The following is a 131,784-nucleotide window of genomic DNA, read 5'->3' as shown; positions in this document are numbered from 1 at the left end:
AGAAAGAGAGGAAAGGTGTAGCATTTTTAGCAAGTGCACCAGTCTTGCAGGAAAGAGAGAATGTTGGCAGGAAGCCTAGCGTCCAGAGAACAGATAAATGGACAAAGGGAGCGGCAGAGGAGAGGAGGAAGCGATTGAGAAATGGAAGACTGACTGGAACACGCTTGCTGAACAAAATCAGGAGAAGGGGCGGGAGGGATGCAGGCAGGCTGGTTGCATGGTGCTAGGGTGAGACTTCACTGAAGGAAAGAGGCCTTGAGCCACGATAAGCACTCCCCAGTTAGGAAACTACGGGTTAGGAACTCTGCCACCTGCTAACCTGCAGGAGCTGATCCACTACTGCCCCCAGCACCCTTGTCATCCTTTCTGCCCTCTGAGATGTCAGTTTCCCACTTGGGAAGGACCAGAGACAAGACAAAAACAGGAAAGCATCTTTATTTTCAACACAACCTCTGGTCCCACTTCTACTCAACCTCTGCCCACTGTGGCCTCCAGGATCTCCCACCCCTGGGAAAATTAGAAGCAGTTTCTCCTTGCACAAGACTTAGGGCCCCTCTCATAAGTGGCCTTAACAGAGGGGGGAGCTGGAGCCCATAAGAATGCTTTGAAAATGATGAGGTTGAATGGAATCCTTCCATGCTCCATGACGAGGCACAAGTATTTCTGAACCATTGATGACTAAAGGGAGTCACAGAAGACTTAGGCAAACAGTACTTTGTTGTGGTTGTGGTAGGGGTGGAGGAAAAATTCATCTGAAAGGAAAGAAGGCTCTTTTATTTTGGGAAAACACTTTCAGGGCTTTTAGTTACTTGAGAATCAAGCCACTACCCACTCTGGAATGGGAATAAAGACAAATTGAGCTGGGCTGCACATTCTCTAAAAACATGTCTTCTTCAGGGGAGGCTGATCACAGGATGCTTTCTGGGAGAAGCCAAGGTGGGGGTGGCGGAGGGCTGGGATGGGAAAAAGAGGTGAGATCAAGGGTGTTCCCTGTGATATTTTCGCAAGGGAGCAGATCCCTGCAACGTGGGGAAAGAGGGCTATTGCAAAGGAGAAGAGTGGTCTCTCAGGAGAGCCTAAAGAGCTGGGAAGGTGACAGCATTAAAGGATCGTGTCCACCCGGCTTTATGCTTGTCTTGTTTGCATTATAATCCCCAGCTGTAATCCCCAAGCCTTCTATTTAAAATGATCACTCATCTCTGCTGGCATCCAGGAACTGAGAGAAAGACATGTGACCATCCTGGGATCCAGAAATGTAAACAAGAAGACAAGCAGCCCAGAAAAGCCTCTGGGCAAGAGGGGAGCTGAGAAGCCCAGGGCAGTGCTGATGCCTGAGGTGAAGGGCATACCTAGGATCGATATGTATGTGCTCAGTCGCGTCCGATTCTCTGCGACCCCATGGACTGCAGCCCTCCAGGCTCCTCTGTCCATGGGATTCTCCAGGCAAGGATACTGATGTGGGTTGCCATACCCTCCTCCAGAGGATCTTCCCAACCCAGGGATCAAACCCAGGTCTCCCACATTGCAGGCGGATTCTTTACCATCTGAGTCACCAGGGAAGCCCAAGAATACTACAGTGGGTAGCCTATCCCTTCTCCAGGGGAACTTCCCAACCCAGGAATCAAACTGGGGTCTCCTGCATTGCAGGTGTATTCTTTATCAGCTGAGCTACCAGGGAAGCCCCAGGATCAATATGGACAAGATGTAAAGATGCTTTCGGGAATCCCAAGAAGTCCTGGGATTGGGGACTGGTAAAAGGCTGGACCACTTTTCTGGCTGTTGGACTTTGGGATGCTAATTTTAATGACATTTTTAGTAGCCCAACATGCCAGAGAAGAAGCTAACAGTCACACAAGGTGTCATCATCACCATTTGTTCCTTCCTTCCTTGGACGTTTACGGCGTGACTGTTAAGTAGGAAGCATAGTTAGGTACCATGGGATGAGTAAGACCACAGAGATGGGTAAGACACATAGGTTCTACCTCTTAACAGCTTTTAGTGTTTTGGGACAACCAATCACATGTAAGCAACTGGAGTGGAAGATAGATCAACAGGAGACGTACAGAGGGCGGAAAGAAGCCTGCTTTAAACTGCCTGGATTCAGTGTCAGCAAAATCGCCTAGAAACCACTTGCAGTCATTGTGGAAGGAGTGTAAACTGGCACAACCCCTCTGGAAGGCAATTTGGCAATACATAACAAAAATCACTGAAGCACACACAGCCCTTAGTCATAGCAGTTACAATTCCAGAAATATACCCTAAAGAAATAGGTAAGAATGTGTGCAAAAGTTTGGCTACAAAGATGTGTCAATATCATATTGATTATAAAGAAAATTTTGGAACAACCCAAATCTTCAATAATATCAGGTTGGTTAAGTAAATTATGGAACAACATTCCAGTGGTATTCCTGTCAAAAATATTTAACCTGAATTGAATGGTGAGGAAATATCAGACAAGCAAGTTGAGGAACATTCCACAAAAGAGCCAGCTGGTGTCCCTTAAAACTGTGAAGGTCAAAGGAAGATAAAGAAAGACTGAAGGAGACTAAAAGACAGCTAAATGCGATGTGTAATTTTTGGATTGGATCACTGGGGACAGTTGATGACATTTGAATATGGCAGTGGATTTGATAATAGTGATCAGTGTTAACACTCCTGATTTTGATCGTTGTATTGAACATTATGATTATTATATACGAATGTACTTGTTTTTAGAAAATACGCCCTCAAGTATTGACGGAGTTTTAAAAAGTGAATTATCTTAGTTATGCAAACTGCAAACCAGGAGAGCCATCAGAAATCATTCAGAAATGAAACATGACTCAAATAACAGTTCAAGGCAAAAGTTCAAGATCTGTGATTAAACACAGAGGACTGATCACCAAGAGAATTATGTTGATGATAACTTTCAAAGGCATTTAGGGGAAGGAGATATCAGCTGGGGTAGGGGAATGGGTAATCAGAAATGGCTGCACATTGTGAGTTTTTAGCTAGATCTTCAACCAGGTTCATCTACATTTGCTAGGGGTCTGCCATGTGCCAGGCATAGTGCTTCAGGCTGAGCATGTAACAGTGAGCAAAATGGGCATGGACCTTTCCCTGGTGGAGCTTTTACCTTGGGAAGAAACCCAGCAAATAATTAGTAAACAAAGTAATTGTAATTTCCAATCAAAGTAAACAAGGGCCAAGATAGAGAATAACAGACTGGGCCATTAGGAAAGTCCTTTTGGTGAAGATGACAGCCAAGCCATGTCCTAAATGAGGGGGAGGGACTTCCCTGGCAGGCCAGTAGTTAAGAATCTGTGCTTCCTATGCAGGGGGCATGGGTTGGATCCCAGGTCGGGGAACTAACATCCCATATGCTGTATAGTGTGGCCCAAATTTTTTTTAAAAGGAGGAGGAGGTAGCCAGACATGTTGCTTGTTGTTCAATCACTAAGTCGTGTCTGACTCTTTGCGACCCCAAGGACTGCAGCACGCCAGGCTTCCCTGTCCTTCACCATCTCTCGGAGTCCACCCAAACCCATGTCGATCGAGTCGGTGATGCCATCCAACCATCTCACCCTCTGTCATCCCCTTGTCCTCCCGCCTTCTATCTTTCCCATCATCAGGATCTTTTCTAATGAGTCAGCTCTTCACATCAGGTGGCCAAAGTATTGAAGCTTCAGCTTCAACATCAGTCTTTCCAATAAATATTCAGAACTGATTCCTTTAGGATGGACTGGTTTGATCTTCTTGCAGACCAAGGGACTCTCAACAGTCTTCTCCAGCACCACAGTAAGAAAGCATCACTTGTTGGTGCTCAGCCGTCTTTATGATTCAACTCTCACATCCATACATGACTATCGGAAAAACCATAGTTTGACTCTACAGGCCTTTGTCAGCAAAGTGAGATCTCTGCTTTTTAATATGCTGTATAGGTTTGTCATATCTCTCCTTCCAAGGAACAAGCATCTTTTAATTTCATGGCTGCAGAGTTTATTTTCTTGGGCTCCAAAATCACTGCAGATGGTGATTGCAGCCAGACATGAGCGGAGAGAATTCCAGTCAAAGAGCACAGCAGGTGCCAAGGTGTGGACTGGGTGTTGGGGAAGCAGGAATAAACCAGTATGGCTGGAGCAGGAATGGGGTGGATGGGCCCAAAATGAGTGGTCTGGAAGAAGGCAGGGGCACAGACTGTGTAGGACCCTGTATGAGTTGGGGTTTTACCCTAATAAAAAACAGGAAGCCATTGAAGAGTTTTACGTAGGAGATGAAATGACCTGGTTGGTGTTTGCTGCTGAGGATGCATCGGAGGGAGGCAGTGAAAGCAGAGGGACAGGTTAGGAAGCTTCTGGACCCACCATGGGAGGCAGGGAGGAAAGGAGGCAGATGGGGTGATGGGATGGGCCTCATGTGTGGACTTTCGCAACATCTCCAAATAAAGTTCGTTGCAGAGAGGCTGAGAGAACTGAGAAAGATGGCATTCATCCTCTACCTTTCTCTCTTTCTTAAATTGTATTATTCTAGAATTACACCATATTCTCATTTATTTATGTATTTTCGGCTGCACTGGGTCTTCACTGCTGCTCATGGGCTGCTTCCAGTTGCAGTGCTTCGGCTGCCCGCTGCAGCGCCTTCCCTGGTTTCCAAGCATGGGTTCTAGAGTGTGGGCTCATAGCAGGAGCGTGCGGGCTTCGTTGCCCCGAGGCCTGTGGAATCTCCCCGGAGCAGGGATCGAACCTGTGTCCCCCTGCACTGGCAGGCAGATTCTTAACCCCTGCACCACCAGAGAAGTTCCACCCTCCACCTTTCAACTTGGTTCCCAACACCAGCTCTCCCAGTATGGAATGAATTATGACTAAATATTTATGCCTAAATCCTGCAGTCAGCCTGTGGATAGCACTTTGTATTACAGTTTTTGTAGAGGCATGTTTAAGCTTGGGTTCTCCTAGACGTTGAACCTAGGATTCAATGCAAGGAGCTTGTTTGGGAGGTACCAGAAGTGCAGGTGAGGCACGGGGAGATCAGACAGGAAAGCAGCTGGTAAAAATGTGTTAAGTAACCTCCATAGGTAACTGCAACTTAATCCCTCTGGAAACTCCAGGAAACATACCTCAGGTTATCTACCCAGGAGCAGGGGAGCTGTGGTATTTTGACACCAGCTCTTTCCATCTGGCCACTGCGAAAGCTGCCATGGTGGTGGTGGTTTAGCCGCTCAGTTGTGTCTGACTCTTGCAACCCCATGGACTGTAGTCTGCCAGGCTCCTCTGTCCATGGGATTTCCCAAACAAGAAGAGGGTTAATTCTCTTAAATTTGTCTTTCCGCAGGGGTGGGTGGTCCAGCTCTCCCAGTTCTGAAAGCCCTCAACACAGAGATGCAGCTAAGGGCAGTTAGGAATCTCTGGGGTCCAAAGAAGTAGCAGGGTCTGAGGGACACAGAGACTAGTGATACAGCTGCATGGACTTTGTGTTGTGCTTTCTTTCCCTTTTAAAACAGACCTCAGGACTTTCCTGGGGGTCCAGTGGTAAGAGCTCATCTTCCAATCCATGGGGTTTGGTTTCAGTCCCTAATCAGGGAGCTAACATCCCCCAGGCCTCCAGACAGAAAAAACAAAAGATAAGACAGAAAACCAAAATGTAAGACAGAAGCAATATTGTAACAAATTCAATAAAGACTTTTTAAATGGTCCACATTAAAAAAAAAAAACAACAACCTCACATCATGGAAGTGACCTAAGCCTTTTTGACCACCAAGAGGCCCTAAGAAGCTATGAAAATTCCAGGGGCAAAATGATGATGGCCTGGACTGAGGTGGACAGTGGACAAAGAAGACATCCATCCTTTGGGTGCTGGTTGGCTGCGGTGGCAGCGAGGAGGTAGTGAGGAATAGGTTTGCGGAGAGAAAGCAAGTATTTGGTCTTGTGTTTGTTGAGTTTGGGCTGAGTAAGAGATATCTGAGATGAGATGTTGGCAGGCTGGCTGGGAGACACCACTCTAAACAGGGGGTAGGTGGCCTAGAGTTAGGAGGAGGATTTTTAGGGCAGTGGACTATTCTATACTACTCCTCCAGGGAACAGTTGGGGGACAGGCAATAAAGATAGCAAAGGAAAGACTCAGGAAAGGCTCAGAAGGAAGGCAAGGTGTGCTGGGGGCAGGATGAGAAGTCTCAGACTCAGGAAGGTGAAATAATCTGCGGGGTTCTGAACGGAGGACAGGTTGACTTCATCTGCTACTCGCTGCCGTGGAGCAGACTGAGGTCAGGCAGTGGGAATTCAGGGATGAGGTTGTCCGGAGAGGCCTTTGCCAGGATACGTGGCTCAGCATTGAGGGTGCATCTTCCTCAGAACCCAGGAGACAGCTGAATCTTCGGCCCTCATCAATAGGAAAAAAGGGGAAAGACGAATGCTTTTAGCCATGGAAAGAGGAAGAACTCGGTAAAACCCAGAGTAATGTCTGCCATCTCTAATTGTAGCCCCGGTTACCAGAATATTAACTTGTGGTTCCAGGGAGGTATTTTCCTAATCATCATAAAAAAGTAGCATATATCTTTTCATTTGTCTTTCCCTCGTCTAGGTCCAAAAATTCTTCCCCCAAACTCAAAAAGGAGAATTTCAGTTATTTTCTATTCTTTTGGTAATGAAGACAAGTTCAGTTTGTCTTTTTCCTTTAGGGGAACAATCTATGTCCTTGTTGTGACAGCTAGAGAAAACTGAATGAAGAGATTTTTTTTTTTCCCCAGAATGAATGTGGAAAGAACGTTTTGGCCACTATGTCAGCCACTGCTTATTCATTAGTTCGCTGAACTTTTTCTGAGCATTTATGAGCCAGGTACTAGCGTAGGCACGGTGGCCACAGAGCTGAGTAAGATACGAGCCCTGCTCTCACGAAGTTCACAGTATGGGTAAGATCTAGACAAGACTGAATACGTGCGTGTGTTTTCAGTTGCTGAGTTGTGTCCGACCCTTTGGGGCCCCATGGACTGTAGCCCACCCAGCTCCTCTGTCCATGGGATTTCTCATGCAAGAATACTGGAGTGGGTTGCTACTTCCTACTCCAGGGGATCTTCCTGACCCAGGGATTGAACCTGTGTCTCCTGTGTCTCCTGCATTGTGGGTAAATTCTTTACCTGCTGAGCCATCAGGGAAGCCCCAGACAAGACTATCGGGAATCCCAGCATGATGTATCAAGAGTGAGAATGAGAAATGAGAATGAGAAAAGCTTTCTAGGTACCTTCGCGGTTTCTCTAACAACCCATGGGGGAGGTAGTCAGAGAAGGGTTGGCAGAACAGTACTCAAATATCAATTCCAACTAAGGTTATCTTTTCTTGGAATGAACGAATGGAGGACTCTGCTTATCCTCCCAGAGGATGTCTTTGGCTCTAGCCAGTGATTAGCTGAAGGACACTCACTTTCCAATTTCTGAACAGCATATTGAAAGGCTCTAGTGTGAAATTCCGTCTGGGCCTCTGGGCTGGAGATTCTAGGGTACTTCATTCTTTTCAGGACCAGGGAGATAAGCTTTAGACAAAGATCAGCAGACCAATGTGTCCAGTGAGGAGTTCTCCATTCTCATTGTTCCCCAGTCAATGAATCCTTGTGTGACTTGAGGCAAGCTGCTGAACCACAGGCAACTGCTTCAGCTTTCTATTTGGAAAAGAAGTGATAAGCAGTGAAAAGTCTCCAGAAGCCGAAAGACCTAGGAATTGGGCATCTATGTGGACCCTCTAGGGGTTCACAGGTGGCACTCGTGGTAAAGAACCCTCCTGCCAATGCAGGAGACATAAGAGTGGGGTTTGATCCCTGGGTCAGAAGATCCCCTGGAGGAGGGCATGGCAGCCCACTCCAGTATTCTTGTCTGGAGAATCCCATGGACAGAGGAGTCTGGCAGGCTACAGTCCATAGAGTTACAAAGAGTCGGACACGACTGAAGTGACTTAGCACGCACGCACGTTGGACCTGTAAGCAGATAGGGTAGGGGTTCCCTGGAGAAAGAGAACCAGGCATGACTTTCTTGATGTAAGAAAAGCCATTTTTGGCCTAAGCTATTTTTGTGATCTAAGGCTGGCCACAGTGCTGTCCTTGAACAGGTCTTAGTAATTTATGATCTAAAGGGAACAAAAGAATGCAGAAGAAAATGACTTTATCAGGCAATAGAAATAACTATAGCAAGGATACTTCAGTTATAAACACTTTCAGGTCTGTTTCAATGATAAAGATTGGCCTGAAGTGTTCAACCACCAGATCACTGGAACCTGAGCGATGAATGATATTGACCTTTTCTGACCCTCGTAACTCCAATCAACTAAAGCCTGGATTCCATCTACTACCCAAGCCCCTTCATGCATATCCACATACCCTTAGCTTGAAACTTCCCTAATTTTGCTATTTAAGGAGACAATGCTTTGGAAAATATCTCCTTACTTAGGACTTCCCCAGTGGTCCAGTGGCTAAGACTCTGCACTCCCAATGCAGGGGAACCAGGTTCGATCCCTGGTCAGGGAACTAGATAGATCCCACATGCTGTAACTAAGAGTTTGAATGTCTCAATGAATATGGAAGATACTGTGTGCCACAAGTAAGACATGGCACAGACAAAGAAATATTTTAAAAAAAATCTTACTTGTTGCGAGTAATAAATCCTTCCCTTTCCTGATCTTTGCCTAGGTTGTGTCGTTTGGTTCCACACCCACCAACCCAGTTTGGAAAATACCACTTGGGATCTACATTTTATCACACTTACTTGATTTTTATCTTGTTTGATGAACATGCTTCAAAGTACCATGCTCACCACTGAGCACTTGGCTTTACTAACCAGCAGAAAATATATGTTAAATTTGTCTTAATTCTCCCAATTTTGGCAAGAGAAGCCAAAATGGAAGCCCACACATCATCCCAAAGATTTTTCAGGACAACAAAACCTTGATGTGTCTGAACCACTTGGCTTATTGGTGGTGGTGGTTTAGTTGCTAAGACGTGTCTGACTCTTGCAATCCCATGGTCTGCAGCCTGCCAGACTCCTCTGTTGATGGGATTCTCCAGACAAGAAGACTGGAGTAGGTTGCCATTTCCTTCTTCAGCTTGGCTTACTAACAGAAAAACTGCATTAATGATTTTTTAAAGGACATTTATTATTTATTTGACTGCACCAAGTCTTAGTTGCAGCATGCAAACTCTTAGTTGAGTCAAGTAGGCTCTAGTTCCCTGACCCCAGATGGAACCCCCAGCCCCTGCACTGGGAGCACCAAGTCTCAGCCACTGAGAAGTCCCTGAAATTGCACTCATGATTAATTACATTCAAAAGCAGAGACATTAGTTTGCCAACAAAGGTCCGTCTAGTCAAGGCTATGGTTCTTCCAGTAGTCATGTATGGATGTGAGAGTTGTACTGTGAAGAAGGCTGAGCGCCAAATAATTGATGCTTTTGAAGTGTGGTGTTAGAGAAGGCTCTTGAGAGTTTCTTGGACTTCAAGGAGATCCAACCAGTCCATCCTAAAGGAGATCAGTCCTGGGTGTTCGTTGGAAGTACTGATGCTAAAGCTGAAACTCCAGTACTTTGGCCACCTCATGCGAAGAGTTGACTCATTGGAAAAGACTCTGATGCTGGGAGGAATTGGGGCCAGAAGGAGAAGGGGACGACAGAGGATGAGATGGCTGGATGGCATCACCGACTCAATGGACGTGAGTTTGAGTGAACTCCGGGAGTTGGTGATGGACAGGGAGGCCTGGCGTGCTGCAATTCATAGGGTCGTAAAGAGTTGGACACGACTGAGCAACTGAAATGAACTGAACTGAACTGAACTAGAAGCCAGAAGTCTCTACCTCCAGCCAAAATAGGAAAGGGAGCCTTTTACACTAACAGTAATCCACAGGTTCACAGTTCAGTCAGTTCAGTCGCTCAGTCATGTCCGACTCTTTGCAACCCTAAGAATTGCAGCACGCCAGGCCTCCCTGTCCATCACCAACTCCGGAAGTTCACGCAAACTCATGTCCACTGAGTCGATGATCCCATCTACAACCATCTCATCCTCTGTCGTCCCCTTCTCCTCCTGTCTTCAATCTTTGCCAGCATCGGGTTCTTTTCAAATGAGTCAGTTCTTAAATCAGTAGCAAATATGGAAATATCTATCTTCCCACCCTGGATTGGATCTTTTTAGGCTGGGGCGACAAACAGAGGCAAAGTATCGCTTTCCCAAGCATGAAGCTACTTAGGAGTTTTAACAGGACTTAATCCTCTGGGTGGGATCGAGGGACCCCACAACCGAGAAGTGTATCAGGCAGAGGGCCCCTAAACCGGCCAGAAGGTCGTAGCTCTTCCACGCCCGGTCCCCGGCGCGGGCCTGCTGCGGCCCGCCGAGGCCACGCCCCTGGCCACGCCCCCGAAGGCCCCGCCTCCTCTACGTCTCTGTCTTCCCCGCGGGTCCCCTGCACACCGAAGATGGCGGCCGCGGCGGGAAGGTTGCTCCGGGCTTCGGTGAGTGGCTGCCTGCGGGGCACAGGCGCGGAGACCCTGCGGTGGCTTCGAGAACGTGCTTCCCAAGTGGGGTGCCGCTTCCCTTGGCCTGGGAGCCTTTCACCCTGCTTGGAGGATGTCAGAGAGTAATGGACCAGGGGCCGCCTCCTCTAAGGCAGGCTCCCCGCGCCTGCGCAGAGCCGCCCTTCGCCCACCCCCGCCCCCACCCCCACCCCCGGCCTTGCGTTCCAGTTTCCAAAGCCCACTTCTTTCCCAGTGGTGGGACCCCCATCCACTCTCTGCCTAAGCACCTGGCTCTGGATGCAGGCGACCTGTCCCCTGGTCCCGGTTCTATAAATGACTCTATGACCTTGGGCTATTGCCTTCTTTTCCAAACCTCAGATAACTTCCTTACCTTAGCATGTAGACTGCCTACCCCAAGGGTTTCCGTGAGCATCCCCTTAAATGCTGGATGGACACCAACATGCCAAAGTAATCAAAGTCCTTGAGTGCCAAAGGCTCTTGGCTGCTCGCCCTCCCCTTTCTCGTGGTGGGGTTCCACCCAGGCTCTTTGTTCTCGAGTCATGCTGGACCCTGAAATTGAGCAAACGTTTCACTGTCAGACACCCAGAGGCTGAACTTTGCTGTTTGTTTCTCTGTGGGCCAGAACGGCCTTGTCTTTTCCAAGGGAAAACCTTGACATGGTAGAACATGCCCAGCGTAGCTGCTGGTAAAGAGCTTAATACACAGAGCCTGGCCAGTCTCCTGGGCTGAGTGCTCGGGGTTCCTTTTAAAAACATGGAATTTTCATATTCTTGTAATTTCCCTCTACCTTTCAGTCTTCTGTTTCCCATTAATAAATATGTGTTGAGTTGGCCAAAAAGTTCATTCAGGTTAAACCCAAATGGACTTTCTGGCCAACCCGGTAATTATATATGTATATGGTATATACATATACAGTCAACCACTGGATCTCCAGGGAATTCCCTATATTTTTTTTTAAATAAAAATTACATTTTGAAGTGTGCATCATGATGTAAGTAATGAAATAAGTACTGTAGTCAAACTAATTAACATCTCTTCACGTGGTTAGCCTTTGTGTGTGTGATGAGTGCATCTGTCTACTCTGTTACAATAATAATACTCTCTTATTTCCAACTTCAATACAGTATTATTAAGTATAGTCAACCTGCTTGTACATTAGATCTCTAGACTTACTCATCCTCCGTAACTGCAACGTTGTACCCTTGACCAGCATCTCCCTGTCTTCCCAGTCTTCTTTACAGTCTTAAAGGATAAGAAAGCAGAAGGGAGTTTCAAGAATGTGTAGACTCAATCCATGCTTTTGCAGTTTGGAGTTTTTGTTCATAGGAATAAGGCCAGCAGAGGCCACTACTGGCCTGATGCCCTTTCAGCAGGGTTTCAGCCGCCATTCTGGGAATACGTTCTGATATAAAGTGTTTTTCTTTTTAGCTCGTCCGACATGTGAGTGCCATTCCTTGGGGCATTTCTGCCTCTGCAGCCCTTAGGCCTGCTGCTTCTCGAAGAATGTGCTTGACAAATGCATTGTGGTCTGGTTCTGATCAAGCAAAATTCTCCTTTAGCACCAGTAAGTGTTGTTATGCTTTGGTTTGAACCAGATAATGGAAACATTTATCACCTCTGAACAGGAGCTCTGAACTATGGCCATATATTAGACTCATGCGGGGAGTTTTTACTGTCGTACCACTTTCTTAGTCCCACTCCAAACAAATTAAGTCAGTCTCGGGGGTGGGACCAGAACATCGTATGTTTTGTGCAGCCAAGGGTTGCGACTCACTTAGGCAGACTGTCACATTTCCTCGTTGACTCCAGAGGTTTTAATTCCCTGGGTCGGGGAACATGAAAGGAGCGTGGGGACAGTCAGAGGTCTCTGGGCCTGCTGTGTGTGAAGGGTGTGAGGGGACCGTGCAGCCACTCCGGAGGCTTTAGGATTCAGACCTGCATGGCCATGTTAGGCCAATCTGTTGGACTCCTCCATGATCTGAGTGGCACACAGCTGTTTCCTGAGATTTATACTCCATTCTAAAGTATGAGATTTGCTCGGCACAGCCTCAGATAATGAGTGGCATTTGAAGAGGCCTCCTTTAGGTTTGTCCCACCTTTTAAAAAGACTATTTAACTTGTATTGGTTGCGGGGGGTGGGAGTGGGGGATGTACTTTAGCAAAACCTTTGTTTGTTGGTGAAGTGTTCTAAAAAAATTTACAGTTTTCTCGGAGCTTTAAGGAATTTCTGGTGTCAGCTTGATGACACGAGTTTAACTTTCCTTGTCACTTGTCCCAAACCCCAGCTCCCAGTAGCTCCTCCTGTCTCTGAAGCCAGGCATCTTGACACCTGGCCTCTTTTGTCCTGCCTTCCCAGCCTGAAGCCTGGCTTCTGCAGTCCTGACACAGCTCTTGCATCCTTTCCTTTCTTTCTGTCCCCTCTGCCGTACCTTGCCCGCCTCACCGCTCAATAGATAGGTGCAGTCACCTCCTAACATCAGGCTCTCCCTGCTCCTCTCACTCTCCCCTGCCCGACTAATCTTGCTAAGAACAGCCAACGCATCACCCAGCTCCTGCACAGAAGCCTCCAGTGATTCCTTTATCTCTCCTTTTAAGAACAGACTCATCCGTCTGATATACAAGGGCCCTCTCAGCGTGGCCTTCCACCATCCTTGCTCTGTCCCCCATGCGTCTTCCTTCCATGCACACCTGTTCTCTACATCAAGAAAACTGCTACAGCCCATTCCCCACACCTGCCCTGCTCCTTCCTTTGTGCCATCCGCCCTGGTCTTGGCAAAAATCCAGACCGTGCTTAGAACCCACCTTCAGGCTCATTGGTCCTTAATTCTATGTTCATCCATCCCTACACTCTCCTGTCTTCTTTTATCGATTTATTTGCCTTTTGGCCGCACCTTACGGCACGTGGGATCTTAGTTTCCCGACTAGGGAGCACACTGGTGTCCCCTGAAGCAGGAACTGAGTCTTAACCGCTGGACTCCCAGGAAATTCCCTCCTGTCTCTTTAGTTTCCATAGCACTTTGAATTAGTGTACAGTCTAGACCTATGGAAAGAGAAACAGTTTTGTAAGATGTACAATTAAACTGAACCTTTTAATTAAACTGCTGATTACTGGGAGAGGTTTTAGTAAAATCGGATAAGTAGTTGGTTTAACGAATGAACTATATGCATGTTTTTGGGGTATTTTCCAGGTTCCTCATACCATGCCCCTGCCGTCACCCAGCACGCACCCTATTTTAAGGGTACAGCTGTTGTCAGCGGAGAGTTCAAAGAAATTAGCCTTGATGACTTTAAGGGGAAATATTTGGTGCTCTTCTTCTATCCTTTGGATTTGTAAGTGTATTTTCTGTGATGCTGTAACAACATTCTGCGAGCAAGCGAAGATCGCTGCCTTCCCACTGACACTGCCTATCTTTACTCTTGTCAAGGGGAGGGTTATTGCTGACTGTCACTGATGCTCTTGTTGATACAGCTTGCATCTGTAGTTAATTCACAAGAGATAAGTATAGGGGGTGGAGTGGCATTCCTTCTAATGGGTTTTAATATGGCTTTTTTTAAGGTGTAGGTATGTATGTATTGGCTGTAGTGGGACTTAGTTGCTGCACGTGGGCTTTCTTTAGTTGTGAGCGGGGGCTTCTCTCTTGCAGTGCTTGGGCTTCTCATTGGAGTGGTTTCTCGTGCGGCGGAGCAAGAGCTCTAGGGCGCATGGGCTTCAGTAGTTGCAGAATGTAGGCTGAGTAGTTGCGGCTCCTGGGTTCTAGAGCGCAGGCTCAATAGTTGCAGGATACGGGCTTAGCTGCTCTGTGGCATGTGGGATCTGGGATCAGGGATCGAACCTATGTCCCTTGTACTGCAAGGAGATTCTTACCCGCTGGACCACCAGAGAAGCCCTGTGGCTCTTGTTTAATGGCTCTGCAGCCCGGGAGCTGTATTACTAAACCCACGTGCCCTCGAGCCCACGTTCTACTCTGGAGTGGTGGTTCCTGTAAGCCTGTCAGGGAGGAAGTTTCCACTGGTCTGGGGGAAATGAGAAAAGTAAGGATAATAAAATGAATTTTCTCATGAAGCTACTTATTTAAATAAAAATGTGTCTTTATTCTTGGAGTATGTCTCTGCCACCCTTATATTTTGATATGATTCTTAAAATAGTTGGTTTTTTTTTTTTTTAAACTGGAGTATCATTGTGACCAGGAGTCCAGTGAGGACGATTAACCTTTTGCCTTTTTCTCCTTTAAGAAAAATAGAACTACTCTTTAGACAACTGTTGTTCAGATTTTAAAAGTCTTCTAAAAAAAATTCTCTGATGAGAATTCCTGCCCTTTTTTCCTAGCACCTTTGTGTGTCCTACAGAAATTATTGCTTTCAGTGACAAAGCCAATGAATTTCATGATGTGAACTGTGAAGTTGTTGCAGTGTCGGTGGACTCCCACTTCAGCCACTTGGCCTGGATAAACACGCCGAGGAAGGTACACACATACCCACACCGCCTCTGCACTTGTGAGCTTAAAAACTGCTGGATCCCATGAAAGACCAACCTAGAAGTTGTTAAAGCATGACTAGTCTGAAATGGGCTGTCAGTTCTAACCTACTGGCAGATTCTGTTAAGCTCTATCCATGTCTCCTGTAACACTGCATGTGTTTACTCCTTGCTACACTTGTGTTTCCCAACCAGTAACAGAGAACAAACTCAGCAGGACAGGGGGAACAGCTGGATTCCATTGTCTCCCCTCTTTACCTGGACCCTGTAGATCCCTGGACCCTGTAGATCCCCAGACCCTGTAGATCCCCATACCCTGTAGGCAGGTGGGACAGTGGTTAAGTTCTCTGATTTTACTCTTCCTCATGATCAGTATTCTTGCCTCAAAACTTGCTTGGGAGAATCAGTTTCTAGCTATGATGTTGGACTATCAAATATCAAATTAGTCAAAGTATTCTTTTTTTTATTATTATTCCATCTTTATGTTTCAGAAATGAATCTTCAACCAAAAGGATACTTTAAGAATTAGAAAAGTCTGTAGTATTCAGTGGGTTTAAATCCTGCCTCTGCCCCGTTCTAGCTGGGACCTGGAGCAAGTTACTCAACCTGTGTGTGCCTCAGTTTCATCATCTGTGAAATGGCGATGATGATAGCAGCTACTCCGGGTTGCCGGAGGAGGGAGTGAGGCAGTAGAGCATCTTCTCTTAGAAGCAGCACTCGGCCCGCTGTGGGTGCTCAGTTCCTGCTGTCTGGCTGGTGTTGGTCAGTCGTCCTGTTACCTGGCTGAGGAGGCTGTGGGAGCCACAGTGTAACCACCAGCCTTATTTGTATTTTTATCAGAATGGTGGTTTGGGCCATATGAACATCGCACTCTTGTCAGATTTGACCAAACAGATTTCCCGAGACTATGGTGTGCTGTTAGAAGGTCCCGGCCTTGCACTACGGTAAGATCCGTTTCGTATGAACTTAAAATTGTTTTTTGTGTTTAGCATTATCATACTTCATAGGGAATTTACAGAAGCCTGGGTAGGGAATTTTTAGAACCCCAGACCCTTAATTTGTCTTTTATTGTAATAAGCATCAGTGGATGCCTCCTGTGAGGGCTGGCAGTCTTTCAGAAATGACTGTGATATGTGTGCCCCCTGCATCTCCCTGGGCCTGTTTCTGAAGAAGGATATCATACCCTTTTAAAAAATATATATTTGTTTATTTTATTTGGCTGCACCAGGTCTTAGTGGCAGCACATGGGATCTAGTTCCTTGACCAGGGATTGAACCAGGGCCCCCTGCATTGGGGAATGCAGAGTCTTAGCCCCTGGACCACCACGGAAGTCTCCAGTACCACATCTTATGGTCACACTGCTTTACTCTTCCTGACCACGTGGGAACCACTCCTCGCAGTGAAGCCATCAGACTGCTTAGAGATGGGGCGGGGGGGCGGGGGGCAGAGGGAGCCGGCAAAGGGTAGGAGTCAGCTTCCTGGTATGGTTGGTATCTTGTACAAGCGCTGGAATGGACCAGAGTTTGAATTTAAGCCCAGCTGCTCAATAGCTGTGTATGACTTTGAGCAAGATATTTAACCTCTTTGAGTCCCTTTCTCCCCATAATTAAAATGAGAATGTACCTCCTGGGTTGGTTGTGAGGATTGAGTAAGGTGAGGCGGCTACAGAGTTTGCGCCACAGGTCCTTGTAGCTATTGTGAGCCCCGTCCCAGACCTTCCGCCTTCCTGGGTGGGACGAGAACCTGGGCATCATGATGGCTGCTGATGAAGGAGGGACAGGACAGAACTTGACCACCAGGACACAAGCGAGGATCCTACTTTGAAGGGCCTCACAGTTTTGTTGGGGGCTGGCTTGAACCTGCCCACCCTTGTACCTGATCTTCCGCCTGCTGGGGGTACACTGGAATTTTGGCTCTGGAACCACCTGGGAACTTGGGCCTTTTGACTCCAAGGAGATTACTGCCTTCCTTTAATAAATGGAAGCCTAGCTCTGACAGCGTTGGCAAGGGAAGGAGAAGAGTCCCGGTGTTTTCCTCCCAGAATCCCCTGTAGCGTCTCACAAACTTTGTAGTTACCTCCCTACTGGTTTCACTGTTAGGACTGACAAAGGGAGAGGGGTCGAGTCTGGCTTGTAAGATAAGCCCTTCTTTCTGGAGACTGTGCTGTGGGCCCATCTCCAGCCCAGCTCTCCGTTTCCGCATCTATGCGGACTCCAGCTTGGCTGCACCCAGAAGGAACACGCGCCAGGGCCCCTTAGCCTCAGAGCCTAGACCTCCTAAGTCCAGGCCCAGGGAGGGAGAACCTTTTTATCTTCTGATTTGTTTCTAACTTGCCCTTTTCCTGAGTGATCAATGTTTGGGATGCCACACCCTTTTAAAGATGGACTGTTAGGAACCTCTTGAGTGTTATGACCTCTGCATAAGTCAGAGTATCACCCTCACCTGTAGAGAAGATAAGCACAGACCCGAGGGTGGTGGGTTACCTCATTACATTGCTGCTAAGTGACGGTGATGGGCTTGGACAATCTGTGGATCAAAATAAGAACTGTAAGTGATTGAAACACCAAATATATTTAAATCCAAGATTCGAAGAATTCCAGGAATCCAGTTCATTATTTTGAAAACTTAATAATGGAAGAGTACTAACCACTCATTCTGTCTTTCCTATATAAACTGTACCTCAGGGTAGCCAAAAATAAACAAAAGTGATGGGATTGTTTTCCTTTAGATTTCTGCTTTGCCTAGACTTAAGGCCAGTAAATTTTCCCATGGGATTTTCTCCCCGATACTCAATTCACTCATACGTATTTACAGAATACAGATAAAATACGTCTCTGTCCCTTCTCAATCGCCTATGGTTTCTTGCCAAGATTTGATACAGCTGCCCAAAGAATGCTTACTGCATCACTAACGAGAAGTCTTTGCTCTGTGTAGTTCAGTGACCTTCAGATACTGTGAGACATCCCGGTCAAATCTGTGAATGTGAACACACTGCCTGTTTTCCGCGGTGGCCTAGTCCAGTCCTATCTTTGTTAAAGCATCTGTCATCAATAAGAGATGATAAGCTTTCTGTACAAGGAAAACCTGGTTTTTAAGCACATGATAGAGTTTAATAAATGCTCTATCAAGGAGAATTAAAGGCAGAGTAGAAGTAGAGGCTTTCTAGCTCTGGTAATGTTGATATTCTGATGAGGATGAATCTTTATGCAGCGGTCTCTTCATAATTGACCCCAATGGAGTCATCAAGCATCTGAGCATTAATGATCTCCCAGTGGGCCGAAGCGTGGAAGAGACCCTCCGCTTGGTGAAGGCATTCCAGTTTGTGGAAACCCATGGAGAAGTCTGCCCGGCCAACTGGACACCCGAGTCTCCTACAGTAGGTTTCTTTGCCCAAAGCAATGGGAGCCCAGCCAAGAGGGTCCCAGGTCCTCACTGCCTCAAGGGCTGCTGGCCTGGAATATCCACATTGGAGCAAGGGTGGAGGTGGTGTGCAAATGCGTGAAGCTGCTGCAGGTGGGGGTGGGACCAGGCCCCAGGAATGCTGTTCATGTCAGTTTCATCCATGTATTTTAAAGGAAACAGACCAATCTTTTAAAAGGTAAAGAACTGTAGGTTAAAAATTGGGGTCCTTTGGCTCCCTTTTGAGATCATGAAGTCACTTACAGTGAAATGTTTTTGTATTTTCAGATCAAGCCCCATCCAACTGCTTCCAGAGAATATTTTGAGAAGGTAAATCAGTAGACTGTCCCGTGCACACCTGCAGCTTCCCACACCAGAAAAGAACCACAGTGGGAACTCACTTGTAGCTTTTCAAAGATTAGTATTTATAGCAGGCAAAAAAAAACCAAACCCAATGATGCTTATATTCATAAATAGTATTACTCTAAATGTTTTGTTTTTGTAATGTTGGCCAAGGCTTTTAAAATGTTTTCAGTTACTAACATCATGAGTCCAAGGCAAGGTGTGGATGGATGGTTAGTTTCTACAGAGTGTGTATGTAGTTCAGCTGTTTCTTGGGTCATGTCTTCAATGGGAAAAGGAAACAGATCTTTTTCCTCAGCCTTACTTGAACCTTTGTGTATACCAGAGTAGTACGACAGGTATTGAAAACTTCTGATCAAGGGTCTTGAAATTTTCCTCTTGAATTTCTTTGTATTAAACTGAATTTTCTTTAAAGAACATAGTTTTAAGTTGTTAGTATCAGTGGCCTAATTTAACACTTGGCAATGAATGTATGGTTGAAGGAAATGTGAATCATGTTTTTTTTAAAAAAAACACAGTGGCAAAGTGACTTAACTGATCATGCATGTTCCCCATTCCTGAGATTTATAGTTTATATAGTTATTTTGCTTACTTTGTTAGCTGACTTAGTGTCTGCATACATTTCTAATATTGATTGGGTATAATTAGAAAGGATATTTATTGAATCCAGGGATTGCAGTATGAATCTGAATCATTCATGAATTTGAATTATTGTAATTATTTTCTTTCTTGAAGTGTTTCATGTAAAAAGTATAATAAAAAATAAACATTTTAAAATACTTGGATTTTTAACACCATTAATTCTTGCTTCAGCTTACTTATATTGTGGGGCTCTCTAGTTTTCCTTCTCTGATTATATCAACAGACATTTATTGAGCATTTAATTCACTGGCTATAAAGATGAATAAGATGCTGGCTCCACATCCAAGGAACTGGACAAAAGAAATATGGAAGCATTTATTCATTTCAATGGTTTCCCTAGTGGCTCAGATGGTAAAGAATCTGCCTATAATGTGGGAGACATAGGTTCAGTCCCTGGGTTGGAAAGATCCGCTAGAGAAGGGAATGACTACCCACTCCGGTATTCTTGCCTGGAGAATTCCATGGGCTGAGGAGCCTGGCAGGCTAGAGTCAAATCCTGGAGTGCCTACTATATGCTAGGTACTATTTTGGAGGCAGAATGAACAAAAAAGACATAACTCTTCCTTTTTGCACTTACATTGTAGAGGGAATAAACAATAACATTACATAAAATGTCTGGAAGGACAATAAAGTGGAACAAGGGACTAGAGCAGAGACGTGCAGGTATTTTAATAGGGTTTCAAGGAATCAATCTCTCCAGGTCTGTTTTCTCATGCAAAATGAGCACTGTAATTGTACCTACCTTAGGGTTTTGGTGTCAAACAAGATAAAACATGTAGGAGGTGAGGGAGTTGCAGGGATAAAAAGGTTCTAGGCAAAGCGAATGACAGGTGCAAAGGCCCTGAGGCAAGAGTGGACTTGGGGTAGGTGAAGAAGGACCATGTGACCGGACCTGTGAAGGAGGAGAATGGTAATGGGGAGCCCAGAGGGCTTTATGGGCAAGCTAAGGACTTCGGATTCTGTTCTGAGATGGGAAATGGCAGAAATGTTTTGAGAAGAGTTACATCATCTTGTTCTTAGAGGATCACTCTGGCTCCTTCGTTAAGACTAGACCCCATAACAGTGCAGAGAGGAAAGCAGGTCAGCTGGGCTGGATTTGTGACATACTTGGAGTGGAGCCAGCAGGATAATACAGATGTGCTAAATACTTCGGTGCGATAGATGCATTCCGGGGAACTCTGAGGAGGGGGATCCCTTACCTGGCTATGGGCATCAAGAAAGTCTTCCTGGAGGAGGAGATGAAGTCTTGGAGATAAGAAAAAGTGACCTGTGGGAGCTGAGAGGCCACATGGGCCTGAAGAAAACCATGAACTACTCTCATTCCAGGAGGGGAAGTCAAAGGGAGGGCAAAGGCCAACTGGCTACAAGTGGTCCAGACTGAGCACGTCCTATGGACCCAGCACTGCTAGGGCTTTCACATGTCTTATCTCATTGGACCGACAACAAAAACACAACAGATACAATTATTGTCATCATTTTACAGATGAGAAAGTAGACTTGAAGATACTGACTTGACCAGGGTCTCACAACCAAGTATATTCCATGGCACCAGGTCGCTAACCTAGGACTCCTGAGGAGCCCCCTGAACACCCTTAACATCCAGCCTTCCACAAACACACATAACCCTCACACACCCCAGTGCTGCGGAAGTGGATGGAGGCAGAAGGAAGGCACATTTTCCTCCACAAGTGTCTCTACCTGCACTCTTGCCTGGAAAATCCCATGGACGGAGGAGACCGGTAGGCTACCATCCATGGGGTCGCAAAGAGTCGGACACGACTGAGCGACTTCACTTCCTGTCACTTCACCTGTTCTCAAGTTCAACAGAAGAAACTGGATTTGCCCCAGAGCAAGGGGAAAGCCCTTGGGCAGAGACACTGCCTGGGAGGCAGGGCTAGGGAACCTAGAAGGGCCCCGGGGCTTGGTTTAATGCTCTCAAGTCGACTTCCGAAAATTCGAAAAAGAGGTACCACTGGGCCGCACAAATTATGTAGTCCTACCCTACATCCCGTGCAATCAAAGGGATTTCCGTGGGTAAAAAAAACCTGTGCTCGAGACGGTCAGACGCTGCAGGAGTGCAGGGTGAGGCTGTGGAAGGTGCCACGCGCCCCTGATCGGATCTTCGCCGTAGGTCCCGTGATATGGGGGTTACATAGGTGCCCCGTCTAGGCCTGGAGGCGGCCAGCCTACCTGAAAGTAAGGAACAAGGTTGGGAAGACCTGGCCTATGAGGAAGGTGGGCTCCAGGCGACAGCAGGGGTGCAGGAACCCAGGAGCGGGAACAGAGCGCACCGCGGTACTGAGGAGCCGAGGGCGCGCGGGCCTGGAAGCCGGGAGGCGGGACAGGGGACGCGCGCGCGCCCGGGGCGGAGCTCGCCGCCGGGCTCCTCCTCCCCGCCAGGCCCGGCCGCCGCGGCCTTTCCTGGCGGCTCTTAAGGTCCCAGGAAGAGGAGCCCGGAAGAGGAGGAAGAAGCGCCGGAGGCCGGGCGGCTCCCAGGGTGCAGCGGCGCCGCCGCCCACATGGAACCCAACGTGCGCTTCTGGATCACCGAACGCCAAGTACGGCCCGGGCCCGGCGCAGCTGGGGGCGGGGAGGGCGCGGGCCGCGCGGCCTGGAGTCGCCGCTGGCCGCCGTGACCTTGAGCAGGCCACGTGGTCGCAGCACCCGCCTTCCCCTCTCAGACCCCGGGGAGGGGAAGGGAACGCCAGGCTTGCAGGATGCCGACGGCCACGGCGGTTAGCGTGCGTCGCCTCTGCCGCAGACTTGGCTAGGGAGGGTAACACAGTGTCACCCTGCAGATCGCACGAACCAGGAGTCACTCCCCACCCCTCAGGGGTCTGCTTCTGCTGCCCAGGCTATTGCTGAGCACCAGGTTGGAGAAGCACAAAAACGGGTCCTCCCCAGGAGTCTATAGGCTCGGCCACCGGACTGTGAGATTACGGGCTGTGGGAAGCCCCGCCTCCAGGCAGTGGCCCGGAGGCGCTGTCCAATAGAAATAGGATGGAGCCACGTGGGTAATTCCAAATTTTCTAGTAGTCACATTAAAAATATATATATGACTTTTTACCTTGTAATTTTAATAACATATTGCATTTAGCCCAGTAGAAACAAAATATTAACATTTCAACATGTAATCGATATAAACAATTATGAATGCGATTTCTTACATCCTTTTCTCTAGAAGTCTTTTGTGTATGGTTTCCACATACAGCCCATCTCAAATTGGCCTGGCCACATGTGGTTAATTGGACAGCACGTTTCCAGAGTGTTCTCATTCATCCTTGACCTTGAGTAGAGCTTAGCTCTGTTCTCTTAGGTGGTAAAGTCAAGGACAAGGAACTCAAGTTGTCCTAGCAGGAAGTGAAAGTGAAGTCGCTCAGTCGTGTCCGACTCTTTGTGACCCCATGGACTGTAGCCAGGCTCCTCCCTCCATGCCATTTTCCTTCCCTAGGGGATCGAACCCAGGTCTCCTGCATTCCAAGCAGACACTTCAACCTCTGAGCCACCAGGGACTCCTAGCAGAGGCAGGTCTCAAAGAGGGAGTCACTGCAAAGTCTGCAGGCTTTGGGAAGCAAACCAAGCCTACTTTCTCCATATGTGAACCAAACTGCCTTTATTCAGCCTTCACTGGAGAGTTCAGTTCTTTATGACTAGAGTTAAGCCTTATAACCAGGCTTTCCAGGTAACTCTGGTAGAGAATCCACAGCAGTGCAGGAAACTTCGGTTCAATCTCTGGGTCGCAAAGATCCCCTGGAGGAGGAAATGGCAACCCACTCCAGTATTCTTGGCTGGAGAATCCCATGGACAGAGGAGCCTGGCAGGCTACAGTCCATAGGGTTGCAACGAGGTGGCATAGCACGCACGCAAGCCTTATAATCACCCGAGGGGTGTGAAGAAACAGATTCTAACACCTTTCTAGGCAGTGCTTCAAGGTGATATGTGGGGAGTGAACATTTGACTCTATTTGACTCTAAAGTCTGGGCTTTTAATCGTCAAGAGCAATTTGAAGTGAAGAGCACAGGCCACTGGGTCATTTCCTGGTTGGGCTTCCTTGAGTACATTCATGAGCCCTTGGAAGCTTCAGTGTCTTCACCTGTAAGATGGGGATGTTGTGAGGATTCTAGGAGATGCTGCAAAGAGAAGGCCCTGTGAGGTTCTGAAAATAATGTTAACTGTTATTATTACCTGTTTTCGTTTTTCTGCTGCCATTAACCTCTCTGGTGCTCCTGCCCCTTTTAAGTCTTTTATTCAAAGATTTCTTCAGTGGACAGAATTGCTGGATCCTACGAATTTGGTCCTTTCAATTGTAAGTATTTTCTTGTTTTCAAAATAGTGAATTTCAGGTTTTATTCTGAAATGTGAAGGTTGTATCTCCCTTTTCAAAGCAGTTGAGATAGCAGAATCCATGTATATTATCATGTTTTTACTCCTTGTGAATGAACTTGTGAGATTGGAAGTTTGCTACATAAAAACAGACATCCATTTAACAGGTAGTACCAAATCCTGGCTTCCTGGGTGAATGACTCAGTGGTAGACAATCTGCCTGCAATGTAGGAGACACAGGTTCAATTCCTGGGTTTGGAAGATCCCCTGGAGAAGGAAATGGCAACCCACTCCAGTATTCTTGCCTAGGAAATCCCATGGTCAGAGGAGCCTGGAGGGCTACAGTCCATGGGGCCACAAAAGAGTTGGACACAACTTATTGACTAAACAACAACCAACCTAACACTGGGCCTGGTGCTGGTGGTTTCAAAGGGAATCAAAACAAACCTCCCTGGTAATGGAGGAGAGACTAGCAAAGCTAGTCACAGACCTTGATCCAGGGCTCCAAAGGCAAGCTGTGGCAGGGAATTGGGGGAGGCTGTTAAAAGAAGGCTGGGAGGGAGGGAGGGTGGGCCAGGGAGAAGCTGTCAGGAAGACAGGACTGTAAGCAGAGGGGAGGGGGACAGGGGCCAGGTCACCCAGTTACTGGGTCTTTTAACTCAGGGGAACCAGACAGTTCTTATGTATCTTTCAGACAAGAGGGATTTTTACTTAGCCATGTGAGTAACCAGAGGGACCCAGACTATGATCATGTCAGGTGATGACTCAATTGTTTAAGTGAAAGATGAGAGTTTGAACCAGGTGTGGCTGAGGGATGAAGAGGAAGAGAAACCCTTCATGAGAGACCGGCAATGACACTTTCAGCCAGATCCACAGGGACACTCCCATCTTTGTGCTCAAATAAATGTTCCCTGTCATTTTGTTCATAATAGAGAAAAATAAGAAACAAGCTGAATGCACATCAGTAGGGAAATAGAGAAATATAAAATGGTATATTCATGCAGTGGAATACTGAGTGTGGGTTCAATCCCTGATCAAGAATTAAGATCCTGCAAGCCTCTTGGAGAAGTCAAAAAAAAACAAAAATTAAAATCAGGTGTTAGTAAGCATGTGATTCTTAAATCTGTGGATAAATCTGAAGTTGAGATCATTGCTTGATTTCTTTATATCTAATTGTAGGAAAAAATAGAAAAATCGAGGCAACTGTTGTTAACAAATGAAGATGTATCCAGAGGTGACCTGGAGGACAAAAGGGTATGTTTCTTGTTCCCAGGTATGCCTGGCTCAAGGCTGGGCTTGGCTGCATTCAGGTAATTCCAGCTGCATGGTCTGAACTCAGGTGGGATTTTGTCATCATAAACACTACTCAGTTGGGTTAGCTTTTAAAATATAGTTAGGACTCCTTCTTGTAAGCTAGATGAATGTGAGATATGACTGTTAGGAACTAGTATTAAGGGGAAAAAAGCATAGGTTCCTCCTGTGCAACAGAAATTGGCAGTTGGAGTATCTGCTATGGGTGTTCTCTGTAGCTGACTCCTGAGCCCCATGGCAAATTCCAGAATTCTGGCAGGCCTCTGAAGTCAGAATCTGCTCCCTGTTAGAAGCAGTGTTACGGGGTGGGGTTACAGCCCCTGCCCAAAGTCTTAAGCCCAGTGTTTGTTATCTACCTTGCAGCGAATGGGGCTTTCCAGAGCCCACAAACATAAATCCCTTGAGGCAGCCTGCGGAAAGCTCGCATGTTTAACTTGGTTTTTCTAAGAACTTGTTGGGGCCTCTGAACTCACACCTGGCTCTGTTATAGTGACTTGGCTAATGGCATGGTGTGCACGCAGCCTGCTCCGCTCTGAGCCGGGGGAGGCTGGCTGCGTTCAGGGACTCCCCCAAGGGGAGAGTTAGATGTTGGCCTCTCCAAGGTCACAGGCTTGGGGGGCTTTTTAATGTTTTGGTCATTTCTGTGTGGCTCTTATTTTTGCTTCTTGTTAGTTCATTCATTTGATTTACTTGTTTTGATCTGCTCTGCCCCTCGTGGTAGAAAACAATTCACCCTCCACTCTGAAAGGTGGAGCAAAGGTGGTACCAGAAATGAAACTGGAGAGGAGCTATTTTGGCTGCTGAGCCATCTTTAAAAGCTATTGCTTGGTCTTTCTCTTTTTAGATACAAGAAGCTTGGAAGAGAAGTCTTGTAAGTTTCAGCCCCATCCTAATTTTTAGCCTAAAATAACAAAACCAAACATCAGACTCACCTTTGTGTTTACCCTTCTGAAGTCCACAGTGCATCCTGACAATAGCAGACTAATCCCTGGTCCTTTTCGACCTGCAGGTGAGTTGATTCTAATTTTCATAAGTGGTTTGTAACTTTAGAAAACCTTGCCTCCCGCCAAGTCATGTGGTTGGTTCCCCTGGCAACCAGCCCCATCCTTCGGTGCTTTCCCAAAGTCACCATATTGACATTATCTCAGGTGTGGTTGAAAGGGGCTTGCTTTGAAGAATGAGAGGCACTTGGTCCAGTGGCTAAGACTCCATGCTATCAACACAGGGGGCCCAGGTTCAATCCTTCACCAGGGAACTAGATCCTGTGTGCCGCAGCTAAGACCTGGTACAGCCAAATAAATTTAAAAAAAAAAAAAAGAATAAGAGACACTCCTTTCACCTTTATCCCCCTTCTCACTTCGGAAATTTCAAGGGTTTTAGGATCTCTGTGCCAGGAATAGGGATGAAGACCAAATACATATGTCTTATTATAAGCCACAGTGTCACAGATGGATTGAATTCACCTGAAAGGGTGAACAAAGACTTGCAACAAGTGACCGCTTACCCTCAATGAGAGAAAGCCTGGTCAGGTCTTCCTCTGCTGTGCTGGTTTTAAGTTTTGCCTTAGGCTGCTGCTAAGTCACTTCAGTCGTGTACGACTCTGTGTGACCCCAGAGACGGCAGCCCACCAGGCTCCCTCGTCCCTGGGATTCTCCAGGCAAGAACACGAGTGGGTTGCCATTTCCTTCTCTAATGCATGAAAGTGAAAAGTGAAAGTGAAGTTGCTCAGTCGTGTCCAACTCTTAGCGACCCCATGGACTGCAGCCTACCAGGCTTCTCTGTCCGTGGGATTTTCCAGGCAAGAGTACTGGAGTGGGGTTGCCTTCTCCAAGGTAGTTATTATTTTTATTAGAAAGAGAAGTGCATAAAAAATATCCTTTGACTCCCGTGCCTGAGAAGAGGCTTCAGGGTGGGCGGTTTTCCACCCTCTCTGCCGTCACTGACCCTCTTGTCTTTTTCACCAGCTCTCCTGCCTTTCACGGCGCCCACGGTGAGTAAGCTGCCATTCACCACTAAGAAGCCAAGGGGTCAGGAGGACGTCCATCCATCTCCTAAGCTCTGGGACCCTGTCCCGTGACTGCCTGATAGATGCTTAGGACCTCTCACCTCTGACCCTTGTCCACACCCCACCCCTACTTATCCCCCCGGGCATCAGGGCCTGTTGAGGATACACAATGTCATAAGGTAACCCTTTCTTTGAATACCCACCATGTGCCAAGCGCTAAGGGGAAGGTTGATGAGTTAGGACATACTCTGTGGCACAGGCCCATGTCACTGGCTGTCACCTCCTCTCCCCAAGCTCCCCCCTCCCCAATCAGGCAGGCCATCCCCTGGGACCCGGAATCACCCCCAGTGAGGCTGTCCACCTTGGCTTTCGTGAGGCATGCTTACTAAGTGACAGCACTCGTTTGCTGCCTGCAAATTTAACTTAAAATAAATTAAAATGATGCTTCTCAGCCACCCTGCTCGATTGCACGTCTGGAGACAGGGACCACTGTGAGCCCCACCCCCAGCCACCGCCCCGAGCTCTCACTGCCCATGGGGGCCCGTCCAACACCACCTGGCCACTGGCCACTTGCCCCCAGCATCCACATCTGCTTCTTGCCCCACTCTTGGGGACTGTTCCACATCTCCCTGGGGAGATTCTGTGTACCGCAAGCCTTCCCTCCCCGCCCCCAAGACACTCTCAGCTCTGCTTTATTTTCTTTAATTGAAGTATACTTCATTTACAGTGTTTCAGGTTTACAGCAGAGTGATTCATTATATATGTATTCTTTTGCAGATTCTTTTCCATTGTAGGTTATTACAAGATCTTGGGTATAGTTCCCTGTACTACACAGTAGGTCCTTGTTTATTTCATATGTAGTAGTCTATATCTGCTTTGCTTTCTTTACAGCTATTTCTGTCGATGCTCCCAGTGAAAAATCTGAAGTCCATGATTTTACCTCAGGTAGCAATTCTTTCTGTTTCAGAATTATTGAATTTGTTGCACTTGAAACCAAAATGTGACGTGTTCGCCTCTGTCTTCCTGCAGGCTTCCTTCTACACCTACGGTACGGTCTTCAACATCGTCAATGGAAATGCAAGCTATGTGAGTATTACGAAGCCCAGAGGCCATGCAGTTTTACAGTCTTTCTTTTGGCGATTTTGTGTGTTTGTTGGAATTATCTTTCCTGGGTAAAACTGTGCTATTTGCTAAATATGAACCTTTGTTTTTCCCTAGGATCGTCATGCATATGAGGGCTTATTACTAGGAGCAGGAGTGATTGTGTCTTCAACTTTTTTGGGCGTATGTATTTTTAAAATGTGTCAAATCTTTTACTCCTCAGAATCAAAACTTTATGTTCTAACTGAATTTAGAAAGTACGATTAAGACATAAAGAAGAAAATCAAAGTTACCTGTAATCCTATAACCCCAAAATTATGTGATTTTTTTTCCCCCTAAGTTTCTAGGCATGGACTCAGTATTGTTATCTTTCTTAAAAAAATTAATTCAGGGGACTTCACTGGTGGTCCAGTGGTTAAGACTCTGAACTTCCACTGCAGGGGGTGTAGGTTTGATCCCTGGTCAGGGAACTAAAGTCCCATATGCAGCGCTATGCGACCAAAAAAAGAATAATGTCATGTTTGTAAACATGTTATACAAATTGTGTGTTGCTTTCAATGTCAGGATACTGTAATGAGTGAAAATGTAGACTTCAGAGTCTGGTGAGCCTGGGTTCACATCTTGGCTCAAATCCTTAACATCTTAGTGACTCTGGACACGTTCTGTAGCCTAAGTCTCCAAGTGTTCCTCTGATGATCAGGGAGAACTCTTCAGTGTCGCAGGAATTAAAACAAGAAATATGAGGAGACACTTGCAGGGTCTTGCCCTATAACAGGAACTAAGCTGACACTAGCTCTCTGCTGGTCCCGTGCAATAATGATTTGTCTCTCTCATTTTCTAGTTATTCCCTCGTTTGCTCCAAGTAAGGCTTTCAATGAATAGCATTCTGAGCAGAAACGTCATTCCCGTCATCATCCTCGGTAAGCAGGAGCCTGCCTCCATCTTCAGGGGTACCCCAGTCTCTGGGCCTCATGGGAGCTGGTGAGAAGCCACCATTTACAGCTTGCTGGTGCCCCCAGGTCCAGATGGGGATCTTTGTTTTGAGAAATGACGCTTTCTCTGTAGATACCCCTTAAGTTGTCAAAGGATGAACACAAACCTGGAAACACAAATTACATTTTATTTATTTATATTTATATAAATAAATATGTTTATATTTATAATATTAATTATACTCCAATTGATATTTTATTATTTTAAATTTTTTTTATTGGAATATAATTGCTTTACAATGTTGTTAGTTTCTGCTGTATAGCAAAGTGAATCAGCTATATGTATGTGTGTGTGTGTGTGTATACACATTTACGCTCTGTCTTGAACCTCCTTCCCACCGCCCCATCCCATCCCTCCAGGTCATCACAGAGCGCTGAGCTAAGCTCCTGTGCTGCGAAGCAGCTTCCCACTAGCTCTCGGTTTTACACATGGTAGTGTATGTACGGCAATCCCAGTCTCCCAGTTCGTCCCCCATCCCCACCCCTCTCTGATGTCCATTCTCTACGTCTCCATCTTTTTGTAAAGACTGTACAAGCCTTGTCCATATATTATGTCACTGAATCTTGACAACAACTTAGGGGCAGGTAATATTATCCCCATTTACAGATGAGACTGAGGCAAGGGGCGGTTAGGGAGATTTTCTAGGGTTACACAGGGAGGAAGTAGTAGTCTTGGGGATTTCAAACCAGTGGTCTGACTCCAAGGGAGGGACAGAGATATCAACCAACTGTTTTAAATTTGCCACCCTGCAAGTTCAGTAATTCACACTCAGCATTTGGGCTTGGAAATCAAAGCAGCTTGAAGAGTTGGCAGAATTAGGTCAGTGGTAAAATCTGGGAAATTATGTTATAGAAACTAGGTCAAGCCAGTTTCAGAAAAGAAGGCAGGCATATTTCAAGGGCCCCGGAGTTTTTCTGGGAATCCCGTCAAGGGTGTCGGGACCTGGGGCTGGGTTGTAGTCAGGATCCAAGACTGAGAGGCCAGCAGTTCTGACCCTGACTCTACAGCCCAGGAGAGAGCTGACCTCATATGTGTCAGGTGACCACCCATGGATCGGCAAAACACACCCATCAGAGAAAGAGGTGTGACCTCGAAAACATGTCCCTTCACCAGACCCTCACTCATCCCTCTGTTTCCTTCTTTACGCCCACAGCCCAGCTCAGTGGGATGAATGTGATCGCTTCCCGAAGTTTGGAGCCCATGCGCGGGATCGAGGTCATGGACAAGGAAGGCAATGTCATAGGTTATTCCAGAAAAGCTGGGACAAAGGTAGGGGATGCACGCCTTGGAGCTGTAAGCTGCTTGCCTTTGGGGCAAAGAATTTAATTGTCAGTCTGAGAGCTGGTAACAAATTCACATCTCCCTTCAGCCTTTTCTGATCTGTCTTTTCTCATGATGCTCAGAGAGAGTTTACATTTGCACTCTGATGTTTAAATGGTATCTGGGTTCTCCAGAAAAACAGAACCAATAGAATATCTGACCATCTATCAGTCATTTATATAAATACATTAAGTGTGTGCTGTGCTAAGTTGCTTCAGTCGTCTCTGACTCTTTTGGACCCCTATGGACTGTAGCCCACCAGACTCCTCTGTGGGATTCTCCAGGCAAGAATACTGGAGTCAGTTACCACGCCCTCCTCTTCCAGAGGATCTTCTGAAGCCAGGGATTGAACCCACGTCTCCTCTGTCTCCTGCCTTAGCGGGAGGGTTCTTTACCACTAGCGCCACCTTCTCCAGCGGATCTTCCCAACCCAGGAATCGAACTGGGATCTCCTGCATTGCAGTTGGATTCATTACCAGCTGAGCTACCAGAGAACCCAAATATATATCGAGATTTATTTTATTATTATTTCAATTTTTAGTATTTGGCTCTACTGGGTCTTAGTTGCGGTGTGCAGAAACTCTTAGTTGCAGCTTGTAGGATCTAGTTCCTTGACCAGGGATTGACCAAGACTGGGAGCACAGAGTCTTAGCCCTTGGACCACCAGGGACGTCCCGCCGCAGTCCAATTTTAGAACATTTTCATCCCCCTGAAAATGTTGTCGGGTGCCCATTTCAGTCAGTCCCCCTCCCACCCCCACCCCCAGGGAAACACTGATCTGCTTTAAGTCTTCATTGTTTTACCTTTTCTAGAAGTTCCATGCAAGTGAATCACAGTATTTTTGCGTCTAGCCTCTTTGACTTTTGAGGTTCATCCATCTTTTAATGCATTGATAGTGCGTTGCTTTTTATTGCCGAGTAGTCTTCCGCTGTATGGCTGTACCACGTGTTGCTTGTCTACTCCTCAGGCGATGGACATTTGGATTGTGTCCAGTTTTTGGCTGTTGCCCCTGATGCCACTCTGACCACTTGTGTACAACTCTGTGTGTGGATGTGTGTTGGCATTTTTCTTCAACTGAATTTTAACTGCAGGGCATGGTGAGAAGCACGAGAGCAAATGCTTAATCCACAAGTTGTTCTTCAGCACCTCCCACCTCTCGGGCGCTCTGCTGGGCTCTGGAGACCCACCCCCTCACCGGTCAGCATCGCTTCTCTCCAGGGGCAGGGAGGGAGCCTCAGGCCCTGCTAGCTACCCAGTTATCTAGCCCATCTTATTGAGAGGAGCTTCCTTGTTTGCAACACGGCCAATTTAGGGTGAAAGAAAGGTTTGATGATCTACTTAAAAAAGCTGATCTTCCTCTTAAGAATAAAGTGTCTGTGACCCTGCGTAAGCTTGAACATTCTTTCGTCACTTGCCTGTCACCGGAAGGGTTCTTTTCTTCAGCTAAAATTTCAGAAACTGCGTAACCAGCAATATCTGATTGTAATAGGGCACCTTTGATCAGATTTCAGGAGCCTAGTCCATGCTGTTTTCCTTTGACTAGCTGTGATGGGTACTCAGTTGCAGGCCATCTCACGTCTCACAGTGTCTCCTCATGACCGGTGTCTGGTTTGGAATGTCTTCCCTTCCACACAAGACAAATGGAGAGAGGCCGGCCTTGCCCTGCTGACACCGAAACACACCAGGCTCAGCCACCACTCTTTTCTTCTTGGAGTCGAGTGACTTTATCTTGTATTCCTGAAAGGTTATTTTTAAAAGCCACCCTCCTTGCAGCCCTCTGTCCTCGTCGGGGAAGGGCATTCCTGCAGGGGATCAGATGAGCTGAGCATTAGTGTCCTAGGCAGAAAACAGGCATGTGGGCCACAGCAGAGAAGCCTGGACAATGGGCTGTAGCCACAGGGTCACAGGAGGCCAGAAGTGCACAAAACAGATTTCAGGGGAGGGCAGAGTGGGCAGAGTGCCTGTCTATCTTGCACTGAGCATGTACCCAGGGGTTGGGTGCTGACGTTCCAATGCAAGTGTCATCTATAGTCAAAATTTCCCTTGAACATCTCCGATGTTGCCCTTGAATACACCTGATTTTGTGCATATAACTCGTACTGTCAGTGATATGTTTAAAGGTTCAATATAGAGAGTAACGTATATTATAGAAAAGATGGCAACACGGTATAGACTATACATACATGTTTATGCAAAATAAAATTTTATAACACACTGTTCATCACACAAGCAAAAGATGGGTGCATGCAGGCAGACTCATGCATGTTACATGTGGACATGATGCCATGCCAGTGCACTCGGAGCTGGGCTTCCCCTACTGGAAGGAGTGGGATTAACTGGGGGCGGTTCAGGAGAGGAAGGTTGGTGTGCAGAGTCCTGGACTGAAAGAAAAACGTGGAGATGTCCTCAGTGGCAAATCTATCTTTTCCAGCAAAGGGACTGCCACTTGGTTCTAAGTAAGGATTTATCTGTCAGCTGCTTCTGCTTGTACCTAATGTTTTATTTGGGGTGGCTGGTGAGAGGGATGGAGACCATTGTGGAGTCAGGGATAGGTTAATCTCATCTCCGGTCACTCCAGGCACCAACTCCAGGCATCTTCTGTACATGTGCAGGTCAAGCGCTGCTTCCAGCTCTTTGCACGTGCAGAGAGGGGAGAATGGTAGCTTGCCAGTCTCTGTCGTGAGTTGCAAGATCCCTGGAAATCATCCCACTCCATGTGCTAAGCTGCTTTCTTTTCATTTCCTCTAGGCTGTTAAAGATACAGCAACATCCAGAGTTGTGCTGTTTGGGACCTCTGCATTTATCCCTGAAGTCTTCGCATACTTTTTTAAAAGGTAAGAGGTATGCTTATATCCCTGGGAAGGAACAAACATGTTGACCATTAAAATCGTATAAAGTCTGTCAAATACTGAACCTGATGAGCGGGATGGGAAGAAGGTGCTTTAGGAATCTTCCTTCTAAACAGTCTTCATTACCATTAAGATGGCAAGATTGATTTAGGGCAGGTCTGGAAATCCTGATGTACACATTCCAACAAACCTGGACCCTCCCCCAGGCTCTGTCCTCAGTTACATCTACTCCATGGGCGTGTCCCTGCACCTGCTGAGGCTCGATTCCTCATTTCTGTTGATAGATGAGTTTGGAGGATTTGCGGGCCCTGGAGAAGGGCCTGGCAACTCAGCCCAGTATTCTTGCCTGGAGAATTCTAGGAACAGAAGCGCCTGGCAGGCTACAGTCCATGGGGTCACAGAGTCAGACATGACTGAGTGACTAACACTTTCGCTTTTTCACTTTTCTTTCCCAGCTCTCATGTGCTATGGATGTTGCTCAAGTCTCTTTCCCCTCTTCGTTCCAAGCATGTGCTAAATCAGCCTAAGTGGCCCAGAATCAGTTGACTGCCATTCCTTTATTTATTCATTTGGCCGTGCCAGTTTTTACTTGTGGCATGCAGGATCTTTTGGCTGTGGCTTGTGGATCTAATTCCTCAACCACGGATCAAACCCAGGCCCCCTGCATTAGCAGCACTGCATCTTAACCACTGGACAATCAGGGAAGTCCCTGCCATGGCCTGTTAGGAGGAAAGCCTGGGGTCAGCTAGTGTGAGAGGCCCCACTTGCAGGAAGTAGCTTAGGACAGGAGGAGAGGCGCTGGTTTAGATACCACGAACAGGGCAGGGGGGAGTGGCCAGCGGCAGCGGATCAGAACTCTTGTGCAGGACAGTCCTCTCTTCTCCTTTGTGGGTGTTTTCCCCCTCCTTTCCCTCTCTGCATGGGGCTTCTTCACGTTGACACATGACTGTGGCCACCTCCCAGCTCGTATCCTTTGGTGTCCTTTTTTTTTTTTTAAATTTTTGGCCATACTCCACAGCATGTGGGACCTTCATTACCCAACCAGGGATCAAACCCACACTCCCTGCATTGGAAGGCGGAGTACTGGAGTGGGTTGCCATGCCCTCCACCAGGGGATCTTCCCAACCCAAGGACTGAACCCGTCTCTCATGTCTAACCTGTATTGGCAGGCGGGTTCTTTAGCACTAGCGCCACCTGGGAGGCTCCTTAATCACTAGACCACTAGGGAAGTCCTCACAGTGTCTGGATGGGAGAGAAAAACACAGGAAACCTTGGGGGGTTGAGGGCAGGGATTGTCTTCCATGCAGTTCACAAACTCCTGGGAAAGGATTCTGTTGGTCCAGGAGGGGTCACCTGCCTGGTGCTGGCCCAGCCTGCTCTGTCTGGGCTGCTGAGCTCGGAAGCCTCTGCTTGGACCACACAAGGAGTGCATTTCAGGAAGCAGCAGTGTTCTGTCCAACTCTTACTTCCCGTGATTGATCCAGCTGGGTGGGTGTGGGGACTTCTGCTGGGTTGGGTCCCCCTGCTCCTCTCTGGCTGACCTCTGTGGGGGATTCTGGGAAAGCTGGGATCTCGAGGTTCATCCTCCAAGGCCTGCACAGTGGTACCACCTGCCTGATGGGGAGAGATGGTCTTCATTTCCAGGTGGGCCTTGGGGGTACCTGGAAGGGACCTCGTCCCACACCCGTGACAGTATCCAAGGCAGACTGGCTGCAGTGGCCCTTCTGACTCAACCCTTTCATTTTTGCCTCTGAAAAATCTCAAGCCTCAGAAGGCGAAGGCGACTTACCGGAGGGCACAGGGTCTGTCAGTGGCCAAGCCCCAGATGGACCCCAGGACCCCAGGTCTCTGACTTCCCAGGCTAGGCTTCTTGCATCTTCTTCCCACAGTCTCAGAGGTCAGGGTCAGAATGTCACAGTCCAGGGGAGGAGGGCGCAGGTCCTAGAATCTGACCTCTCACTTTTGAGAATTTGAAGATGTTAGACAAGGTCCTTACCCGGTTGGTGGCTGCATCCTCTTGTTGGTGTGAAGGAGATGATGATAACACAGACCTCATAGGGTCAGGGGATAGCAGGTGAGCAAATGCATATGAAGTGCTTGACCCGGGCCTGATGTGTAGAGAGCACTCCATCTGTGCAGCTGCTGGTATCACCTGTTGCGGGGTGATTAGGAACGGAGGCTGGGCCTGCGGCTGCTCACAAAACAATTTGCCTGCCATTTGAGCACAGGGCGGGCCTCTAAAAAAGCCCTGAAGGGACATCCCTCATGGTCCAGTGGGTGAGTCCAGGCTTCCCTGGGAGGTGGCCTGGGTTCAATCCCAGGATGGGGAACTGAGAGCCTGCATGCCGTGTGGTGAGACCAAAAAAATAAATAAAAATTTAAGTAAGCCATCTTTTAAATTTTTTTAATTAAATTAAAAAGCCCTGGTACCTTTTTCTTACAGGACCCAGTTTTTCCTGCAGAATCCATGGTCATTGTGGACCCTGAAGCTTTCTTGTACTGTCCTCGTCATGGGATTGATGGTGCCAGTTTCCTTTAGTGTCTTCCCACAGATTGGACGGGTAAGTGCCCCACTTCAACTTCCTCTAAAAAAAAAAATGTCTCTCTTCTCATTATCAGAGTGAGATAACTCATTCTCTGAAAATCAGGCCAAGTTTACAGAGGAATAAAACAAAATAACATCATTTACGCATAATCCCACCCTGCAGATGACTTGCACAGTTTTGGATTCTGTTTTTCTTAACTGTGTATCCGAAGTGTTTTCCTGGGACATTCAAAAAAAAAAACAACTTTGAGATAGTTTAAAGCTTCATGAGATACTATATGAGGCCCCATCCCATGGGACTTTCCGCAATGATGGAAACATTGTGTATGTGTTGTCAAGTATGTGTAGACCCTCATCACAGCTGGCTGTTGAGCACTGGAAACATGGCTAATATGACTGAGGGATTGAATTTTTAACCTAGTTTAATCTTAAATGCTCACGTGCAGCCAGTAACACCTGTGCGTGCTTAGTCATGTCCGACTCTTTGTAGCCCCATGGACTGTAGCCCACCAGGCTTCTCTGTCTATGGGATTTCCCAGACAAGAATACTGGAGTCGGTTGCCATTTCCTACTCCAGGGGAATCTTCCTGACCCAAGGATTGCACCCGAGTCTGTCTCCTGCATTGGCAGGTAGATTCTTTACCACTTGGAATCTTTACCACTAGTGCCACCTGGGAAGCCCCTGCTGCTCTATAGAGCAGGATATATTATAATCTGTGATGAGTCAGACTGCCTGGACTCAGATTCCCAGCTCATCCATGACCCTGGTCCATCTGCTTAAACTCTCTGAGGCTTAGTTTCTATTAAAGACAGATGGAGGTCATAATACCTCTGCAAAGGCTTGTTGCTGATAGCAAGGACATTACTGATGTAGTAGGTATCGATTTCTGGCATTTCTTGGCTGAAATGCTTGTTGCTGTCACCATCACCACCCCCGACCCCCAACCCCCACCAAGCAAGACTTGGCATTTGCCGGACATTTAAAATAACTTGTTGATCCAAGGTGGGCATCAGGTGGCTGAATGGTGGTCCTGTCCTGCCTGGGGTGGCTTACAGATAGAGTGTGGGACTAAGAGAGGTTCTGCCAGGGCCCTGCCCAGGGTACCTCCTCAGACATTGTGTGAGCTGCAGCATTTGTTTATATTTGAAATTTTCCATAAGAAAGTGTTTAAGGGACTTTCCCGATGGTCTAGTAGTTAGGACTCTGAACTTGCAATGCAAGGGGCCCAGGCTCAGCCCTTAATCAGGGAGCTAAGATCCTGCAAGCCTCACAGTGTGTGGGATTTTAGTTCCCTGACCAGGGATTGAACCCGGGCCCTCAGCAGTGACCGCAGTGGAGTCCTAACCACTGAACTGCCAGTGAATTCCAGGTTAATTTTTTTTTAGACATCTCTGAAAAGCTTGGACTGAAACAGATGCTTTCTGAACTTTTTTTTTTGCTACACTACATGGCTTGCAGGATCTTCGTTCCCCGACCGGGGATTGAACCCGGGGGCCCTTGGCAGTGAAAGCTCCAAATCCTAACGTCCTAACCACTAGAACACTGGGAACTCCTGAAAAAAATTCTTTTTTAACTTCTAAGGCAAAAAACCTGAATATGCATATTAAGAATTTAACTTTGTTTTTTTAGATACAGTGCAGTGAGCTTGAAAAGGAAATTCAGTCAGCAACCGAAGAAACAGAACTCTTCTATAACAGAGGGGTGTAGGTGTGTGTTTTAGCTGCATTTGGTTGGTTCCTGCGTGAAAACCTTCCTCTAAGGTTTCAGTTTTAAGAACCCTGCCAGAAGTGTCCTGGAAACCCCAGAGGTGTCTGTGCCGACAGGATGGCTTACGATGACACCTGCCGAGACTGGTCCTGCCTTGGGTTAAACAGGCTTGGATGGAAGAAGAGAAACGGGGGCTTTCCTGTCTGACCCACCACGTGCAGTTGCTAAAGGGATGTGTGCGTGATGTAAGATTCAGTTTTCTATTTGTTTGTCAGCCTGTGAAAGGATACTGTGAAATTACCAATAAACTTGTCTAGAGTTGAGTATTTGAAAACGAAGGAGAAAGGTCCATGTGCCCTAAAGCACAGGCATTAAACTGCTAGCCCACTTCCAGGCAAAATGGTGGGGAGTGGGTGAAGGCCTTCCACCCCCAAAGCAATGGTGTTTCCCTTCTCAGCTTACTCCTGTTTGGACAGCTGCTTAAAACCTTTGCCAGCTGCTACCCAGCTCCTCCTTTCTCCTCCCTGGCAGATGACTCATTCTCGCCCTCCACGGTGAAAGCCAGGGCTATCGGCCTCCTGGCACAAAGCCTGCTGACCTCCGTCCACCCACACCCAGCCTCCCCTCCTCCCTGCATGATCAGCGGTGTCCTAGGCTTGGGCCTGACCAACCCTGCCTGTTTCCTCGGGGCCTGGCTCTGCAGCCTTCACTGCCCCCTCTGGCTCCAGCCTCCCTCCTCTGCTTCTCCCCAGGAGCATTTCAACTGCATGAGTCACCTGGCTCATGAAAAAACAAACACCCCTCTGTGTAGCCAAAGTTTTTCAAAGAGTTTCTGCCCTCAGTCTTTCCACCCCACGTTCCACTGCGAAGGCTGCTGTCATCCGTGCCCCCAGTGCTGTTGACACGGCCACTGCTCGCTGGGCAGGCCTGTCATGGGGCTGGCTCTCCCCTGAGCAACAGGCCCACGTCCAGCTGTCCCCTGCACTTTGCCATCCGGACATACATGTGGAAGCATCTTTCCCTCCCAGTCTCAGGAAATGGCACTGCCGCTTACCGGCTTAGTCAGGACCACTGGCATCACCCCGGACTCCCCTGCTCCGCTCACCCCATTCAGTAGACTCAGCAGCCAATAGTGTTAAGCCGCTAGAACTCAGCCCGTCTGCCACCACCATGGCTCAGTCCAACAGCATCCCCTGCTGGTACTGCTCATCAATCCATTTCTAGCCTGGTCTGCTAAACCACAGCTGCTTAAAAGCCTTAAACGGCTTCCCAGTACACCAGGATCAAGTCTAAATTCCTTGCCATGGCAGGTAGAAGACTGCCACTCCCGCTCCTCACACTGGACTGACATCCATCAGTGTCTCTGAGCCTTCCCACACGCTGTTCCCTCTGTTCCAGGTTAACCTCTCCCTGGCCGTCAAGTCTGACTTGGACATCAATCACTTTCCTCCAGGGAGCCTTCCAGGATTCACAGGACTGAATTAGGTGCCCCTCCAGTGTGCTCAATGGCACTCCACTCCAATACTCTTGCCTGGAAAATCACATGGACGGAGGAGCCTGGTAGGCTGCAGTCCATGGGGTAGCTAAGAGTTGGACACAGCTGAGCGAATTCACTTTCACTTTTCACTTTCATGCATTGGAGAAGGAAATGGCAACCCACTCTAGTGTTCTTGCCTGGAGAATCCCAGGGAGGGGGGAGCCTGATGGGCTGCTGTCCACGGGGTCGCAGAGAGTCGGAAACGACCAAAGCGACTTAGCAGCAACTTAGCAGCGGCCAGTGTGCTCCCACAGCGCTCATGTCTCACCTAGCACTTGCCACACAGCCATGCCATGGCCTGTTTGCTGACCCTATGCCCCCACAGACGGTGCATCTTGAGAATAAGAACCATTGTCATGGGCACCAAGGAAGACCCAGGATATGATACACAGGGCACAGTGTAGAATAGGCACCCATGTTTGTGTACTGGGTGGAGGATGTTTCTAACACACCCTGCCCCAAGTCATCTCAGAACACACCTGTGGGGCTTCCCTGGGGGTCCAGTGGTTAAGAACCTGCCTTGCAATGCTAGGGACACCAGTCTGATCTCTGGTCTGGGAAGATCCCACAGGCCGTGAAGCAGCTAAGCCCGTGCTGTGCAACTACTGAGCCTGTGCTCTCGAGCCTGGAAGCTGAAACCACTGAAGCCTGTGAGCCCTACAAGCCCACGCTCCACAAGAAGTCCCCGCAGTGAGAAGCCCTCACGCTGCAGTGGAGAGTAGCCACCGCTCACTGCAACTAGAGAAAGCCTGCGTGCACTGATGAAGACTCACCACAGCCGAAAAAATACATCTTAAAAAAAAAATGCACCTGGGGCTTTCAGTTTTCCCTAGGCCACAATGAGTTATCTCCAAATTTGGTAAAAGGTGTTTCACCACAGCCTAAAAGGACAAAACCAGTCAAAATGATCTACCAGTCAGCTCCACATAGCCACAAGTTTCTCCTAAACAAAATGACAAATGTGCAAAGGCTCCAAGTGAAGATTCAGCCACTGATCGATGATACAGTAGTAATGGGAGGACATCTTTTCAAACCTGACACTTGGACCTTACAGTCAGCTCCAGGAAGGGGGCATAGAGGAGGACCAGGTAAGGACAGAAGGGCCAAGGCAGGGGTGGAAGGAGCCAGACTGCTTGAACATTCCTATAGGTCTTCGGATAATCCCCAGAGGATCCGCATTTGACAGAGAGGGTTTTTTCTTTCGTTTGGTTGGAGTGGGGAGAAAGGGCACAATTTATGCCTAAAAGTGCTGAATATCAAAATATTTCACTTTATTTCTGTATCATAAATTTGTCATTTCAACAACTTTGATCATGAGCGAATACAGTAATATATGAAAAAAAAATGAAGGTGAAAAAGACGTTATATTCATTTTCATAAAGTGCAGATTTAATTTTCAATTGTTTGCCCCAGTAAACATCATTTCACTTCAAATCCTCCCCTGACACCAACCAAGAAGGGGCTGTTTAAAAATTTTTTCCCTTAACAAATGTCTATCACCCAGGATACATGAAAGATCCAATAAAGACAAGTTTTTCTGCAAACATTTTTCTGGTTAAGATTTCTGAGGACAAGAGTACTGAGTGAAAAAAATAACCTGTCATAATTAATATGAATACATATAACAAGAACATAATTTCGACCCCCATGCTTATTTTGCAATTTTTAGGTCTCCAATTATGAAAAAGGTACCTAATTAAACGAGAATGGATACCTTCATATGTGGCCAAATTATTTTTACTGATGTTGTTTGAAGATATTCTCTAGTTTTGGCCTTTACAAGAAGTTAATTCTCACACTCCCTCGCCAATTATATAAGGTTGCTGTTTCAGTCAGACATTTATATTCAAAATGGGCTGCTTCTCTTATGCTACTACATAAGGACTGGCCTCTTTTTTCAAAAGAATATTGCTAGCAACTAGGTTAATTAAAGAGTACTCATGGCTTAAATTTGCCAAATGCTTACCTCTGCAACAGTATAAATATGGATTATTAAAGTTGTCTACTGAAGTATAAAATCTAGGCAAAACCCTTGTAATATAGGCAAAATAGTCAAAGGCTAAGAAAAAAAATTTTCTTTTACAAGAAAGTGCAACTGCAGGGTCTTTTGAATGATCTTCTAGACGGTTCTGCAGAGAACTTAGTAGTTTGGCTCAGAAAGTGGAGTTCTCATGAGGAATTAAAGTTCTTCCTAGAAGAATTCAAAGCAAACTTTCAGGCAGCTTTCTGAAAATAAATCGTTAGTTTGTGGCTACCCAATGAGATAAACTGGAACTTGCAATAATGAAGGCCTTCAGATTTGCTGCGATTTGAGGGAGAACTTGACAGAGCTGCTCTGCTCTTACCCCGGGATGACGGGCTTTTATAAAGTTACATAGATAGGTGGTTACAGCACTTTGTAAACATTGAGAGTAGGCATGAAATTAATCAGATAGGAAATCAGAAGTGTTTTCATGTGTGTTTCAGTGCTTTTTCAGGTCAAATTACAATGCTTTCAAATAAAACAATAAAAATATAACATTTTCTTGGTTATTTCCAGTATTTTACATAGTTAATGGATAATCATGGTGCTAGGGCTTTAGATCAGTCATCAGTGATACATTCTGTCCCACCGTCAGATTTTCAGCATTTGCTCTGCGGCTGCTAGATGGTAGAGGAAGTTTTCTGTGGCTGGTGGAAATCGTCTTTGCTTTAGTGCCTCATAGTTGAGCACTCGCTTTTCTCCATCATCCGAAACTTCTGAAAATGGAGCCAGGTTGGTGAAGATTTCTTTTGTTTTTAGGGAGATATCCTTTAACAGAATAGGAAAATATACAATACACTAGTGTCCAAAAATTTGAATAGCTCTCCAGAAATTTTCCTGCTATTTTTTAAGTTTATCAGACTAATTCTATCTGTAAATTATAAAAAATGCAACAAATTTAAAACAACAAAAAAATAAATGTCACGGCTAACTTTGCGCAGCAGCGGTGGCGGGCGTGGGGGGAATATTTTAACCTTTTTTTTTTCCTTAAGTGCACAACTCAGTGGCGTTTTAAGTACTTTCATCATGTGCAGCCATCACCACTACCCATTCCCAGAACTTTCTCATCATCCTAAACCAAAACTCTGTACACATTAAACAATAACCCCCCACCGGCCCCCCTAGACCCTGACAATCACCATTGTACTTTCTGCCTCTATGAACTTGCCTATTCTATTAATAGGTACTAGTGGAATCAAAACATCTGTCCTCTCGTGACTGGCGTCCTTCACTCAGCATAATGTTTTCAAGGCTCATGCATGCTGTAGCACACGTCAGCGCTTCATTCTAAGGCTGAATAACATGCCACCATATGTGCACACTACATGTTGTTTGCCTATCCGTCCGCTGATGAACATCTAGGCTGTTTTTACCTTTTGGCCATTGTGAATAATGCTACTATGGACACGGGTACATAAATATTTGAGTTCCTGTTTTCAATTTTTAATATAGAATTACCAAATCTATATTAATGCTGTGTTTGGCTCTTTGAGGAATCTGCTATTATTTTTAGAACAAATCTCTTCCCAGAGTCGCCTCCTGCCTGGGATGAGCAGCCCAGCACCCACCACAAAGGTTTTCCTTCCCCTTCACCGACTGACGTTCCCTTTGGGACGCTGAGTGAGGACTCAGCAGGGCTCGCATTAAAGTCATGTCTCTTTCCTGGTTTGTTGATATCATTAATTCATTCGGACATTTTTTGAATTCTGAATACATACCAGGCACTACGTCATACATTATACTGAACCATCTATGGATCATTTTTAGTCCATGAAAAACACTGTAATTCAAAACTCAAATTTACACATTTCACCAACACTGTTTTCACTCCATTGTTGACGGTGGAATAGGTGGGTAGTGACCCTCTGTCCAGTAGGACAGTCATAAGAATCTGGGTTCTCAGGACGAAACCCGCCCACCCTTCCCGGCCATGGCTGGATGGGCTACCAGCACTGAGAGAAAGGCGTTGCTGGCAAGTGCCCACCAAACCTGTGGCCCCGCCCGCCCCTCGGTGGCTACAGCTTTCACAACAACTGCCTGACGTGGGCAGCAGCCCCCTGTATCAGTCTCTCCCTGGAGCCTGGTGACCAACTGGCTCAACTTCATCGGGCCCATCCTGAAGACCTCCTCTGAGCAGCTGCCCATGGGCCTCTCCACTCACTTCACTACGTGGGCAGCAGATAACCTGCCGCTGCCAAGCGGGACTTTTCGGGACCCCGTCAGTGGGAAGATGAAGGCATTACCTGTATTACTTGGCTGTCTGACTTCTCTGGATCTTCTGCCGACTGGACAATTAACTGACCAATTTCTTTATGCAGCCTGCCCATTGTCATGGCCTCTGGTGAGATCAAGAAGAATATGTTATGTGAATGTTTAGACATTTACAAAATGAAAAATAATCATCTACATGGCAACCCAAATGACTGTACAGAGGGGATTCTGAAAAAACAATTGACAAGCCCCCACATCTCCATCCTGTTACTACATACAGATGAGATGGTTGGATGGCATCAATGACTCAATGGACATAAGTTTGAGTAGGCTCCGGGAGTTGGTGATGGACAGGGAGGCCCGCTGTGCTGCAGTCCATGGGGTCGCAAAGAGTCGGACATGACTGAGCGACTGAACTGAACTGACTACACACAAATACGACGACATAACAGAAGGCAAGGCACGATCATGATTTATATACTTCATGTCCAAAGTAAAAATACACCAACACCAGACCAAAATTCTGGTAAGAACTTTTTCTTTCTAGACAAAAACCTAATGAAAACTGACTACGTGTAGGTTGTGACTGTAAGCCAAGAGCCTGACTTTCCTGTCCACGTCTTCACAGTTGGGAATTCATGTTTATCTTTCTGGCAGGAATATTGTGAAAGCAGTGCTTCCTGTCAGTTCTGCAGAAGCATCTCAACAATCACGGTGTAAAGGCCTTTAGGAATGAGCCAAGGCAGCAACCTAAGTTACAGTAATTATGGGCTGACCAAAAAGTTCGTTCAGGTTTTTCTGTAACGAACTTTTTAGCCAACCCAGTATCTACATTGCTATTTTCTGCAGCAAGCAGGTTAACAAGAGATTTCTGTTTAACACTCGAGAGGGACAGACTCCACAGGGATGAGCCCATGTCACTGACTCAGAGCCGCAGGGCACAGCAGGGAGCGGCCATGCTTTCCGGTCCTAACGCTTCAGCAGTTTCACTGGCCCTGGCCACAGCTAGATTTCTACCACTCCAGCTTTACAAAAGGCAACATCTCCTAAAGACCTGATACTATATTTTGAATTTTTCACCATGAATACGTTTTATGCTTGCAATTTCCAAGTGAATTAAGAGAAAACAGGTTTTAGTTCTATTAATTGGAGGTTGCTAGATAAAGCCTCACATAATCAGAACCTAGCTAACAAATATCCCTCACTGGCTAGCATTCAGCTGCTCCCAATTTTAGGAGAAAGATAAAATGACAACACAAAAGCTGTTACCGGTAATTCTCATCTAAAGCCAAGACTGCACAATGTCCTGGGCTCAAAATGTATAAAACCCAAACCTTTTCTACTTTATGCAGCTGTAATTTAGGATGATTTACAGTTTCCAGAAGTGACCCTATGACACTAGAGCACCCTTTCTTGGTCTTTAGCCTCCAAGAATATTCATTCCCTGGCGTTTACTGAGACATTGTTCAAAAAGATTTTCCACATAGGAGTCATATTCAACCCTTGCGTAGTAAAAGATGGCTGCACACTCTTTGATACTTTGTCCTTCATGAGGTGGAATCTAAATTCTTTTCCCTTAATGACCTGCTTAAACAAATAGAATACAGAGGAAGTGACGGTATGTGACTTCCGAGACTAGGTTGCAGAAGACACTGTGGCCCCCTGTCTTGAATTACTGTTGGTGTGACCAGTAGTCACGTGCTGAGAACACTCAAGCTGTGCTAGGGAAAGGCCCCTGTGGTGAGGCCGCCTGTCCACAGCCGTGTGAGCAAGCTTGCAAAGGGATCCTCTTTGCCCCAGCTGAGCTGTCATTTGACCGCAGCCCTGGCAACATCTTGATTAAAACCTCATGAGAGACCCTGAGCCAGCACCTCCTAGCTAAGTCCCTCCTAAATTCTTGCCCACCAAAACTTTGAGATAATAAGTATTTGGTGTTTTAAATCACAATGTTTAGCAGTCATCTGTTATGCAGTGATAGATAACAAATACACTTTGTTTAAACACAAAAGTGGAGAAACAAGAGGAACAGACCATTGATCTTACTAATATATACATACCATACAGCATAAGCACTCACACGTATCCTTAACCGTTAGGTCTACTGGAATGAGTGCTGTGTTCTAGACACAGAAAAATCCATCCAGCACAACAGGTGAGTACTTAAGTATTTAAGCAATGAGAATCAGCCTAAAAAATACAACTGTTTTTGGCTTATATCCAGTGTCAACAATAGAGAACAGAGAACTAACCTTTTGCGAGCGGGGCAATGGTGATCTCACTGTCTGCCAGATTCACAAACACATCGTACAGGTCTGATCTATTGCTCACCTCCAAGTCCACAAATCCAGCGATGTAACCTGTGTTACAGGGAGGACCAGCATTACTGGAGAAGGAGGAAATCACACTGTGAACATACCAAAACGGGAGTGAGTCTAAGAGCTCATCAGCTGCTTTTCTTCTCTGCGTTACTTATCCAGGGCATTTAAGCTGTATCCGTGGTATTTCTTAAGGTGACATTATTGCCAACTGTCTGAAGAAACTCACACACCCCTCAGAATGTCCCCAAATTAGATTTTATGTCAGGGAAGAAGGCTGAAGTAAAGCATCAGCTTTTTAGTTGTCACTATTTGGGTCAAGAATGACAGAGGAGGGAATTCCCTGGTGGTCCAGTGGTTAGGACTCGGTGCTTTCACTGCTGGGTCCCGGGTTCAATCCTTGGTTGGAGAACTAAGATCCCACAGGTCTTTATCTGTGCGGCCAAATAAAAAATTAAGTCTTTAAAAGCGAGTGACAGAGAAAACAGCGTGTAGCAAGGATTCTCTTGACCACTGTCCCCTCCCAGGTCTCTGTTGCCAAGAAGTCACAGCCAAACACTCAGGTTCCTCAGGGATAGCATGGAAGAAACAGCATCATCGTCACCAACTTTAGATCAGATACAGTAAACACTAGAGGAATCAAAGCAACTCAAGAATCAGCAGACGGGACTTCCCAGGTGGTCCAGCGGTTAGGAATCCACCTGCCAATGCAAGGGACGTGGGTTTGACCCCTACTCCAGTAAGATTCCACATGCCGTGGGACAACTAAGCCCGTGGGCCGCAACAACTGAAGCCTGTGTGCCCCAGAGCCCATGAGCCGCAACGAGAGAAGCCACCACAATGAGAAGCCTGCGCACCGCGACTGGAGAGCAAACCCCGCTCGCTGCAACTAGAGAAAGCCTGGGTGCAGCAGCAGACCCAGTACAGACAAAAACAAATGAGCAAAAAGGAGTCAGCAGACTTTTGGAACTGGTGTTAAAGGTTCCCTGACTTCAGATTTCACAGATCAATACAATTAAAATAAACTGTTTTTTTGGACCAATTTTACTTTACCAAGTGAGAACATTTAAAAAACAACAGCAGTAACAAAAGCAAAAACCTACCACAGAGCACCCAGACAAAGATTCCCTCAGGTATAAGAAAACGTGATATATGATGACCAAAGTCATGTATCAAATATGGTTCATAAAACCATGATTTCTGATATATAAAATCATATATCAAATATTACAAAAAAATGATACTGCAGATTCCTGGAGAGAGAGGACACTATTCAGTAAGTGTTCCTGAGCCAAGTTGCTATCCAGATGGAAAAAACTGAAATAGTGAAACTCACATCCTACTTACAAAAATAGTAATTACAGGTAGATTAAAGGCTTAAATGAAGAAAAAACTTTATAAATTTTTACAAGAAAATATAGGAGAATATCTTTCTGCCATTGGGATAGAAATTTTCTTAAGCAAAATATAAAAGATAAAATCATAAGTCTAAAAACACCCCAACACATTAAGATTTCTATTCATCAAAAGATACCATGAGGGGAGACTTCCCTGGCAGTCCAGTGGCTAAGTCTATGCTTCTACTGCAGGGGGTATAGGTTCAATCCCTGCTCAGAGAACTAAGATCCCACAAGTCTTGAAACATGCCCCACTCCATAAAAAGGAAAATGAAAATGGTGGTAACTTTTAGGTGATTTTGTGTATTTTATCAATTTCTTTTAATTTTATAATTTTTATTAGAGTATAATTGATTTACAACGTTTTATTAGTTTCAGGTGTACAAATTTTTTTAATTAAAAAAACTTTTTAAGGGAAAAAACAACTGGCTGCATTTACCAAAGAAATACTAAATAATCAATACTAAATAATCATTCCCCTTGCTATGTTGTGCTTAGTCGCTCAGTTGCGTCCAACTCTTTGCAACTCCAATGAGTGCAGCCCACCAGGCTCCTTGGTCCATGGGAATTCTCCAGGCCAGAATACAGTGGGTTGCCATGCCTTCCTCCAGGGAATCTTCCCAACCCAGGGATTGAAGCCAGGTCTCCCACATTGCAGGCAGATTTTTACTATCTGATCTACCAGGAAAGGGCAACATTCTCCTTAGGAATGCTCTAAAATTAAAACAAAACAAAATCCTCCCCCAAACAAACAACAACCCTGGTTAAAGCTGAGCTTCTCCTCCCCTCCCCTGGGAGCCTGCTGCCTACCTGGGCACATCTGTAGGGCTTCCAGTTCATCGGCATCCAGGTGCACGTAGGAGTGAAGTATGGTCCAGTCCTGTCGATGCCATACCAGGGCAGGCAGAGTCCTGGGGAATCAAAGTGAGAACACAGATGGTTGTCAGCCCACCCCTGGGCCTCTGCCCATCCTGTTCCCTCTTCTGGGGGAGGAAACTGGCTTCCGGATGCAGAAGAACAAACGCTCACTGTGCCAACACCTCAAGGCTTCAAAGTAAAGTAACGCAGTGTTTTGCTGTTGTTTAGTTGCTCAGTTGTGTCCAACTCTTTGTGACCCCGTGGACTGTAGCCCACCGGGCTCCTCTGTCCATGGGATTTCCCAGGCGAGAAAACTGGAGTGTTGCCATTTCCTTCTCCAGGGGATCTTCCTGACCCAGGGATCGAACTCCCGAGTCTCCTATACTGGCAGGTGGATTCTTTACCACTGAACCACCAGGGAAGCCCAAGTGTTTTGTCTGATAAGCTACAAAAAACTGAAGGTATTAGTTTCAAAAGATCTCCATGGTGGAAAGAAAGTAAAAGTCAAGTCGCTCAGTCATGTCCGACTCTTTGCGACCCCATGGGCTGTAGCCTACCAGGCTCCTCCATCCATGGGATTCTCCAGGCAAGAACACTGGAGTGGGTTGCCATTTCCTTTTCCAGGGGATCTTCCCCACCCAGGGATCGAACCCAGGTCTCCTGCGTTGTAGGCAGATGCTTTATCATCTGAGCCGAAAGGAATGATGCTTTTAAAGTGTCCCCCTGTGGTCCAGTGATTAAGACTCTGCCTTCCACTGCAGGGGGTGCAGGTTCCATCCCTGCTTAGGGAGTATCCCACATGCCTCACAAGGCAGCCAAAACAACAGTAATAATAAAGTGCTCTTCCCAATGCCCCACTCTGCAGGCCGCCACAGAAGCGGTCTGGGGGTAAAATCCAAAGTGGGCCCTGCAAGCAAGAAATTTTTTTGAAGCCTCCCATTTCATATTTAAAATTCCAGCCAAACTTGCAAACTACTTTGTGTTTGTTTTTATATGAAAATAAGTTTTCTTAAAAAACTTTCAGTGAGACAGCTACTTCATTCAGGAAGAAGTATGCGTTGAATGCACCTGTGGTTTTGTGAACCCTCTGGTGGCCTACTAGACATCTCAGAAACTGAGGACACTCAGGTTTGCATAAATGTAGAGGAAGAGGGAAAATGGGTGGAAAAACACAGAATTTGGGAGTGAGGGCAGGATAACAATTCTGGCCCCATCACTGTGACCTAAGGCAATCACCATCCTAACAATCGTAGTCATTTCTAGAGTGCACACAATGTGCAAGGCACGTGCTGAGCATGTTACACAAATTATTTCCAATCCTGAAACCAAGCTTATGAGGTGGGTATTACCAGTTTCATTTCACAGATAAAGAAACTGAGGTGTAAAAACATTACATATCCTTTACGTGGTCACAAGGCTAAGAAGTTGTCTCCCAGGACTTTACCCCAGGTCTTTCTGCCCAGCAAGCCTTTTTTCTTCTCAGTATCTAACCACTTAGCCTCGATCTGCTTATCTATACACAGGGCAGTCACACTTCCTCCCAGGGTTCTTCTTGTGAGTAAGTCTAATGCATCCAAGTGGCTTACACAACGCCTCACATACAGTGAACAGCATAAATGCTAGCTCCTCTGCTCTTACAAAAGAATCTAAGAACGAATCTAAGTTAGATTTGGCAAAGAAAACAAAACAAATCTATATTTACTATATAAATAAGAGCCTGCGATAAAACGTAACGGAAGAACAACTTGCCAAAAACAGGGGTCAGGCAACTACAGCCCATGAGTGCGCTGCCCTTCTTCGCACGCAAGGTTTCACTGGAACACAGCCATGCTCATTCATCTACGCATGGGCTGTCCATGGCTGTTTTTATGCAACCTATGGCAGGTGAGCAATTGGGACAGAAAGCATATGGCTACAAGGCTGATATCTACTCTCTGGCAGGAGAATGTGTGCAAACTTCCTGCTCCAAAATATTCACATTTCAAAATTTAAAGAAGAATCTGTTCAAACTCAGTGACCTTGAATATGAAATCTAAACCCAAGTGGCATTTCACCCCTAAGCTAACACATCTTATTTATTCCAACGTGCAAAGCAACAGGGCCCACAGTGACACAGAGGACCCCAACGTGGCTGCCAACAAAGTTTACACTTGTTAATGATAAGAGATCATACCTGGTAAACTCCTGGACAGCTTCTATTTTGGGATGATAGACGACAATTCTTTTCTTTAGCATCAGTGCTGTGTGTAAGATAACAGTTTCCATTCCAAACTGAGATACAATGTCTTAAAACAAAAAAAAAATTGTGAGTGCATTAAACATTATATAAGGAAATCAAGTTTTTATCAGAAATAATTCTTATCACATGAACGCATAATTATTTTCAATACAGAGAATAAATTTCGGTAAATGTTATAAGTACAGAAGCACCTTAGTTGGTGGATGGTCATATCACTCCATACATCTGCTCCCCAGGATGGGTGCTACAGTAGCTACACCCACTCCCATGAGGGACTGGATGCTGGGTGCAGAGGTGAAGCCAGATTCACAAGAAAGGGGAATTATATGAAGGGAATCACCATCTTTGGGGTCGTGAAAGCTTAAGTTTAAGAAAGAAGGTTCACTGATCCCCCAAACCTACATACACATCACTGCACAAGTCCTTGTGAGAGACAGCTGGACAAACACCTAACACCTCAAGGATGCTTAGATACCACACGAAACAGTGGGATCAGGGATGAGAATGAAGACCAGCATCGCCCGCAGAATCCTCTTTCTTTCCTTGTTTAAGGACACAAACTCTTGGCTCAGCTCTAGGCTGGACTTTCCAGCAAGGAAAAAGAGGCAGGGAGTTAGACTGGGAACTGGGGCAGGGGCTTTAGCTCCCCCACAGGAAGAGGTCACTGCTAAGATCTAAGGAAAGGAAAATGATGGAAATCAGTGGAGACTTCGACCTGCGAACTTCAGCGTGCAGATGAAAGAACTCTCCATAGACAGTTGGAATCATATGGAAAGAAACACCACACAAGTCTGCATTCCTGACAGAGTTCTAACCACATAAGGAAATGGAGAACTACCTTCCCGCACAGGAAACAAATATCATGTAGATGAAAACATGTGGAAAGAGGAAATAACACTCTAATGTGAGACTGTCCTTGGCCTGGGGTTTTGTTATTGTTGGGATGGGTTTTTGTTTCTTTTTCGCATCTTTTTTTTTTTTTCTTTTTACCTTTGATGGAACCTGCAAGGTATGCCTTTCGGGTATCAAAGTCCTTGCTAAGGAAAGAGCCATTTTCTTCACTCTGGCATATACCCTTCGTGAGAACCGCGATGTAACTCTCCATCATCTTAACTGGACTCCCATGCTTCAGGTACATTCTGTGAGAAAGGACAAAAAAGCAAGCGTGCTTCTAGTTAGCATAGACCACCTGGGGTAACGCACTAAGGCCAGGCATGGGTACATTCTAAAGAACCTGAGCCAACTTGCTAACATACTTCTGAATGCCTGTATCTTTTCATGACATGGTTACTTCCATAAATTTACTTGGAAAACATATTAGAAAATTAAACCACCACTGGAGAAACCTTGAACAGTTCTGTGAAGTCAGCTCTCGTTATATCTGGGGAGGCCGGGTGAGGTCCACTTAGGCAAGAGAATGAACTAAGGACTTCCTGAGGCCCCGCTGTTCTCAAGAATACTGTATCCTTATCTGTTTTTATGTCTTACATTCACAGGTGGTGTCGTTGGGCCTAACAACTCTGTTTTATTGCTGGATTTCCTTTCATAAGAAAGGAGTTTATGCATTGTCCACAGAGAAAGCAACAATTAGTTGTAGAACATATATTTACTATTGGAGTTCTCAGAGGTAGCTATATTTAGATAATTAAGAAATCAAACTCCTCCAAATTTCTGGTGATAAATACACACTAGATACATTCATTAAATTAAAAAGGCCCAGAAAATGCTGACAGGAAGCCGGCTACATTTACAGCTCACATGTGATATCAGGCCCGTCCCCTGCAATCTCTTCCTGTGAGAAACTAAATGTGAACTCTTCTAGAGAAGCAGGCCTGGGTCTACTTGGGCATTTTAGTAGCTGAAGGGGTACAAAATTGGGATGAACATAAAATAACTGTTTAAGACAGCTTAATTGAAAACTATATTTATTGTAGATTAAGTGAAAAAAAGCATGGGATTTAACTATTTGTTAAATTTCATCAACTGTCAGTGTTTTAAAATTATTTTTGTGCACACACTGAGGGAAATGAGGCCAAGGATAATGAATATGGTGAACTGTCACGTAGAGAAAACAGTCAACCCCATGAACTCATCCAGTGCTTATAGATGAAGAAAACAGCTCCAGTAAGACATAAGGAAGGCAAGTTCAGGAGCTGCCCTGGGGTGGGGGGTCAGGAGGAAGAACTGGAGACTGGGAACTGCGGAAAGAGGGGACTTAGACTTCACTGTACACCCTTTGGTGTTATTTGCATTTCTTTTTATTATGTGCTTACATTACCACTACCAAAGCAGAGCAGAAAACCAAACGCCACCATTAAAATGATTACATATTTTAAAAATAAAATAACATTTCATTTAAAAAATTAATTGAAAATTATAAAAAGGGGTCATGGCAGCGGGCCCAGATCCCACAGAGGGAATGGACCCTGCCATGTGGGGATTCCCTGGCCACTGTGTGCAGCGTGCCATGAAGGGCACCTCGCACCAGAAATGGGAGAGGGCACCTTCCCGCCATCAAAAAGTGCTTTTCTAACTAACACAACATTGTAAATCAGCTATACCTTAGTAAAAATAAAAAAAGGAAAGTGAAAAAGTGTTTATCTCTGTGTGTGTAAAGAGGCACATGTGTTCATGGGGAGCCTGAGTGTGTGTGCAGAGAGCACGTGCGTGTGGACAGGTGCCAGGGCAAACACTTGAGGGTGTTAGCGGGGGGCGGGCAGAGGAAGTGGTTGGCATCAGCTTGAGTCCTCATTCCTGTTGTAACTGTGACAGGAGGAGAGAATTCAGAGTGTGACAATGTCACAGCACGGCACAAGCTGAGAAACCCTCTGGGCTTCCTCCAGGGCAGGAAGTACGGTCTAAAGCTACCTGGCCTTTAGAGGCCCAGAAGGGCCCAGAATATCTCCCAGCGAATTCAGCTGAGCAACCTAATCTCAACTCAATCAAATGAAATGGGAGTCCACCGTCTGTTCAAAAACACCTCTGCAGTGTCTTTAGTTTATGGCTTCCAGATAGTGACCCTAACAGTAACAATCTCCCTTTGTGTCAGTGCCTTATTTGCAGACAGCTGTGTCTATTCCACAGTGAGCCACACTCCTAGAACTTATCTCATGGAGAGCAAGAAGTTTTTATCACAGCTGACTGCAAAAACAGTAAAACTTCATTTTGTCAAAATATACCCTAACTGTAACATTTAGATCATGAGACGGTATTCTTACACTTTGTGTATGTGTGTGTATACATATATAAAAATGGCAAAAATGCAACCATTTATCAGGCTTATAGTGTGAAAAACAAAAACAACGCTTCTTATCCCGCCCCCCCATAAAAATCTACATACTGGATGTAAACCTGAGGTTAATACATAACACTGTCACTAGATAGAATTATAATTCTATCTAGTGACAATATTAGAAAAAAAAAAAAAAAGCAAAACCCGAAACCCTGCAAAAGTCTTGTTTAAAGAAAAAGATAATGTCTCTCATATATAAGAGAGATTTCATTAATTTCACTAGATACACTTATCAAGGCAAGAAAGCAAACTAGTATACTTAGATTAATTTTTGCAACACTTGTGAAACTGAAGGAGTCCACTTGAATCATGATTAACCAGTTCATCAGTTTCTCAGCTCCTTAGCATTCCAGATAAAAAATATTTTCCTGTCCTTAAGCATTATTCAAAATGCCTGTTAGCCTTCCCCAATGACTCCCACACACAGACTGACACAGATGAACCAGCTTACCACTTCCGTCCTAAGGGAAGTTCCAGCTTGGAAATGAGCAGAAGTAAAATGCCAAAAGTGGCAAGTGACTCAAAATACCCAGCACCTACAACAGTTGTGCAAACTGCCTTTTCTCCCCCCGTCTATTATTTTCCCTGATAACAGGAGCAGTACCATAGAAGTAAGACAGAATTCCTCTTTAGAAAACAGTATCCAAACAGAAGGCTGAAATACGCTTCCTCATGTAGAAATCTGCTACATGACTATTGAGTAAGATCCTCATTTTTGTATATTAGCATTTAATACAGTTTTCATACAGACCTACACAATATCCTAGTGAAGGCGGCATATTTCTCTGGATTAAAATCTTTGGCGGTCAGAACAATAGAAAAATGAGTCACCTGTCCAAAACAAACAAAAAAAAGTACACTCTTTAAAGACACTTTAATAGAATTAATCTTTATTACTACATCCTAACAAGCCTCTTGTATAAGACAAACCAGCATTAAAAAGAAAAGACCAAAATGTAACAAGCCCTCACTTGCCTCTTTATACTTTTATGTGTATATTATTTATAAATATATACACACATAAAAAATATTTTATGTGTATATATACATAAAAATTATATATACATATATTTAATTTCCTTTTAGTTAGAATTCTTTTCCTCAAAAACATAAAAATATTTCCAATGTCAGAAATGTGAGTTTTTATTTAAAACCCCCATTGGCGCAGAATTAGGAATGCTATATCAGACCTAACACTTAGTGACTATTTTTCATTAATGAAATAGAAGGATGGAAAACAACATATATATGTTTCAGTAAAAATCATACAGTTCTGCAAATATTCAAGTCTCTGTAGGGTGTTATATAGGCTAAAGGGCATTGTTATAACCTTCATTTATTTATATGCCTCGATTACTAGACACACAGATTTCTGATCATCATATACCTGTTATTCCCATTATTATCTTTTTACAATTCACATTTTCTAATTATTAATCTCTGTTTTGTCTTAAACCTCTTACAGTTTTTAAATTGTTGCCTTCCTGTTTACTTTAAATGTAATTCCTTACATTTAAACTGGTATCCTGAACATGCTTCACACCATCTGGTGACTGACTATAGAAATAGCCCCGAAATGCAAAAAGAAGTCATCACCCGGAAGCCGACCAGGGGCTCGGCCACTCCGTACCAATATTCTTTTCTCTGAGAAACCCTGCTGGTTGTGCAGGACTAGGAAAGTCCAAAATGACCACACACTTACTGGCTTTTAGCCTGTCACCTTGATGGTATCCATATCAAATAACACACACACAAAGTCTACTGAACACACAAATTTCCTTAGTTATCTTCTCTATTCTTAACATCCCCTTATCAAACATAAACCAATAAAAAAGTTTTCTTAACCAGGATAATTATATCCTTCAAAATAGTTTTTAATTACAGAAAATTACTTCTTCCCACTTTTAATCAGAGTCAAGGCTTTGAAAACTCTTCTACATTTCTACTCCATCCAGTGTAACTTGGGAAAAGCTTCTCTATACCAACCACAGGTCAATCAAACAATATATATATACCAATCAACGTAATGATTGAGAGTGAAATGTGAAAGAGAACATTCTCAATTAAAATCATATATTTAATATTTTCCCAAAACATATTACGAATGAGGAAGTCTAAAGCTAAGGGTTATTGGAATAATCTTACATCACTTAGAATATTTTTCCATTTTGTTGACCCTCCTACAGTCATACCTTTTTCAAAATGGAAGAATCTGGAACTTCAACCGTCGTGATATAAAACCATGTTCTTCTGTACTGACCAAAGACGAAGGGATGGAGCAGTTTGTTTTCATCTGTAAGGCAGCATTTTCTCAGCAGCAGATTCCTTAAAGTAGCTGTGGTGGAAGGGTAACACCACACCCACAGAACTTCTCCATTTGTGTCCTTTTCTACGGTGGAAAGATGGTCACTGTGAGAATGTCAAACAGCAGCAAGGAAGTGAATTGATTGGTTACTTATAAGCACTTCGTGGAATCAGTTTCAACACCCCATTTTACAAAGAAGCCCAAAGCATGTGAGATCCCCCACCCCCATCCCTCAGTTCTCATCTACCTCTCCTGGTCCCATTAGCTAGCTCTCCTGATTTCGAATTTTAGGCCACCTGAAGAAGAAGCTTTTCTAACAATTCATGAGTGAAAACGTAGCTTTAGAGGTTTGGTAGGGTCTTCCCTTGGAGAAGGCAATGGCAACCCACTCCAGCACTCTTGCCTGGAAAATCCCATGGACGGAGGAGCCTGGTAGGCTCCATGGGGTCGCTAAGAGTCGGACACGACTGAGCGACTTCACTTTCACTTTTCACTTTCATGCATTGGAGAAGGAAATGGCAACCCATTCCAGTGTTCTTGCCTGGAGAATCCCAGGGACGGGGGAGCCTGGTGGGCTGCCGTCTATGGGGTCGCACAGAGTTGGACACGACTGAAGTGACTTAGCAGCAGCAGCAGTAGCAGCAGCAGGGTCTTCCCTATCTCCTCCCATACAAATTCTCATAAACGTATAATCACCTTACCTTACAATCTAGTTGGAAGTATGTTTAATAAATACATAGAAAGGGTTTGTTGAAAACTGAAAATTAAGAAAATGGGGAAATCTCTGTTATATCATGCTATGTACTGATAGTATGAAGTCTATATTTAAAATTTTAATAATAATGGTTTACAGTCATACATGAAGTTTCACCAAAGTCAACACCTCAGCAACAAAATAGGAGCAATTTCTAATAAAAACAACTCCAGGCAAAAAACAGCCTAAAATTTAGAGAAACAGTAACTGAACATATATCAGTAAAAATCCAGTTTTTCATCAACAGACTTAAAAAAAACTTTTATTATGAAAATGTCAAGTATAAAAAAAAAGTAGAGAATGATAAAATGAACCTCCATCACTCAGCTTCAGCAATTATCAACACCTGGTCCTCCTCCGGTCATAAGGGGCAGGAGTTCCACTCAGCCCCATTATTTTAAGCCAATCCCTTTTAAATTCATGTAAACATGAAAATTTTTTTTTAATGAATTGAAAATGCAGCTAGTCATCTTTTTCTTTGCTGATACCAGATAAAGTCTTGGTTTAATTCAGTCTTAACTCAAAAGTACCTTCAAGGACTAAGAAGTCTTAACGACAATTGCTCAGTCATGAGTGACTCTTTGGGACCGCATGGACTATACAGTCCATGGAATTCTCCAGGCCAGAATACTGAAGTGGGGATCTTTCCAACCCAAGGATTGAACCCAGGTTTCCCGCATTGCGGGCTGATTCTTTGCCAGCTGAGCCACAAGGGAAGCTCAAGAACACTGGAGTGGAAGATGTCTTAGGTACTTAGGTTTTGTTTTGAAACAGTTTTAAAATCACATTAGAAATGAACACAGAATCTGTTCCCAGATAAATGCACTCCTTTGAGACAGTGAAAATAATCAGCAACATTTAGTCACATTTCCACCAGTTTTGCTAAATCCAAGCAACTTGCTTGAGCACTAGGGTTTAGGTATATGTGAAAATCTCTGGAGAATATTTTTGCAAAGGACAATGGCATGCAGAGAACGACAGATGTTCACCTAAACCAACCCCATGCTCACTGTCGCTGTAGGATGGACGTTGCTTCAAAAACCATTGCACAAGTCTCGGGCATGCATTTCCGGCAGCCCAAAGATCCTAACGCACTTCCTTATACATTGATTTCCTCAAAAGAAACTGGGATTCCACCCACTATGATGATATTACATGTTACATGCACGACTTCTCTCTTCGGATGCAGGCAGTCTCCCCTAGTATGAGGTGGGGCTCTGGGGCTAGACTGCAAGGGTTCCCCTCCTGGGTCCACCACTTCCTAGTGTGCCTTCTTGCACAAATGACACCCTGGGCCTCCATCTGCTCCGTGAAGTGGGCATCAAACATTAGCCAGACCCCCTGGAGCCGAGGTGAGAATCAAACGGGAAACAATCGATGCAGAACGCGCAACACCCCGGGCCTGCAGCAGGCCCCGCTCGATCACATGACCGGGGCTAGCCGGGGGCCGGGGTGGCGCCCGTCTCTGCATCGCTCAGAGGGACCCCGGCCCTGCAGCCTCACATACGTGCGGCCTGCAGGCTGCCCTCGGCCTCACCGGGGAATCGCCTGAGCAACTCGGTCAAGCTTTCATGTCCAATCTCGTCTGCAGCCCAGAGCACCCAGAAGGACTTCCCTCATAGAACTCTGGAGGTCTCCGGGGTCCCCCCGCCCTGCCTCCCAGCCCGGGCAGGCCCCAAACAAGGCCGCGGGCGCACGGGCCCAGGACTGCAAGCCCGGCCCCTGCGCCGAGGAGGTCGGGCCCACAGTCCCCAGCCCAGGCCCAACTTGGAGCGGGCCGCGCTCTCCCCACCGCTGGCGGTGCTGCAGGCCTCGGGAGCAGGGGTCGCCCTGGGCCCAGGCGGAGACGGAATTGGGTGCGGGCCTGCGGGGCAGGGTGCCTGTGTCCTCACCGATCAGCCCGACTCCGAGCATCAGCTGAGTGTCCGCAGCCTCGGTAGCAGCCATTTTCCGCCGCAGCAGCCGCCACCTCAGAGCGCAAATCCTAGCTCCCAGCCCGTAGACCCCGCCCCTCCTCCTAACCCGCCCACGCAGGAGCCCCACCCGCTCGCAGGCCCCACCCTCCAGGCCCCGCCCCTCGCCCTCATCCAGGCCCCGCCTCCTGCCCTGAAGACACCTCCTCCCAGACCCGCTCTCCCGGACTTCCTGCCTCTCAGCTTACTTTCGCCCCAGGCGACTCACCCTCGAGTCTTGTCTCCTGTCTCTAACCCAGATCTTCATCCTCTGCCTCCTCAGTTCAGTTCAGTTCGGTTCAGTCGCTCAGACCTGTCTGACTCTTTGCGACTCCATAGACTGCAGCACGCCAGGTCTCCCTGTCCATCACCGACTCCCGGAGTTTACTCAAACTCATGTCCATTGAGTTAATGATGCCATCCAACCATCTCATCCTCTGTCGTCCCCTTCTCCCGCCTCCAGTCTTTCCTAGCATCAGGGTCTTTTCAGATGAGTCAGTTCTTCGCATCAGGTGGCCAAAGTATTGGAGTTTCAGCTTCAGCATCAGTCCTTCCAATGAATATTCAGGATTGATTTCCTTTAGGATGGACTGGTTGGATCTCCTTGCAGTCCAAGGGACTCTCAAGAGTCTTCTCCAACACCACAGTTCAAAAACATCAATTCTTTGGCGCTCAGCTTTCTTTATAGTTCAACTCTCACATCCATACATGACTACTGGAAAAACCATAGCTTTGACTAAACAGACCTTTGTTGGCAAAGCAATGTCTCTGCTTTTTAATATGCTGTCTAGGTTGGTCATAACTTTTCTTCCAAGGAGCAAGCATCTTTTAATTTCATGGCTGCAGTCACCATCTGCAGTGATTTTGGAGCCCCCCAAAATAAAGTCTGTCACTGTTTCCCCATCTATTTCCCATGAAGTGATGGGACCGGATGCCATGATCTTAGCCTCTCAGGCTTTCCTCATTCTACCTCTGCCTGCCAGTCTGGCCCCAAAGAGGTGTCGGGTTGGAAGGAAGGTATCCCCATTCATTCATTGGCTTATTCATCCAGACATACCCCCCCCCCCAGAAAAAAAAATTATTGAGGATTTAAACTGGCTTTGGAAATGCAGGGTTGACCAAGACAGAGTATTCTAGTGGGGGACTAAAACAGCCCAGAGTGATAAGCCTCTTGCAGTAAAATAGTGCTGTTTGTTAAAGAGTTGAATGGACCTGTGGTGATCTGAAATGGGTGTTAAGGAAGGATTCCCTCAGGGATATTTGAACAAAGATCTGAACGATAGGAAGAAGCCAGACTATTTGGGTGGCTCCAGGATCCTTCCTTCTGGATTCTCTGTGTCTCCAAACCCAAATCACACAACTCATCAAGGAAGGATCCTGGGAGTCTAGTCTAAGCCTGTACACTGGCACTCAGTCGTGTCAGACTCTGTGCCTCTACAGGGACTGTAGCCCGCCCAGCTCCTTTGTCCATGGGGTTTCCCAGGCAAGAATACTGGAGTGGGCTGCTACCATTTCCTCCTCCAGGGGATCTTCCTGACCCAGGGATCCAACTTGAGTCTCTTGCATCTCATGCATTGAGATGCATTGGCAGGCAGAGTCTTTATCACTGGGCACCACCTGGGAAGCCCTTGGAGTCTATAGGCAAACAATTCACTCTTCATCTCATTTGATCTTTAAAAGAAATTTTTAATATGAAATATTTCATACGTAAATACCAATCTAAGAAAAACTTATGACTACCAAAGCTTAAGAAATCAAGTATTACAGGGACTTCCCTGGCGGTCCAATAGCAAAGACTCTGTGCTTCCATTGCAGGGGCCTAGGGTTCCATCCCAGGAAACTAAGATCCACATGCCGGTGAGGCCCAGTGGAAACAAATAAACAGAAATAAAGTATTACAAATGTCCCATCACTTCATGACAAATAGATGGGGGGAAAAGTGGAAACAATGACAGATTTTCTTTTCTTGGGCTTCAAAATCAAACGTGAAAATTAGCCAATCAAAACAATAGTACATAACAGAATGCTATGAAGCTATGAAGGAAAGTGAGATGGACATATTTGAACTAACTCATTATAATCCCATAAACTTTATCATTACAGTGCTGCTAGTTTCCCAGGAGGCTCAGTAGTAAAATATCTGCCTGGTAAAGTTCTAAGTTCTGTGTGTACTTACGTGTATATATAACGTGTATAGGATGGGAGGGATGCACATTTGAGTGCTGACAGTGGTTTCCTCAGAGGAGGAGCATGGGGGCTGTGGGGACAGTGTGAAGGAAGGTTTGGGGCTATAGACTGTGTAATGAAAATACAAATATAAATATTTAGAAATGTTGTTCAGTCACTAAGTCCTGTCCAGCTCTTTGCAATCCCATGGACTGCAGCATGCCAGGCTTCCCTTTGCTTCACTATCTCATGTCCATTTAATCAGTGATGCTATCTAAACATCTCATCCTCTGTCACCCCCTTCTCCTCTTGCCCTCAATCTTACCCAGCATCAGGGCCTTTTCCAATGAGTCAGCTCTTTGCATCAGGTAGCCAAAGTATTGGAGAAGGCAATGGCACCCCACTCCAGTACTCTTGCCTGGAGAATCCCAGGGACGGGGGAGCTTGGTGGGCTGCCGTCTATGGGGTCGCACAGAGTCAGACACGACTGAAGTGACTTAGCAGCAGCAGCCAAACTGGAGCTTCAACTTATTTCCTTTAGGATTGACTGGTTTGATCACCTTGGTGTTTATGGGACTCTCAAGAGCCCTCCAGCACCATAGTTAAAAAGCATCAATTCTTCAGTGCTCAGCCTTTTTTATGGTCCAACTGTTACATCCATACATGACTACTGGAAAAATCATCAGTTCAGTTCAGTTCAGTCTCTCAGTCGTGTCTGACTCCTTGTGACCCCGTGGACTGCAGCACGCCAGGCTTCCCTGTCCATCACCAGTTCCTGGAGTTGCACAAACTCATGTCCATCGAGTCAGTGATGCCATCCAACCATCTCAACCTCTGTTGTCCCCTTCTCCACCTTATGGAAAAACCATAGCTTTGACTATATGGACTTTGGTGGGCAAAGTGATGTCTCTGTTTTTACTACACTGTCTAGGTTTGTCATAGCTTTTCATCCAAGGAGCAAGTATCTTTTAATTTTGTGGCTACAGTCACCATCCACAGTTATTTTGGAGCCCAAGAAAATAAAATCTGCCCCTGTTTCCACTTTTTCCCCATCTATTTGCCATGAAGTAATGGGACTGAATGCTATGATCTTAGTTTTTTAAATGTTGAGTTTTAAGCCAGTGTTTTCACTCTCCTCTTTCACCCTCATAAAGAAGCTCTTTAATTCCTGTTCACTTTCTGCCATTAGAGTGATATCATCTGCTATCTGAGGTTGTTGATATTTCTCCCAAAAACCTTGATTCCAGCTTGTGATTTATCTAGCCCTATATTTTGCATGGTGTACTTTGCATATAAGTTAAATAAGCAGGGTGACAATATACAGCCTTGACGTACTCTTTTCCCAAATTTGAACCAGTCTGTTGCTTCATATCTGGTTCTAACTGTTGCTTCTTGACCTGCATACAGGTTTCTCAGGAGTCAGGGTAAGGTGTATAGTGCATAAGTATATATATTTACAAATATTTATAAATTTGTATATTTAGTACATAAAGGCTTTAAATATACTATCTGTAAGGTCCATATGTGGGTCAAGAAGCAACAGTTAGAACCCTGTGTGGAACAACTGATTGGTTCAAGATCGAGAAAGTAGTATGACAGGGTTGTCTGCTGTCACCCTGTATGTTTAATCTATATGCTGATCACATCATGAGAAATGCTAGACTGGATGAGTTACAAGCTGGAATCAAGATAGGTGAGAGAAACATCAACAGCCTCAGATATGTGGATGATACCACTCTAATGGCAGAAAGTAAAGAGGAACTAAAGAGCCTTTTAACGAGGGTGAAGAAGAAGAGTGAAAGAACCAGCTTAAGACTAAATATTAAAGCAACGAAGATCATGGCATTCAGCTCCATTCAGTTCAGTTCAGTTCAGTTCAGTTCAGTTGCTCAGTCGTGTCCGACTCTTTGCGACCCCATGAATCGCAGCACACCAGGCCTCCCTGTCCATCACCAACTCCTGGAGTTCACCCAAACTCACGTCCATCAAGTCGGTGATGCCATCCAGCCATCTCATCCTCTGTTGTCCCCTTCTCCTCCTGCCCCCAATCCCTACCAGCATCAGGGTCTTTTCCAATGAGTCAACTCTTCACGTGAGGTGGCCAAAGTACTGGAGTTTCAGCTTTAGCATCATTCCTTCCAAAGAACACCCAGGACTCATCTGTTTTAGAATGGACTCCATTTTTGCATGACAAATAGAAGGAAAAAGGTGGAAGTAGTGACAGATATCCTCTTCTTGGGCTCCAAAATCACTGCAGAAGGTGACTGCAACCATGAAATCAGAAGATGATTGCTTCTTGGCAGGAAAGCAATGACAAAACTAGACAGTGTGTTGAAAAGCAGAGACATTACTCTGCTGACAAAGATCCATATAGTCAAGGCTATTCCCAGTTGTCACGTATGATTATAAGAGCTGGACTGTAAAGAAGGCCGAACGCCAAAGAAATGATGCCTTCAACCTGTGGTGCTGGAGAAGACTCCTGAAAGTCCTTTGGACAGCAAGGACATCAAATCAGTCAATCTTAAGGGAGATCAACCCTGAATATTCACTGGAAGGACAGATGCTGAAGCTGAAGCTCCAGTATTTTGGTCATCTGATTTGAACAGATGACTCATTGGAAAAGTCCCTGATGCTGGAAAAGATTAAGGGCAAAAGGAGAAGACGGTGTCAGAGGAAGAGATGGCTGAACAGCATCACAGATGCAATATACATAAACTTGGGCAAATTCTGGGAGATGATGAGGGACAGGGAGGCCTGGCGTGCTGCAGTCCAAGGGGCTGCAGAGAGTCGGACAGGACTGGATGACTAAACAATAACAACAAAGGTCCATAACTAAAAATACAGGAAAAAATTCAAATATTAGTAATAGTGGTTTTCTTTAGGTAGATAAGACTTCAGCATTTTTTTCTCCTCTTATTGCTTTTATTTCACAATTTTAAAAATGCTATATTTCTTTTACACCCAAGAGTTCAAATTTTTACATCTCTGAAATTGGGACACATCCTATAATTATTACTGGAAGTGTTTTTCTTCTTAATGCTATATAAAATGATATGCTTAATCACTGATGGCGTTTCTAGACTTGGTGAAACATGGAAAATAGAAAAAAAATTAAGAAAATTTGTTAAATCTGTAGACCCCAGATATCCTGTCTTTTCCACTTCACCACTTTGCTGAATCTTAAAGACACATTTAGCCCAAAATACATAATAATTTTGTGTGGTATTTGGGCTAACCAGTATTACCACGCTAACTGGTATGGTATTTGGGAAACCAGTCTCCATTAAATTAACAAGAATGTAGAATCAGTAAGACTTGATTTCCTTTGCTCAGTGTGCTAGCATCTGCAAAACAGACTGTGACGTGGACTAAAGGCTGGGGAGATGGTAGAGCACAGTTCATATCTGTGACCATCTCACAACAGGTGGGAAAACAGAAGAGGGAACACATGACCAGATCTATTGCTTCTGGGACTTCAGACCTAGAAAGGCAAACTTGTGGAAAGAGGAAAAAGCCTCAGAGGTGGGGCAGGATGAGAGCACAGCCTTTCCTTGCCCTGTTCAGGTGGCTCTGCTGTAGGCACCTGAAGTACTTCCTCTAAGAGTGAGTTAAGGACAGCCCCCTGTGGCCAAGGCCCATCGGTGTCACCTTAGTCTCTGGCACATTCTGGAGGCATTCAGAAAATAAATGAGGATGAGATGATGACAGGTAGATACTGAACCAAAGGACTGGAAGGAGATGGTGGTATATACCGGGAGGGAAGGGGGACAGGCTAGGGAGAGCAGAGGTTGTCTCTGCAAAGTGTGATTGGAATTTTCTCCCTCCCCTTTTACTTCCTGGTGTGGTCAGACCTGCCAGACATGTTCTCCAGAGTCAAAGGGAAGAAGCAGAGGGTGGAGAGAGGAGAGGCACCCCAAATTTGGTGAAAAGACTGACTGCTGGGTGTGGCAAAACAAACTTGAGTTCTAATACTAGCTAGCTGTTAAATCAATCTTCTCTGGGCTTGTTTTCTTAGTGATCAAATGGGGCTAATCTTATTTTCCTCTGTGTTTGTCTTAATAAGGGTTGGACCAAGAAAAATCTTTATGCTAATGTTATAGATAAGAGTAGCCTTGTGGAGAGAATGAACTAAACGATGGTGGCCAGAGTCATGGCAAGACGGGCATTTAGGAAGTTTCTTTCCTTCTTTGTCCAAGTAGTAGTTAAAAGGAATGCAGCAGAAACTGACCAGTGGCAGCATTATGCTTCCAAAACAAATTGCAAGGAAAAGTATTGCAAGCAACAGTAGTAGCTGCTGGATTGGGTTCTCAGGGAAGGGGTCAGTTCAGTTCAGTTCAGTCGCTCAGTCGTGTCCGACTCTTTGCGACCCCATCAATCGCAGCACGCCAGGCCTCCCTGTCCATCACCATCTTCCAGAGTTCACTCAGACTCATGTCCATCGAGTCCGTGATGCCATCCAGCCATCTCATCCTCGGTCGTCCCCTTCTCCTCCTGCCCCCAATCCCTCCCAGCATCAGAGTTTTTTCCAATGAGTCAACTCTTCACATGAGGTGGCCAAAGTACTGGAGCTTCAGCTTTAGCATCATTCCTTCCAAAGAACACCCAGGGCTGATCTCCTTCAGAATGGACTGGTTGGATCTCCTTACAGTTCAAGGGACTCTCAAGAGTCTTTTCCAACACCACAGTTCAAAAGCATCAATTCTTCGGTGCTCAGCCTTCTTCACAGTCCAACTCTCACATCCATACATGACCACAGGAAAAACCATAGCCTTGACTAGATGGACCTTAGTCGGCAAAGTAATGTCTCTGCTTTTCAATATACTATCTAGGTTGGTCATAACTCTTCTTCCAAGGAGTAAGTGGCTTTTAATTTCATGGCTGCAGTCACCATCTGCAGTGATTTTGGACCCCCCCAAAATAAAGTCTGACACTGTTTCCACTGTTTCCCCATCTATTTCCCATGAAGTGATGGGACCAGATGCCATGATCTTCGTTTTCTGAATGTTGAGCTTTAAGCCAACTTTTTCACTCTCCTCTTTCACTTTCATCAAGAGGCTTTTTAGCTCCTTTTCACTTTCTGCCATAAGGGTGGTGTCATCTGCATAGCTGAGGTTATTGATATTTCTCCTGGCAATCTTGATTCCAGCTTGTGTTTCTTCCAGTCCAGCGTTTCTCATGATGTACTCTGCATAGAAGTTAAATAAGCAGGGTGACAATATACAGCCTTGAAGTACTCCTTTTCCTACTTGGAACCAGTCTGTTGTTCCATGTCCAGTTCTAACTGTTGCTTCCTCACCTGCATACAGATTTCTCAAGAGGCAGGTTAGGTGGTCTGGTATTCGCATCTCTTTCAGAATTTTCCACAGTTTATTGTGATCCACACAGTCAAAGGCTTTGGCATAGTCAATAAAGCAGAAATAGATGTGTTTCTGGAACTCTCTTGCTTTTTCCATGATCCAGTGGATGTTGGCAATTTGATCTCTGGTTCCTCTGCCTTTTCTAAATCCAGCTTGAACATCAGGGAGTTTACGGTTCACGTATTGCTGAAGTCTGGCTTGGAGAATTTTGAGCATTACTTTACTAGCATGTAAGATGAGTGCAATTGTGCAGTAGTTTGAGCATTCTTTGGCATCGCCTTTCTTTGGAATTGGAATTGGCAAGCCACTTCAGTATTCTTGCCTTGAGAACCCCATGAACAGTATGAAAAGGCAAAATGATAGGATACCGAAAGAGGAACTCCCCAGGTCATTAGGTGCCCAGTATGCTACTGGAGATCAGTGGAGAAATAACTCCAGAAAGAATGAAGGGATGGAGCCAAAGCAAAAACAATACCCAGTGGTGGATGTGACTGGTGATAGAAGCAAGATCCGATGCTGTAAAGAGCAATATTGCATAGGAACCTGGAATGTCAGGTCCATGAATCAAGGCAAATTGGAAGTGGTCAAACAAGAGATGGCAAGGGTGAACGTCAACATTCTAGGAATCAGCGAACTAAAATGGACTGGAATGGGTGAATTTAATTCAGATGACCATTACATCTACTACTGTCGGCAGGAATCCCTCAGAAGAAATGGAGTCATGGTCAACAAAAGAGTCCAAAATGCAGTACTTGGATGCAATCTCAAAAACAACAGAATGATCTCTGTTCGTCTCCAAGGCAAACCATTCAATACCACAGTTATCCAAGTCTATGCCCCAAACAGTAACGCTGAAGAAACTGAAGTTGAACAGTTTTATGAAGACCTACAAGATCATTTAGAACTAACACGCAAAAAAGATGTCCTTTTCATTATAGGGGACTGGAAAGCAAAAGTAGGAAGTCAAGAAACACCTGGAGTAGCAGGCAAATTTGGCCTTGGAATGCGGAATGAAGCAGGGCAAAGACGAACAGAGTTTTGCCAAGAAAATGCACTGGTCATAGCAAACACCCTCTTCCAACGACACCTGAGAAGACTCTACACATGGACATCACCAGATGGTTGACACCGAAATCAGACTGACTATATTCTTTGCAGCCAAAGATGGACAAGCTCTATACAGTCAACAAAAACAAGACCAGGAGCGGACTGTGGCTCAGATCATGAACTCTTTATTGCCAAATTCAGGGAAGGGGTAGAGAGATTCAATCAGTTACCATGAAAGTTGGAGATAAATTTCTTCTCCCAGAATATGGAGGCACCAAAGTATTTCTAGTCGACAAAGACTGTTTTTCATTTCGAGGTGGTGACGTTCTTTAAAAGTGCATGCTAAGTCACATCTGACTCTCTGTGACCCTTTGGACCGCGGTCTACAAGGCTCCCCTGTCCATGGTGTTCTCCAGGCAAGAATACTGGACTGGGTTGCCATGTCCTCCTCCAGGGGATCTTCCCAACCCAGGGACTGAACCCGTGTCTCTTGTGCCTCCTGCATTGGCAGACGGGTTCTTTATCACTAGTGCCACCTGGGAAGCCTGTAGACTGAAATAAATCACTATTGAATTGGCATCTGCCCATTCCACTGAAATATTTCATCATGTAAATAATTTCCACATCTCTCCTTTATAATAAACTGATGATGGCACCCCGATGTGGAGAGCATCTCCAAGACCACCCCAGGTTCAGTGATGTGTGGGGGCTCACAGGATGCAGCACATAGCTGTCCTCATGGCTGTAACTTATTATAGCTGGAAGATACAAGCCAGACAGCCAAGGGGAAAGGCACGGGGTGATAGTTGGAGGAGACCAGGTCCAGGCTTCCAAGAATCATCTCCTAGTGGAGTCACGTACGATGCACTTGGTTTCTCCAATGACACATAGTGAGAGCACATGTGAAATGCTGTGCCTAGGGGAAGCTCATTAGAGACACGCAATTTTTATTGAGGGCTGGTCACAGAGGCACTTCCTGCTCAACGCATACCAAAATTCCAGCCTCTCACAAGGAAACAGGTGTTCAACATGAGCCCCACTTCGTGTATGAATAGTTCAGGTGCAGACAGTCATTCTTATCAATTCTGGGAATGGTAGGAGCAACCCGCAAATCCGACTTCCCAGACACCAGCCCCGGACCTAAGCTTCTCAGCAGGCTTCTCTAAGGATGGCAGTCTCTGGCCTGCTACGTCTGGTTTGCGCAGCCTGCTTATCCCTTGCTCCTTAGGAAAAGAGTAAGAAATCACTGGCATCGATATGGGTTTGGAAAATGCCCAAACTGTCTGAGCATGTGGATAAGGGACCCAGTGTTTTCCACAAATGTTCCAATGCCCGGGTCCCTGTATGCCAAGTGTGGCACTTCTTTTCATCTGTTTCAAGAATTGGATTTAAGCAGCAATTAGGCACCATGTCCGGAGAAAGCAATGGCAACCCACTGCAGTACTCTTGCCTGGAAAATCCCATGGACGGAGGAGCCTGGTAGGCTGCAGTCCATGGGGTCACGAAGAGGTGAACACGACTGAGTGACTTCACTTTCACTTTTCACTTTCACGCATTGGAAAAAGAAATGGCAACCCACTCCAGTGTTCTTGCCTGGAGAATCCCAGGGACTGGGGAGCCATCTATGTGGTCACACAGAGTCTGACACGACTGAAGCGACTTAGCAGCAGCAGGCACCATGTCAGCCAAGAACTTCTTTGGTGGGGTGGCAGCTCTTTTAAGGGATTCCAGGCCTGCCTGGGGACTGGAAAGTCACCTCTGGAAGGGGGTTCCGTCAACTACCCTGACACTATCTTGATGATTAACTTGCTTCCAGCCTATTCGAGGCTTCCAGAACATCACCAAGAGGAGGTCATTCTTGTACTTGCCGAGGTTTCAGGTTGCTTATATTGGAAACTGACTAGAACCTAGGCTCCAAGAAGTCCAGCTTTGGAGCTGTGTCACATTAAAAGAAACAGTTCAGTAAGGAAAATGCAGTTAAAATGAAGTCTGATCTTTATTTGCATTTTTCAAAGAACATTAAAGACCACAGATTTGTTACCTACAGTGATACATCTTAAAATGTATTTCTGCTCATATTTTTAAAACATTTTATTTTATAATTTTTAATTTAAAAATGTTTTTGGTGCTGAAACCTGAGATAAATGTTTTGTTTTAGAACAGTTATCGATTTCCAGAAAAGTTGCACTAATAATACTGATATTAATATATGCGTGCATGGCAGTGTGCATGCTCAGTCTTGCCCGACTCTTTGGGGCCTCATGGACTGTAGCCCACCAGGCTCCTCTGTCCATGGGATTCTCCAAGCAAGAGTGCTGGAGTGGGTTGCCTTGCCCTCCTCCAGGGGATCTTCTCGACCCAGAGATTGAATCCAGGTCTCCGGCATTACAGGTGGCTTCTTTACCGCCGAGCCACCGGGGAAGCCTCAGATGACTGTATATTCCTCACCTGATTTCTCCTATTATTAACATCTTATATAACAATAGTAGATTTGTCATACCTAAAAAATGAACTAAAAAGGAACCAATGTTGATATGTTAGTAACTGAAGTCCATATTTAATCCAGATTTCCATAATTTTTACCTAATTCTTTTTGTTTCAGGTTTCTAGTAAGGAAAACCTATTTAGTCAACATATGTCCTTAGGGTTCTCTTGGCTCTACTTTCCTTGTTTTTGATCACCTTAACAGTTTTGAGGAGGAAACTGCCCTTTGGTTAGGGGTTGTCTGATGTTTTTCTCATGATAAGGCTGGGTTTTGCATTTAGGAGGACCACAGAGGTCAAGTGCCCGTCTCATCACAAGAAACCTTGCTCACCTGGCTGAGGCTGTGTTTGTTGTAAAGCCACCCTCCTCCCCCTTATCTGTACTGTTCTCCCTGGATAGAAGTCACTATGCACCACCCACACCTCAAGAGTGGAGGGTTATGCTCCACTCTCTTGAGGGTAAAAATATGTATATAAATTATGTAGAATTCTCCTTAGGAAACCTCTCTATTCACTTGCATCTATTTATTTATTCAATCATCTATTTGTGTTGGTAATGACTTGTATTTTGGGAAACTATCTCTCATTCATCTGGCACGGGTTCTCCTATCTCTTTCTACTATTCCTTACAAATAACTTTTCCCATTATTTTCATTTTTCTCTTCTTTCCTTTTCACTCCCATTATCCTGTTTTCCCACCCCCTTTCCCACGCCCTCTGTCTCTTATCTCATCCCTTTCCTTGAATCTCCTACCCTATTCCTCCAGTTGTCCTCCCAATTGATCGATTGGTTACTCCGCCTATCTAATACAGTATCTAGAAAATAAAGTATAAATAAAATAAAATATCTAGAAAACAGGGGGAAGGGAAGCAGGGAATGCTCATTAGTCAACATCAGAATAGTTTAGCAGTCGAGGGGGCAGAAAGAGGCTGTGACTATTTCAAGCACTGATAATTTTACCCATCTTGTATGCATATATGTGGAAATGGTTTCTAGACAGCTTGTGTCGGGGGTGGTACTGAGAACCATACATGTAGTATCTTACTCAACCTCACAACAACCTCATCATGCGTATTTCAGAGCTGATAAATCTGAGACTCAGAGAGAGTACCTGCTCAATGTCAAGTTAAAAGGCAAAGTGGGGGTTTTAAGTCACAATTGACTCCAAATCTGGTGTACTCATAGGAAGAACTGAGATGTATTTATAATCCTGGCTCCCTAGAAAATGAAACATACCTCTACTTCTAAAAACACCAATGTGGAGTACAGAAACATGTTCACAGTCTCAGAGAGTCTCAGCTCTCACGAGGCCTTGGCTCTGTCTGAATTTGTAGGTACACCTTAATTACAGTCTTGCCCTTTTCCTCCATGGAGCTGGTACCTCGGTTTTCACCTCCTGCAAAGCAGACTCCAGAGTGTTTTAGTCTTTTTTCCTCTGTGAGTTACTGTGGAGAAAACCGTTAAGGTCTCTGGATTCATTTTCTCTTGCTGTGTCACAGGTAACCACAAACAGCGGCTTAAAGCAACACCCACTGCTTAGCTCCCGGTTCTGTAGATTTGTGTGACAGCTCTCCGTTCAGGGACTTGATGGCCAGGCTACCTTCCTTTCTGGAGGCTTCGGGGAAGAATCGGCTTCCAAGCTCATCCAAGTTGTTGACAGAATTCAGTTCCTCGCAGACTAAGGCCTCTGTTCACAGGGTGACTTTTGCCTGGGAGATGCTTTCAGCTTCTAGACCGCCCTCCACTCCCTGCCACAGTCGTTCTTCATGTAGCTCCGTCCAGATACTCTCATGCTTTGAATCTCTTCCCTCCTCTGCCTCTGACTTGGGACCCAGATTTAAAGGGCTCATGTGATTGGTTAGGCCCACCCAAATAATGAACCCGCCTTCCCCACCCACCCACCCCTTTTTCTTTGACCACACCATGTAGCAGGCAGGATATTTCCCCAACTAGGGATCAAGTCTGGGCCCTCTGCAGTGGAAGCACGGAGTCCTATCCACTGGGCCACCAGGGAAGCCCCAGCCTCCCCTTCTTAAAGTCAGTTATGACACATAATATAACCTAAAGAAAAAAGTGAAAATGTTAGTCGTTCAGTCTGACTCTTTACGAACCCATGGACTGTAGCCCACCTGGCTCCTTCGTCCATAGGATTTTCCCGGCAAGAATACTGGAGTGGGTAGCCATTCCCTTCTCCAGGGGATCTCTCCAACCCAGGGATCAAACCTGGGTCTCTTGTATTGCAGGCAGAGTCTTCACCATCTGAGTCACTAGGGAAGCACAGCAGTAATACCCCATCACATTTCCAGTCTTAGGTATTAAACAGGCTGTAAACCACATCTTACAAGTCTGTCTACCACAGACTCCATTCCTTCATTTATTTACACATCTCATAGTTATGGAATGCCTGCCCTGTGCCAGGCATAGTTCTAGGAGTTGGAGATACAATGGTGAACAAGACAAACTTGACCTCTTAAAGCTTACTATGTAGCATAGTAAGACAGATAGTAACCAAGGAAACAAACAAACAAAAAAAACTCCGTTAGCGCTGAATGCTCTGCGGAGAATTAAAATGGGCTGGTCTTTAGGAAAGGGCTCTCTGTGGAGGGACTGTTTTAGCTGCTCCGTGAGAAGATAATATAATGAAAAGGTCCATGTGAAGATAATCTAACATCCACAAACCCAAGATGAAAGTCTACACATTCCAGGGTTCCTTCTAATCATGTTTAACACGCTTCACAGAGAAGCCTTGTTTTAAACCACACCCAAAACCACTATGCACAGTGTCTTACTCATTCTGCTTCCTTGGCTGTGGTTGGTTTGTGCAGCTTTGAGCATAATCTCCCAAGTTCCCCAGCAGTAGCTGGGTTCCATGGCATGCCAACCTTGGCCTGTGTGAGCATGTATTCCTTGTCCCATAAACAAGCCCCTGTTTCTCCCTTCAGCTTTCTTCTACAGGCAAGCAGTATCTTTTCAAAAAATTCTTGTTAAATTAATTAATTGTTTTACTTTGGCTGTGCTGGGTCTTTGCTGCTCTAAGGGCCTTTCTCTAGTCACAGAAAGTGGGGGCTAATCTTTGTTTCTGAGTGTGGGCTTCTCATTGTGGTGGCTTCTCTTGCTGTGGAGCACGGGCTCTAGGGCACACAGGCTCTGGTGCACAGGCTCAACAGTTGTGGAGCACGGACTTAGTTGCTCCTCAGCCTGTGAGATCTTCCTGGACCAGGGATCAAACTCGTGTCTCCTGCGTTGACTGGCAGGCGAGTTCTTTACCACTGAGCCACCAGGGAAGCCCCAAGGCAAGCGGAATGTTAATTGAAGACTCCTGAGTGTAAGATGCATGTTTCCCAATCAGTAATAATATATCACCAGGACATGTTTCTGCTAAAAAATATACTCGACTGAGTCTGCATTTCAAGTTCCTGCTTTAAATTTGCAGAACCCAAACTTTCAGTGAGGTGAGAACTGCCTGGCATATAAGCACAGTGCACTCCACGTGTGCCCTGGGCACACCACTGTTTAAAGGCTTCCCAACCCCAGCTGGACATTTTCAAGGTGAGAAACACCAGGCTGTGAGGTTTTGGACCTAGTTTATTTTCATAAAGCATCGGTGCCACTGATGTGCTCTGAAATACACACCAAACACTTTCTGGTCACTTTCTGGTGACCATGAGCCAGGCACCATCCAGATACAAAGATGAACGGTCCCAGTCACTACCTTCAAGGGACTTCCAGGGTGACACAGGAGAAATGTGCAGATGGGCAATTATAATATAGAAGGCTTGCTTTGACCAACTGTCATTTATGCAAATGACTTTGACTTACTGAGTGTTTACTCTACGTGAGGTACTGCTACCGGTGCTACAGAGACAGCAGTTGGACAAAACAGACATAAATCCCTCCCCTCATCAAGCTTATATTCTAGGAAATTCCCTGATGGTCCAGTGGTTAAGACTCCTTGTTCTCACTGCTGAAGGCCTGGAATTGATCCCTTATCAGGGAACTAAAAGTCCCACAGGCCACATGGCACAGTCAAACAAGCAAATAAACAAAAAACTTACCTTTTAGAGGGGCAGAGAGTAAAGAAATAAACTCACAAAATATATCAGGGGTCAAATGGTAATAAATAAATATTATGGAGGAAATGAAAGGCTAGGAGGGTGGTAAGAAGTATAGAAAGAAGGGAGGCTATTATTACTTTAAAGAGGTGAGATAAGACATTGCTGAAAAGGTGACATTGGCATAATGTGAGGGGGACGAGGGAAGAGAAAGGGCTGTGTTGGGTCTTGCAGGTCATTATAAAGACTGACTTTCACAGAGTGATCTGGGGGCCACAAGAGGGTCTTGATTAGGGGACTGACACGATCACCTTACTTTTGTTTTGAAAAGGATCCCCCTCCTTGCTATGTGCAGAAAAACAGGTGAAAAGAGAAAGACAATCTAGCTGGTTATTGTACACTCTAGCTGAGAAGTAATGGTGACTCAGACCATCATTGGATAGCCGTGGAAGTGGTGTATGTGGGATTTGTTGATGGGCTGATTGGACATGGGGATATGACAGAGAAAAGCGGAGTCAAGGATGTCTTTAATATTTTTGTGGCTTAGGCAGCCAGAAAAACAGGGTTGTAATTATTCTCTGGGGGATGGTGAGAAGAAGAGCAGGATGGAGCCAGAGAGATTTGGCATCTGGTTTGGGGCAGGCTGGGTGTACGTTGCGTGTCAGACATTTAATGGATGTGTCAAATAGACATCTGCGTGTGAGCTGGGCTTTCAGGAAAAGAGGTCAAGTGCTGGTGATACAGTTTTGTAACTTGACAGCACAGATGTGATTTGTAAAACTATGAGCTAGTATTTTGGATGTCTTTGCTGTCAGCGTCTTTGCTGCAAGCATTTTCGCTGCAAATTGGCCATAAGACAATTTTGCCATGAAGGATATACTAACCGGTTGACAGTTTTGGGTTTGACAGTTTGGTTTCAATAAGTTGAAAAGTATTAGCATTTCTTCTAGTCAGTGACATTATGGATGTCTTTATTGAGCTACCAGGTGATGTCTCTCCTTTACTTTTTGTTCTTTTAGCTTTTTCCCTCCCATTGTTTTATCTTTTACAGCAAAATTGCCTCTGGCCAATCAGTTATGAGGTAAAAATATTTGGGGCAAAAATGCTTGCGGCAAAGATGCTTACAGCAAAAGCATCTAGAACCATGAGCTAGAACCAAAAGATGAGGGCAGTTAGAGGAGGAACAAGGTCCAGGAACTGACCTCCGGAACTTTTCAACCTTACAAGTCAGAGGGACGAGGAACAGACGGAGAGGTGAGAAGAAAATCAGGAAAGGAGGATCCTGGAAGTCAAGTGGAGAAAGTGTTTCAGGGAAGATACAGCGATCATCTCTGTGTATGAGAGGAGATGGAATCCAACACATTGGTAGGTAAGGGCTGACCCTAGATAGGAGCATCAGTGAATGGTAATAGGAGGGAAGGCAGAGAGTCTGAGCATAGATGAAAGTGGGCAGCAGATGGCACAGTGCCAGACTTCTCTAATTTCTCCTCTGTTTTCTCTCAGCCATCAGTGGAAAGTAGAGAAAGGAGGCCTGGAGGTTAGAGAGAGGGAAACGTACGAACTGGTCACCTAGGAGAGTGAGAGCAAGGCCGAGAGAAGTGCAGTAGGATGGGTGAGCAGCAGCATGGCGCTTGTTGAAGCTTGTGGTTGTGAATTTGAAGTGAGACTTCTCGATGTGGCTGTGCTTTCGTCTCCAGTCATATGAGGCTGCAGGCAGGAGTAGGTGGAGGGTTGGATTGGCCAGGGTTTGGGGTAAAATAGAGAACTGAGCAGACAATAACTAAATGATGGAGTCCATGTTGGGCCTGGAGGGACTTCCATGGTGGTCCAGGGGCTAAAACTCCATGCTCAATGCAGGGGGCCTGGGTTTGATCCCTGGTCAGGGCACTGGATCCCACATGCTGCAACTACGGATCCTGCATGCTGCACTGAAGATTGCGGACTCAACGTGCTGTAGCTGTAGCTGAGACCAGGTGCAGCCAAAATAAATACATAAAAAAGAAGGAAAAAGTTGCGTCTGGAGGAAACAGAGAACATCGGGGATGAGAGCAGAGAAAAGAGGTACACTGGATGAGTGGACTGCAAATAAATCCCAGTCAAGCAGCAGGGTTGTTCCAGTTGGGATCTGATAGAATTAACCACAGAAGGGGGTTGTCAGAAAGTAAGATGCTTGAAATCCAGATTTGGGAACTGAGATAGTTAGTATGACAAGATTTGGATAGAGGTCAGCATACTATGGCCTTGCAGGTTAAATCTGGGCCTGTAGCCTGTTTTTATGTAACCTTGAGATAAGAATGGTTTTTCACATTAAAAAAAAAAGAATATTATCCTTTTAGCAAGAACAGTTGCTCCAAGAATTGAAGGTATTTCATGGCCCACAAAACCTAAAATAATTACCACTTGGCCCTTTATAGAAAGAGTGCTGACTCTTGGTCCAGACTGTAGGGTATCAATGGCTGTGTGAGTGGCTGAGGTCAAGTAGAGGACATAATGGTGAAGGCCAGGTGGCCAGGATATCTGCCAGGATCAATTACTTGGGTACAGAGCCCACCAATCATTATAATGGTGGTGTTGGAGAGAGTGACAGGGAACCAGAACTAACAGCCAAGGAATGAGGGGGTATGACCTGGGATTGGTAGATGACTGAAGAGAAAGGGCCACAGCATGGAGGAATCAAACATGGCCTAGACTGATGATGTGAGCATCAGAAGTGAGAATTTAAGGGAAGAGAAAGAGAGAGGAAGAGATAGAGAAAGCATGCTCTGGGATGGAAGGAGTTAGTGGGTTAAAACTAGCTGGTCACGGATCCACCTCCCCGTGCCAGTGGTTTGACGGAGAAACTCTAAAATTCATTATGTTCATCAGTACAAATACCTTCATTATAGCATTCCTGTAAACAATGAATGTGAAAGTGTAAACTGTGAAACAGGATACTTGTTTTAAAGCTGTGGAGTATTATGTTGCAAATATGTATAATGTAGTACTTCAGTTGTACCCTTAACAACCGTAGTCTTTTTTTTTTTTAAGAACCTTATTTATTCCACTCAAGTCAGAAAAATCCTACAAAACACTGTATTAGAGAAAGTATCCAGTCATATACAGTATAAGCGTAGCTTGATTAGGGGGAAAAAAACCTTCATCAGCCTGATTACATCCTTTTGCCACTTCCTGAGTGGCTTTTAGCATTATTCAGGTTGCCTGTTTTCCACTAAGTGAGCATTAATCAACAGCAAGTAATTATGCTTTTATCCAGGCCCAGAATAGATCCCATCTTGTCCCTCTTTGTGTACTAGTCTATTTCCACCAGTGAATCATCATCTCTGTGAAAGGAGGCATCATGCTTATTTTTATCCCCAGCATCTTACATTATGGCAGTTAGCTGGTACTGAATACCTGTTAGTTGAGTTTAACAGGTAAATTTATCCTGGAAATTGACATTATACCTTTACTCATTCAAAAATATGGTAACAGACTCTAAATACTTTTCATGCACCTAAATGGTCCTTTGGTATTGGTGCTGCTGCTACTTAGTTGCTTGTCATATAAGACTCTGTGTGACCCTATGGACTGCAGTCCACCAGGCCCCTCTGGCCATGGGATTCTCCAGGCAAGAGTACTGGAGTGGGTTGCCGTGCCCGCCTTCAGGGAATCTTCTAGACCCAGGGATTGAACCGGGTTCTCCAGCATTGCAGGCAGATTCTTTACCACTGAGCCACCAGGGGAGCCCCATTTGGTGCTGATATATTACCAAATGCTTCAAATGCAGTCTTCCCTTGGTATCTACAGGGGATTGGTTCCAGTTCCCACCACATATTAAAATGTGCAATACTCAAGTCTTATGGCATAGTATTTGCAGGCAACCCTATCACATCCTCCTATATAATTTAAATAATCTCTAGATTACGTATAACTCTCAATGCAGTGTGAGTGCTAAGTTGCTTCAGTCGTGTCTGACTCTTTGCAACTCTGTGGACTGCAGCCCATCAGGCTCCTCTGTCCATGGGATTCTCCAGGCAAGAAAACTGGAGTGGATTGCCATGCCCTCCTCCAGGGGACCTTCCCAACCCAGGGATTGAACCCATGTCTCCTATGTCTACCTGCATTGGCAGGCAGGTTCTTTACCACCTGGGAAAAAGCCCTAATGTGGTGTTGCTGCTGCTAAGTTGCTTCAGTCGTGTCTGACTCTGTGCAACCCCATAGACAGCAGCCCACCAGGCTCCCCCATCTCTGGGATTCTCCAGGCAAGAACACTGGAGTGGGTTGCCATTTCCTTCTCCAATGCATGAAGTGAAACGTGAAAGTGAAGTTGCTCAGTCGTGTCCAACTCTTAGCAACCCCATGGACTGCAGCCTACCAGGCTCCTGCATCCGTGGGATTTTTCCAGGCAAGAGTACTGGAGTGGGGTGTCATTGTCTTCTCTATAATGCGGTGTAAACCTATGTAAATAGTTGCCAGTAACAAATTCAAATTAGGTTTTTTGAAATTTCTGGAACTTTTTCCCCAAATATTTTCTTTCTTTCTATCTGTTGCTCTCTCTTTTAAGGCTTTTTTTTTTTTTGGCTGTGGGATCTTAGTTCCCCAGCCAGCGATTTAACCTGGACTCTTAGCAGTGAAAGTGCAGAGTCCTACCCATTGGGCCTTCAGGGAATTCCCTTCTGAATATTTCTGATGCACGTCTAGTTGAATCTGGGGATGCAGAACTCCACAGGTGTGGGTGCAGAGGGTTGACTGTACTTTTAAAATAACTTCAAAGAGAAAAGGATGAAGATGTAGAAACATTGGATTTCATTTTACCTCCCAGTTTTCTAGTATTTTTGTTTCAGGTCTACCAAATAATGAGCAATAATCAATAATGATTTTGCCATTTTCTTTGAGATATGACAATGGAAAGTTAAGAATGTTGGAAAGCTTTTCTGATACTTAGGTCAGGTTTCTTTTTATTTTATTCTGTTATGTACCTCTCTGGTCTACTGAAAAAGTTTTCTATCTACAGCATTTAAAAGCTATATTTGCTCTTATATTTAGCTATTTTGACTTAAGCATTTTATACACAAATAAGCCTCTTGATCTTGTCCTATAAAACAGTTCCCATGGCTTTTTAATACCTACTGCTCAACTCTGCTCTTATTTTTTGAGGTGTAAGCTCAAGGTGATCTAATCATTTGGAAGAAGAACTCTCTGAAATGAATTTTAAAGTAAATTTTTTTTTTTTAGAATTTGTGATTTATTTTCTATGTCTGCATTTCCCAAATATTCTTTCTAGTGATAAACAGAAAAACCTCTTTGCTGAGGCAGAAGGAATGAGGGGGAAATGCTTTTTGTGTGTATATACTGTAGTTTTCTCATTCGTTAATGTGGTACTCTCATTAATTTACACATCCCATCTATTATTGTGGTGGTGAGTTTAGTCACTAATTCTGTGTCCGACTCTTGTGACCCCATGGCCTGCAGCCTGCCAGGTTCCTCTGTCCATGGGATTTCTCAGGCAAGAATATTGGAATGATTTGCTATTTCCTTCTCCAGGTGGTCTTCTCCACCCAGGAATTAAACCCACATCTCCTGCATTACAGGTGGTCTCCTCTATTGTAGGCAGATTCTTTACCACTCATTATTACAGAATGTGTAATAAATTTGCAACAATTTATTCCACTGCTGCTTTCTGAATTTTTCTTCTGAACTGATTTTAATTTTTTTGGTCAAGCTGCAGGGCATGCAGGATCTTCTGTTTCCTTGACCAGGGATGGAACCCATGCCCCGGCAGTGGAAGTGCATAGTCTTAACTGTTGGACCACTGCCAGGCAAGTCCCAGAACTCATTTTGAATAATTAGATTGTTTAAATGGCATTCAAGTTCTAGGTATAATGTTTGAACATTAAAGTTGTTCATCAAAAATAGAAGACCTGTAGCAAAGGGCCTGTTATAGAATTTTTTCATTAACACTTTTCTTAGGTTTGTGTGCAGTATATGCTCAAAATAAAGGCGACGACAGATCCATGTATTTTCAAATATTCTGAGGGTCTGGTCTGCCGCACGTCTTTTCTCCCCACGCTAGACTGCTGTCTCCAGTATATCTCCAACCTTCAGGTCTTGGCTCAAAACGAGCTTTTTCTGAGGGCCCAGGCACTCTCTGTGTCACCAACTTTAGGATTTTATCTAGATGTGAAAAAAACCTGCTTGGTTGTTTTGTTACTTATTGCACCTCTCCTCCCCAGGCTAGTCCGTCATGTGACAGGTCTCTACTAGAGGTGAAAATCCTTGGCCTAATGATATGTTCTCAATGCATTTGTGTTAAGCGAATAAACTCGGTATTTTAACTCAGCCAAGCCAGTATCCTTGTCTGGAGAATTCCAGGGAGGGAAGCCTGACGGGCTACAGTCCATGGGGTCGCAGAGAGTCGGACAGGACTGAGCGACTAATTTTCACTTTCAAGTCAGATCATTCTCTTCCCTAAGCGAATGAAACTCCACTACTTCGGCCATCTGATGCCAAGAACTGACTCATTGGAAAAGACCCTGATGCTGGGAAAGACTGAAGGCGGGAGAAGGGGACGACAGACGAGATGGTTGGACGGCATCACCGGCTCGATGGAGATGAGTTTGAGCAAGCTCCGGGGAGTTGGTGATGGACAGGGAGACCTGGCGTGCTGCAGTCCATGGGCTCGCAAACGGTCGGACACGACTCAGCTGACTGAACGGAACCGAACTAAGGCGAATGAGACCGATTTTAACTTTGTAGGACTCCGCACAAATCTAATTAGAGGAAGACTGCGCTTTCTCGCCAGACAGTAGTTCTGACCCAAACTGCATCTTTTTCACCCCTATTCTCACTCGAGGAGCTAGGGGCCTGAGAACCCCCTCCCCAACGTCCGTCTCGCAGAATCCAGAGGTGGAACCCGAGCGCCCGTCCGCCGAGCACAGCCGCCACGTCAGCCGGCGCGCGTGACGCCAACGCGCTTGCGCGCGGGGGGGCGGGGCGCGCCCGGAGGCCCGCCCCCTACATCCGGGCCTAAGCGGCGGCGGCGGCGCCGCCGCGCAGGGCGGGTCACGTGGCTCTTTCCTTTCCGTCTCTGGCCGGCTGGGCGCGGGCGACTGCTGGCGAGGCGCGTGGAGCCTCGGGCTGGTTCCCCTTCGTCTCCTCTCCTGGCCCGGGACCGCGAGGATTCGCTGACGCCGGGTGAACTGAGCCTGCCGCCAAGATGCCGGCCTATTTCCAGAGGCCGGAAAATGCCCTCAAGCGCGCCAACGGTGAGGAGGGGATCGGAGCGCGCCGGACTGGGGCGGCCCGAGGCCTCGGAGGTCGAGGGGGCCCAGGCCTGGTGCGCGGTGTGCGGCCGCCCGACTGTGGCTGCACGGGAGGCCCCTGCGGCCTGCCCGCCGCCGACCCTACCTAGGGTTGGGTATGGTGTCCCTTCTCGCCCCAACCGACATGGGAGGTAGAGCCGGGAGGGTGGGAGGCACGGAGCCGGGAACCGTCTCTCTGCGGGGCTCGCTTTCCTCCCGCCGCCTCCCGGTGAGTCTCGGAGGCAGGGTGGCGGCGTCGTGGCTCCGGAGACAGGCCGACCCGGGCCAGAGCTCCTCTCTCTCCCCGTCTCTGCTGGGCACCCCCTCACTCCAGACCACGGGGCCTTGTGCGATTCGGCCCCGCGCCCCCGGCCGCCATCTGGGAGTGCCGGGGAGGAGGAAACATGGCTCCCTCCCGGGGACAATGCACGCGAGAACCTCGGCTCCACCTCCCGCCGGGCCGGGAGGCCTGGCAGGCCCACCTCCGGGCTCTCCTGCGGACGCCTCCGCGCCCCCGAATCCAGCGCAGCTCTTTGCTGGCTCAGGGTCCACTTCCCCTTCCGACCCCTCTTCTCCGCTTCGGGGACTCTGACCCCTTTAACTCGTTCCCTATTTTTTTTTTTTTTCTTTTGGCATTGATTATTGGCAGCTGCGAAGCCTACTCCGAGTCACAAGGAAGTTGGGGCAGAGTTAATACTATAAGAGGGACTTGAAGTTTCTCTCAAATAATAGGAAAGTGAGGCCTAGGGAGACTGGTTTGCCCAAGGTCACTCTGGGAGTGAGTTGTTGAACTAGAAGCCTAACACCAAGGTCTCTGAACTTCAAGATCCATCGTGATTCCCCCCCCTCCCCCCAACTATTGCGCTGCTGCTTGCGATTATTTCCATATGTGTGCCTGAGTCGGCGGCACAGTTGGGAAAACGTGTGTGTCCTGATTTGTTCAAGAGGCATTTATTACGTTGTCATTACAGGGGGTGCAAATGTATTCTCTGGTCTTTCAATAGATTCTTATTTAGGGTTTATAAGTGTTAAGAGTGTCCATTGCTCTTTAATTTTCACGCTTCCTCAAGCCAAACGAGTTTTGGGTCTTACCCCTGTTGTGGATCGATGTACCGTGTCTGTTAACCCTTTTATACTTATGAAGCTTATTTTGTTAGTTCATTTGAAAATCCTCTTAGGAAAAGGTCAGTTTCAGTCAGTGCGTACAATTGGTACTACTGATAATCTGTCAGGGCCAGAGAGCTGTTTGTCGTATGCTTGTTACTTTTACTGTAAGTTAACAATTTCGGGGATAAGTAACCGTCTGCGGAATAGGATAATGCCACATTCTGTGGAATAGAGTAACTGTTCTAAAAAACAATGGAAACTACAACTTTGATCTAATCACTCACTCTGATCCTCCATGTTAATAGTTTGAACAGGCAGGAAGTTTACACATGCTGATTAATTTATAGGAAAGAAAATAAGATTGAGATGGAAATTTAACCCTACAAAATAGCAAATTTAGGGAAAGCATTATTTCTCAAATGTTTTGAAACTTAAGAGAATTATATATTGTGGTATACAAATGGCTTGGGTGAAATTATTACTGTAGATCTGTTTTATAGCCCTTTGAATGCTTTACCAACACATTTTTTCCCATGTTAATTGGCTGAAGCCCTGTAATCTTCATGGCCTAAATACTACATATTGATGTGTTCAAGCCTTGTATCCTTCACTCCTCCCCTTTGAATCTATATGAACTTAGTATTTCAGTAACTTGTATGTTAACATCTTTAATCTTTTCTCACAATTTCTAAGTTGAAATAGATTTGATTCATGAAGAGCAATGTATGAAAATGTCAGAAATTCAGGTAGGCAAGATGAGAAAGACATGGGGATGGGGACTTGAATTTGTTAGTGTAGTTTTTGTAAAAGGCCTTTTAAAAAGCTGTTGGATGAGTGCTGGTATGGTAGAGATGCCTTCCCTTTCAGGTAGTATAATTTCTGTCCCTTTCATCTTAGATCCTGGCTTAGTATCAATGAGCAGAATGTGGATGGCATATGACACTGTTGACAAAATTTTATAAATAGGGTAATCAGAGCACATTTTATTTTTAATGGAAATAATCTCATAACATTTGTAATATCAAATCAAATCACATTTAGATCTCATCCATTCGAGTATCCTAATAAGATGTGAATAAATTTAGGTGTAGAATGATTTATCAGAGCAATAGTTTTGGAAGCAGTTGGAAAACAAGCATTCTGGAAAATGAGACCGAGTCCCAGCAGTTACCGGCAAGAAATTTGCATACCCCAGAGTCATTCAGAAAAAGCCCCTTTTCCAGTTCATATTGATGATAGTGCCAGTTCAGTTGCTTCTGACTGTATAACGGCCTTTTAACTTACAGTCTACAACCATTGTCTTAAAAATAAAGTTGTTATTAAACCCACAAATTATGTAACATTATAGCTTATCTACTTGGTCTGTTACACAAATAAACTAGTAAAATTGAAGGGCTGACCTAAACTTTACTATATAGGTAGATACATAGATCACTCACTGTGTCTTTAAGAATGTCTACCTTTCTAGGAATAGTTTGTAATTCCAGATTTTATTTTTAAGACGATATCAATCTGGAAATGAACGTTTCTTTAAAGATTGCAGTACAGCTTTTAGTGTGTGGTAGTTTTCTATCGCATAGCCTCAAAAACTTGTTTTTTCCCCCTAATTAGATGATTGTTTTGGAATTCGAAAGTATTGAATTTGGAATCTTGACTAGCTGTTGAGGAAATGAAAAGTACTTTCAGTTTTATCACTAAACAAGGCTTACTATTTTTTTAAGTGACATTGTTACCACAGTCATTTAAAAATAAGAGATTGGGAATTATTTTTTGATAGTTTGTTATTTTGTCACCACATCATACTGGGGCCAGCTCTTAAATTTAACTCTTGGTGCCTATTTTGCAACATATTGACAGTGCTTATATACAGTAGTTTGGGATTTAAATCCTCAATGTAAAAGTGGGAATTGGATAAGTCATTTTGGTGGGCTGCTGTGATATCCTTAATGTAAAGGATAAACGTAAAAACATTTACTCCCCAATTTTTGGCTAATAGAAGCTGTTTCTGTTAAATAGTTTTGAAAAAAATACTAAAATATTGTTGAATTTTAAAATAACGATGTGTGCGTGCTCCAGGAGGATGATGAGTAGGTCGTTCCTTTGAAACAGAAAACAGCAAAGCATCTAGTTGTATTCAGTGTTACATCTTTGATTGGGAGGGCGTAATAAAATTGACCCGAGTGAAGATGGCCTTGCTCCCATATTGGCAGATTTGATATTGAGATTATTGAAGTATTGAAGAGGGGTTTATATTAATTTGCTTGTGAGGAGTATGGTTGGTATAATATGGGATGATGTAGGATATTGTGTTAAGATACTAACTTCAGTGTGTTTTGTGATTTCTCCTGTATAAGGTTTTAAAAATATACTAGAGTAGAAATATTGTTTATAGTTTTCCTGGAGGAAGGAATATTCAGAGGCAGCATTCCTGAAAGATATGATTGAAAGAAGAAATAACAGTTACTAAATCCATAGATCTAGTAAATCCGTCAGATAAGAGGCATTTTGGTCTGTTTTTGCCCTAGAATAGTTATATCTTAGATAATGTTATACATTGTTAGGTTAATGCCTAAAATAATTATTTGTCAAGGATTTTTTTAAGAAAAATGAACATTGATTTTAAAAAACAGATGTGTTTTAACTTTTTTATAGTGTAAACCAGTGTTCTGCCAAATTATTTGTCAAATTTTCAGTGGAGAAATTTGTGTGTGTGAAATTTGGCACTTAACTGAGTTTTAAGTTGAACATAACCAGAAAAGAACTACGTGTAGTCTGTTAAGTGTATTAAGAAAGTTTAAAAAAAAAGAAAAAAAAATAGGACAAATTTTAACTTTGGTCAGAAATGTAATGGAGGAGCTTTTGCTTTTTATTTTCAAAACAAGCAGTATACCCAAAATCTGAGGTTGGAACAGGTTTTGAAATATTGCTACATACAGAATGCCATCAGATTTGGGCAGTGAATTTTAAAGAGTATACATTGGTTTGCGCTACATTCAAATATTTTTTTCTCAATTAAAAAATAAACTTCTAATTTTAGAAGTTTGAGATTCACAGAATTATTGTAAAGATAGTACAGAGGGTCACACCACACACAGATTCTCCTGTTAATAGATAGCTTAGATCTGTGTGGTATGTTTGTTACAACTAGGGAATCAATGCTGATACATTATTATTAAGGAAAGTCCATACATTGTTCATATTTTCTCAGCGTTCTGTAATGTCCCCTGTGTATTTCAGGATCCCACCCAGGATACATTACGTTTAGTTGTCTCCTTAGGCTTCTCTTGGTTGTGGCAGTTTGTTAGGTTTGTTGATGGCCTTGACAGTTTGAGGAGTATTGGTTGTCAGGTATTTTGTCTCTTAGCTGGGATTTGTCTCAGTTTGTTTCTTGTGTTTAGATTGGGATAAATAAGTGGGGAGATACTTCGTGCTCATGGATTGGAAGACTAAATGCTGTTGTCAGTTCTTCCAAACTTGTTATGTAGGTTCAATGAGATCCCAGTGAGCTATTTTGTAGGTATCGACAAGCAGTTCTGAAGTTTGTATGGAAAGGCAAAAGGTGTTACATAGCCAGCTAGTACTGAAGAACAAAGTTGGAGTACTCACACTACCTGACTTCAAGATTTTCTGTCAGGCTACAGTAATCAAGACAGTGAGATATTGGCAAAAGCCTAGGCAGGTCAGTAGAGAAATGATCAAAAGACAGTCCCCAAATAGACCCACACAGTCAGTTGATCTAAAAGGAACATAGTCAATCTAATTTGTTTTTTCTACCTCAAATCTTAATACAAACTAGCAAAAATTGCATCAGCCAGATCATTGTGACTGAAGTTACACTTGCTTTTTCTGCCTCTTCAAGGGGGAGATTGTTACCCTCATGACTTGAATTTCTGGAACTTCATAAAGTAACTTAGACATAATTGGTGCAGAGGAATTGAGTGAAATCTAGTTTTACCTATAGGTCATATTTGAGATAGTATCAGTTTTCCATTTTTTTACCTTGGCATAGTGTTAGAAATCAAAAATAAATTGTGACCTCAAAAGAGATGGTAATAGGTTGGGAAATTAAAAACAGCCAAGTTAAAAAGCAAGATTTAGGTTTTTATATGGCATTCATAACTAATTTTCTTCTGAATTACTTTTCCAGAATTTCTTGAAGTTGGCAAAAAGCAACCTGCTTTGGACGTTCTTTATGATGTTATGAAAAGTAAGAAACATAGAACATGGCAAAAGATACACGAACCGATTATGTTGAAATACTTGGAACTTTGTGTGGATCTTCGCAAGAGCCATTTGGCTAAAGAAGGCTTATATCAGTATAAGAACATTTGTCAACAGGTATGAACAGCTGGGTTTTTATATTTTAGTAAGTGCTTTTAGTCATTTTGGGAGGCATTTACCTTTCAAATTTACTGCTTTATACCATAAAGTTTGCTTTTAAAATATTTTTTGATAAAATATTTTTTGGTTTGTTGGGAGACTTTTATTTATTTATTTATTGGCTAGGTGAACATCAAATCTCTAGAGGATGTTGTTAGGGCATATTTGAAATTGGCAGAGGAGAAAACGGAAGCTGCTAAAGAAGAGTCCCAGCAGATGGTCTTAGACATAGAAGATCTGGATAATATTCAAACTCCTGAGAGGTATGTGGGCTGAATTGCTAAATATATCTTTCTCATTGTTTTTCTTCACATGTGTCTCCATTGTCCCCATTTGAAGTAAATGTTTATTAGAAAGAATGCTTGTCTTTGGGATTCTAAATGTACGGTAACTTCAAGTCATGTACTAGTCAGAGTTCATAAAAGTGAAAAATTAAACCATCCGATAGGGTGTATACTAATTTAAATGGCTTTAATACAGATTGAGAATTCAAATACTTGGACTAAGTGATAGCTTTACAGTATGTTCAAAGTTGTAGGTAGGATTTGAACTGTTTTATAATGATCATTGTTGGTTTTGGTTTTATAATCATATGGCAAAGTAGGAAACCATGTCTAAAATTGTTTTCAACATTTTTAAATATTTTTGCAGTGTTCTCCTAAGTGCTGTAAGTGGTGAAGACACTCAGGATCGTACTGACAGATTACTTTTAACTCCATGGGTTAAATTCCTGTGGGAATCATACAGACAGTGCTTGGACCTTCTTCGAAACAATTCTAGAGTAGAGCGTCTCTACCATGATATTGCCCAACAAGGTAAAACAAGAACTGATTTGAAAAGTTGACTTAAGGATAGGTTTTGCAAAAGATTTAACTGTTAAAGTTAACCTCCTTTTCTCTGTACTACTTATTTTACATAGTTTTAATTCTTTCTTTGATGATTGGCATTCATTTAAATATTGAATAAGAAATTTGTTTCATTAGTCAAGGTAATTCTGTGTTTTCCATTGATGTCTGAAGCACCCTTTAAAGTCATTTTGGAATTTTCTAAGTGACTGAAAAGATAAACTTTCTATTGCTTTCTGGCAAACTTGATTCTATCAGTACTTTTGACTCTATAGCATACTCTTCAGCAAGCTGCTTAACCATATACTGGGTTTCTAAGGTCTTTCTGAGTTCCAGAGTGTTACTGAATATAGAACTAAACCTTACTGAAGATTCAGGATCATCATAAAAAGTATCCAGTAGTTAACAGTCCGGGCACTTTTAATCTGAAGAACTGTACTGTTTGTTTTCCTAATCTTGTCTTTTTGCCTTACTGTTCAGCTTATCTTCCCGTCAGTGCAACCTTTTAACTATATATGACATGAGTGGCTCTTGGCTTTTTCTTACTTTTAGCCTTAGGCACAAGCTTGTCACCATTCTTTAATATGGTATTTATTTTTGTTTATTCGAGTTGTAAGTGATTATGTGACTAAGAGTAGCTTACTAGGAGCATTAGAATCTGTTTCATTTTGCCCACATGGCTAGCATTTAACACAAGTCAACTCTCAACTGTTTTGATAACAGTTCAGATAAATATTAACTTGTAGTTAAACTGCATCCTTTTGTTTCAGGTCTATTGAAATAGAAATACTCTTTTAAGGGATTGACAAAGGACACTCAAAGAAGTTATTTTAGTATTGCATGTATGATAGTAGAGAATTATGTGTTTTAATGATAGAGCAAGTAGTTCATTTATACATCTGTGCACAATTGAAATTAGGTTACCATAGACCCCCAATTTGTATTACTCAGTTTGTTAGTGCAGAAGCTTTGTTTTCTAGTAAATTAGGTAAGAGAGTTAATTATATTTCAGACCAGAATTTTTTTTGCTCTTTTAGGGTTTGAAGTGATAAGTGTTTGAAAGGTGAGTCTCTCTTAGACCTAAACTTAAATAGCTTCCTTAGCTCTCAGAACCATTTCAGTCATAGACCAGGACTGATGACTATGTCTAAAAGGTGCTCAGGGCACATGAAGTGAGTTATAACTGATCATTTCTCAAAACTGATGCTGAGTTTGGTAAATCTTGTTAAGATAACTAACCTTAATACATGAAATAGAACCTGTTTAAATACTAAGTTTATGGTGGAAAGTACCTAATATATTTTACAATTACGCTTATAGCTTTCAAGTTCTGCCTCCAATACACCCGGAAGGCCGAATTCCGTAAGTTGTGTGACAACTTGAGAATGCACTTGTCTCAGATTCAGCGCCACCATAACCAAAGTACAGCAATCAACCTTAATAATCCAGAGAGCCAGTCTATGCATTTGGAAACCAGGCTTGTTCAGTTGGACAGTGCTATCAGCATGGAATTGTGGCAGGTATTTTGTGAACTATTTTGGCTTTTCTTTGTAGTAATAATAACCCATATTACCTTTTTTTCTCTTAATGAGTATCTGCGTCTTGGTATCTCTTGGTTAATTTCAATAGCTCGGTAACAGATTTGAGGTTGTCTGATGGAGAAGGAAGAGTTTGGGACAAGAAGTCTCAGTTATTTTGGTTCTTGATGCCTGCTGTCACTTCCAAGCCAAATCATCTGATCTCTTTTTCAGACCTCAGTGCTCAAATTGTGGCTCAGTGCATGGAGAGTATACATTTACAAAATTTTGTAAATAATTTCATGGTAGCTTTGTCTCTTGTTTACCTGGATTTAAAAAAATCGGTTTGTCTTTCCATCTTATTTTAATAATAATTTATTGTACTTTATAAAAGTATTGATGGCAACAGTTTAGAAATTACAGACTTGTCCTTTACTGCAGAGAGTTGGAGAAATGCAGCACTAGACTGTCCCCCTAGATTTCTCAGTGCTGTGTAGACTTAATAAGCTTGCACAGTGAATATCCTACATCAGAGATCTCGGTAGTGGGCATTTTGTTGTCAACATGGACTTTTTTACTCTAAGGATTCTGTAGACATTTTCTCATGAGTTATTTTTATATATTTGATTCTTATTGAAATTGCAGAGGCAGAAACTAAAAATTGGTAGTTTTCAGCCAATGAAAATGTGATCTGCTCTCCCATATTTTCCTTTTCTGCAGGTACACCCTTAAGATACCTGAACTAAAGGAAAAAGTTTAATAGAAGACAAGTAAACATGCCTAGTATGGAAAAAATGGATAAGTGAAAGGAAGAAAATATTTATCCATTATCTTAACATTCAGAAATAGCCTTTATATTGTGTTTTATGTCCTTCCAGATTCTTTAAAATTATATTCCCCCAAGTGGTGTGATACTCTTTAAAGGCTTGAGCAGTCTAAGAAATTGTGTTAGTTTTCTGAAATATATCAGATAGTTAAATTATGAATAAAAAGAACCACACATGAAGGTATTTTATTTGCTATTTTTATTCTTAAGTGTAATATATTTTAAGTTTCATAGATTTTTTTTGTTTGTTTTTTTAGAATGTAATGACTGTAATTTATACCACTAATTTTAGGAAGCATTCAAAGCTGTGGAAGATATCCATGGGCTATTTTCCTTATCTAAAAAACCGCCCAAGCCTCAGTTGATGGCAAATTACTATAACAAAGTCTCAACTGTATTTTGGAAATCTGGAAATGCTCTTTTTCATGCGTCTACGCTCCATCGTCTTTACCATTTATCTAGAGAAATGAGAAAGAATCTTACACAAGAAGAGATGCAAAGGTAAGAATCTTACTGTTGGGTAGTATTGAGATATAGAAGAGCTGTCTTGTAAATGGTGTGATAATGCTAGATCAGGGCTTCTCAGCTGCGCTGCTGACATTTGGGGGTGGTTATTTTTTTGTCAGGGGGACTGCGCTTAGGATCTTTGGCAGCATCCCTGGTTTTCCCACTGCTTACCAGTAGCACGCCTTCCGACTGTTAACTACCAGAAACTCTCAGTGGTATTCTTGGGCAGTATTCTTGGTCTTTGGTAGCTATCTTTTATCTGGTAACCGATCCTCCAATTGAGAAAATGGAATGTTAGAAAAGGCAGTGTTAAGGTATTAGCTTCCTTAACTGAGTGTAGGTATTTAGAATTTAGGAACTAATTCGACCCTCTCCCCCCAAAATGAGTACTTTTATCAAGTAACTTTTTCCCCCCAGCTATAAAACATTAACTGTGTAAATAATTGGCATGTGTATTTTTATGTAGATAGCCTATAACCTAACAATCTAAAGACTTTTATTTTTTTAGCATTACGTATATACTTTCAGTCATATTTGGTTTTTATTATATATTTTAGTTGGGTTTAGACAACTCACATACCGTTTCTTACTGGCAGACCATGTTATTTTAGTCTCTAGCAGAAGTACGTACATCAGATTGTTTTTCTTAGCTTGTAAGCAGTGCATGGAACCAACTAAGTTTTTTCTAGTGTATATGGCAACCCACTCCAGTCTAATTGCATGGACAATCTTGGACCGAAGAGCCTGGTGGACTGCAGTCCATGGGGGCTGCAAAGAGTTGGGACAGGACTGAGCAACTAAAAGTTGCACTTCCATGTATATATATGTGTCTTTTGCCACACAGAGCATCATGTGGGATCTTAGTTCCCCAAGTAGGGATTGAACGTGTGCCTCCTGCATTGGGAGCTCAAGAGTCTTAACCACTAGGCCACCAGGAAAGTCCCTTAAAAAACTATTGAGGGCAGTGTTCATTATGTCATTCACTATCAGTTATGTATGTAATCCTTGTCTATTGGAATAAGGGAAAAAACTTGATTTTCTTTAAGTTATTTCTATACTCTTCTGTTAGAAAATACTGTAAGAGTACTGTCATAATCATTAGGTTGTTTGGCTATATGTACATTATTTTCCTTAATCCTCCCAACACCTTGTGACTTAGAAAATTAAGTATCTTGCCTAAGGTTCCAGTCTTGGAAATGGACTCTTGGGCTCCAGAGCCCGCAATCCTTAGTGTCCTATGGTGCTCTAAATTCAACCTGAGTTTTGTGTTTTAAGGAAGCTAACATTTAACCTTTGCCCTCAACTCCCATAATACGTTTTGGTGATCCTTGTAACTTTTCCCTCTTTTCTTAAGTGTCAGTTTTTTCTTAGTTTTAAAAATCTTCCCTAATAGTTTCTATAAGGAAGTAGGGGTGTACGCAGATGTGTCTGTGCTGGCATTCAACACAGTCATTCTAGCTAGAAAACACTGACAGTAGTAAGTGGGTGGGCGAAGTTCTGCTTCTCCAAGTGTTCATTTTAGGATAATCCATTTCTTTTTTAATTAATCCCATGCTTTGATAAACGCTTAGGAGGCCAGTTCATCGTGGTGGTATACAAATTCTATCACTGGCACATTTTACTAGATAATTAAAGAGAAGTGTCTTTCTCCTTATCAAGTAACATTTGCAAATTTAACAGATTGTATCTTTGTTCTCCAGAATGTCTACTAGAGTTCTTTTGGCCACTCTTTCCATTCCTATTACCCCTGAGCGTACTGATATTGCTCGACTTCTGGATATGGACGGCATTATAGTTGAGAAACAGCGTCGCCTTGCAACCCTGCTAGGCCTGCAAGCCCCACCAACGCGAATTGGCCTTATTAACGATATGGTTGGTATAAGTTTTAGCACTCTTTAACAACTTTGAACAGAATGCTCTATGATCAGGTTTTATAATTTATGATTAAATGAATTCTGATGCATTGCCAGGGGATTCTGATGCTTGGACAAGATTGAGAACCATTGGTGTAAGTCAGCCCTGTGTTGAGGTGAGATGTTTTATCTTGAATGAGCTGGAGTTAAATTGGATGCAGCAGACAAGACTCAGACTAGCTTTGAGGACTAGCACGGGCCCCTTAATAAGGGAAGTATGATGGGCAGGAACGATCATGGCTTATTTCAGGGGCTGTAGGAAAAACTGAAGCTGATAGGTATTAGAAATACGATGAGTCCAGGAAAGCATGGAATTAGATTAGGCCCAGTTCTGGACAACTCAGGTGTTTCTAACTTTGTTTTCTTTAACTTTCATTGAATGTTACTAAGGCAGTGGTTCTTAATTAGGGCTATACACTGTAATTGTGTGTGAAGTACTTTTAAAAATGCAGATTTCTAGGTTTCACCCACTGCAGATATTGATTTCAGAATATAGAGCCCAAGGTTTAGTATCTCACAGTGTTTTACATTGGACTCTTTAATTCAGTAGGAATTTATCATGTTAGTGTCTGTTATCTGCCAGGCAAGTGATAGTTGAATGGAATTTGTACTCCAGAGGTGTTTGATTCACGGTAGTTTGACTTAGTGGTTACTGTGGTACAGCTCTAGCAAATTACTTCAGGATAAGAGAAAAAAGAGGGAATATAGGCCTTATTTCTTCACTGACAGAGCCAATCAGTTTGGATAAAAGTTAATACATATTGTATATGGCAATACTTTTATCTTGTAACAGTTCTCTGTTATAGTAGCAAGGCAAGTTCCTTTTGTGGTCAATTTTTCAAAAGAACTAACTTAACCTCTGCAATAGTATTTCTCTCTCAATGCCTTCCTGTTTTATACTGCTGCCATTTATAAAAACTGGCTTTGTGTGTTGGCATGTTTTTATGGGACTGAATTAGGATTGCTGCTGGTGCTATGTCGCTTCAGTCGTGTTCGACTCTGTGCAGCCCCATAGACGGCAGCCCACCAGGCATCCCTGTCCTTGAGATTCTCCAGGCAAGAACACTGGAGTGGGTTGCCATTTCTTTCTTCAGTGCGTGAAAGTGAAGTCACTCAGTCGTGTCTGACTCTTAGCGACCCCATGGACTGCAGCCCACCAGGCTCCTCTGTCCATGGGATTTTCCAGGCAAGAGTACTGGAGTGGGTTGCCATTGCTGTCTCCTGAATTAGGATTAAACGTAATTAAATAAGAGCATTGTATTTAGGAAGAGGTCTTAACTAGCAAATAAGTATTAGAAAAAAAATTTTTTTAATACTGAAAAGTGTGCCTGATGGAAGTATTATCCATATCTCTTGAGCTCATGTAGCATACCTTGATGTTAAAGTTGATCAGTTACGATACTGATGTAGGAATCTGTTGGTGAGGTCAGGGTCAGTAGGCAGGACATTCACATTTGGGTCCTCATTGGACCCATAAATAAATTCCTATAAGAAGGCTTCTAGTTGGTGCCAGATGAATGGCTTAACTAGATGTCAGGAGGCATTGTCTAAATCTTGAGTTCACTATATGTACAAGGTCGAGACCTGAGTATTATGTTTATGTATCTAAATTCATAATCACCTAGAGAATGATTCTAGTGTCTCAGGAACAGACTCAAGTTAATCAAGTTCATAAAGAGATTATTAAGCTTGGGAAGCAAGTTTATTTCAGTAGATGGATGGCCTGTCTCAGTACATTCCTTATTGGAGGTTGTGCTCAATGGAAAATCCAGAATATTCATTTATTTAAAATACAAGTACAGTTGATTCATAATGTGTTCATTTTTGCTGTACAGCAAAGTGATTTAATTTTATATACATTCTTTTTTATATCCTCTTCCATTATGGCTTATCTTGGGATACTGAATATAGTTGTGCTGTTCAGTAGGAAATCTTGTTTATTCTGTATGTAACAGTTTGCGTCACTAAACCCCAACATCCCAGTCCATCCCCCTGCAAGCACAAGTCTGTTCTCTATGTCTGTGGGTCTGTTTCTGTCTCATAGTTTAGATTTCACATGAAAGTGATCGTATGGCACTTCTTTCTCTGTCTGACTTCACTTGGTACGATCATGGCTAGTTGTGTTTGTGCTCCAGCAATGATGTTACTCCATGCTTTTCCACTGTGTGTGTGTGTGTGTGTGCTTTATTAGCTCATCTGTTGATGAACATTTAGGTTGTCTCCATGCGCTGGCTGTTGAGAATAGTGCTGCTATTCACAATAGTAGGGGTGCATGTATCTTTTTTGAATTACTTTTTCTGGGTCTGTGCCCAGGAGTAGGATTGCTGGATCATGTGATAATTCTAATTTTAGTTTTCTGAGGAACCGCCATACTGTGTTCGTTAGTGGCTGCCCCAGTTTCCGTTCCCATCAGCAGTGTAAGAGGGTGCCCTTTGTCCATACCTTGTCCAGGATTTGTTGTTTATAGATTTCTTTTGCTAATGGCCATAGAGTAGGTGGCCATTTGTGTTGATGAGTCTCTATCATTTCATGGCAGGTGTGTGACTGATGTCCCATGACCTGAGGGCAGGTTAGACAAGCTACATCTGTATTGTGCAAGGAAGCTCTATTCACATATCAACTTAAAATATGACTAAATTGTAACATACATTTTTAAAGTACATGTCCTAAGTATAATTGTGTAAATTCTCAAAAAGATTTTTCCATTCACCACTTTTTCCTATTTTCCTCCAAGAGTAGCCACAGTCCTGGTTTATGACACCACAGATTAATTTTGCCTGTTTGTATATTTTATATGAAATTTAAATCTCACATAAATATGTGAAATTCTCCTCATTGGTGAGATATATTCATGTATTGAATATAGTGGTTATTTCTTTGACTGTTTCTGTATATTATGTGAATCAGGGCCTGTTTTGTCCTGAGTTCTCTCTTTTTGTTTTGAGTTTGTGGCTTTCCAAGCAGTGTTTCTGTAATAACTTTTCTCTGATACAGCTATTTGTAAACTGGTATTTACTTTTTATTGATAATAAACTTATTTGTATTGGCTGCATGAATTGTCTTGGTAAATATTTTGATTGTGTTGATGAGTTTTTATTTCCTTTGTAAATTCCTGTGGGGTTTGACTGTAGAGAGTTGCATAATTTGGGGCAAGAGACTCAACATAGTGGTCCAGGATTTCTCTTTGGTAGAGGTGGTTGAGGCTAGATAAATACCAGTCATTTCTCAGATCTCCAGTGTGATATTTTTATTTAATTTATAATCAATTCAGAATCCCAGTTACAAAATACCTTCAGCAGTTAATCCTTTTGTGTTGCTCACTGTAGGTCAGATTCAATGTGCTACAATATGTTGTCCCAGAAGTAAAAGACCTTTACAATTGGCTGGAAGTCGAATTTAACCCACTAAAACTCTGTGAGAGAGTCACAAAGGTAAGCTTTGGTTATATTATCATGTAGCCATCCCTGTTACAGTTTTATGTTGTATTATTTTCTTTTTTATTGGAATATAATCACTTTACATTGTGTTCGTTTTTCTGATGTACAGTGAAGTAGATCGGCCATATGCATGCATATGTCTTCCTCTGTCTTGGACTTCCCTTCCACCCTGGTCATCGCAGAGCCCCTGCTGAGCTCTGTGTGCTGCGGCTTCCCACTAGCTGTTTTCTACCCGGCAGTGTGTGCTTGTCAGTCAGAACCTCCCAGTTAGTCCCGTATTTGTTAACAGAGAAGTGTTATCCTATGTGTTCGAATTCGGTGCACATTTCATTGTCTTTTTTTCTTTATGTCAAGAGAAAAGATATTTCTGATGTGCTAAATAAACCTTTGGAGGTAAATTAGCAGCATGACTTAATTTAGCCATTGCTGTCAGTCACCTTCATACAAGAGTCAATAGCTTCCTGTTACATTTTGTATTTCTTTGCATAGTGTGGTGATTTTGTCTGTGAAGAAAATGAAAAAGTATCACAAGTGTTTTAGTATTTATTGTAGAGAAAATATAACTCTTTTAATGAATTTTATAGGTTCTCAATTGGGTTAGGGAGCAACCTGAAAAGGAACCAGAGTTACAACAGTATGTTCCACAACTGCAGAACAACACCATACTCCGGCTTCTCCAGCAGGTAAAGATGGAAAAAGATGGATGTTTCATGGAACAGCTGGGAGTGTTCCAGTGATTGTTCTGATCACAAAACTAAAAAATTTGGAAATAGCCCAGAAAAAAGCTTCCTCAAATTCTAACCCTCACCAAAATTATTTTATGTGTTTGATTTGAAAAATAGTTATTTTACATAATTCATAGCTGCTTTTGTCTCTTTTGTTAGCCATTGTCTTCGTACGTTTTTCCTTGTTAGCCATGTACATCTTTCTTATTCCTTTCAATACCTATGTAGTTTTTCATTGTCTCAAAGTACCATGGTTTGTTTATTCAGACTATTGGTGGAAATTTTTTAGTTTTTTTGGCCATAATAAAAAGTTGAAATACTGAACATTTTCTTTACAAGTGTATTTGCGTATTTCTGTAACTTTTGTAGCTAAGAAGTAGAGTTAGTCATAGTCTACACATTTAAAACTTTGAACAGATCCTCAGAGATTTGAGTTCATGGACCCTCCCAGCAGTAGTTAAGAAAGCTTTTTTTCCTGCTAACGCTAGTATTGTCAGTCTGTTAGTTTTTTTGGCAACCCTGTGGTATGTGGGATCTCAGTTTCCCACCCAGGGATGGATCCCGTATCCCTTGGATTGGACGTGTGGATTCTTAACCACTTGACCGCTAGGGAAGTCCCAGTATTGTCAGTCTTTTAACTGTTGCAGTTCAGCTTTGTACTTGAGTTTGAATATTATGGTTTACAGTATGACTTAAATGATCCTGTTGTGTCTTCCATTTGTTTCATTGATGGTGGAGAACGTTTACTATATGTTAACTTCCATGTTTGTGCACATGTCATTGACCTGCTTTCTCCATGTGTGAGCAGTGTTATTTCTTCTGTGCTATACAAATAATTGAAGGTTAATTAGCAGTATAACTAAATAGTAATACTGCCAGTCTCCTTCAGACAGTTTTATTAAATGTTCAGATGAATTAGGTAAGTAGCAGGTCTCTATCTACAAATACGTGACCATTTAGGGGTTTTTTTGGTTTGTTTTTATGGAACTAGGATTTGAAAGGATTATGTGATGGTTTGAAATATGGCGTAATCTTTTCATTAGCCGTGGATTTTAATTCTAGCTCCAGCAGTGCATGTTTACATACTCTGAGCTTCAGTTTCTTTTCTTTGAAAAATAGTCTAACTTTCTAACTTTCTACTGTTCCATGAGACTCCACGTAACAATGGCTGAATAAATGATAGCTATTATTACTAACCTTGTGTTTCTTATGCAGGTGGCACAAATTTATCAGAGCATTGAGTTTTCTCGTTTGACTTCTCTGGTTCCTTTTGTTGATGCTTTCCAACTGGAACGGGCCATAGTAGATGCAGCTAGGCACTGCGACCTGCAGGTAGGTGCTACCAGGGGACACTGAGGCGGTGGAAGGCCTAAGAGGACTAAAACACACACTCTTTGCTTCTCTGCTTTTGGCACTGCTTTAAAGCTTTAATGAATTGAGACTTCTGGCTTTGATATTTGACATTCTTCAGTTGATTTTTTTCCTTAAATTCAGTTGAAATTTTAATCAAAGTTACTAACTTGTATAAAGACTTTATATTTGCGTGTAGATTTAACAATTGATAATACTCTTCAATTTTCATAGGTTCGTATTGACCACACTTCTCGGACCCTTAGTTTTGGATCTGATTTGAATTACGCTACTCGAGAAGATGCTCCAATTGGTCCTCATCTGCAAAGCATGCCTTCAGAACAGATAAGAAATCAGCTGACCGCTATGTCCTCAGTACTTGCGAAAGCACTTGAAGTCATTAAGCCAGCTCATATCCTGGTACGCATCTATGGGAGAAATGGATGACGGAATTATGAGGGGCCCTTTAGGTCTTTCACAAAAAGGTTTGAAATGATGTCTCAGAGAAGGGATTTATTATATATTTTCTCTTACTTGTGTTTGATACTTTTGATATTTTATTAAATATCTTCGTCAGATAAGACAGATCGTTGAGCTGCCTTCTGTGGGTTAGAATAACAGGTTAAGGTGATCATAGGAGTACTGTGATGAGTGATAAACCACAGGTGATGACCCTCCACATAGGGAGTACTGTGATCATGCCTTTGCCTTCTGTTTAAGTTGTTTGTGAACTCTGTATTTTCTCCTTGGCTTGAACACTTTATAGTATGCATGGTTCAGATAAAAATTGGCCTAGCAGATAAAGGTTCTTCAGCTATGTCATTGCTGTTGAAGACTGAATAGTTGTAGCATCATAGTATTTGGTGCTAGAAACCAGTAGTTGAATAATGTCATCTTCTCTTTTCAAATGCAAGTACATGTTAGGATAATACATGAGGAGTATGTAGCGATATTTTTGGTCTCGGATACTGTGGTATGTCACTTAAAGATATTTTAATGCATTTGTTCTTGAAGCAAGAGAAAGAAGAACAGCATCAGTTGGCTGTTACCGCATACCTTAAAAATTCACGGAAAGAGCACCAGCGTATCTTGGCTCGCCGTCAGACAATTGAGGAAAGAAAAGAGCGGCTTGAGAGTCTGAATATTCAGCGTGAGAAAGAAGAACTGGAGCAGCGGGAAGCTGAACTCCAGAAAGTGCGGAAGGCTGAGGAAGAGAGGCTGAGACAGGAGGCAAAGGAGAGAGAGAAGGAGCGGATCTTACAGGAACATGAACAAATCAAGAAGAAAACTGTTCGTGAGCGTTTGGAGCAAATCAAGAAGACAGAACTGGGTGCCAAAGCATTCAAAGATATTGACATTGAAGTATGTAGCATATTAATGCATTAAAATTCCAGTTTTATTCAGGTCTCTTAGAAGCACAATTCTTTACCATTTATTGGTTTACTTTGGGTTATTTGGTTATTTTGCTCAGTTTGATACAGCTTTTAATAGTTCATTAGTCTGTGAAATAAGCATTTGTTTGTTGACTCCACAGTTTTTAGTCACTGTTGAAATGGAGTTTGGATACAGTAGAATACAGGAATAAGAAGTAGATGTTATGATTACGTTGTTTTTCCTCACAAATAAGCCTGTTTTAAAACATTTTTGTTGCCTGAATTTACCCATTGTAAGCATTTGCCCTTTTGAAATAAAGTAATTCAGGATCCGTTTCTAGGAAGAAGTGGTGCTCCATATTGACTGGTATGCACTTTTATACTCTTATTAATTAATTGTGGTACATTTCTGTTGCTTTTCAGGACCTTGAAGAATTGGATCCTGATTTCATCATGGCTAAACAGGTTGAACAACTGGAGAAAGAAAAGAAGGAACTTCAGGAACGCCTGAAGAATCAAGAAAAGAAGGTAAAGGAAAGAACTGATGAACTTGAACATGCCAAGTTAAAGCAATTTTTTTAACAACATTTGTTTTCATGATACTCAGATTGACTACTTTGAAAGAGCTAAGCGTTTGGAAGAAATCCCCTTGATAAAGAGTGCTTACGAAGAACAGAGAATTAAAGACATGGATCTGTGGGAACAACAAGAAGAAGAAAGGGTAAGGCTTTAATTTAATTGTAATATTTTTAGACTGTAAGCAAACTATAATAAAGCCAGTAATGGGAAAAGGGTTTCAAATTGATTTTTGTATTATTTCGCCAGGAATTGTATTTTAATGGCTGTATACAAACAGGTTAGTAGACATTTACAAAATAGAGATTAAGTAATGAAACTTGTAAAGTACAAAGGATAGATGAACTTTATTTTTTTTTGAAAACTGCTTTATGGAGATATAATTCACGAAATTAAAGTGTGCAATTGATGTTTTTAGTATATGGAATTGAGCAACAATCTGATTTTAGAACATACCCCAAAGGAAACTCCATACCCATTAGCAGTCACTCCATTTTCTCTGCACTCCTTCAGCAGCCACCTAACTCCTTTCCGTCTCTAGACTTGTCTGTTGGGGTATTTCTTACAGACGGAATCATATAGTCTGTGTGTGAGAGACTAAACAGCTTCTTCAGTAGTTTTATTTGTTTATGTGTACTTAACAGTACAAAAGCAACATTCGCAAATGCTTATAGTGGCCAGATTTGTAGTAAAAATGAGTGACCTCATTTTGGTTAAAAAAGAAACCACAGGCAGGAGACAACATATATCTGTGGTGGCTGCCTCCTCTTGGTTTCATTGGATTGTGGTCATTCTGGGCCTAGTGTTAACCATCTTTTCCAGTTTTCTTAGAAGTTGGAATTTGTGTGATAATTCTTTTAACATGAAATTAGAGAAAGCTTGAGAGGATTTGCTGCTTTTTTTAAGGTTAATTTATTGAAACAAAATTAAAAAATTTTTTTTTTGCTTGTGCCTCATGGCATTTGGGATTTTAGTTTACTGATCAGGGATCAAACCCATACTCCCTGGAGGGGCCAGAGAAGTCCCTCCAGTTGCTTTTAAAGAAGAGAATACAGTAATAAAGCCATGAGGTATCTGTTGTTTTGTCACACACATTTTAGTTTTTCCTCCATAAATTTTGTGGTTGTCTTTGTTCAGTCTCTAAGTCCTGTCCAGCTCTTTGTGACTCCATGAACTGCAGCCCTCCAGGCTTCTCTGTCCTTCATTATCTCCAGGAGTTTGCTCAAACTCAGTGTCCATTGAGGTAGTGGTGCTATGGTACCGTCGGGTTAAAGCTGTTTCTTACGGATGCCCCAGGTCTTTTTTATTCATCTTCTGTTCCTCATTGTCATCCTAGGGAGCTGTTGGTATGGCAGAATGGAGGGGGCAGAGGAGATGCTTATACTTCTTCAAGCATATCTGTCAGAAATTTGGGATAAATTAATCATCAGATAATGAGCACTTTGAAATTTAACTTTGTATCATGTGTTTGCAGATTACTACGATGCAGCTGGAACGGGAAAAGGCTCTAGAACATAAGAACCGGATGTCACGAATGCTTGAAGACAGAGATTTATTTGTAATGCGGCTCAAGGCAGCACGACAGTCTGTTTATGAGGTGAACTTCTTGGTTTCAGGGAAACCTTTATTCATGAGCTTTGCCTTAAGGGTTCTTCAGTGTGGTGGTACATTCTCCGTCTTGAGCTAACATAATCATCATTCAAATAACATTTTAATAGAGATGTCTTGAAATTATTTCCTGGACTTAAGTAGCCATCACTATAAACGGATTTTTTCTGAAGGTGAAAATAGACTGCATTAAACTTGCTTTTGATATAAATTTTTGTTCTTTGATTCAGAAAGAGAAAAAAACTAGATCGAAAAGTCCTGCTCTTAGACTCTGATTTAATCATTTTATTTATTTTGTATAAATAAATCCACTGTGTATAGATAATACTGTCAATTCAAAGTTTTAACCATTTGACACTCAAAAACTTGTTATTTGGAAATTTGATTTTTAGGTTTGTAGGTTGCTTTTTATGGGTCCACCAGACTTAACCATGCTTTTGTAACTTACTGCCATTTTGTAGCCCTTGATAGTTTGATTCCTTTCTTTTGGTGATCATTCAATTACAGGAAAAACTTAAACAGTTTGAAGAGCGGTTAGCAGAAGAACGGCATAATCGCTTGGAAGAACGTAAAAGGCAGCGTAAAGAAGAACGAAGGATAACCTACTATAGAGAAAAAGAAGAGGAAGAGCAGAGGAGGGCAGAAGAAAAGATGCTAAAAGGTAACTAGTTGGACTGAGACGGGGGCTATACAGCAAGGCTGATAATAGGTCTCCTCTGTACAACCTTACTTAGGAAACAGGAATGTGGAACCAAGGTGATTAGCTAACTAGTCCTCAGGTTCTGACAACCTGACTTAGTTCTCTGCAGTGTGTTACCTGTGAGGGTGTTAATGTCCTCTGCGAGCCTATTTCAACGATGTTGGTGTTCTTTCACAAACTTTGCCCTTGTATTATCATTGTAGTCTGTATAGTATTAACGTTTATTGAGCGAAACGTGCCACGTGAAGTTTCTCAAATGATCCTTTTTGTGGCATCGCAGATGCTCAGGTGTTGGGGTGGGATTCTAATATCTTTCATTGTGTTGAGTGGGAGAAGACTTGTTTTCTTGAATATTTTCTGATATTCAAGTTTAGCTGATTGTAAACTATTTTAAACTTTTTAAAAATAATTTTTTTTCTACATTATGCTGCCTCTAATACCAGAAAAGTAGACCTAGAGTATAGCACCGATGGAAACCTGTGGGTGGGAGGCACACTTTATAACCTGATGTGTCATGCAGAGCGAGAAGAGCGAGAGCGGGCTGAGCGCGCGAAGCGTGAGGAGGAGCTACGGGAATACCAGGAGCGGGTCAAGAAGCTAGAAGAAGTTGAAAGGAAAAAACGTCAGAGGGAGTTGGAAATTGAAGAAAGGGAGCGTCGTAGAGAGGAGGAGAGGAGACTTGGTGATGACTCACTTTCTAGAAAGGTAAGTACGGGTGTCAGTGCTACGTGAAAGTGAAATGAGGTCGCTCAGTCGTATCCGACTCTGCGACCCCATGGACTGTAGCCTATCAGGCTCCTCCGTCCATGGGATTTTCCAGGCAAGAGTGCTGGAGTGGGGTGCCATTTCCTTCTCCAGGGGATCTTCCCGACCCAGGAATCCCGGGTTTCCTGCATTGCAGGCAGACGCTTTTACTATCTCAGCCACCAGGGATCAGCCAGGTCTCTGCATATCAGAGCTGTCTGCGTGTGTCAGTGTCTGGACATGGTGTTTTGAATCACATCGTTCAGATTTGATACTGCTTTATCTTTCCCAAGACGGAGGGTTCCTAAGGAGGATGGGGAAGGGATTAGACTTGTCTTAGCAAGCTGGGATTTTACAGGCTTTAGAGTACTTGTCAGGAAGAACTAATCCCATGAAATTAAGTATTTGATGAAAAGTAATACAGTCATATGGAAGAGGAACTGTTCGGTTCCTTGAAAGGAGTTGCTATGATGTAAGGGTCCTCAAAGATGAATTTGTGGGACCAGCCAGTATTCAACATCCCTTGATAGAAATGCAGTCAGGCTCATAGCCAAATCTTTTGAACCAGAATTTGGATTTTAACAAGATTACCAGGTGCTTCAAATGCTGGTCTAAGTGTTTATTTTTAATTTCCATTCGTGTCCAAAGTGACCAGTGCTTCTGACTTTATCTTGTATAAAGAGGGTATCTGATACCTTCTCCTGGCAGTAGCTTTGTTACCTCTTTAAACCACATTGTTTGAAACCCATCCCTCCTTTCTGTCCCTATGCTCTTGCCGTATTTAATTCAGCTGGTTTCTTTTGCCTGTATTACTTACAGGTCTTATCCCTGGTTGTCATCTTTTCCCCCAGCCTCAGACCTTCATCTATACTGTGGCTTGCTTGGTTTTTCATAACGCATACTTGATTGTTACCTCTGCTTTCAGTTTCAGACTTTCCTTTGGGTCGTACTCATTGCTTGGAGCCCAACTAAATTAAACACACCTTAGCAGCTAAGGTGTGTTTAATTATGTTTTATATTTACTGTTGTTTCATTAGCTTCATCAGTCGCTGTTTTCTTAGTCACTTCTACTCTAGCTATTCGGAGCCAGTGTTAGCTTTTATCGCGTCTGTGACATCCGCCTGCATGCTCTTTGTTTTTCCTGCAGTGTGTCTGTGCTGCCCTTTAAATGAAATACTGCTGTTTTTTAAGGTTAGTGGTGAGTAGCTGGAGGGTTTATTGCTGGAGGGTTTAGGTCTCTGAACCTTCATCTGTGCCGTACCTGTATCAAATGCTTCCCTTTATTGGAGGGTCTGCTCCTAGTTATGTAGCTTTGTTTGTTTTATAATATATGAATGGATTTTAGTTTTGTTAATTTTGTTGGTAATTATTATGAGTGTTCTTTTCCTGTTGGGCGCAGAGGGGGTATGTGTGGGTGTGTGTGATTTGCTAGATCTGTTAATTTAGTTCTGAAGCAGATCCACCCATGGTTATGGATTTCAAAGGTTTTTATCAGTTTTTGCAGTTCTGTGTTCATCCTTTGTTGCTGTTTCTGTTTTGTTAGCTCCCCCTTCCCTTTCAGTTGGAGAGTGTTCAGTTTTCTGTTCACGTTTAACATGGTAGCTAACTGTGGTAACTAACTAGTGCTTATGCCTTTATTCCTGACATTTGTTTTGGCATTTATGCTTTTCTCTGCTCTTCTACCATCCATTCTTTTCAGAGTCTAAACTTACAGTCTGTAGATTCTGAGAACTCTTCCCTTTCTTTAGAACAAACAAAATGTGCAAAACAAAGAAAACAGGCACTGCTGTGCTTAGTCGCATCTGACTCTTAGTGACCCCACAGATTGCAGCCCGCCAGGCCCCTCTGTCCATGGGGATTCCAGGCAAGAATACTAGAGTGGGTTGCCGTGCCCTCCTCCATGCTCTCCCAACCTAGGGGTCGAACCCAGGTCTCCTGAACTGCAGGTGGATTCTTACTGACTGAGCCACCAGAGAAGCCCAAAGATGGAGAGGCTTAAGGCCTGTTTGTCTCTTGTAGTGGCACCTGTGTTGGTCCTGCAGTTGTGTCCACCTCTGCAGCCCCATGGACTATAGAGAGCTGGCCAGGCTCCTTTGTCCATGGAATTCTCCAGGCATGAATACTGGAGTGAGGAGCCATTCCCTTCTCCAGGGGAGATCTTCCCAACCCAGGGGGTCTCCTGAATTGCAGGCAGACTCTTTACCATCTGAGCCACATCTATTTAAAGGCTTTACTTAAATGTATTGCCTCCAATGCATTTAAACAATGTTTTCTATTTAGAATTCACTTATCAGTTTTACAACTGCATTGGCAAGGTGATTTAGTTTAAAATATGTTTACACTGTATCTTTTCCCCTTTGCATGTAAACTTTTTGTTTTGTATATTCTATATTTTGTTTTTGTGTATGCCTCACAAGAGGTTTTGTTTTTCTCTCACAGTTGCATAACAGTTCATTGGTTTAGCCAGTTCAAAGTCATCCTCCTTCAGAGGTTGAGAGACCTGTCAGTCCTAGTACTTACTGGGAAGAGGGTTCTTGACAATAGTCTTGATCTTTTTAGTTCAGTAGATACTCTGCTGTGTTCCTAGGAAGCTCTGAGAAAAGAAGTTCTAGTGCTTCACCAAGTCTTTGTTTAGCTGCCTAAGCTTAGGTCTTTGCTGTTCACCCTTTCTGGCATGTGTGCCCCGTCAGTCAGGATTCAGTTTACGTAGAGCATATTGAATTGTCTTAACTCAGGAAGATTTTTTTCTCCTTTTTTCTTCTTCTGGCCTTTCAAAGTCCTATTCTTTATCTCTTAATGTTTCAGTTATTTTTTTCTTCTCTGTGTTATAGCAACTAGCTCTTTGAGGTTCCGGTTCAATTTCTATCAGGGATGTTGCCAATGTAGTGACTCTCACTTTGCTCATTGCAGGACTCTCGTTGGGGAGAGAGAGATACAGAAGGCACTTGGAGAAAAGGACCTGAAACAGATTCTGAGTGGAGAAGAGGCCCTCCAGAGAAGTAAGTAGAATTAAGGAGAAGAGACTAATCATAGGTCCTGTTAGTATCTTACTAGTGTTTTTCTAATTTGGCATATTTTGTGGGGGTGGGGAAAAGGGAGTCATGAAGAATTGTATGCATACCTATTACTGGAATGTTTGTCATGGCTTACTTCAGTGCTGCTGTAATTACATAGAATAGATATCTTGGAAAATAACGTGCTTTAGGTTTTTCTTTTATTTTTAATTTCCTCAACTAATGGTATTGAGGTTAGAGTATAGTGAATGGTTTCATAGTATTTTTCTTGTCGTTTTGAAAGCTGGTAGTAATAGATTCAGAAATTGCTAAGGCATTCCTCATAAAGTGCAGATGCCTTTTAGAGGTAGTTGTCTGCTTACTGGTTTATTTATTGACGTAAACTTTTGGATTTTGTGTTTTTGTGTTTTTTTTAATTGGAACATACTCTTATAGAACTAAGATTAGTGAATTTACACTTTGGAAGTAAGTAAAATCATTGCCAAAGAGATCATGTACTTTCTTAAGAAAGAATACTCTTAAAGGTGTTTGGCTTGTTACTCTGTAGGGAGTGGAGACGTGGAGAAGGGCGGGACGAAGAGAGGCCTCACAGAAGAGACGACGACCGACCGAGGCGCCTGGGGGATGATGAAGAGAGAGAGTCCTCTCTTAGACCAGATGATGATCGCATTCCCCGACGTGCCATGGATGACGACAGAGGCCCACGACGTGGTCCTGATGAAGATCGGTTCTCTCGCAGGGGGGCGGACGATGACCGGCCTTCTTGGCGTAGTGCAGACGATGACAGGCCTCCCAGACGAATTGGAGATGAAGACAGGGGTAGCTGGCGTCATGCAGATGATGACAGACCACCTAGACGAGGGCTGGACGAGGACAGAGGAAGCTGGCGCACGGCTGATGAGGACAGAGGACCCAGGCGAGGGCTGGACGAGGACCGGGGGCCGCGCCGAGGAGGTGCAGACGATGAGCGTTCGTCCTGGAGGAATGCTGACGATGATCGTCCCAGGCGGGGCATGGATGATGACCGGGGTCCCAGGCGGGGCTTGGATGATGACCGGGGTCCCAGGCGGGGCTTGGATGATGATCGAGGACCTTGGCGGAATACAGACGATGACAGATTTTCCAGGCGCGGTGCAGATGATGACAGGGGGCCTTGGAGAAACATGGATGATGATCGGATCTCAAGACGGGCTGATGACGATCGGATTCCCAGAAGGGGTGATGATTCACGACCTGGTCCCTGGAGACCATTTGTCAAACCAGGTAAAATTGTGGTATTCAAAAAACCAAATTGGATGCTTTATATGTATTTACATAATGCTACCTGAAATTTTACACCAGCTAATCCCCACTATTCTGTAGAGGGTAGCAGGTTATTTCAAAGAAAAAATGCAGGTCTCAAAAGGACAACTTACATTTTGATTGTTAAGTAAGACGTGTTCCTGCTATTTCAGGGCTTTGAGGTTCTTCTTTCTGTGCTTGTCCATAAGTATCCGTGTTTTTTCAGGATCCTTTCTGGACTGGACTCCTTGTAGAAGTAATGAAAAATAAACTTATCATTTGTTTGTACTCTTTGTCAACCATGGCATTGTGTTCATGAGAGGAGCCCATTTCCTTTCTCTGTCTTGGGCCTGTTCATCCTTTCATGCTTTTGTTTCATTTATTCAGCTATGCTGGGAGAAAGCAACGACACCCCACTCCAGTACCCTTGCCTGGAAAATCCCATGGACGGAGGAGCCTGGTAGGCTGCAGTCCATTGGGGTCGCTAAGAGTCAGACACGACTGAGTGACTTCACTTTCACTTTTCACTTTCATGCATTGGAGAAGGAAATGGCAACCCACTCCAGTGTTCTTGCCTGGAGAATCCCAGGGACGGGGGAGCCTGGTGGGCTGCCGTCTATGGGGTCGCACAGAGTTGGACACGACTGAAGTGACTTAGCAGCAGCAGCTGGGACTAAGTTGCCGAGAGCAGGATCTTAGTGGCGTGTGAGTTCTAGTTCCCTGACCAAGGATCGAACCCAGGCCTCCATTGGGAGCGTGGAATTTTTATAGCCGCCGGACTACCAGGGAACTATTCCCCCTTCATAATTTTTATTATTCTCGAGTAATTGTGTACAGGTCTATGCCTTCATTACTGTCTTGTCCAGATGACTTTTACCCATACCTTCAGACCTGTGTTTCCAACTTTTATGTAGCACCTTGTCACTGACACTTCAGACTCAACCTATGAAAACAGAATTCCGCCCTGCCCACCCTCTCCCCACCAACCCCGGGGGCGGAAAACACATACACACATGTTTCTCTTCAAGGGCATCACTGTCCATCTAATTGTATAAGATGGGAGTTCTCCTTTACTGTGCTCTTTCATCCTTCTTGTATCTTTTCAATGACTGATGTCTTTTCAGTAATTTATTTTAAAAGCAGTTTGAGCACCTGCCTGCCCCTTAGCCTGAGTGGTTTCTGTTGCATACTCGTGTTTCTTCTCACTTCATTCCATTGTGAAGCTTTGTGACTTTTGGGTAAACTTAACTTTGCTGTGCTTTATGTAACATGGGGATAAAAGCATAGTTGATTCTCATTAGTTCATGATAATTACATTTTTATAAAGTCAGTGAATACTGAACCATTGCTACTAAGGGAAATACTAGGTTAGGTTCCTGTTTTTTCCTGAACCCTCTGGTCAGTTTTTTCCAGCCAGTCAACACATAACCTCGTTTTAACTTTCTGTTTAAAGATACCTCATTTAATGTACATTATTGATTCATTAGCATTGAACTCCCTGGCCAACAACACAGTCATTCATTCCTGGAAGAAGTTTTATCTAACACCTGTATTTTCTCCCTAAGTCATGTCCATTGCCTTTTTGTCTTTGGGAGAATGCTGGGGGTAACTGAAATCACTAAAAAGAAGCACAAAAAAAGTGGAAATGTGCCACTAAATAGGCCATTCAGAGGCTACTTATTTAAAGTAGGAGAGCTGTAGCCAGAAGACAGCATTGCCTTGTTTGAGCTCAGCTGAGAACAGGCCTGTCGGGTGGCCCAAATATTTCACCACTGGGTACATGGCCTTGTACATGACTTTGTGAACGTGCTGGAGTGCTAATTTTGGAATTACAGATTTTTAGCAAGTAGCAAATTAGCAGGTATGGAATAATCTCCTTATCTCAGAGCTGTGGATAGGATTGAAAGAGCTAATAATAGACAGACGGTTTAGACTAGTGCTGTAGCCCACCGCAATATAAATGGTAGTGATGATTATTGTTGGCCTTGCAGCTATAAGAGATTTTCATCGAAATAATCTGCTTCCTTTCATTTCCTTTCGTGTGTGTGCCTGTGCACTTGTGTGCACACATTTTCCCTAGATTGGGACATCGCACGGCTAAGTGAGATACTGAGCAGGGCCAAAGGCTTTGTCCTTATTTCATGACCTTATGGTGGTAAATGGTAGGGGGCAGGATTGTGAAAGGAAAGAGTCTTTTTAGTTAGGTTTTGAAAATGTTGAAAGACATAAGTGAACTCATAATTGGGGCTCTGTCTCTCAGATCTAGATCCTACCCCTCACCCTGGAAGTTCTCTGCTTAAAGGAGTTGTCTTCACTGTCAGAACAGGTTTACAGATTTTTATACCTGAAATCTCTGCATATGGAACATAAAGTTCCTATGCGTTATATGTTAGAAAAACAATAATAGGTAGTCAAAATAGGAGTTGGTTCTGTGAAATGAGGTAAATGCATTTAGTTTTTTAAAATTACGTTAGAGTGTGTTAATTAGCCGTTACAGAGGTGATGATTAACATAAAGATTTGTGGTTGCCAATCTGTTTCTTGAGTGGAAATTTTCATTTTGTTTTTTAAAAACCTAGGTGGATGGAGAGAGAAAGAAAAAGCCAGAGAAGAGAGTTGGGGTCCACCTCGAGACTCGAGACCATCAGAAGACCGTGAATGGGAGAGGGAAAAAGAGAGAGACCGAGATAATCAAGATCGAGACGAGAACGACAGGGACCCGGAGAGAGAAAGAGACAGAGAGAGAGAGAGAGACAGAGAGAGAGAGAGAGACAGAGAGAGAGAGAGAGACAGAGAGAGAGATGGTGATCGAGATGACCGCTTCAGACGGCCAAGGTTTGATACTCTGGTTAAGACTGTGGCCTTACGGTTAAAATTCCTTTAATGTCCTATGCATTCCCAGCTATTTTTGAAAAACATGCTCCCCCCTTGCATATATTTATCTAGTAGAATCATAGATTTTTAAAAATTTAGAGGTCATCTGATTGAACCAGATTCCTCTCTTCAAGAGGGGACAGGCAGGCTGGCGCTGTCTGCAGGTTGTGTGGCTCTATGGTGGTGGAACCAGTCCAGGTTCTTCAGTGTCCATTACTTTTGCCTTGTGGTTGAGGTCCATTTATTGCTTTTAAATTATTTAAAAGCCCCTTTGCTTTTTTTTAAGAGTTCTGGCTGGCTTCATCTGGTCAAAGTGGCCTTGTACTAACCTAATCTAGATCAGCACAGTTCAGTACAGTTTCCTGCAAGGATGAAAGTGTCCTGTAGCTGTAATGTCCACACAGTAACCAGTTACCACGTTTGACTTGAGTGTTTGGAATGGGTAATGACTATTCTGTTGGACAATGCGGAGCCAGATGTTCTCATTTGACTTCATGCCTGAAGCATCAGTTTGAGGTCAACTCATGAGTTTAAGACTTCCCTGGTGGCTCAGATGGTAAGCGTCTGCCTGCAATACCGGAGACCCAGGTTCGATCCCTGGGTTGGGAAGATCTCCTGGAGAAGGAAATGGCAACCCACTCCAGTGTTCCTGCTTGGAGAATTCCAGGGACGGAGGAGCCTGATAGGCTACAGTCCATGGGGTCTCAAAGAGTCGGACACGACTGAGTGACTTCACTTCACTTCACTTCACTTCACGTGTTTAAAGTTTATTCCTGTTATTTGCTGACCTGGGTATTATATATCCACTTAAATTTACCCGTGTTGTCTAACGACAGACCTTAATGTGTCATTTGAATTGGCTTGCAGGGATGAAGGTGGCTGGAGAAGAGGACCAGCTGAGGAGTCTTCAAGCTGGAGAGATGCAAGTCGTCGTGACGATAGGGACCGCGATGACCGGCGTCGTGAGAGAGATGATCGCCGTGATCTAAGGGACAGACGAGACGACAGGGACCGAAGAGGACCGCCTCTCAGATCCGAGCGTGAGGAAGGTAGAGATGTGCTTTCTGTGTGACCGCTGGACACCGGGGAGCCATAGTTGATGAAAGGATTTACTGTCTCTCTAACTTCTGTGAACACCAAAAATAAGATGGCCAAGCATATCATTTATTCCATTTAAAGTTCATGGTCTTCACAAAGTTACTGGAGAAGGAAATGGCAGCTCACTCCAGTACTCTTGCCTGGGAAATTCCATGGACTGAGGAGCCTGGGTAGGCTACAGTCCATGGGGTTGCAAAGAGTCAGACAGGACTGAGCAACTTCAGTTTCACTTTCATTTTGTTTAAAATGACCATGGCACTTTTGCCTCAAAAGCTTTTACTATTTATTTGGTTTTATATCGAGGGTATTTCTTCTTTTATAGTATAATGAAATATATTTCACTTATTTGCTGATGAGTCTTCAACAGGAGCCAAAAATTCTGTAAAAAATTTTTATCCAGCCAGATATTTGTCACCTTATCCTAAATTTTTTAAGAATTAGGACACTTAACAGGCAAGTGATTTATTGCTTGCAAGTTGGTATTTTTAAGTCTATTTTAAAGGTTTTTTCAGAAATTGTATCAAAATGATTAAAATGTATTTAGCTTTTTTTTTTTAATGAAGATTATCATCTTCAGTACTGAATTTCTGAGTAATTTGAGGCATTCCTTTTGCTTCAGTTCTATTTAGTCTGAGCTGATAGAATACAGTACAAATTTATTTTCTTTCCTTTTCTTTTAATTAAAGTAAGTTCTTGGAGACGTGCTGACGACAGGAAAGATGACCGGGCCGAAGAGCGGGATACCCCTCGTCGTGTTCCTCCCGCAGCTCTTTCGAGAGATCGAGATCGAGACCGAGACCGAGAAAGGGAAGGTGAGAAAGAGAAGACCTCCTGGAGAGCTGAGAAAGATAGGGAATCTCTTCGTCGTACTAAAAATGAGACTGATGAAGATGGATGGACCACAGTACGACGTTAAGTCTCAATATAATGGATTCAAACTCATGTCTTTACATAGGTTTGATCACATTCAAGGATTATTATATTTGTGCTTCAACCAATCTAAATTGGATTCTTTAATGTCTCACCATAACACAAAAAGCATGAGCTTGTATTAATCCTACATAATAGATTGATCAGGCACCGCATCCACAGACGGTCGGAAAACCACGCCATGTTTTTGAATTTAAGGTGTTGCATTATTTCGTCAATCATTTGTTTACAAAAAAGAAAAACTAAAAATAAATTTAAAATGAGAATTCTTCAGGTATTGAGTAACACCTGTATCTTGGTATAGAACTGATCTTTTTTCTTTTGATTTTGAAATATCTGGTATTAATTTGTAATGAAGTAAGGTTCTGTTATAGAGAATGTATCTGAAGTCTCTAAAACAGGGAGCTGAAACAGTTCTCACACCATTGAGACATACCTCTAGATATTTTGAGGTATTTACTATTTACTAAATTCAGAAGGTTTTTAGGTTTACTCTGAGTGCAGTAAACATTACACACATTGGATACAGTGGAGTTTTTGGTAGATTTTACTTGAAAGAAGGTGAGTATAAACCAACTTGTGGTCATTATTATAATGACGAGAATACTGCTGGAGTGTGAATCCAAAACAGATATAGCTTTTAAATTTTAAAGCATTTGGTAAACTGTGGCTGAGTTTTTTCTGTTGCCAATAGCAAACTGCTTTTCCATTTATGGAGAATTCATGCCTTTCAAGCATTTTAAATATGACAATATTTATAAATGTGTGGTTTGGAGGAATTCTTTAAATTCTTTTTCCTAATTTCCTTTCTCTTCAGGATAGATTCTTTCAATAAGTAATTTGTAGTAATGACTGTGTTGACTTCAATTTTGGAGTGTAGTAGCTATGTTAAAGATTAACTATTTGGTCTTATTGAAGCCAACACAGAACTTGCTGCTGTGTTTTTTCTTCAATGATAAATAAAACACTTACAGAATTTGTTTTAGTGTTGATTTGTGGTTAGTGTTTCATATATAATGTTTAGCTTGCATATTCGTTGAGTTTATTTCACTTCAGGTTTTACCAGTGGTATTAATTTTCTCACTGTTGAGTATCAAAGAAGATAACCTAAATATAACAAAGAGCAAATGTGGCTAGGATATTTCCACTAAAGTGTCTTCCTCTGTTACTGGATGAACCTCTGTTTCCCTGTAAAGTTGTCCTGTCTGTATAGGGGGTGTGTGTGTAAAGTTGTGTTTCCCTGTAAAGTTGTCCTCTCTGTGTGGTGTGTGTGTGATGTACATCTTGAGTTTTCCCCTGAAATTAAAAGCATAATTGTTTCACAGAATGTTAATTCCAAATTTATAGTGGCTCTAGGCACTTAGATTCTTTCTGGTGTTGAGTAGAGGTGAGAATTACTCTTGGTGCAGCTGTGAGGCCAGAAGAGGGAGTATTGATGCTTTTTTATAAAAAAACTTTACCAAACGCAGCCTTTCTTTTTTGATGTTAATAATGATAAAACTCACTTTAAAAAACGTTCAAATAAGTGAAAGTCTTGTGAGAAGAGGGCCTTTTGTAACAAGTGAAAACTTGGGACAGTAACCTGCTCTGTCCTTTTACTAGAACAGGACATACCTGGGCAGTCACATACAGGCCCCAACATTCATTCATTTGAGCTGATTTGTTTAGATGGCTGTCTGACGGTTAGGTTTCCAGGCTCGTCTGCAAACGACCCTTCCTCCCCAGACCCCTCTCCCAGATGTGCTGTCCTCCCAAGCTCTGTGACCTGGGTGTTGGAATCGGAGCACAGTGCAAGGGGCAGAAGAGTGTGCTGCTTGTGACCCTGCTCAGGGCCTCAGTCTTGCCCCCTCCCTCAGTGTTTATTCTGCATTTGTAGACAGGGTGTCATCACTGTCAGTATGGGTGGATCTGAGGGTGATTTAGCTTTTCAAGTGCTTAAAACATGTTTCAGATTGAGAGTTGCTTTTAAATGTGTTAGAGCCTGTTTAGTAAACCTTTTCAGAAGAGAGTTCTAGAGAACTACTGACATTCAAAATACTAGAAGCTAAAGTCAGCTGCAAAACGGGCAAATGGCTGGGGGCGGGTGGGGTGTTGCTGCTGATAGGTAAGTCACCTGCCTAGTCCTTCCGGTCTGGAGAATGCACCCATCTGTTAATAGTGACTCTTGAAAAGGTAGAATTAAAGCAGTGGCAAGAGGTGACAGGAATTCATGTGACCTAAAAACAACCCAGAAAGCAACTCTTTTAAATTGATATATTTTCTAGCAAAACTGAAGAGAAGAAGTTAATGCATGCTTTTGAGTTCAGATATATTCATATCTGAAGTTTTCTCATTTGGAGCTATACTAACAAGTATAGCTCTTGTTAGAGTTCTTGACCAAGAAATGAATGGTTTGCCTGTGTGCCCCCGCCCCCTTCTCCCACCCTTTGACCAAAAAAGCTCATAGCTATCTCAACTATCATGGCAGCTTCTTAGACTTTTAAAAGAAGTGTTCAAATGAAGTAAATTTGCTGTGGAGGGAGGTAGTTAAATATGAAGGCAGCCTAATTTTTAATAACCTAGCTAAGCTCTCCTGGAACCTCTAAAGACTAAATTTGTTGCTGTTATTTTCAGATAGTGATTTTTGGACATTTTAGATGACTTCATGTTAATTTCCATTTTTACCTTCTGTGTCTGTTCTGATGGTACATACGGTGTGGTAGGTTAAAGTAGAAGTCAAGCACCTTTGCCCAAGATTAGATTTAATCTCATGGATGAAAATAACTGGTGGGATTCCAGAATGGTTGTCTTCTAATGAGAATGGGAACACAATAGAGGGAGGCTGTGTTCCATGTCTTACCCCGCCTACCCCCAGTCAGTTCCTTTAATTGTTACTTATACTGGTTTGAGGACTTCTATGATGGTTTAAAGCTGACACGGTCCAGAGTGGAACCTTCCTGAACACCAGTTGTTCCATTAGCCTTCCAGAGCTCAAAGGATTCCATCTTACATTTAGTGTGAGAGGCAACAGCTGGAATGAGATTTCCACCTTTTAGAGACCCTGAAATCGAGCAATTCAGAGTGAATGAATACTGCACCCTTTTGATCTTAAGTACGACATATTTTTGAAGAACTGGAATAGGAAGGGGCATAAAGAAAAAACCAAGTAGTAGAGTTAAAGGCAAGGTTAATGAATTCATATACTGTTACTGTATAAATACACAATTTTTTTTAAACAGCACCATTTTCAAGTGTATACACAATATGATTATAACGGCACTATTTTTAAAGGGGGAAAACGGTAGTTGCTCGTTCAGTAATAAAAAGATCTGGTACATACATGAGCTGTATTCTATCTGCTACCTACAAATTGTACATTTTATACATCTCCAGCTAGGACAAAAACAAGCCACAAGGAGGGAACACCCACCCAAACTACTGTAAAGTATACCAAGTCTTCACTTAATGCTGCTACCAGGCAGGGCTTCACCTGGAATTATAATTGGGTAAGGACAACAGAAATATTACTTGTTTCAAACAATAAAATAGTCATTTTGCTGACACTCCATAAAATCGCCAATTTTAAGTTCAGTTGAGAGGCTTTTAAAAAAATATTCTAGACCTAGTAAAGTGCCTCCACTCATAAAATTAAACATCCAAGATTAGATTGAGACAATTTCATACTGATGCGCATCTAAAATAGGTCGACGTATAAACAAACCACAGCGCCTCTAAGTTGCCACATTTCAGTGGAATACCCAGCCTTCACCGTCTGGATGTGCACGAACTGGAAACAAGATTTTAACGTCTAGTCTCAACCGCTCTTCGACAGGAAAATACTCAGTACCATCGGCTTCCTCTGGAAAAGCCAAGACGAGCTCCACACTCCCCGGCAGCGAGGGAGAAATGGTGCGCAGACCGACCACGAGAGTGGGCGGGCGGCTACCCTGGTGGCATCAGGTGGCAGCAGCAGACGAGGATCCGGGCCCTTAGCGCAGCTTCTTGCCGGGCAGGCCGTCCCGGGCGCTGCGCGGCGGCGGGCGGGCTGCAGGCGGAGGCGGCACTTTGGAAAGCGGGCAGTACTTGATGGTGTGCGCGTTGTCGCCGCTGGCACCGCACAGGGGACACGTGTACCGGCGCAGCACGGGGCACAGCACCCGCCCGTCGGGTCCCTTCAGGATGTGGGTGGTGTAGAGCGCCACCGCCTCCTTGTTGTTCCGGCAAAACACGCACACCTGCAGCTCGGGTTTGAGCAGCCGGGTGGCGGCCGCCCCGTTGGCGGCGTGCAGCTTGGGCTCGGCCGCCCACGCTGGGGCCCGCTCCTCTCGCGGCGCTGCTTCGGCGGTGGCCGCGGCGGCCGCGGGTGCGCAGCCCAGAAGCACAGCGGCGGCGCGACCAGCGAACGGGCTCAGCTCAGCGAAACGCTCCTCCAGCAGCCCGGCCTCGGCAGGGTCCGCGCACAGCTCCAGCGCGCGCAGCTCCAGCGCGCCCCCCAGGTAGCGGCTCCGGGACCCCTGGTCGTCGCTGTCGTCGTCGTCGTCGTCCTCGTCGTAGTCGGGCGGCCCCAGCGCGGGCCCCAGCGCCCCGGGCCCGGCCCCCGCGTGGGGGGAGCAGCACGACGAGGAGGAAGAAGAGGGCGGGGAGCCGTCTCCGCCGCCGTCCCCGGCGCGGGCGCAGCCGAAGCGCCGCTCGCCGTCCACCGCCTTGGTGATGAGCGTGGCGAGTCCCAGATAGTCGTTCCACGAGCTGAAGGGCTGCGGGTGCGCCGGGCCCTGGGTGCTCACGTAGCGGGCGCTGGGCACAAGCGCCATGGGCGGGGGGGCGCGGCCGCGGCGGGGCGAGCGGGGCGCCCAGGGGAAAGCCTCCATGGGCGGGGTGCGGGCCGCGCGCGCCGCCTCCCCGCCGCCGGCGCGGGCCGGACGGAAGGGACGAGCCGAGCCTGCCCGCCGGCCTGCCTCGGGGTGGGGCTGCCTCGCCGCCTTTTATCGGGCCCCGCTCCTCCCCGCCCCGCGGCCTCTCCGCCGCGGCCCTGCCCCCTGCCCTCCCCCGCCCGGGCCACCTCGCCCGCGCCCGGGACGGAGGCGGAGCGGAGGCGGACGCGCGGGGGGCGGGCGGGCAGTGAGCGCGCGCTGCTCCGGCAGGCGAGGCTCCAGCACCCCACGCGCTGCGCCCGCCTCGCCAGCTGCTGGGCAGCTTTCATTCTGGGAGGGGGCGGACAGGCACCGCCTCGGGCCGCTGCGCTAATTGGCTGCTGACCAGAGCCCCCTGCGCCACGGGCGCCGCTCCGGACGGTGATTGGTGAATCCGGGGGAGGGGGCGTGCCCTACCGAGAAGCTGGGAGGGGAGGGGGATGTAGGGGAGGGGCGGCTGCGGGGGCCCGCCTTCGCCTGTTCCCCTGGTTTGGAACAGGTGACCAGTCCTGGATGTCTCTCAGCCTGGGGGTGAGACCCACCTCCCAAGCTTTTAGTGTCCTGGGCCAGCCTTCTGCCTTCTGAGAAACCCCTTCTCTCCTCTCTCCTTCTCATCAGCATCAGCAAGGAAAGATGTGGGGAGGCAAGACTTGGTGCGAGCTAACGATGCAGTTTTTAAGTGGGAGCCGCCCAGCAATCAAGTAACTTCCTTTTGCACAGCGTTTTGGAGAGCTTTCAACTGAGTGGAATCCTCTCACAAACCTCAGAGAGCTTCAGAGAGGTTTTAGTTCTTACCTCGTAAGTAGTGGAAGGACACATAACTTTCCCACAGCAGTACTGTAGCACCTCCCAACAGGTGTTCCGAGACCAGGTGGTGGCCAGTAGCTGGTGACAGACAGGTAGGGGTGAGGGCCTTAGGACAGTGATCAGTGTGTGTGTTTCTAAGTGTGTGTAGCTCCTCACTCCCCGTTGCCCCTGGGGTGAGGGGACCGTATTGACATATGAGGTGTTTGTGCAATTGAAATAACAAAGCGTATTCAGGGGCCACTTCAGCGTCACCATTTAATACTTTGAAATGAATACTGTACTTTTGTAAAAACGGTGGAAAATAAATCAGAAGACTTTAGGTGGCTACTAGATGGTCATGCCCTTCCCAGGAGAAGGAGCAACAAGGTTTTTTAAAATATGGAAATTAGGAAAAGTATTAGGTGGGAGGAGGGTTCCTGTAGAGTGCTGAGGGGCGGGGACAATGCCCCCTCTAAGCTGGCAGGTAGGGTTTTCCTTCATCTCTCTGGAGGAGCTCTGTCTGTTGAAACAAGGGTTGGGAGACTGGTGTTGCAGCTGTCATTAGTGGGTGGGTCTGGGTATGTCCCAGCAGGTGTAGAGTGGCCCCGTAGGGATGCCCAGAACCTAGTGCTGGCTCAGGTTAACAGTAGAATGAATGAATGAGTCCCAATGTTCACAGTGAAGGGGATCTTTGGTATCATTCAGTCCGATCCTAACTTTACAGATGAAGAAAATGAGACCCAGAGAAGAGAAGGCTTCTTTACGCCACACAGTGAATTTGTCACACTGCCAGAGTGAGGACTCAGGCCTCTTCATGACTGGCTTGGTGGCCTTCCCTCTACACCGTGAATCTGGAAGCTATTTCAGACTTTGAGACTGTCTGTGCGAGCATCAGCAGAAATCCAGTGTAGCACATGGGGGTACAGAGGAAGAGAAGCGAGATGGGGCCTTGTGCCTTTGGTATGGGCCCCTGCCCTCAGGCATGATCCAGGGACCACGCAGCAGGGACAGGGAAGGTCTTGAGGCAGTAACGTCGTGCCTGTCCCGGCCACCTGTCTACATGCCGGGGTGGAAGTTATATTTTTCAGCCTCTTCCTCACCTCCTACTCCCTGATGGTTGATTTAAGTCCCCAAACCAGGCAGTGATATTCAGCACTTGCCAAGCTGGTTCCTTTTCCAAGTTTGTGTTGGCACTCAAGTTGAAAAGCTATTCCTTTATTTCCTCCTGTCTCCCAGCAAAAATAAATAAAAGGGCCTGGCTGGCGTGGGGCTCCTGCAGAAGTGTGGTGGGTTTGCTGACACTGAACTTACCACGAGAACGCTGGCCCCCAGAGTGGTATGAAGAGTATTATTCTATAAATGGAAAATTCCACTCTGTTCTTGCAGCCTGCGTACTTTCAAGGTATGCGGGCTTTTCAAGCTCTGAAGACTGAGAGCTACTATTCTGAGAAAAATCTCTGCGAGCAAAGTTTAAAGCCACCAGCGGCTGGGGCCAGCCCCTCTTGGTCAGACCAGAGAGAATGGCAACTAGGAGAGGCTTTCTTTCCTCATGTGGATTTTTTAGCCCTTGTGGATTTGCAGGGAAATAAACACTTTTAAGTGAACTTGAATGGGAACAAATGCCTGGATCCGGAGCTGCAGCCTGGGTGGGTGGGATGTGGTAATCATGAGGCAGATGTCCTGGGGAGAGCTGGCGGGGTGTGTCCTGGGGCCCTGGCTCCATGCTGTTTCCCGGGGTTACTCACCTCATCTGCTGTCAGCCTTGCCCAGAGTAGGTGTTTTGCCCCGAAAGAGTGTCTGGAAGTGGAGGTCAAGGGCATGAAGGCTTCTTTTTTTTTTGGCAGGGGTGGGGGTACATGCTGCACCTCGGTATACTGTCAGTGACCCCAGAAAGGCTGGAGTGCATGCCTGCCCCAGCTCTTGGCTCAATCAGCAGTTACTTTTGTCACCAAGGACAGACCTCAGATGAGCTCTCTAGCTCTCTTTGAGGCTCTTCAGTCAACTTCTGAGATGTGCTTAGTACCTCTGTTGGATGAAGTCTGACTGCCTTTGGTTCCGCTTCCAGAAGTCCAGACTGAAACAGACAGAAAAGCCTGAGTGTTAAAGTTTCTTCTAGGGACAGCTTCAGGTGGTTGGGGGCAGGAAGACAGAGCAGGAGGGGCCTCATCTCAGAGCTTAGACAGTGTATCTTCCGTTTCTTCTGGAACGGGGCCTGCGTGCCACAGGCAGGGCAGGGCAGGGCAGGGGTGAGTTGTGAGATGCTTGGGCTCCGGGTGTCCAACTCTCCACGAGGCCCCCAGGCCCCATCCTGGGCCGTTGCCTTTGCTGGCAGCAGAACTGAACCAGGAGAGGCAACACACAGACCCCGGGCGTCTTGAAGCTCTTCAGAAACATGAGGTCAGCCCCAGGGAATGAGGCAGCTTGGCGGGGGTCCAGGCGGCTACAGAGATGCTGTTTGTCAGGCTCTGGGATCCCGTGGCCCGCCTGCCAAGCTCCTGTGAGGGGCAGGAATTGCTCTGACTGCCCCAGCCCCACACGGCCCTGGGGCCTAGAGGTACCTGGGGCCTGGAGGAGCATTTGGGCGCATCAGGGGTTCACTTCTGTTAACGGTCTTGACTTTGTCCGCGTCATGCCTCTGGCCAAGCTCAGAGGAGTGCCCTTTGGGGCTTGGGGTCAGCCACAGTTGGTGAAGAAGCCCCGTGGTGATGTGGCGGGAGCTGGCTGGGCCAGTGGTTAGGATTTTACCTTGGTCGTTCTGCAAAATCTTGAGTGGCCTTGGATTAGGGACTTCACCACTCTGGGCTCCAGTTCCTTCCTCCGTCAATGAAGGGGCTCTATGTAGAGGGACAGCCACATTCTCCTTCCTGCTCTCTTACTTTTATGACGTGTCTCCCTTGAACCTGGCGAAGTGAGCGGTGATAGGTGTAAGCCAGCAGAAACAGCCCCTGTTCCTTGATATTTTTAGGAGAGGGCTGGTAACCCACGTCTGGTGCCTGAAATATAAGAGGGTTGTCTGTTAGGAGGCTCTGGAAGAGAGTTTGCTCCTTTCTTCAGAAAAATACAAAACAAAACCAGGAACCTCACCTTCTTCCAGTCACTGGCAGGATGAAAATCTGAGGCAGCCCAGAGGTGACAAAGCTAAGTTTTCGGGACAAAAGCTGATACACTGATGGCTGCCTGGAAAAGTTATTTAGAAAAATGAAGCCTCGGTGACATTTCTATTGCTGTCCTGTGACTTGTTACACAAGATAATTAAGCATCTTTATTGTTTCAGCCACTGCAAGTCAGGTATTGGCTTGCAGCTGAATTCAGTCTAATTGAGACCTGCTGTGCTCAGACTCTCGGTTGTGTCCGACTCTTTGTGACCCCATGGTCTGTAGCCCACCAGGCCCCCCTGTCCACGGGATTTCCCAGGCTGGAACACTGCAGTGGGTAGCCATTTCCTCCTCCAGGGGATCTTCCCGACCCCGGGATCAAACCTGCATCTCCTGCATTGGCAGGCGGATTCTTTACCACTAGCACCACCTGCGAAGCCCAACTGAGATATAGTAATTAAAAAAGCATTTGGCAATTCTGTCAAGAAGGTGAGACACCCCATTCTGGCCAGAGGGAGGTGACAACCATGTGAGCATTGTGTGTGTGTGTGTGTGTGTACGTGTACAGGGGACAGAAGGAAATCCAGAGGACTGAGAACAGGAGCTTTGTGGGGCTCTTCTCTTACCCAGCCTGCCTTGCACTGAAGCCTCCCAGCTGATGTTAGTATTGATAACACCACGACCATCAGACCAGGTGCTTCGTAGCATCGTCTCAGTACCACCTACATAACTGCTGCACGAGGGCTGGCTGGGATTGCCCTCGTGTTATCCATGAGTTGAGGCTGAGCTCACATGTCAACCCGTGTCCCTCTCCAAAGCTGGGCTGTGCTTCCTTGGGTTCACCTGGTCATCCTCTGGCCCTGGGGCTTCAGGGCACAGCTTGGGGAGGCTGGCCAGGAGCCAGGCAGGGGCTGAGGGAGGCAGAAGGGGACATTCAAGGCCAAACTGGGTCCATCTATCGTGTCAGAGATTGTTCCCCAACAAAATCAATTTTGTTCAAAAGCGGTGTGGACTTTTCTATTTATCAAGTACTGGGTACTTTGGTTCAACGAGTAGTCCTTTCTGTTTGTAACACACCCTCCACCTCCTGGCCAATATGGTTCCAATTTTGTTTAAAGCAAGTTATGCCTGGAAGCTGAGGGCCTGAAGGGCAGATGTCCCTGGACTGATGGTGCTGATAATAACAGCAATAACAACGCTGGCACATCCGGAGCCCTCACAGGCTCATGGTTTTTTTTTTTTTGGCCTCGCCACGCAGCAGGCAGGATTCCCAGCCAGGGATCGAAACCATGCTCCCTGCGCTGGAAGCTCGGAGTCTGAACAACTGGACCACCAGGGAAGTCCCAGGCTCGCAGTTTCTTAAATTCTCCCAACAGTCCTGTAATCATACCCTTTTCACAGAAAGGAAAACAAGGTTTGGGAAGGCTTAAAAAGTGTGCCCAGGGCTTCCCTGGTGGCTTGGTGGCAAAGAATCCGCCTGCCGACGCAGGAGACTTGGGTTTGATCCCTGATCCAGGAAGATCCCGCATGCCGTGAAGCAGCTAAGCCCGCGCACCACGACTATTAAGCCTGTGCTCTAGAGCCCTGGAGCCGCAACTACTGAAGCTTCGGCCCCTCTGGAGCCTGTGCTCTGGAAGAAGAGAAACCACTGCAGTGAGAAGCCCGCGCGCCACAGCTAGAGAAAGTTCGCGCACAGCGACAAAGACCCAGCACATTAGACCCCGCCCCCCCGCAAAAAAAAAGTGTGTCCAGCATCTCCCGGTGGGCAGTGCATGGCTTTCTCGAAGGCCTGAGCTGGGAGCTACCCTACTTCCTCGACCACCTCCTGGCCTGTGGATACCGAGTTAGAATTCCCCACTTCCTGTCTTCCTACCTCCTCACCTTCTTTCTAACTGGGACTGTCCGCCCTCTTTGCTCATCTTCAGTCCCTGCTGTCTGTGAGGGGCGGGGGGGGGGGGGGGGGGGGGCCGGGCTGGGGCGGGGGACGGGCAGCAGGGGGCGCAAAGGCTGGGGCCCCGAGTGGAAGAGTCAGACATAAAATGGTATACTCTGAGGGTAAGGCTGTTCTCCAGTGGACCTGCGGGATGGGGTGGGGGCAGCCTGCCCAGCAGGACTGCTCCATATGGTTCTGCAGGTTTTGCAGTGTGCTAGGGCTTCCCATCTCAGGGAGTGCCTGGTGCTTCCTAGATGTGGTAATATTGATATATGCAGGGGTACATTTATGATAGTTTTCTGGCAAATTGGGAGTAAGGTCTTTTTCTAATGAAATCAGTATATGATGACAATATTCTGACATTTGGAAAAGCCCTCTGGAAGAAATGCCTTTTCCTAATTTGCCCAAAGCTTTGACTCTGACCAGAAGTGTGAAGTGCTAAGATTCTTGAAAGCAGCCCTCAGCTTGCCATTAGCTACATGCCTGTGGGCTTTTTAAAGTTTCAGGTGTTAGTGTCTTTCTAATTGAGCTGATCAGGTGGGTGCTGGCTGCATTTCTGCCCTAGTAGTGGTGGTGGACCAGAAGCTCCATTGGGGTTAACGTTTTTAAGATTGCTCGTTTTAGACATCTCTCCATCTTACCTGCCTTATGCTCACGTGTCCCCAGCTGTCTTGAGTTCTCTAGGCCTTCTTGTGCCCTGATAGTGCCTGCCCTTAATGGTGAAGTGGCAGTTGTGCCTGTCCTGGGGCTTCTATGACTTAGGAACCAGAAGGCAGGGTGGTGGCCCAGGCTGGTACGAATTGAGTGGCTTTAAGCAAGTGATTGCCCCTTGCTGGGCCTCAGTTTTCTCTCATTTAAAATAATGAGGTGGCCAAGACTTCCCAGAGGGTCCGGTAGTTAAGACTCCGCACTTCCAATGCAGGGGGTTCAATCTCTGGTCAGGCAACTAAAATGCCACATGCCGTGTGGTGTGGCCAAAAAAAACAAACGCACCCCAGAAAATAAACAAAAAACTGGGGACAAATTCTACCTCAATAAAGTTGTTAAGAAAAACAAAAAACCTAGGGACAGGATATAAACTCAAGATAAAAAAAAAAAAATTAGGTGGCCTAAGTGATTTCTTAGGCTTTTCCAGCTCTCAGATTTATTTGTTCACCATCAAGGCCTTGGGCTGAATGTGAATAAGACAGACATACTTCTGAGCTCATGGAGCTCATATTCTGATGAGGTGGACCGACAGATGATGAGACTTTGGAAGAAGGCATAATAGCTTCCTATTGCAGCTGTAACAAATGATCACCAACATAGTGGCTTAAAACAGTGCAAACTTGTTTTCTTACCATTCTGGTGGTGAGACATCTGAAATGGATCTCAGGGCTAAAGTCAAGTTGTCTGCAGGGCTGTGTTCTTTTCTGGAGAATCTAGGGGAGAAACTGTTGCCTTTCCCAGTTTCTCGAGGCTGCCTGCATCCCTTTGGCTGTTTTTCCCTTCCTTCTTTAAAGCCAGCAACAGCAGATTAAGTCCCTTCCATACTGCTATCACTCTTTTTTTTTTTTTTTTTCCCTGCCTTCCTCTTCCACTTCTCAGGACCCTTGTGATTACACTGGGCCCGTGTGATAATCCAGGATCATCTCCCTATTTGAAAAGTTATGACCAACCTAGACAGCATATTAAAAAGCAGAGACATTACTTTGCCAACAAAGGTCTGGCTAGTAAAAGCTATGGTTTTTCCAGTGGTCATGTATGGATGTGAGAGTTGGACTATAAGGAAAGCTGAGCACCCAAGAATTGATGCTTTTGAACTGTGGTGTTGGAGAAGACTCTTGAGAGTCCCTTGAACTGCAAGGAGATCCAACCAGTCCATCCTAAAAGAAATCAGTCAGTCCTGAATATTCATTGGAAGAATGGATGCTAAAGCTGAAAGTCCAATACTTTGGCCACCTGGTGCAAAGAACTGACTCATTTGAAGAGACCCTGATGCTGGGAAAGATAGAAGGCGGGAGGAGAAGGGGATGACAGAGGATGAAATGGTTGGATGGCATCACCGACTCAATGGACATGAGTCTGAGTAAACTCTGGGAGTTGGTGATGGACAGGGAGGCCTGGCGTGCTGCGATTCATAGGGTCACAGAGTCGGACACTGAGTGACTGAACTGAACTGAATTAGCAATCTAATCTAATGATGATCTAATTAGATCTAAACTCGATCTAATTAGCAATCTTAATTCCACCTGGAACCTTAATTCCTCTTGTGGAAAGTAGCATAGTCCTTTGGGTTTGGGAATTAGGATGTGGGCATCTTTGGCAGGGGGCATTATTCTGTCTCCTGCATGAAGAGTACAGAGGACTGTGGGACCCCTTGGCAAGGGGCATCCAACCAACACACATGGGTCCTAGGACCTTTGCATGTCCAGAAGTCAACTGGGCTGGTGAGCTGAGGTTTCCTTTGCCAGTCAGGACCTGACAGCATACAGGGGACTGTAGAGAGTGGAGGAGCCTTGTGTGTGCGTGCATGCGTGTGTGTGTGTTTGCATGCGTGTGTGTGTGTCCCTCAGGCAGAAGGAAAGTAATTGCTGAGGGTCTGAGTTGCAAGAAGTGACAGTGAGCAAAGGAAATGGCATGTTAAAATCATTAAAAATAAGGATTATGATGTTATTTAATTTGTGGTCAAAATAAACAGCCAATTTCAATAAAAATACCAAGCAACAGCAGCATATACATCATGGGGGAGTGACTGGAGTAAAGCACTCTAAAATCCTGTGCTCTGATTCCAACACCCAGGAGAGTAAAGAGACTAACTCTAAAAATTTTCACTTATGGGAAATTTTAAGCATTACAAAAGTAAAGGTCCCAGTGTAAAGAATCCTAACTGGCCTTTTCCTTAATCCACAACAACTCTTATTTTATCTATCGCCCCCACACCTGTTTTTCACTCCATTCCCACACTGTGGATCATTGTGAAGTTATGAACATTGATAATAATTTTGATAGGTTAAGTATGTGTGTTAAAATCTGTTGAGCACCACTGTTAAAGGAAAATAGGGGCTATATATAGTAGATGTAAAGAAGTGGAGTGAAGAAAAAATAAATCTTACGAAAGAAAGCATGATCAAGGTGAAAGTCATGAACGTGGTAGAAGAAATTAGTTGTATGGCAGAGACTAACACAACATTGCAAAGCAATTATCCTCCAATTAAAAATAAATAAAAAATAATGATAGAAGATAATTTGAAAAGATTGATACAGAAAAGTGAAGGAATGAATGAAATAGAAAACAAAAATGTGACAGATGATCCACAGAACCAAAAAGCTTGTTCTTAATAAAAAACAAAATTAACTTATTTGGCAGGATTTATTTCTTAAAAAAAAACGACACAAAGTGAAAAATTTTGTGACTAGCTGCTTCTTAAATTTGAAAATGTATAGGAAATTGAAAAACTGCTGAAAGCAAAAACTCAAGAAGAATTTTAAAACCACAGTAGTCCTCTAACATTGTATAAACTGAACCAGAGTTAAAAGTATCATAATAGTGACTTCTCTGGCAGTCCAGTGGTTAAAACTCCAAACTTTCAGGGGGTCCCAGTTCAATCCCTGGTGGGTGAAGTCCTGAATGCCACATGCTCTGGCCACCTAAAAAAAATTGTCACAAAGAAAATGCCAGATCCAGATGACTTTAAAGAGAAGTTCTAGCATTCAAGGAACAAATAATTTCAATCCTATGCAAACTGTTCTAGACGTTAGCTAAAGAAGAACTATTTTCTAATTAATTTTATAAGACTGGTATAGCCTGATATAAAAATAACAAGTATAAGAAGGGAAAATTATAAGCTAAGCTCAGTTGTAAAGATACATGCAAAAATCTGAAAATATCAGCAAATCAAATTCAGCAATGAAGGGGAAAACAGAAGATAATTTATCAGTTCTAATGCAGATGGACCTATAGAATGAAATATTGGTTTAACAAAGAAGTCAGTTAATGTAATTCACCATATTAACATAGTAAAAGAATGAAAAAAGATCATCTCAATAAAAAGCATTTGATAAAATTCACTTAGAGTGATGATAAAAATTTTTGTAAAATTAGAAAAAGATTTCCTTAACTGATAAAGCATGTCTATAAAACCCTATAGTGAACATTATAATTAACACTTCTATTCAGTATTGTCCTGGAGGTCTCAGAGGTCCTAGCCAGTGCAGGTTGGCAAGAAAAGTAGAATTATAAGGATCAGGAAGGAACAAACAAAACTGCCATTATTTACAGGTCACATTTTCTTTGTAGAAAATATAAGAGAAACTTGCTAGTCTGGTAAGAACCTATATGCCATGGGGGAACTGCTAAGCCTATGCTCCGCAAAAAGAGAAGCTCCCGCAATGAGAAGCCCCCATACTGCACCTAGAGAAAGGCTGCGAAGCAATGAAGACCTAGTGCAGTCAAAAAATTATATTTGGAGAATTTAGCATATCTTTTCCAGAATCAAGCAAACAAAAATAATCGGAGGAACAGACAATCTGAACCATACAAATAATATACTTGAGCATTAGCTATCTATAGAGCATTATACGCAACAGAGAACACATTCTTTACACGTGGGACAGTTATCAAAATAGAACAATTACTGACCATGTAGGAACCCTCAGTAAATTCCCAGGGATCATATCATATTTCTGCCATGTTGTAATAAATACAAATTCTAAAAAAAATCCTGTACATTTGGAAATGTAACAATGTATTATATTGAAAATTTACAATGAACTTTCAGAAGAAAAAATAGAGTTTAGTAAGTTTCCTGGATACAAAATCAGTGTTTACTGGGAAGATCCCCTGTAGAAAGAAATGGCAACCCACTCCAGTATTCTCGCCTGGAGAATTCCATGAACAGAGGAGTCTGGTGGGCTACAGTCCATGGGTCACAAAGTGTCAGATATGACCAAGCAATTAACACTTTTCATGCATTTCAATATACCAACAGAAACAAAGTATTTGCTGTTGGTATATTGCCAACAACATAAATGATAAAATCTCACTTAAGTCAGCACTAAGAAATCACCCTCCAAAGAAAAATACCAGATCCAGATGACTTTATAGATAAGTTCTCCTGTTTGAGGAAAAATAATTCTAATAATAAAGCATGTACATGATCTCTATGGAAATGATTGTAAATTTTATTTGAAAGACATTAAAGGAAACCTAAATAGGAGAGATACACTGTTTGTGTAAAACTCACTATTGTAAAGTTGTTAGTTCTTCCAAATTCATCTATAGATTCAATGCACATCCAATCAAAATCCTAACTTTGTATGTGTGCACACATGTGTCAAACTTGACAAGATGACTTTAAAACTTGTATGGAAAAATAAAGATCAAGAAAGATAATGCACTCTTGAAGGAAAAAAGGGCTGGATGGGTAGGAGTAAGAGCTTGCCTGGCCAAAGATCAAAATTATTAAAGATTTAGTTATTCAGACGATGTGCTACTGAGACAGCTGTAGACTGAGTGGCTTAAAACCAGAATCACACATATAAAGAAACTTGTGGGACTTCCCTGATGGTGCAGTGTCTAAGACTCTGCATTCCCAATGCAGGGGGCCTGGGTTAAAAAAAGAAAGATCCCATGTGCCACAACTGAGACCTAGTACAGCCAAATTAAAAAAGAAATTTAACAAATAAATAGAAATGTAGGGAAAAAAGAGCATGAACACATGATTCATAGTTGACATAACGATTTTTAAATATAAGAAAAAGTTTCAGTTCCACTGACAACCAAGGAAAGGCAAATTAAAACAGACTATTTTTATCTATCAAATGATTTTTTAAAAATCCTTCAGGTTTTCAAGAATTTGAAATGGATTGTTTGCTGTACTTATTATTTTGGACAATGATTGGCAGTATCTGTTAAGAGCCTCAAAATGTTCATACCCATTAGACTGATGATTTAACTTCTAGGAATCTATTCTAAGAAAAAACCCAATCAGTTATTCTTACCCAGCAGTCAGAAACTCAAGCCAAAATGTTTACATTTTGGCAGGGTTGTTTGTAATAGTAACAGAATGAAAAACAACTTACTGGTCAAATAAAAGGGAGCAGTTAAATAATGGTGCACTTATGTGATGAACTATAATAAAGTCAATGAAAGTTGGGTATTCTATTCATTTTTAATGACATAGGAGAATGCTTATGATGTAATCTGTAACCATAGTATTATTCTGGAATATTAAGAGTGGTTCTCCCTGGGCTGTGGAGTTATCGAAGATTCCCCACCCTTCTTTTTTTCTAGTGTAGTCAACAGCTATGCTTTGGAGCCAAACAGACCTTCCATGTCAAAGCCAGCGATGGCCAGTTGAGTCTCTTTGATACTACTCTCCTGCCTCCCTTCCACTTTTAAGGACCCTTGTGATTATGCTGGGCCCACCAGGGTAATCCAGGCTACTCTGTTTTAAGATCCATGGATCAGCAATCTTATTTCCATTTCCAGCCTTAATTCCCTTTTGCCAGCTATTGCGCTTGTGCTCAGTTGTGTGTGGGGGGCTTCCCTGGTGGCTCAGAGGGTAAAGCGCCAGCCCCGGGTTCGATCCCTGGGTCAGAAAGATCCCCTGGAGAAGGAAATGGCAACCCACTCCAGTACTCTTGCCTGGAAAATCCCATGGACGGAGGGGCCTGGTAGGCTATAGTCCATGGGCTTGCAAAGAGTCGGACAAGACTGAGCAACTTCACTTTCACTTTTCACTTTTTCAGTTGTGTCTGAGTCTTTGTGACCCCATGGACTGCAGCCTGCCAGGCTTCTCTGTCCATGGGATTTCCCAAGCAAGAACGCTGAAGTGGGTTGTCATTTCCTCCTCACATGGTACCATATCCACAGGTCTGGGTGGTCATCTTCTGCCTGCCACAGTTGCCATGTGACCTTGGGCTCGCAGTTCCCTTAAACCTCAATTTCTTCATCTGTAGCAGGGTTTCTTCAGTTAAGCACCATTACATCTTTGGATGGATAATTCCTTTGCTGGGAAGGGGGCACCCTTCACTTTGTAGGATGTTCAGCAGCAGCCCCGGCCTCTATCCATTAGATGCCAGTAGCAACCACCCCCTTCTCTACAACATGACAAGCAAAAACATCTCCAGACTTTGCCATGTGTCTCTTGGGGGCAAAATCACCCCTGGTTGAAAACTGATCTATAAAACAGGTATAGGGGCTTCCCTGGCAGTCTAGTGGTTACGAATTGCCTGTCAATACAGTGGGGAAGGGAGAAGGCAATGGCACCCAACTCCAGTACTCTTGCCTAGAAAATCCCATGGATGGAAGAGCCTGGTAGGCTGCAGTCCATGGGGTCGCGAAGAATCAGACACGACTGAGCGACTTCCCTTTCACTTTTCACTTTCATGCATTGGAGAAGGACATGGAAACCCACTCCAGTGTTCTTGCCTGGAGAATCCCAGGGATGGGGGAGCCTGGTGGGCTGCCGTCTCTGGGGTTGCTCAGAGTCGGACACGATTGAAGCGACTTAGCAGCAGCAGCAGCAGCAGCAGCAGTGGGGAAGATTCCACATTCTATGCGGCAACTAAGCCCGTGCGCCACCACTACTGAAGCTCATGTGCCTAGAGCCTGTGCTCCACAAGAGAAGCGACCACAGTGGGAAACACCCAGTGCAGCCAGAAGTGAAAAAATAAATCTTTGATCAAAACAAAACAAGAAAACTGGTGTAGTTCTTACCTCGTGGTACAGCTGTAAGGATCAGACAAAATGGTGTGTGCATAAGGTTCAGCATAGTGGCTGGTGCATAGAGAATTTCCCCTTTCTCTCTGCTTCCCTCTCCTCCGCACTCTGCTGCTGCAAGTAACTATGTATCTATGTTTTATTTTTCTGAATGCACTTTGTGTGTGTGTGTGTGTGCTCAGTTACTCAGTCGTGTCTGACTCTTGGTGACCCCCTGGACTGTAGCCTGCCAGGCTCCTCTGTCCATGGAATTTTCCAGACAAGAATACTGGAGTAGGTTGCTGTTTCCTACTCCAGGCTCTCACTTTACTGCTTTGCTAATTAAAACAAGTTATCAGAAATTCTTAGCAGTTGTGCAGTAGGCTTGAAAATTAAATACCCTCCGAGGCAAAGGTACATTTTCAATGAAAACATTACAAATAAATTTCAATTATTCAAATAGCGGGTAAACTCCAATTATGAAAAATTCAAACAGTAATCACAAGGCTAATATTTTCTTTCATTTTCCCAACCCACCCTCCATCATTATCTTCCCAGAGGTGTTCTCTGCCTATACGTGCCATGAGGACAGGGATTTCACTTGCACTGTTCATCGTTTTACCTCCAGTGGTTGAAGCAGAGCCAGGCACACAGTAGATATTCAGTTCAGGTTTGTTGAATGAATGAATGAGTTTAGTGTGTAGCATTTCAGTTCTTTGGAAAAAAATTGCTATATAAATCTTAGTGGTGGTTATTATTATATTCTAGTTCAACAGTTTATTAGCCATATGATCAAATTACCTAACCACACAGAAATTTAATAATTTCATTGTCTGAAAGTGCATGGAGTTGTTATAAGATATCCCAAGTCTTTGACTATGCATTTAAATAGACACACACACACACACACACACACACACACACACACACATTCTTTTAAATTTAGTGTTTCTGAGATCCTATGTATTGTTCTGCAATTTAAAACAATTTTAAAAATTTATTTGGCTGTGCTGGGTCTTAGTTGCGGCACACAGGATCTTTTGTTGTGGCATGTGGGATCTAGTTCCCTGACCAGGGATTGAACCCAGGCCTTCCAACCCTGCACTGGGAGCTCGGAGTTTTAGCCACTGGACCACTAGGGCAGTCCCTTGTTCTGCAATTTGCTTTTTCATGTAATATGTCAGAGGAGCTTTCCAGGTCAGTATATATAGTATAGAGCTGCTTCTTTCTTCTCAGCTGCTCTAAAGATGAACCATGGTTTATTTCAGGGATGGTGTCAAACTCCCGGCCCTCCTCCTCCTGGTGTCTGGCAGGTGCTCACTGAACAAATATCTCTTGCTGAATCACCGCCTGGGCAAAGTGCTCCTCAAGCTGGAGGAGCCTGTTGATATTTTAGTTTTCATCAACTGTGCAAATCTTTGAATCTTTTTGGTTTGAATGCATCAGAGTCTGGCCTGGAAATCTACCCAAGATTATTTTTAGCCTGTTTGGCCAGGGGATCAGCTGCTCTATGGAGATGTTCACTCAGGGCCAGGGGTCAGCCTGCACGTACTACCTCCAGCAGGCAGTCACAAGCATTTGAAGATACTCCTGGGCCAGGGCTGGAAGCGGCTGTGGGATCCTGAGTCCCTGAATCTGAAAGCAGGACTGCAGGGCTCTCCTGAGATTGGCCCCAGCCAATATGTAAGGACCTCAGGGGATTCACGGCTGGATCCTTCTCTGGTCCTGCTCGGACTCTCTCTATGGTGGTGGTTGCCCGCTGATGGAACACTTACACTCTGGGCTTAGTCTCTGTCTAGCCCTCCCTTGCGGAGAAG

The 131,784-nt window shown here is 44.3% G+C and overlaps 5 protein-coding genes and 2 non-coding genes across 9 annotated transcripts; 5 read left to right on the top strand and 2 right to left on the bottom strand.

Moving 5' to 3' along the window:
* The first annotated feature begins 10,406 nt into the window (after positions 1 to 10,406).
* On the top strand, positions 10,407 to 19,420 carry PRDX3 (peroxiredoxin 3). The gene is made up of 7 exons (XM_052660865.1): positions 10,407 to 10,451; positions 11,904 to 12,039; positions 13,664 to 13,805; positions 14,803 to 14,938; positions 15,790 to 15,893; positions 18,160 to 18,325; positions 18,637 to 19,420. The coding sequence occupies exons 1-7, from the start codon at positions 10,416 to 10,418 to the stop codon at positions 18,688 to 18,690; spliced, it is 774 nt and encodes a 257-aa protein (XP_052516825.1). The 5' UTR covers positions 10,407 to 10,415; the 3' UTR covers positions 18,691 to 19,420.
* Positions 19,421 to 21,744: 2,324 nt separating this feature from the next.
* Positions 21,745 to 37,842, top strand: SFXN4 (sideroflexin 4). Of its 2 annotated transcripts, none has more exons than XM_052660854.1 (14): positions 21,745 to 21,911; positions 23,594 to 23,659; positions 24,856 to 24,930; positions 25,832 to 25,858; positions 25,942 to 25,996; positions 26,952 to 26,977; positions 27,884 to 27,937; positions 28,022 to 28,078; positions 28,211 to 28,276; positions 28,935 to 29,013; positions 30,240 to 30,355; positions 33,155 to 33,228; positions 35,686 to 35,816; positions 37,431 to 37,842. In XM_052660854.1, exons 1-13 carry the CDS (start codon positions 21,873 to 21,875, stop codon positions 35,792 to 35,794), a joined length of 843 nt encoding a protein of 280 aa, XP_052516814.1. In that variant the 5' UTR covers positions 21,745 to 21,872; the 3' UTR covers positions 35,795 to 35,816; positions 37,431 to 37,842. The 2 variants fall into 2 exon arrangements, with proteins under 2 accessions (XP_052516814.1, XP_052516813.1); XM_052660853.1 differs by having other exon boundaries at positions 33,155 to 33,240; positions 35,699 to 35,816.
* Positions 37,843 to 40,432: 2,590 nt separating this feature from the next.
* DENND10 (DENN domain containing 10) lies at positions 40,433 to 58,435 on the bottom strand. The gene is made up of 9 exons (XM_052660937.1): positions 58,332 to 58,435; positions 55,573 to 55,769; positions 54,132 to 54,211; positions 51,079 to 51,227; positions 50,023 to 50,134; positions 47,802 to 47,902; positions 45,529 to 45,636; positions 43,312 to 43,406; positions 40,433 to 41,836 (listed from the first exon to the last, which is right to left on the bottom strand). Exons 1-9 carry the CDS (start codon positions 58,384 to 58,386, stop codon positions 41,660 to 41,662), a joined length of 1,074 nt encoding a protein of 357 aa, XP_052516897.1. The 5' UTR covers positions 58,387 to 58,435; the 3' UTR covers positions 40,433 to 41,659.
* A 22,149-nt stretch (positions 58,436 to 80,584) lies between these two features.
* EIF3A (eukaryotic translation initiation factor 3 subunit A) lies at positions 80,585 to 112,552 on the top strand. Of its 2 annotated transcripts, XM_052660626.1 has the most exons (23): positions 80,585 to 80,740; positions 86,031 to 86,221; positions 86,390 to 86,526; positions 86,915 to 87,078; positions 88,429 to 88,628; positions 89,744 to 89,952; positions 91,659 to 91,830; positions 95,198 to 95,302; positions 95,893 to 95,991; positions 97,249 to 97,365; positions 97,618 to 97,803; positions 98,398 to 98,745; positions 99,180 to 99,284; positions 99,364 to 99,477; positions 100,807 to 100,929; positions 101,448 to 101,601; positions 102,161 to 102,345; positions 105,295 to 105,383; positions 105,946 to 106,434; positions 106,465 to 106,661; positions 109,258 to 109,513; positions 110,420 to 110,601; positions 111,337 to 112,552. In XM_052660626.1, exons 1-23 carry the CDS (start codon positions 80,692 to 80,694, stop codon positions 111,564 to 111,566), a joined length of 4,101 nt encoding a protein of 1,366 aa, XP_052516586.1. In that variant the 5' UTR covers positions 80,585 to 80,691; the 3' UTR covers positions 111,567 to 112,552. The 2 variants fall into 2 exon arrangements, with proteins under 2 accessions (XP_052516586.1, XP_052516585.1); XM_052660625.1 differs by having other exon boundaries at positions 105,946 to 106,661.
* On the top strand, positions 95,627 to 95,757 carry LOC128068112 (small nucleolar RNA SNORA19). Its single transcript, XR_008201460.1, has one exon. It is a non-coding gene; the product is annotated as a small nucleolar RNA SNORA19 (small nucleolar RNA).
* Positions 96,802 to 96,928, top strand: LOC128068111 (small nucleolar RNA SNORA19). Its single transcript, XR_008201459.1, has one exon. It is a non-coding gene; the product is annotated as a small nucleolar RNA SNORA19 (small nucleolar RNA).
* A 1,800-nt stretch (positions 112,553 to 114,352) lies between the features above and the next one.
* Positions 114,353 to 116,427, bottom strand: NANOS1 (nanos C2HC-type zinc finger 1). The gene has a single exon (XM_052660987.1). It carries the CDS (start codon positions 116,425 to 116,427, stop codon positions 115,549 to 115,551), a length of 879 nt encoding a protein of 292 aa, XP_052516947.1. The 3' UTR covers positions 114,353 to 115,548.
* Positions 116,428 to 131,784: the final 15,357 nt, after the last annotated feature.

Source organism: Budorcas taxicolor, chromosome 23, assembly GCF_023091745.1.
Source record: "Budorcas taxicolor isolate Tak-1 chromosome 23, Takin1.1, whole genome shotgun sequence".
NCBI lineage: Eukaryota > Metazoa > Chordata > Mammalia > Artiodactyla > Bovidae > Budorcas > Budorcas taxicolor.
The sequence above is the reverse complement of the archived record's forward strand: the minus strand, read 5'-3'. Positions and strand labels throughout refer to the sequence as shown.

Coding starts and splice junctions, on each gene's coding strand:
- PRDX3 (XM_052660865.1), top strand. CDS start 10,416: ATGGCGGCCGCGGCGGGAAGGTTGCTCCGGGCTTCG. Junction 10,452..11,903: donor GAAGGTTGCTCCGGGCTTCG/GTGAGTGGCTGC, acceptor TTTTCTTTTTAG/CTCGTCCGACATGTGAGTGC. Junction 14,939..15,789: donor GGATAAACACGCCGAGGAAG/GTACACACATAC, acceptor TATTTTTATCAG/AATGGTGGTTTGGGCCATAT.
- SFXN4 (XM_052660853.1), top strand. CDS start 21,873: ATGGAACCCAACGTGCGCTTCTGGATCACCGAACGCCAA. Junction 26,978..27,883: donor TGCCTTTCACGGCGCCCACG/GTGAGTAAGCTG, acceptor CTTTCTTTACAG/CTATTTCTGTCGATGCTCCC. Junction 33,241..35,698: donor TTCGCATACTTTTTTAAAAG/GTAAGAGGTATG, acceptor TTTTTCTTACAG/GACCCAGTTTTTCCTGCAGA.
- DENND10 (XM_052660937.1), bottom strand. CDS start 58,386: ATGGCTGCTACCGAGGCTGCGGACACTCAGCTGATGCTCGGAGTCGGG. Junction 50,135..51,078: donor CCTTGCAGGTTCCATCAAAG/GTAAAAAGAAAA, acceptor TTTTGTTTTAAG/ACATTGTATCTCAGTTTGGA. Junction 47,903..50,022: donor GCTGTCCAGGAGTTTACCAG/GTATGATCTCTT, acceptor TTGATTCCCCAG/GACTCTGCCTGCCCTGGTAT.
- EIF3A (XM_052660625.1), top strand. CDS start 80,692: ATGCCGGCCTATTTCCAGAGGCCGGAAAATGCCCTCAAGCGCGCCAAC. Junction 87,079..88,428: donor CCATGATATTGCCCAACAAG/GTAAAACAAGAA, acceptor TTACGCTTATAG/CTTTCAAGTTCTGCCTCCAA. Junction 97,366..97,617: donor CTAGGCACTGCGACCTGCAG/GTAGGTGCTACC, acceptor CAATTTTCATAG/GTTCGTATTGACCACACTTC.
- NANOS1 (XM_052660987.1), bottom strand. CDS start 116,427: ATGGAGGCTTTCCCCTGGGCGCCCCGCTCGCCCCGCCGCGGCCGCGCC.